We start from the raw sequence: 135,238 nt of genomic DNA on the forward strand, positions 1-135,238 counted from the left end.
GAAAGTCTGGGACTTGGAGATAGAGGATGCCAGTGAGGTATCTGAGGAGGACATCTGGAGTCTTATCTTTTGGAATGCCAGAGTGGCCACAGCCCTAATTATCTCAGTCCTAATGAACAGGAGAGGGGGGTGGCAACCAGGAGCATTGAGGCAGAACAATTCAGGGAAACTGAGGTAGAACAATTAGGGAAACAGGCAGAAGAAGATGAGGGAGGGAGGGAAAAAAATCTGGAACACAAAGCTTTACCAAAATGAATGTTGCTTTTGAGGAGGGACAGGGTGAAAAGAGAGAGAATAAATGGGGGAAATACAGCTGTAAAAAAGAATTTTGAAGCAAGTTTCTCTGATAAGGCCTCATTTTTTCAAACATGGGGAATTGAGTCAGATTTATGAAAAATAAGAACCACATCCCAATTGAGAAATGGTCAAAAGATATGATCCGTGCCCCTTTAAAGGGCTATAAAATTCATGCCACATTTGATCTAACAACACCACTACTAGGCATGAATATCAAAAGATTAAAAAAAAAAAAAAAAAAAGGAAAATGACCTATATGAACAAAAATATTTATAGTTTTCTTCTCAGGGTAAAAAACTGAAAATTGAGGGGATACCTATCAGTTAGGGAATGGCTCAATGTAGTAAGGTATGTATTTGTGATGGGGGGGGAAATTATAAAATGAATGTTGGAAACTATCTTTACATGTATTTGGAAAAATAAAATATTATTTAGAAAAAAATTATTATTTTTATTTAAAGGGATGATCCTTTGGGGGAGGAAGAAAAGGGATTTACATTGGGAAATATAAGCCAAGCCCCAATAGATAAACAGACCCATGATATATAGTTTTTCAAAATAATTGAAAATTCTAATTGACCACATGAAAACAGATTCCAAATCACTACAAATTAAAAACAACTAAAGATTTCACCTGACTCCATGAAAACTGATAAAGATGATAGAGGCTGAGGTGGAGGCAAATGGTGGCTGTTGGAGTTTGAGAAGGCATGATACGGATATAGAAGTGGTCAGGAAGTGGCTTCTAAAGCCCATCTCCCCTGATAAATTACCACTTCCTCTGACCACCACTGGGTGGAGCCTGAGAAAATCTCTCTTCAAATTACCTTTTTCCCAGTATCCCATTGCATCCAGGGCCATTTCCAGTCATCCTGATCCAGATCTGGCCACTGGACCCAGATAGTTCTGGAGAAATAAATGAGGCTGGATCTTGCACAGGCCTCCCTCACTTAAACAGAATTCACTTGCATGTCATAGCAATACCTCCCTGACATCCTGGACCTCTTCAAGACCAAAGGATGAACAACAACAACCTGTACTTCTAAACAGACTCAATGTAAACGTTGGACTTTTGTCTTTTCGTTCCAATGGAAAAAAAAATTGTATTATATACCCAGCCCCACCCAAACTCATTTCTTTATCTTCACATCCAGTTCCTTCATCCAAGAGATTGACCATAAGGGAAGCTTATCTTTCTCTTCCTTGTTTGTTTCTCTTTCTTGTTTCTAGATGTACATTGATCCTTGTACTTTGATTTCACTTGAACAGAATGTTTTAAATAGTTTTTAATCTTGCCCTCACTGACCTCATTCTTAAGTAACTTTGGCAGGGGGAGAAAAGCCTTATTTTAATCTTGGAACTTCCTCCAAATTTCTTGAACAGCTAGATCAAGGACTTTGGGGGAAGTTCCTGTTCTCTTAGGTTCACTGGCACCAGTCCATACTATTGTAGTGTAGTGAAAAGAAGTCTGAACTTAGCAAACTTGACATAGCACTTCTTATCTTAGCTCTGTTGTGAATGACTTTGTACAAGTGACCTTTTATTCCGTGAGCCCCAAATGAGGATGGGGTTAAACTAGACAATCATTAAGTATTCTAGTTTTGCCACCTGTGGGATTCTAAGGAGGTCACTTTACCATCTGGGCCTCAGTTTCCCCATCTGTAAAACGAAGGAGGCGGACTAACTAGCATCTGAGGTTCCTTCTAAGCTTAGAACTATGTTTCTGTGACCATATGAAATTTTCACTGGTAATATTTTGTGATTCCTGCTTTCCTTCAAGTCCTATGGATTCTTCTCTAAATGGGGAGGGGATTATGTGGTTGATTCCAGAACCTAGCAACTGAACCTGTTGCTTAGTCCTTTCAATTAAGTCCAATTCCTTATGACTTTTTTTCAAGGGTTTCTTGGAAAAGATACTGAAATGTTTTGCCACTTCCTTCTCCAGGTCATTTTACAGATGAGGAAACTGAAGCAAACAGGGTTAAGCAACTTGCCCCTGATCACTTAGCTAGAGTCTGAGGTCAGATTTGAACTTAGGTTTTCTTGACTTCAGAACCTTACCCTATCCACAGCCCCATCTAACTACTGCATTAAATCTGACCCCTTTTTAAATTTTTTTTAATATTTTAATAGCTTTTATTTACCAGATATATGCATGGGTAATTTTACAACATTGACAATTGCCAAACCTTTTGTTTCAACTTTGCCCCTCCTTTCCACCCCCCTCAGATGGCAGGTTGACCAATACATGTTAAATATATCAGAGTATAAATTAAATACAATATGTGTATATGTGAAATCTGACCCCTTTTTAGAAGTTATATTTTCTGAAGTCATTGCTATGACATAAGAAATTGCCTTTTTAGACACATTCTTCCCCAATCCCTTGCTGAGAACAAATTTCACATTTTGGATCATAGAGTTAGAAATGGAAGAGACCTAAGAAATTGTCTACCACCCTCCCCATTTTACAGATGAGAAAAGTGAGATCAGGGAAGCCAAATGAAATGAATTGCTAAGGACCAGTTCTCTACTATAACTGGGGCAGATTAAATTAACTCCTATATTTCCACACCAACCAATTGTCAATTCTGGTATTATCTTTTGCTTCTCACTAACATTCATGCCATATATCCACCTTGTTCTAAGCAATTACAAGATATATAGTTTTTCAAAATAACTGAAAATTAGTATCCTTACTCTATCTCTTGTATATATCTACCTCTTTCTGCTCATATAGCCTCACCTTAGTGCAGACACTTATTACCTTATTCCCATGTTATTGCAGCAGTTTACTAATTGATCTTCTTGCCTCGGGTCTCTTTCTAATCCAGTCCATTTGCAAGGCAGCTGCTAAAGCATCTTCCTAAAGCCCAAGCTTGACCATGTTACTTCTCTACTCAGGAAACATCAGTGTTCCCTCTTATCCTCAGGATTCAACATGAAATCTTTTGTTTGACTTTTAAAGCCCTTGAAAGGGCTCGGGAGTTGATATCATAACTTGGCTTTCTGATTGAATATAGTAACTATGGGTCATGAAAATTTTGTCACTGCAGGGAATTCAACAAGGGCCTATTGCAATAAAGGCTTAATTAAGGAAAACAAAAGGTCCACTTGAGGAGATAATTCTGCTCTTCCCTGTTCCTCCTTATGACTTAACCAACTACTGGGTCTTCTTGTTGCAATCTTATTCACCCCATCAATAATAAGCACTTATAAAAGTTGAAGTTGCTATAGAGTAGATCTGGGACAGATTGAACTTTGCCTTCAAGTAAATTGACCTGGAATTCAGCTTTGGGCCTTTGAGCAAGGAGTATATAAAGATATCTCCAGGACTTTGGCTGGAGCACTTAAGGTTTCAGGGAGTTTATCTCCTTGGTAGGCTGCTCTTCTCTTCTTGTGAACTGTGCTTATTTTTTTGTTGTTGTTTTTTTAATTAAAGAAATTATTTGTCTTAATTCTCAGGCACAGTCCCATAGGAAATCAATAGCAGAGCCAGAACTTCACCTATAGTTTTCTGATTCCATATATAGTGGTCTTTCCACATCACACTGTTGTGTACCAGCAGCAACATGCTTACCTTCCTGGATTACTAACACAACCATTCCTAAAAGATGGGGTTACATACAAAACTATGGGGTCTGACTCCTTTAAGTACCCCATTTCTGAGAAGTTTTTTTTTTTTTTTTTTTTTTTTTAATTTTTTATTTTATTTTATAATTATAACATTTTTGACAGTACATATGCATGGGTAATTTTTTACAACATTATCCCTTGCACTTACTTCTATTCAGATTTTTTCCCTTCCTCCCCCAACCCCCTCCCCCAGATGGCAAGCAGTCTTATAAATGTTAAATATATTACAGTATAATTTAGAGACAATATATGTGTGTAGAACCGAATTTTTTTGTTGCACAGGAAGAATTGGATTCAGAAGGTAAAAATAACAGTTTACACTCATTTCCCAGTGTTCCTTTTCTGGGTGTAGCTGGTTCTGTCCATCATTAATCAATTGGAATTGGATTAGCTCTTCTCTATGTTGAAGAAATCCACTTCCATCAGCATACATCCTCGTACAGTATCATTGTTGAAGTGTATAATGATCTTCTGGTTCTGCTCGTTTCACTCAGCATCAGTTGATGTAAGTCTCTCCAAGCCTCTCTGTATTTCTCCTGTTGGTCATTTCTTATAGAACAATAATATTCCATAACATTCATATACCATAGTTTACCCAACCATTCTCCAATTGATGGACATCCATTCATCTTCCAGCTTCTAGCCACTATGAAAAGGGCTGCCACAAACATTTTGGCACATACAGGACCCTTTCCCTTCTCTAGTAGTTCCTTGGGGTATAAGCCCAGTAGTAGTATGGCTGGGTCAAAGGGTATGCACATTTTGATAACTTTTTGGGCATAATTCCAGATTGCTCTCCAGAATGGTTGGATTCTTTCACAACTCCACCAACAATGCATCAGTGTCCCAGTTTTCCCACAGCCCCTCCAACATTCATCGTCATCTGTTCCTGCCATCTTAGCCAATCTGACAGGTGTGTAATGATACCTCAGAGTTGTCTTAATTTGCATTTTTTTAATTAAAGAAATTATTTGTCTTAATTCTCAGGCACAGTCCCATAGGAAATCAATAGCAGAGCCAGAACTTCACCTATAGTTTTCTGATTCCATATATAGTGGTCTTTCCACATCACACTGTTGTGTACCAGCAGCAACATGCTTACCTTCCTGGATTACTAACACAACCATTCCTAAAAGATGGGGTTACATACAAAACTATGGGGTCTGACTCCTTTAAGTACCCCATTTCTGAGAAGTTAATGTCTTCTTCCATGCTTTCTGACCTTTAAATTGCTCTTATCAATTGCCGTGGAAAGATATTAGACTTTCAAGAAGATGCTGACTTTCCCAATAAATAAATGGTTATTTTATTAGTTATGAATTTAAAGAATAAACTTATTAACTTAAAGAATATAAGTAGTTTTCAAAAGAATGATTACTAAAAATGTGCTCCAAAATATACTCCAAAGCCCTCATGAGAAAAATGCAGACTCGAGTAACTGAAGTTTCATCTCACACTATAAAAACTGACAAAGAAGGAAAAAAGTATTTTAAATGGGAATAATTTAAATTATAGAGGTTGTTGTGGATGCAATGTGATGACTGGTACACCCTGCCCCAAGTTGTTGGAATTGGTCAGGAAATGCACTTAAGATTCACACAGGGGTTTTGCAAGATCCGGAAGTGTAAGATCTTTTAGTAGAAAGGTCCCTTTCCTACTTTTTCCACACTCTTTCTCTAGTGTAATATATGTCTTTCCCTTCCAAATGCTATCCTTTTCCCTAGTCTTCCATCCTGGGTAATGTATTGGGATTTAGGACTTCAGGACAAAATAATTCTCTTACAAGATGACAAAGGGACTGGAGTCTGTGGATGGGCTGAGGAGAGACAGAATGAGGTGAGTGGAAGGGAAACATTGCCCCTGTGCAAGCATCCTGAGGTCTCTTATTGCCTTAGTCGAGAGCACTTCTTAGTAGTACTTCTTCCATACATCCTATGGTACTGGTGATGATTGAAATAGACTTCTTCATGAAGCTACAAGTATCTTAACTTTTGTTAGCCTCAGTTTCCTCAAGTGTAAAATGGGAAGCATAATAGCATGGGTCTCTGAGTAGTTGTGAAGCTTAAATGAGATATTTTTTAAGCACTTAGCACAGTGTCTAATGCTTAATAAATGCTTATTCTCCTCCCTCTGGGTGAATGGAGAAGGGAGTATGGAGATTAGGGATAGGATGTGGGAACACATTTAACTCCTACCATGCAAAGACAAGAACTGTTCCATTCACTTTATTTATTGCCTCCAGATCAGACAACACATATATCTGCACATTTGGCATGGGGTAGTGAGTGAAACCCTGAAGTCGGGAAAATCTGGCTTTCAGTCCTGCTTCCCATACTTACTAGTTTTATGACCTCAGAGAAGTCACCCTTAATTTTCTCTTCAGTAAAATAAGTGGATTTAATGTCTTCTAAGGACCCTGATTGATTGATTAGGGTGGGGTCCCTGGCTTTTATCCTAGGCAAGATTGTATCTTTAAATGAACACCTTTGGGTATTTTCCTCTTTGCCTAGTAAGTACTGTGTAACCACTTATTAAGTAGTTTTCTTGAACTGAATTCGTGAAGGTTCACAATGTGGATTGTAAATGATCTTTGATAATGATTGAAGCAATAATTGGTTAAAGAAACTACATATAAATTCTGGAGGATGAATATGACTTAGAAATCCTTTCGCCACTCTGCAGTGTATATTTGAAGATTTGAAACTTCTAGGATTACAGTTAACATAACCACCAGACTATGTCTAAAATCAACATAGTCCCTTTTGCCTCACCATACCTCTATCCCCTTACCTAAGAATCACCCTATAGAGTAAGAAATGATTTTGATGATGGTTGAATGAATAAACAAATGGAGTGTTTGCGTAAAGAACTTTGGATGCCAGAGGATTGTGTATATGTATATTGTATTTTGTATATTTTGGGTACTAGACTAGAAAGGTAAGGGAAGGAGCTAAGTTATAAAGAACTTTGGGTGCCAAACACAGGATTGTGTATATATCCTGAAGGTGATAGGACACCACTGCTTTATTGAGCTGAAGGGATGACATAAGACTTAGGCTTTAAGAAAATCACTGACAGGCTCTTTTCAACAGTGAGATAATTCAGCTCAACTCCAATAATGTTGTGATGAAGAGAGTCATCTACACCAAGAGAAGCCTGTGGGAACTGAGTGTGAACCACAACATAGCATTTTCACTTTCTGTTATTTGCTTGTATTTTGTTTTCTTTTCCCAGTTTTTTTTTTTCCTTTTTGTCCCGATTTTTCTTTTGAAGCAAGATAACTGTATAAACATGTATACATATATTGGATTTAACATATAATTTAACATATTTAACATGTATTGGACTACCTGCCAGCTAGGGGAGGGAGTCTGGGAAAGGAGGGAAAATTTGGAACAGAAGGTTTTGCAAGGATCAATGTTGAAAAATTACCCATGCATATGTCTTATAAATAAAAAGCTTTAATTATTTTTTAATTAAAAAAAAAAGATAATAATTGACAGCAAAATGGAGGATGCATTGGAATGGGAAAAGGGTTGAGGCAGGCAGACTCACTGATGGTTACTGTAATGTTCAAACATAAAGTGGTGAGAGTCTGCAACAGATTGGATATTGGAGAGAGGTCAAGGATAACACTGAGTTGGGAAGTTAGGGAGCTGGAAGGAGAAATTAATTCGACAGTGAAGTCATTTCACTAATGGGTGGATAACTAGTCTTGGGAGCATCTTGGAAAAAGTACCTGTACCACCAGGAAGGGAAAGGTAATCCCAGAGGGAGCATTACAATCCACCCTTCTCCCTCCCACTTAAAAAAACAAAAAACTTTCAATACATTTACTGGAGGAAAAAAATCAAGGACAAAGAGAGACATCCACAGACCCAGATGAATCCTTAAGATAGCCACTTGGTGGAAGAAGCAGCAGCTTCCACTAGTAAGATCCATCACCATCATCATTGCTGATATTTATATAATGCTTTAAGGTTTGCAAAGTAAGTGCAAAGCACTTTACAAATATCATCCTCCCAACAATCCTGGGAGGTAAGTACTATTATGATGATCCCCATTTTATAAATGAGGAAATTCAGGCAGAGGTTTAAGTGACTTCCCTAGGGTCAAACAGCTAGCACATATCTGGTAGATGGATTTTAACTCTGTGCTCTATGAACTGCATTGCCTAGCTGTGTGACATGTGCTGGCCATGATCTCAAGAAAGGCATCAAATCCTTAGAACCCAGCAAAAAAACTGCACCCAAGAGGAATTTTATTAGGATTCCATAAGGGGAGAAAATGTCACCCATGACAAGACTGACACAGTGTCCCTTTGCTACAGATGTGCCTTTTTAATGTGCGTCCCCTCAGGACCTTTGCCCTTTTGAGTTTGAGCCATTTCTCCCAGGGATCTTGTATAAGGAAGAGAAAAGTGCTTTCTTGATTAGGGGGGAATGTTTTTGCACCAACTTATTCTGTCTAAAATCTAATTGACTCTAAAGTTAATGTGAAGCACACTGGTAAGGGCTTGTAGGCAACGGCAGCTCAGCCATTAGCATCTTGAGAGTAATAGGTAGCTAACAACTACTGAGATCTCAGCCTACCAACGTGAGTGGGAGTTGGGAAGGTGACATCAGGAAAATTACATCCCTATAAATAAAAGCAAGGTAGTTTTGGTTTGGGGAAACCAGTAGCAGCTGAGTCAGACAGTTTCATGTGGGTGGCACCTGAGCTGAGCCTTGAAGAAAATTAATTCTAAGATTTAGAGGTAAAGAAAGGGACAATGGATGCACAGGGTTTAATGGAGTGCTGAATATAAGGAAAAGCAAACAAACAAACAAACAAAACCACACAAAAACAATTTGGCCAGACTATAAGATTGATGAAGAGAAGTAATGTGCAACAATGCTGGAAAATTAGGGTTGGACCAGTTGGGAATAACTTTAAACACTAAACAGGCTTGGAAATATTTTGGCAAGACAGCTGAGGGGTGGGTGGAGTGGAGGGGCAGGCAGGTAGGGGAAGCTAATCCCAGAGGATTATATGCCATTCTCCACTCTTACTGCCCTCCAAAAACATGCTTTTGGAGAGCCTGGACTAATTCTCCTAAGTCCAAGCACAGCATTTCCACTACTACTATTTTGTCATTGACTTTGTCTACATGTGGGCCCCCACCTATAGGAATAGCTCAACCTCCTTGGTGGTGCCTTACAAACCACTGGCGTGGGTGGGTGAATGTGGGCCATCTTCTGGGAAAGTCCAAGCTTTGTGCTGGAGTTACTGGATAAGAATCAAGTTCAGATGAATAAGGTGGGTCTGGCTGGTGATGTTATTGATGGAACAAATATCTCTCTGAGCTTGCAATTTGATGCTTTGCCCAAAGGGCATACCCTTTGACCCCGCAGTCTTCCTTCTGAGCTTATGTCCCAAAGAGACCTCAAAGGAGGGAAAGGGACCCACATATGCAAAAATGTTTATGGCAGCCCTTTTTGTAGTGACAAGAAACTGGAAACTGAGTGGATGCCCATCAGCTGAAGAACGGCTGAATAAGTTATGGTATATGAATGTTAGGGAATATTATTGTTCTGTAAGAAATGACCAGCATGGACAGAATCAGCTACACCCAGAAAAGGAACACTGGGAAATGAGTGTAAACTGTTAGCATTTTTTGTTTTTCTCTCCAGGTTATTTTTACCTTCCGAATCCAATTCTTCCTTTGCAACAACAACAAAAAATTCAGTTCTGCACATATATATTGTACCTAGGATATACTATAACATATTTAATATGTATGGAAATGCCTGCCATCTAGGGGAGGGGGTGGAGGGAAGGAGGGGAAAATTCGGAACAGAAGGGAATACAGGGCTAATGTTGTAAAAAATTACCTATGCATATATACTGTCAAAAAATGTTATAATTATAAAATTAATAAAAAAAAAAAGAAAGAAAAAAGAAATGAGCTGCAGGATGATTTTAGAGAGGCCTGGAGAGACTTACATGGACTGATGCTGAGTGAAATGAGCAGAACCAGGAGATTATACAGGGCAACAAGAAAATCATACAATGATTAGTTCTTATGGACAAGGCTCTTTTCAACAGTGAGATAATTGAAGCCAGTTCCAATGATTTTGTGATGAAGAGAGTCATCTACACCCAGAAAGAGGACGGAATGTGGATCATAACATACTATGTTCACCCTTTTTTGTTTGCTTGCTTTTTGATCTTTCTTGTGCAGCATGATAAATGCAAAAATATGTAAAGAATACTCATGTTTAACAGATTACTTGCTGTCTAGGGGAGGGAGAAAAATTTGGAACACAAGGTTTTGCAAGGGTGAATGTTGAAAACTATCTTTGCATGTATTTTAAACATAAAAAGCTATTAGAAAAAAAAAAAAAAGCCTGCAGTGGTGGGAGTAAGAGCTAGAGGGAAGGGCCAAACCAATAGTGTGACATTAAGACTAGGGATACGGATAAAATTTTATTTTTTTAGATTTAATAAAGATAAGGTGTTTTCTATTTAAGTAGCTGAGAGTAGGGTGTCTAAATGCTTAGGAATGATGAGGAATGGACCTATTCATACAATGTAACCATTAAGCCATGTCCATCCCAACAGAACAGCAAGGCAGTTAGGTGGTGTATTGGATATGGGATTGGGCCTGGAGTCAGGAAGACCACAGTTTCAAACCCTATCTTACACATTTTCTAGGTGTATGGTCCTAGGCAAGTCAGCTAATCATTGCTTCAGTTTCTCTATCCATATAAAGAGAATAATGATGATAGTCCCTACCTCATAGAGTTGGGAAGATTAAATGAGCCAATAGTTGTAAAGTACTTTGGAAACCTTAAAATGCTTTGTCCAGTAGTTTCTAATCTTATCTTTGAGACCCCCATTTGGGGTTTTCTTGGCAAAGATACCCTAGCAGTTTGCCATTTCTTTCTCCAGCTTATTTTTTGGACGAACTGAAACAAATGAAGTGACTTGTCCAGAATCAGTTACTAAGCGTCTGAAACCAGATTTGAACTCCAATAGTCCAGTGCTCTGTCCGCTTTACCACCTAATTGTCTGGGGCCCACATCTCTAATCCCCCAAAAAAGTGCTTTACAAATGCTATTAAGGTTGCAACCTTTAATCTGTGGCTTCTTTCCCTTGGCAATCACCAGTGATTTCTTGTTGATAGGCTCTGGATGAAAGGATGTTCTACCCTCTGTTAACCTGCCTGAACATGCTAGAGAAGGTGCCCACCTTTCAACTCCAGCATGGCTATCACCGAGCAGTGATTGTAAAGGAAGGAGGTAGAGGGGTCAGTGCATCTTACTGGAATGGAACTAGAGAGTTGAATACATCAGTACAGCATGAGGGAAAGGGAACATTTCTAGACGTGGGGCCTCCCTAGGATGAAAGGCCCTGCTTGATGCCGAGACCCAAATGCAACACAAGGATGAGCAGAAGCAGGTGGTGTTTTGGTTCTTTAGAAACCCTAGTTTTGGGTTTCCCTCCTCTCTTCCAGGCTTCTGTTTTTCCTAGGCCAAACCAATATGGGGGTAGGTATAAGTGGTTTATAAGTGGTTTCTGAATGACAGTATCCAAGGGCTTTTTTCCTAATGCTTTTCATTGACATATAGAAGGGGATTCTCACCCAAGTTCTCTCACTTTGTCCCAGATAAGGAAATTCTCTTATCTCATTCCCCTTTTCCTTCTCTTCACTTCCCATTCTTTTTCAGCCTTCATGCTTTCCCATTTAACTTCTGCACCCATCCTTTTTGCAAGTGTCTAAGTTCCTCTTGACATGGCTGATTAAACTTGACTGAAATTAGGGAAAATTTGACATTTACCTGAGAAAGTATCACCATGGGTTATGTCACTGGGAATGGTTCCTGAGAACAGGTACCTCTCTGAAGCAGCTTAAGAGTATTTACTATGGAACTCCATACACCAGCCATGAATTAGAATCACCTTTCTAGCAGAGGCTATCATTGTCCCCACTGGCTCTGCAGTATACCAAATGATACCGCTAGAGGCAGCACTTATGTAAGCATGAAGCAGCCATTTAAATATAAACTTCACCTGCAATGCTGAAGAGCTTCTGCATCCCGACTTGTCTGATAATACCTCTCTGAAGGAAATCATTCCAAAGGATAGCAAAGCCCTGGCTCAGATATGAATTATTCTAAATTCTAATTTCAGGGAGTTTTCCTTTATGTTGATTTGAATTCTAAGAGGAATTGGCAAATTAGCCAATGTTGGCCACCTAGGACTTGTCCTATCCATTCATTCCCTTATTTCAAGTGGTTCCTGTGGGGAACAACAGGGCCAGGTCTAGTCTGCTTTTGTTCTCTGCAGGAGCTCCAACTGATTGCTAGAGACTCATTCTACATACACAAGGAAAATCGTGATTCCAGTACCTCAAAGAAAGGTCACCAGCTTTCACTGTAGTACACGTGGGTCTCTAGTTATAAGCTTCAGGGGAGCAGTAGAACCACAGTACTGACCCATGTGATAGGACCAGAAGTGTGTGGGTGGATGTCCATAGAACAGTGAGACCAATGGGTTCTGTAAGGTCCATTGGTAATGAGAAATGGGGGATGGAGGAATCCTCTCTGGGCTGTTAATGAAGTCTCTCTCAAAAATCTATTTGGCAAAACAGCATCTGGATGTTGTGACAACAGGGTTTTTAATGGGAAAAATTTGGTGATATGTTAAAGAATATTATCAACTATTAAATGCTGCACCAACAGAGCCTGCTGGCAGCTCCAACAACAGAGTTTTTCAATGCTAAGTCCAAATTCTCATCTCCTTTAAACAGTATTTTTGGATTTCATTGGGTCCAACTGCTTCATAAGCAAATTATTATGGGAAATGTAGGCCTAGTAGATTTTTATTTCAGCTGACTGTAGGTTTGGGAATTTTTCCTTTGGAGGTACTTTTTCTGATCACTTATCTAAGGTGACTTGAGAGTAAGGGACATCAGACCCATTCTAAAGAAAATTATACATTAAATGACATGTTGATTATTTAGAATCAATCCCTTTTAGAAAACCAGCGACAAAACAACTCTAAATTAGAAAGCCGTGTTCCATAGAGAATTGGAAGGGGGATGATGAATTGAGAACATGCTATGATAAAAGAAGCAAAATATAGCATTTTCTAAATGAAACCTTTTATCTTGCCATAGTTTAGTAGAAAATATCTTGTTTAACTAGGTTCCATATGATACTTCCAATGGCTTTGGTTGTAGCTGAAAAGTGTCATAAAATGTCAATTAAGATAAAATGTTGTGCTCTTTCTACAGCCTAATTTTCTATAGTTTCAGCTTGAGATGCATTGATAAAATTTCCTTTAAAACATTTTCAATTCCTTTGCTTGTATCTCACCAAGAGAATAGCTTAAAATTTCTTTGTTCCTATTTATTTCTTGATTCAATAGATCTCATTATCTTCCAGGCAGCTAGATGGCATAGTGGACAAAATGCTGGGACCTAAGACCTGAGTTCAAAACCAGACTCGGATATTTCCAAGCTGTGTGATATTGTTCCTTTTACTATAAAATGAGGGTCATAACATCCACCTCATAGGGTTGTTGTAAGAACTTCAATTTGATTTCATGGCTAAAAAAACCCTCTGACAACTCAGCGCAGATGGAAAAAAAGATGAAATTGCCCTTACCTTGGGAGTAGAAGAGAATCTTACCAAAGTTGTTTTTAAATGAGAAAATCTTTCCCAAGCCACTGACTTCATAGTTAAGTGAGGTCTAACAGCTGTTTCTTCAGCTGAAACTGGCATTCAGCAGCTACTCCATGTTGCCAATCTCACTTCAAAAAGTCATCCTATTGTCCCTGGTCTAAAATTTTGTTCTTAGACTCCAGACTTTTGTGAAGAGATCTCAAAATTCTTCAAACTTAACATATATCTAGTAATAAACCATAAATCTTATTTGCATGTTTTTTTTATCCTCCTCCCCCAAATCCTAGAATATGGTACATTTGCCATCTCCATGTATCAATGTCCAAATTGACCAAGAAATCAAATATTAGTTTAATAGGATTATGTTAATTTCTGAATAGGCTCAAAAATCTTTAATCCTTCTATTGGTAGCTAGCCTTTAGTATCATATAGGACAAAACAAGCACATGCAGAAAATTAATATCCAGCTATGGCACTTGAACAAAAAGATCATTGATAAGATCCTGCTACATATCCTGTATGCCAACTTCTGAAAATACAAATTAAATCTCCAATTTTGTCAACCTACAAAAAAGTATCTCAATTTACCTTCATGGACCTTTTTAATACAGCCCATTTAATTTGATCTCATAACCTAAGACTACTAAAAATCAAATGCAAGATTAGCAAAATGAAATTTGATAAAGGAATTCTGCAAAGTTAGGTTCTTTACCAATGCAGATGGCCAACTGCTCTGTAATTTTTTCTTGAAAACGGACTGGGACACCCAATCAAATGACTTGCCCAGGGGTCTCTCCTCCCTGTCAGAGGTTATTACTTAACCCAGGAGGGAGGTGTGCTGTCTATCAATCTTACTGGGCTGGAAATAGAGTTTTTATAGAACATCAAATTTAGGTTTTTGACACGAGTTGGGATAAACAAGTTTATTTGTAAATTATTTTAGTCAACATACATAATCGACCTAAAAACTTCAATAGAAGGATAAAGTTTAAAACCACTTTGAAGTTCCTCTAAGTGATTTTTTCTGGATGGTCATATCAGATGGACCCTAACCCCACAACCATTGCAATATTTCCACGAAAGTTTGAAAATGTACTGCCCTCCCCATCCCCAGGCAAGTTACTCTAAGGGTTTATAATACATACTTCACCTGGCAGATCAATTTCTATTTCCTCTATCCCTTGCACCCAATCTACAGTAACTTAACTGATTTAGCCTTCCCTTTGGTTAAAAGGAAAAAAACCCAAATCTATTAAGACCAACCATATATCACTATTAAAAACTGCACTAGATAAATTTGCAAGTATCAGGGAGAGGATGCTGGTGGAAAAGTTTGTAGTTTAAAAAGAGCCCTTATAAATAAAATCCTAGGTTATTGTTTGCACTATCAGCTAGAAGGTTGCTTAACATGTGGTAGAATGAGGACTTATGCAAGGTACAATGCCAAGTAGAATTTTACTACTCTGATGTAGGAGAACAAGTGAAGTTAAGCTAGGAGAAAGCCAACTGGACTTTTAATTACATCTCAATGACAAGACTCCCCACAGGTGAATGTAAAACATTTAATTTAAAAACGTTGACACTACAATATATAAAATAGCTATTATAAATGCACATAGTGTATTCTATAGCTGCCAGGTTTATGGTTTTTTTTTTCTTTTTTTTTATAGGAAACTGTAAGTTACACTGTGGTTAAGACTTGTATATTATCACCCTCTGTAAAGCCCACATTCTATCACAGTGATGTATGGTCAGACTTAACAGCCCCAATTGTTAAACACTTGGATCAAGTCATAACCAGTTTTATTGCAAAAGGACCCTGTACACATTTATATCAATTCTAGTACCTTACGATTTTAGCTACCCAACAAGTCATTAACATACAGAAACATGCATCATGAGAAGCAAGAAATATCACCCATCCCTTCTGCATATTAGCAACTTGTCACTCCTGAGCAACAATGCTCACTCACATCACTGAGGTCTGTGAACAGTCACTTTTCGCATTCATCCTGAGTGAAAGATGGAATGACGTAAGTACAAATGCAACATATTATAAACAATTTCTTACAAAAAAGGTCACAAATTAAAACCAAAGTATTTTACAGAATTTACTACAAAACACCATAAAACTGCCTTCACTTAAGCTCTTTCTCCCCGTATCCTGCGAGCCAACTGGATGTCTTTGGGCATGATAGTAACTCTCTTGGCATGGATGGCACACAGGTTAGTATCTTCAAAGAGACCCACCAAATATGCTTCACTAGCCTCCTGTTAAAAACAAAAACCACACTATTAGACTCCTTTCAAATCACGTGTCAAGCATTCCCACCAAGCCCCCTTACATCAAAAGGCTGGTTGGTTCTTACCTGAAGGGCACCAATAGCTGCACTCTGGAACCTCAAGTCTGTTTTGAAGTCCTGAGCAATCTCCCTCACCAACCGCTGGAAAGGAAGTTTCCTGATCAAAAGCTCTGTTGACTTCTGGTAACGGCGAATCTCACGAAGGGCCACAGTACCAGGCCTGGAAAGGGAAAAAAAAGCGAAAAACCTTAGTTCAAATTCAATTCGGACAACGGACAACTAACAACTATCAAAAGCTATGATGACGCAATCGGAAGAAAAAAACATCACCAGTTATTCTGCCCGTCTCCCCCCCTCTCCTCCCCCCCCCCCCCCCCCCCGTCGCCGCCGCTGCTCCCCTCCCCCCAGAGCTAGAATAGAGACTATAATTTCCAAGGAAACAAAACCCACAAAAACCCACGTACCGGTAACGGTGAGGCTTCTTGACCCCGCCAGTAGAGGGGGCGCTTTTCCTGGCAGCCTTTGTAGCCAGCTGTTTGCGTGGAGCTTTCCCACCAGTGGACTTACGAGCAGTCTGCTTTGTACGGGCCATCTTGTCTTACCTAAAGAGAAAACAAAGTCCCGATTTTAAGACCGCGAGATGAGACGACCTCGCTTTCTGTCCCTCCCCGGGAACCGGCCAGCCCCGAGCCCCGCGGCAGCCTCCTGGCGCCCGCTTCGAAGATCTCCCGACATCACAGCCGGATGGCAGCAGATGGCCGGGCGGGCGCCGTCGCCGCCTCCCCCCCCCCCTTTCCATGACTCAGGCTGCCAGCAGAGGCGGCCTCCCCTGGAGGGCGGGGAGGAGTCACTTCCCCTCCTCGACAGGCGGAGGCCCGGCAGCCCGCGACAACTCGATGCCGGGGCCTCTGAAATGTAGGCCGGGAGAGAAAGCTAAAGCACGACGCCGAAAGAGAAGCCGGGAGGTTTAAGCTGCTTACTCCGAGCTGCCCCAAGACAACCGCCGAACCAATATGCCCGGCGCCAGCCACTGACAGTAACTGCGGCAGCCGGGGGTGTAAAAGGCCTCGATCAATGCTTAAATCCAGCAAGAAGCGTTCACCCACCGAACGAACAGTCGATGTTTTCTCCGCTGGATTCACAGCTGATACCGCCGCTTCTGTCCGCTCCGCGATGCCGTTGACACCGCCTCGCTCTGAGTAGCAAAAGTCCGGGAATACTCCCGCTCTGATCAACGACCAAACCGCTCTGCGCTCGACACCTCCCCTCGACACCTCGTTTTTTATACCCACGCCTCACGCTGCGTCTCTGCGTCATAGACATCTTATTTGCATACACCAACGACTGCTTCTATTGGCCAGGGCGTTCGCCGACGCGCTGACATCCCCCGACACAAAGGCCGTGCTCCAGCCCTGCTTCCTGATTGGTGAAAATACAGGCCATTGATTGGCTGTTAAAGTAGCACGGTGATTGGGCATTTGGAAAGAAGAAAGGACGAATCAGAATTTTCCTCGAGTTAGCCACTCTGATTGGACAAAATAGAGCTATGTTTGGATCCTTCCCTTTGTTGCAAAGCTCTACAATAGAAAGTCAATGCAAATGAATTGTATTTGTGTCAGGCTCAGGCAAGTTGGAGAGTCTTCTGTCAGAGCCTAAGCGTATTTACCTTGAGGTAATGTACTGCAGTATTCGCAGTGCATCTGTAGCAGACTTTCTAAATTAGTAAAACCAATTGCTACTTTAAAATATCAATACACAAATAAGACCCAATGTAAAATTAAGTTTGTAAGTGTGACTTCACAATGTTTTATACATTTAAAAATTGATTTCATAAAGGGTGGTAAATTATAGCTGAAGAACTGCACAAATCATGTTACAGGATATTCATTTACAACAAAACAATGTGGGGAGAGGGGTACAAAAAAGAAACAGTAGCAGCCCATAACACTTTTGTAAATGTGTTACTTTACATAATTTATTTTTAGAACAACATCTGTGAAAGTAGGGATGATTTTAGTAAAAAGATTAGACAAGAATTTGTGAGCTAACACATTTCCTGTTATGTAATAATTGAACACAATATCATGATACAGTACATGAATATACATGGGAAGTTAATGAGGGAGCCAAACTAAATAAGTGCCCTAATGTTTGTTTAGTGCTCCACCCTGTCAACATGACTCACCCTGCTCCCAGGGTCTCTCACCTCCGGGAACCTGAGCCTCAGCCACCCGGCCCTCCCAGGATCCAGCTCAGAGCATGAATCTGAGCGAGCAGGCCTCTCGGGGACCATCCATCCCCCTCCCCCATTCTCTTCTCACACTCCAAGTCCATTTATCATCTTTAGGCAGATGATTCCCAGGGCTTTGGAGTCAGTCTTCATCTCTCTGCTGATCTCTAGTCTTGCCTTTAGGACATCTCAAATCCAGCGTATCTGAAATGGAGCTGGCTATCTTTTGTCCCAAACCTGCCCAACTTCCCAATTACACCCAATTCTCCCAGTCTTGCAGCTTGCAGCCTCACAACCACCTCTTTATCTAATCTAGTCATTTCTGCACTCACAACATCTCTCATAAAGTCTCCTTTTCATTCAGGTAGCTACCTTCTGCAACCCCCATCCCCCATAACCTCGAGCCCAGACCACCATCGTTGTTGTTCAGTCGAGTCCAGCTCTTGGCAAAGATACTGGAGTAATTTGATAGTTTCTTCTCCAGCGTGTCCCTATTTTACAGATTAAGAATGGAAGCAAGTGGGGTTCCTGGCTTGCCCAGGCCAGTGTTTAAGGCTGCATTTGAACTCAGATCTTCCATCTGACCACTATAATCGCCTCTTTGCCTCAAATTTCTTCAAACTTCAACCCATAAGCCAAACAAATGTTTGTTGTATTGGGTCTGATCCTATTCAAACTCCAATGGCTCCCAATCATTTCAGGATCAAATGTAAATTCCTCTGTTATTTAAAGCTATTTAATATAATTTAAATTAAATTTTAAGTTATTTAAAGCTACTAAGTCAGAAGAGCAGTTTGGAACTATGCCCAAAGGGCTCTCAAACTGTGTGTACTCTGATCTAGCAGTGGCTCTACAGGGTCTGTAGACCTAAGAGAGCATAAAAAAGGAAAAGGACCCACATGTGCTAAAAAGGTTTGTAGCAGTTCTATTTGTGGTAGCAAAGAATTGGAAAATGAGTGGATACCCATCAATTGAGGAATGGTTGATTAAGTTGTGGTATGAAAATAATGAAATATTATTAGTTCTAAAAGCAATGATGAATAGGCTGCTTTCAGAAAAGCCTGGAAAGACTTCTATGAACTGAAGCTGAGTGAAGCTAAGTGAAGAGTCAAATGAAAACATTATACACAGCAACAAGAAGATTGTGTGATGATCAACTTAGCTCTACTCAGCAATTCAGTAATCTAAAGTAATTCCAGTATGGAAAATCCCATCTGCATCCAGAGAAAGAATTAGGGAGACCGAATGTGGATTGAAGCATAGTTTTCACTTTTTTTTCCTTCTGTTGTTTTCTTTCTTTCTTATGGTTTTTACCTTTTGTTTCTCTCCCAATACGACCCATGTGGAAATATGTAAAAAATAAATATACACGCATAACCTAGAAAAAAGAAAATTTTTAAAAAGGAAAAATAAATGTTTGTTGGATGACTAATGGATTCACACCTACACACAGGATTAAAACACTTAGCACCTCATGATTGGGAATGGCCATCAATGATAGCATCAATATCTTTTCTTTTCTTTCCTTGTATTGCACTTGAAAATTCCCTAGTAATAGAGAGAAAAATAACATTCCCTTTACAATTCACTCTTGGTGAGGGAACCCCAGTCAGATGATAGCATATCCTCAGACTATGGGTAGCAAACACCTTTTTTTCCTAATCCCAGTGATGTTAAACCTTTTTGTTGTTGTTTAGTCATGTCTAATTTAGTGACCCCATTTGGGTACTAAATTGGCAGAGATGCTGGAGTAATTTGCCATTTGATTCTCCAAATCATTTTCTGATTGAGGCACAGCCGGTGGACGGTGTGAGGCCGGTAGCAGCCCTTGGCGTGCCGGGACCGGGTCTTCTCGGAGTCGGGTTGTTTGGGAATGCAGCCAAAGTGGGTGGTAAACTCCATCTAAGGCTAAATGCCGGCAGGAGACCAATAGTCAACAAGTACCGTAAGGGAAAGTTAAAAAGAACTTTGAAGAGAGAGTTCAAGAGGGCATGAAACCATTGAGAGGTAAACGGGTGGGGTCCACCATCATTTTACAGATGAGGAAACTGAGGCAACAGAGTTAAATGATTTGCCCAGGGTCACTCAGATTGTAAAAGTCTGAGGCCAGATTTGAATTCAGAAAGTAAGTTTGATTCCAGGCTCAGTTCTCTATCCACTAGGCCTAGCTGCTAAATCTCTGGATACTCCCTAAAGACTAAGTGAAAACTATCCCTCTCTCCTGTACCTACTTCCCATTTTCTCATTCCTAATTCACTTCAGTCCTATTGTTATGTTTCAATCTAATTTATCCTGCCCTTTCCATATGTCCATGGAACCTCCATTCCACTCTTAACAATACTGAGACCTCTTCCTCTCCTATTCCTTTTATCTATTTGACATGTACTGAAACTTGGCTGCTCCCTTCCCTCTCAAAACAACAACAAAAAAACAAGACACTGGCCTTTTTCAGTACTAGAGGCAGACATCTTACTTTATGAACATGGAATTTTAGTCCATATTCATTTAGAGCTAGAAGGAATCTCAGAGGTCATCTAATCCAACATCCTCATTTTATAGACAAGGAAATTGATATTTAAAGAAGTTAAATGTCTTGCCTAAGGCCACACAATTCAAAAGGTATCAGAAACAGAATTGGAACCTATGATTTCCTAGCTTCCAACTCCTGCATTCATTCCACTATGTCACCCTGTCTCTTATCTTATTCATCTTATTTTTCTGTAGCACCTTTCTGGGCTATCAACTTGTACCTGCAGATTGGGGGGGGGGGGGTCTGTGCAGAATGACTACCCTAGAGGGAAGATGTTAGGATTACAAGGTGAGAACTCAGGTTGTCTGGACAGTGACAAGGTAAGAACTCAGGTTGTCTGGGCAGACAAGGTGAGTTCTCACTTGTCACTGTCCAGACAACCTGAGTTCTCACCTTGTAATTCCTAAAGTTATAGGACCACCCCCCTCCCTTACTCCTGTTGACTTAGCTAATTATCAGAGTTGGACATCTCCCTTTTCCAGCTCCCTCCCATAGTCCAAGTTAAACAAAACCATGTATTGACCATGTTCAAAAACATGTCTCATTCTATATAGTTTTTCTACCACTTTTCTGTCACGGGATGGGTGGTACTCTTCATTGGTACCAAGGAATCAACCAATTGGGTTGATCAAAGTTGTTAAAGTTTATAATGTTGTTAAGAGTATAAATTGTTCCTGTTCTGCTCACTTGAGTCAGCATGTTTGTATTTAGATTTCCCATTTTCTTCATTACTTCTTATAGCATAATAATATTCCCATTATATTCATATACTGCATGTTTAACTATTCTCTGAATAATAGGTACCCCATTAGTTTCCAGGTCTTTTTGTCACTACCAAAAAAAAAGCTTTTTTTTTTTTTTTTTTTTTTTTTTTTTATGTCTCAGACTTTCCCTGTCTCTGTTACCTCTGTTGCAGTTTACTTCTTAATGGAGTCCCAAGCATCAGTGATTGAAGTTTTTAGCTAATCTCTACAAGTTCTTTGGATTCAACCACATTCATGGTCACGCCCATCAGGTTGATTGAGTAACTTCTATTTACCTTGTAATCAGTATGCAGAAAAATTCCTTAATATCTTTTTCCTCCCCAATAACACTTCACACTCTCCCTTTGCTGTAGTCTCTTAGCAACCACTCTTTTGATGAGTGAGCTCTATATAGATGTCATCCTATCCAGATTTCTGAGAACAGGTTATTGTCTCTCTCAAGGAGTTCAGCCTTCCTCTCCAAAACTATCCTGGCAGCAATATAAAGGATATTTATATAGCTTCTATTCTCAAAATCCAGTTCACTAATTGCTTGACCTTTAAGACTCGACTTGAGTCAGTCACAGGAAGGGGGACATCCTTCGTCTCATTATCACCCATAAAGGTTCTACTTTCATTTGTAAGAATTCTGAAATGTCTCCATGCAACCATCACTTCCTTTTCTGTTCTCTTTCCCTATGCCTCACTGTTCCTAAAACTGTTTATCCCCCATACCTCATTGTTCCCCCAGGCCATTTGTCTCTGATATCACTTTTCTCCTTTCCCAATCTTACTCTGGAAGTAAACTTTATGTTACCTCTCCTGACAATCATACTTTGTCATACCCTAACCCTGGATCACCAACCAACCTCCTCTGCTTCTTCTCGAGGAGCACAGACACTTCTAGGGACATATATTCTGGCTAGAGCGTTTCCCATTGAGGATGGACTTCTAGTCACTCTTATTGGGGTGAGGGAAGGTCCCTGTTAGCCTCCTAATACAGGAAGCTACAAGGGCCACCCACTGAGACAACTTCAAAAGGAGACAACTTCTGCCCTCGTTCTTTTTTCTGAATGTGTGGTTTAAGACTTCAACAGCTTTTCTTTGGGCTTTTCATGATGGGGGTGGAGAGAATTTCTTCACTTCCTCTTCCTGGTGTTATGGCACATAAAGCATGTCTTTTAGGCAATTGAAGACCAGCTTTCGAGGTCTCAACTGTGTCTTCTGCTGTTTATCTTTCCTCCCGCCAATCACAGGTGACTACGATTTGAAAGATGGATTTTTCTAGACTGATGGCTACTTCAAAAGTCTGGGAAGGGATGAGGTAGAGGAAATGCTAAAATGTAATTACAGCTCTTCAAAGGAGGATGACTCTTAGCAGGATGATGAGCCCAATTATGCCCTAGCTAGAGCCAGAAACAAATGAGAAAAAGCTTAACTCTTCTCCTTCAGACTCCTGACAAGGGTCAGTCCATATACCTTAATATAAGAGAATACTCCAGTCTTCTGGATCAGGAGATCTGTTATACTTTTTATACTTTTATGCTATTTTCCCCAATAGAATGCAAGGTCTTTTATGAAAGGAAGTATTTTCTTTTTAATCTTTGTATCTCTAATGCCTACCATAATGCTTAGCACATTATACAGTATGTTCTAAAATTCTTACTGATTTGACAAAGAAAAAAAGTTTATTATTGGTTCTTTGCCTAAATTAATATCTTGGGTGAATTATGATATTTAATCTTCCTTAAGAATAAGGCTTGAACCCAAAAAGTTATCAAACTGTGCATACCCTTTGATCCAGCATTGCTGCTATTGGGCTTATATCCCAAAGAAATACTGAGAAGGGGAAAGGGACCTGTATGTGCCAAAATGTTTGTGGCAGCTCTTTTCATAGTGTCTAGAAACTGGAAGATGAATAGATGTCCATCAATTGGAGAATGGTTGGGTAAATTGTGGTATATGAAGATTATGGAATATTATTGCTCTATAAGAAATGACCAGCAGGAGGAATACAGAGAGGCTTGGAGAGACTTACATGAACTGATGCTGAGTGAAATGAGCAGAACCAGAAGATCACTGTACACTTCAACAACAATACTGTATGAGGATGTATTCTGATGGAAGTGGAAATCTTCAACATAAAGAAGATCCAACTCACTTCCAGTTGATCAATGATGGACAGAGGTAGCTACACCCAGAGAAGAAACACTGGGAAGTGAATGTAAATTGTTAGCACTACTGTCTATCTACCCAGGCTACTTATACCTTCGGAATCTAATACTTAATGTGCAACAAGAAAATGGTATTTACACACATATATTATATCTAGGTTATATTGTAACATATGTAAAATGTATGGGATTGCCTGTCATCAAGGGGAGAGAGTAGAGGGAGGGAGGGGATAATTTGGAAAAATGAATACAAGGGATAATATTATAAAAAAAATTACTCATGCATATATACTGTGAAAAAAATTATAAATGAAAATTCTCAAACAAAAAAATAAAGTAGTGAAGTAGTTCTTGAAAAAAAAAAAAAAAAAAGAATAAGGCTTGAATACAAAATACCAAAATGTGAATAACAGTTATTCCCCTACTGTCAGCCAGGCAACCAGGAAAAGAAACTGAAACACAGAAACTCTGAATGTTCTAATTTATAGTTCCTGTTCAGAGCTTCTCATTGCTACTAAATGAAAATATTAAATGTAACTGGGATAGGAGCAGCTAAGAGCAGAGGTGCTGAAATCACTTACTGGGCAAGTTACTTAGCCCCAAATGCCTCTGAAAAAATAAAATGGGATGAATAAAATATTTATCATTAGTATCAAAGGAGAATTATAGTATATTCACAGAAATAATTCAGCCTTTGCCACACAAAAGGGCTTGTAAGTATGTATCATTGCCATTATCAATATCTCCCAAGCTCTCCTCTCCTTTTTGTAAAGTCCATTCTTCTCTGTTTACCTACATACACATTTATATCACAATAAATGTTTAATTACCAGACTTTCATACAACATATTTAGAATTATCCTGCAGAATAGATGGGGACGGAATTTGGGATTTCATTAGTGATGAGAAATGTAATATGAAGAACCTTCTTCAGCCAGCTTGGTCAAAACCTCTGCAACTTACATAATTTTAAAGAATTTGCCTGGAGCACTGAGAGAAGTTAAGTGGCTGGCCCAGGTCACAATGCATGTGCTAAATTCAGGACTTGGACTTGGGTATTCCTGCCTTCAATATTATATCTGCCTCCCACAAAGTGATTAAAAAAATAATGCTGCTATAAGCAAAGCTTCAGTTTCAAAACAAGTGACATATTGATATTTCTTCGTCATTTATAGTCAGGCCCATAGAGGACAAAAAGCTTTTTTGCTTAGTCTCAGTGGCCATGTAAAGATAGACTGGGGCCGGAGAAGAGGGGAGGAAGGGATAGAGGGTTATTTGTGATTCTTTAGACTAAATAGTTTAAAAAACAAAAACAAAAACAAAAAAAACACTGAGATGCAATTAGGGAAATACCTAGGCAATTCCTTTTTATGTAAATAAGGAACTAGAATTGGACTGGGCCTCTTGAGTTAAAGGTCTTTGTGTCCAAGGCTTTTTCTAGATGATTGAATCACACTATTATTCCCATACCCTTAGCGCTAAGAATTCTATAGTCACTTTTTTTTTTTCTTCCAGTTCTGCTAAACACAAGAAAGGAATTTGTGAATTATGGGGCCAATTTAGTTATCACAAAGTATTGTATATATAAATAACAATCTGAGGCAGATTATCACTCTTATCTAACAATCCTTCATTCAGTATTTTTAAAGAAAATATTCTTAAGAGATGAAAAATGAGGGAAAGTGACATAGGAAATTTGGAAGGTAATTGATGAGTAAATATACTTCCTACCTCTAGGCAGAAAAGTGAAAAACTAGAGGTGCACATTTTCAGACATGGTCAACATGTGAATTTGTTTTGCTTGACCACGATATTTTGTTATGTTTGGAGGATTGGGTAGGAGACTGATGGGGAGTTGGTGGATTGTAAGATGCAAAAAAGGTAAAAGGTTTGTAAAATTAACAAAATACATAGAAAATAGTATAAGGAAATTCAGAAAGAACACAAACAAGCCAGACAATTTTGATATTATAGTGTTAAGTTTAATATGTACTTTAAAAAACAAATATAAATATACTCTAAGAAAAACAAACTATGCAATGGGAGTTCACAATTTCATAATCTTTTTTCTCCTTTTTGAACACTGAGATATTCGTTTGTTTAATGTTTGCCAAGTTCAAAATAAAAAGAAAATTTTCATTCAAATGGAAAGAGTTTCAAAAATATCAGCACCAATAGATCTATCTAAATAGCTCTGGAACACTGCTTTGGAAATTTATGGTGTGCAGTTAAATTTCAAATTGGATGGAGCGATCTTATGCTGTTCCTTCTTGCCAACAAAATGACTAGGGACTTTGGGTCACTAATCAAATCAAATTTTGATTTGGAAGGGCCTTTTAAGTTCATCTAGTGCAATATCTCGTTTTTATAGGTAAGGCAATTAACAATTACCGTGAATTTTAAAATAATGGAGGTAACTCGTTAAGTTAAGCCTTGTTATTTTTGAATATTCCACTTCAAATGCTCTAAATAGTAAAAATTAATTAAGGACTTCATGCAAGATACTGAAGTAGTTTGGCTACTGATCTGTTTGGGGTTCCCTCAGTAAGGAGGAGAAACTCCTGTGGGTTTATGTTGAGTAATGAAGAAAATGCATGCATCACTTAAGGGACCAATGTTCTATTTCCTTAAAATTATTCAGGCTGTTTATTCCCTTAATGTCAATCACTATATATTCAATAAAAAAAAAGGCAAATCTAAGTCACACCTAATAAAAAGCATGGCAAAAATAAGTCTTTCAGTAAACGCATGTTTCAATAAACGCATGTTTATAAAATCTTCAAGATAGCAAGTTAGATGTCACTTATTAACTATCTGGAATACTTAAGATCATAAATGAATTTAATCTGGGCATAAACCTTAATGAAATTAACAAAGATCTGGACCACCCTAGTATCTAGGACTTGTTAGGCTTGTTAACCGTGTGGTTTAGATCAAAAACGTACAACTGGCCCCTGATTGGACACTTAGTGCCGGTTTCTTGCCACTCTTAAATGGGTATTTGTAATTGCACCAGATTAAGGAAAGAACCCTTTTCTCTTAGGAAGAACAATCATGACTTATTAAAAGTGATGGAGAAAAGGGCCTCCTGCTTCTCAGCAGCTATCACGAACTGGAGACTGGGTCTGAGGCAAATGCATTTTCAGATGTCATCACTCATCTGTCACAATGGAGAGAATCAGTGGAAATCAACAAAGCTGTTTTTTTTTTTTTTTTTTTTTTTTAAGAGCATCAATAAAACAGTAAGAAAAAAATAAACTAGAATGAAGCAATTATTCAGAGGAAACTAGGCAACCTCAATCAAGAAAAGAACTCTTCTTTCTAGTTCTTTGTGTGGTTGGAGTACTTTTCAAATTTTCAGGACAACCCAGAATAGGAAAAAAAAAAAATTAAACTTAATAACGTGCAATAATACCAATAATACCGAAATGATTCGTCCCCTGTTTACTCTCTATCACTTGTACAATGCTCGTGGAATTTGGGGACCTATTATATAATCTATTTCATGGATATCTTCAGCAATGATGCCGTTCTCGACCTCTCCTGCTTTGGGGGGCTCTGGTTACGAGGGAAAGATTCCTTCCCTCCACAGCTTCAAATGCACAGGCAAGAAATCGACACTGGTTAGGACTACAATCCCCAGAAGCGACCCTGGGCCCTTCAGCATCCGGGGCAGTCGCCGCACGGTATGCCTGGGAGTTGTGGTCCTTTCCTCCGTTGAAAGTCCTCATCCAAGCTAAGATTATGCAGGCGTAACCGACCACAACTCCCAGCAGTCCGTCCGGCTTCACGGGGGTGCTTCACGTTCTCATGGCGCGACGCAGGCGCACTGAGTTCTCGGCGCGGACCGCGCAGACTGAATAATAAAAGGGGAGCGGCGAAGAGGGAGGAAGACAGGACCATGTCGAAGGGCCCCGGGCCTGGCGGCTCCGCGGCTTCCTCGGCGCCCCCGGCCGCCACCGCCCAGGTGCTGCAGGCGCAGCCCGAGAAACCGCAGCACTACACGTACGTAGAGCCCCCCCGCCGCGCGCGCACGCTTGACGTCAGTGGCTAGCGTGAGTCACGCGCGCAGGGAGAGCGCGAGGCGGCCTCTACCCAACCCTCTTCTCCTTCTCCCCCTCCCCCTCCTCTTCTGGCCGGGCCTAGACCGGTTCCAACCTGATGGGGCCAGTCCCAACTGCCTCCAACTGCCACCAACCACCAGCCGGGCCAGAGGGCGGGAAAGTTGGGTGCAGTCCCCGCGGGGTTGGCTCGGGCGCGGGATGCGGTGACACACAGCTTGAGCCTGGCCTGGCCATCGAAGCCTAACTGCCCCCCGAGTCCTTCAGGCCCCACACAGTCCCTTCTTCCCCCCCTATTCCTGGGTCTTTAGTGCAACACGACGCTCAGAGATGCACTTAGGGGGCCTGGCCCGTGTAAGTCATTAGCAGCTTGTATGCTCCTTAGTCCGGAGCGTCTCTAGCTAACTGCATGCAAGCCCCGCGGGGGCCTTGCCCCCCTTGCAACTAGTATGCACATAAGCAAACAAACCCTCGTGGAGCACTTGCCCTGGCCCCTCCCCCAGTCACGTTGACACCAGGTGGGACCCTCAGGTGGCACCCACACCCACGTGAAGCACATGCACAGCTCTCTCACAGCCAGGACCCTAAAACACAGCCCCAGGAGTATGAGCTGCTGAGAGACATTGGTGGCAGTTTCTAGGTGCAGGGGGACAGGCCGAGCCATGCCCTGCAGTTAGCCAGATGGGGGAGGGGGGCCTCCTCGGATTTGGAAAGAAAGCTGAGGTTCTAGAAGCATCTAGGAAGATTTGATTTCCCCCTCCCCCCACTCCTGAAGTTGTGATGGTTGTCCCAAACTTATATGACATGACCCCTTGGGCTTCTGAGGTTTTTTGCCTGTGTAAGTGGAGTATTCAAAGCTGGACTCTAGGCTTGTTGCAAATTCCGATGCCTTTGCAACGGAGCCTTCAACAACTGCACAGCGGGGCATGCTGCAGACTAGGCCCGAGAGCAAGCACCTTTGGAAGGGAAGGGACCAAACCAGGCAGGAGGGCCCTGGCTCACTCCCCAGCTCCAGAGACGGGGCCTGTTGGAAGGACACGTGTGTCAGGGACCGGGGAAGCGGTTTGTCAGGCTCTGTGGCGGTGTCTTTGTTGGGAAATGCCGTGCTTTGGTCTGAAGCTATTGCTGCTGCTTTGATCACAGGGCCAGACTTGTGTTAAATTGGAGCCATTGTGAGTGCCAGCCCTGCCACCTTTGTTTACCCTCTCAGTCCAACTGGAGGCCCCCTTTTGTTTACAAGCTCTGACTCTCCAGTGCAGGGTAGTGGCTTTACCTTTGATGAGTTCCAGAAAATAGTATTCAAATGAGGGATAACCAGCCATCTTAATGGAGTCTTTTGCCTTAGAAATATGCTGAACCCATGCAATTAGAGCTTTTGAAAATCATTTTTAGTTGCTTGGACTTCGTTTTGCAGTGGACTATACGGAACCCCAGAATGTATTTTGAGGAATCTGAGGGATCACACTCTTGTGCTTCTGTTCTAGTAACAGCAAGACGTTAATCGTTAGAGCAGAGCTTGCTTTTGGAGTTATCTACTGAAACAAGTTATCAAATATTACAAATCACTGTGAATGTAAATGAGTGAACTTCTGAAGTGCTGCTGAGACTGATTGGATCAGGTTGTCTTTTTGCTGCCTGTGTGTCCAAATCAGTAACTGAAAGCAGATGATCGATTGTCTTTGAAAACAGAGCATCCTGTGCTTCGGTGGTATGTGATTCAATGAGCCAGAGAAGATCTTTGGAAGTCATGGCACCTTTCATAAGTCTGCCTCCAGTAATAGAGAGAGGAGCTCAGCAGGTGTCATCATTTTCAAGATCAGATTTAGACTTCCAACCTTTAACCTTTCCTGTCCTGTGACACTGGGCATGGGAGAGCATCATGCATGGGTGTGCGTGTAATTTTTGAGGGGGACGACAAAGCTAAGAATGCCATGGTTTTGATGCAGCATTTACATTTCAAACTGGAGACTGCTTTTACTTCATTTCTCATATCACGATTTCTGATTTGTTTCCAGTATGAAAAAAAATCCCTGTCTTTTCAGCCTGTTGTTTGGATTTTCTTTGATACTTTGGATTAGTCCTATCCCCAAGGCTTGCCCATTCCAATTTTTGACTATGGACCAAACTTTTTATTGTCTGCTTCATTTAAAAAAGAAAATCTCATTGCAGTGATACAGAGGAAGGAGTGCTGTAAAATTAGCTCTCATCTTCCCAAGTGTAGGCTACCTGAAGGAGCTGCACCGGTGACACATCCCCTTTGTATCTACAGAAGCAAAATTGCCTAGAATTGCCTTTTGGGGAGGGTAGGAAGGGGTTAGCTGCTAGGGTTTGTATGTTCTTGTGCTAAGGCATAAGCTTTCTTCATAAACCTAGCTAAAATGTTTGATTACAGCAAAATAATTGTTTTTCTCTGCATTTAATAAGCATTCATTCCTGTTTTAGAGGGAGTTTTTAATGTAGCATCTAAAAACATCCCAATAAAGTTTGGGCACATAGCTTACGAAAATGTAAGTCTTTAGAATTATCTCTGACTCTTTTCAGTGTATAATTTTACATATTTCTTTCAGTGCTCAGTAAATTACCAAGAGCACCAATAATAATACTCTTTCACAACCAGGAACTGTCCCCTTCCCCCACTCCCACCCCCCACCCCCATCTGATTTGCTAGATTGACTATAAAGTTGGTCTTTTATTGGGCAAGTGCAGACAGGTCTGTAAAACAATTTAAACTCATTCAAAACAAATCCATCTTGTGGTAGTGCATATTAGAGAATTGGAGTAAGAATAAGATGAAAATGTGAAGTAATTGAAATGTTTTTTGGAATTATAGAATTTATCCAAAGTTTATCTTTATCTCCTTCATGAAGGATTTTGTTATTTTAATTGTATAGTTAAAAGTTTGTTCTTGTTTTTAATTTGGAAAGCTATAAAACAATTTATGTTTCTGGCCTTGTAGATCATCTTGGCATTCAAAAGTGGTGAAAACTACACTTAATGATGGGTTCTTTCATGTATTTGTAATGCAAAGAGCATTTCATTTTTGTAAATGTAGCCCAATTAGACTGATTGTGCTTTTGAACTGCAAAGTAAAATGAAATCTAGTTCAATGTGATTTTTGGCCATTGGATATTTTTTCATATTGGACCCAGAAAATAAATGTTGTCTCAGACTCCATTTTCATTTAAGAATGTCACCCAGGTACTTTTTTAATGAGGATAGTGTAGCAGTAATTCTATAGATGGATTCTATGAATCAAATTTGCTAGCAAGTGCCTATTATATTAATGCCATGAGCTCTGCTTAATTGCATCTGATCTTGTTTTGGGAAAATCCAGTTTCCTTGGGAAATATCTTTTAAAATGTTATTGCAAATTACAGCTGTATTCTAAGTTTGTTGTTTGGTGGACAACTTGTTGCACATTGAGTAACTTTGTCATCTTAGAACCAGTATTTAACCACCTCAGTGATGATGAGTCAAGTTGCTAATAAAGAATTATGGAGGTCAATCACTGATTTTGAAAGCAACTTCCTTACATGATATAAATTAAGAATTCAGTTTGATCTTATTAGTCAGATACCCACAGTGCCTATTAATAGGAATTAAATGCCCATATTAAGGAAAAATAGGTTCTTAAGAATAGTACATATCTGCTATATCTAAATTAATGATTAAAGTCAAGATTTGCTTAATGGTTAAGTTTTTTTGTTTTAATCCAGCTATGTTAGATACTAAAGAAGGCTTCCCCACAATCCATATGCATCTGCTTTGGCTGATGGTTTCTATCAACCTTCAAAAGACTGTGACTTATTGGTGAGGGCAGCTGGACAACTCTCAGAACAACTTAGAGAAATCCACCATGGGCACACTCTATAAAGGAGCTCCTTCTCTGGAAAGTAGCGCCCCAGATAAGTGCACAAAAGCAAGACACCCTCGTGGACCTACTTCCTCCCGCTTTCAACACCCTGATGCCTGAAGGTGAGGTCTCCTTCCTGTGTGTCTTAGAAGCCATGAGCACACTTTGAGAATTAAACCCATAGGGAGAGCCTGGGTGAATCACAGTTGCAGTCTTTCCACTGAGGGTCTTAGGTAAAGGTTGTTTTTCTTGGCAGGAAAGAATTTAGATCTGAAGATGGTTAATGTAAGAATGCATTTGAAGAGACATAATTCTGAGCTATGGACTAGTCCAAAGATAAGTTATTTCCCCAATCAGGAGGTCATTTGTATTTTGAAATCATAATCTTAGACAGTTAAAACCAATTCTTTTAAATTTTTTCCTTTTCTATTTGTGATATGGGATTCATTGTGTACATGTAGTAACCATCAGGTAAAGACTGATCTTTGCCCAAATGTCATGGAGTCAGTCTTCATGTAGCCACTTAACTTTGTTACTACTACAGAAGATATCCCTTACTCTAGGCAGTCATCTTCTAAAAATTAAATTATTAATTATTCTGCCGAAAGCCCAATATCATTGACTTGATTAGAAAGACAACAAATACTAACTGGTTTATTTGTGCCTTTCTCCTTCTTTATCCCTTTGACCAATGGTATCCCCTACTTTTCTAGAAAAATGCTTCTATTGTGCTAAATTTTTATGATTTTCTTTGGTTATGAAATGTCAGTTCATAGTAAGACTGAGGACAGCAGACATGTATATGAAACCTAAATTGTCTCTGGTCCTTTCTCTTAAGAGAGAAAAAATTAGTCTTTTCTCTATACTTAGCTGAAAATGAATTGTGTTTATTTACTCCTGGGGTTTGAAGGGGAAGTTTGCACTCCTACTGGATACTCAGCAGACTGCTTTTTTCAGTTGTTTTAAAGGTACATTTGGGGCATTCATTAAAAATGGTCCATGTGTATTGTTTAAGATGAAGTTAGTGGCTATAGTATTTTAAGTTTAAAAAAACTAATCAGAACCATTGTCTCTGTCTCTAAAATCCCTCAACTTTCCCCCCTTTTTTCTTTGCCAGTTTATAGAGTTTGACAGCAGTGTCAAGAACTGATGAAAAGGAGAAGATGGAAAGGAGTCTAGCATCTTAAAAATCTCATAGCATTCTCTGTAATGTGACCCTTTTCATTTAATTAAGAGATAAAGAAGATACTGTGGCCTGGGAGATCTGTCATCAAGTCAGATTTGAGTTTATTGACATGTTGCTTCCCCTTCCTCCTATTTTTCCCCCTGTTCTTCATCTTTGAATCACTTTATGATAATGAAAATCAGTTAATAGTTGAAATTACATATGATCAGCATAAATTGTTAAACATGACTCCTAAAGAGTGGGAGTCAGAAGGAAAAAGGACCAGGTTTATATCTTGCTTATTGACTTATATATCAGCATGCTCAAAGAGATGGTTAAGGAGGATAAGTTTGATAGATTCTCCTTTGGTGTAATTTTATTGATTTGAGGGGCTTATAAATCTTTTCTCAATCTAACTAAAGCACACACATTTGCTTTAATTGCTGCCAGGTGCTAACAAGTGCCAGGTGTGTGATAGTTGTGACTTAACAACTTTAGTATTTCAGGATTGGTGTGAACCAGGTGCACAGAGATGATATAAACAAGATTAAATAGTTACACTTTATAAACAAAAGTAAATCATTTGTATGTCAATAATGCTTAGTAATTAGTGTGTGAAATGAATATTAAATACTCAACTATATTATGCAAAATAATACTTAAAATGTTTCTGCTCATCCACAAGAGATACTTTAATGTCCTGTCTTAACCTGAACTCCAGTTGTCACTGATGCTTGGTACTACTCTTTGTCTTTCAATTCTCTGTTGTAGCTGAGAATTTATTAGCTTAACTAGGGTGATTTTATTTTATTTTTTAACCTATAATCAGCCTCTAGCCCCAAATTGTCCACACTTAATTTTTCTTTGAATACTTTTATACCTTACTCCCTTGAAATTTCTTCTTTTGAGCAGCTCCAGTCAGAATATTGTTTTTACTGGAACTCAACACCAAAACAATTCCCTGGCTTCACTACTGAATACCTTTAGAAATGTATCCTTAAAAAATGGGCATATTCAGAGTTGTGATCCCCTTGCTTATATTAGACTTTTTTTTTTTTCAGGTCTTGTCAGAACTGCTCTGTAACTGCAACTTCCCTAATAATTCCCTTTCTCCTCATACTATCTATCAACTTTGCTGATTTAATTTGAGAAGCTGGGAGTGGATTTTAAATTGATGTATTTCTTGGGCCAGACACATCTTTTCCTTCAACAGACCATATAAAGTATATGTAACAATATATCTGATTAACCAAATATAATAAAATAGATACAAAGTTGGATTTTGTCACACCTTGCATGAGCTGAAATAGTGCTTAGTGACTTGGGGGGAGTCTCTCATCAGTTGAATCAAGTTGCTAATTTGTAAATTTGAGAACAAATAGATTGATTTTTCACAAACTTGATACCATGAAACAAGGGACTGATAAAAGTGGGCTAAGTTTTAGAAACTGCCAGCATGTGTACCTTTTTTTCACTACTGTTTCTAGTTTTAGGACCAGAGCAGCCCATCTGCCTGTTTCATTTGTTATAGTGATAGAGAAATGTAGTCCTTCAAAAATGGGCATATTCTGTATATTATGCTGTAAATTTCCAAGACAGTTTTGTGCTTCTAAGAAAGTTTTCTCTAGTCCTAAGCCCTCATTATATTCCCTCTTCAACTCTCATGCTCAAAGGACGCCGTCAAGATCATCTACACTGATAAGTTCCTTTAAAATACTCATTGTACTGAGTAATCTTGAGTCCATCACAGCTTTCTGATCAGTTTAGTAGAACTCTGGACTGCAGTCTGGGCTCTATTGTTAATTAGTTGTTTGATTTGCAACAAGTCATTTTACTTCCTGGAATTTAAAAATTGGACTAGATAATTCTTAAGGTTCTTTTCAGTTCTAATGTTAGATTTATTGTTCTAAATCTCTGCAACCTGTTATTAGGCATCAAATTGGAATGGCTTACACAAATAATGTCTCTACTCTTAAGTCAGAAATCCTTTCCTTGGAACGCTTAACAATTGCCACAATTTATTTGATGAGCTAAGAATTGGTTATTGGCTTATTTTAGTGGATCATGAATTATTTCTATTCTTTTGTATTTGTATATATGTGTATATAAGTATGTTAAGTATGTAAGTACATATAAGGACTTTTAAAGAATATACATGGAAATGGTTGTGAATATAATGCTAATAGCTTGGGAAAATTAGGGTTAAATCCTTCCTCAGCTAATCACTCAAAAATGAGGAATGATTTTCAGTAATGTTTTTAACTGTTTTAAACAAAACAGTGTTTTTAAAAAAAAATTAGACATTTTAGACTATTTAGACTTTAAAGAAGATATCTAGTAAAAATAGTGAATTACTTTGATTTTGGGGTAATTGTTTTATAATTTTTTCAAGATATTTTCAGAAGCAAACATTTCATGGTACTTGGATATTAAGGAATTTTAAATTCCTAATTCCTCAACACTTTCCCCCTCTTCCTCTCCCTTACCAATAAATGTGCCATAAGCTCTTGTTCTAAATTTCTTTTCAGGAACAGATTTTGATGTAGAAAGAATGCTCATTGAATAAAATGAATATTGACTAATAAACATTCAGAACTATAGACAATACCAATACACCCTTTAATGATAGTTATCTACTTGCATTCTTTCCTTTGGTGCTAATTATAGGATCACGTCATGACAAATTCAACAAGGAATTTTTGAGAATAGGTCATCTTTTTTTTCTCCAGTTTCATCATAGAGTATATATATCTTAATTAAAAAAAAAAAAACAAATTCAATTTTTTCAAGGATAGTAATAATGCTAAATAATAATTGCTTGATAGGGGTAAATGTATTGTGAATTATCTTATCTCATACTATATACTTGTGCTTTCCATTTGGAGCCTTTCTTCTTTCAAAGTGCTTGTGCAAGACTTTGATCAGGAATCTCTGGCCAACTGTACAAGTGCTTCTTGTCCATCTTCAGCTACTCTGGAAAATAAGGATGTGGTTCTCATTTTTAATTGGTTGCTCTGAGTAAGTGGTCTCATTTGCTGTCCATGTTCCTGATTATGAATTCTCTGCTTATTGGTGAATTCTTAAAAAATATTAGATTTAAATGTACATCTCTCCTAAGCCCTCCTTTTATATTTGGATTTCACATAATACTTTTTTATAGTCCTTCCTCTTATATCAGTTCTCCAAAAACCAGATACTTCTCCCGGGTAGTTGGCTCTAAAGAATCACTTCAAATTTTACATCCATTGTAATAATATAAATTTAAGACTTTTTCAATAAAGGTGTTACTAGCTTCAGATATGATCAATAACAATTTTATGATCAAGGTTCTACAAAAGGACTTTCCAATGTATTTAAGAATTATACTTATTTTAATTTTTCATATTTGCAAGATGAGATATATCTCATCTCTAAAGGAGCAATTTGTTCTTTAGCAACATATCTAGGGTAGTCTCCCTATTAAGTTTTCAGTTATATGCCTAGATTATTTTTAGAACGAGCCTAGGCAGAGGAAAAGATGTAGTTCACCTAATGGTCTTTCATATATCTCCAGGAGTAATTATTTGGAAGAAGCAGAACTAGAGAGATGATATTTTTTGTTGGCTTCCCCATGTATGTACCAAGCCCGAAGCATTAGGACCTCAGTCTTAGAAATATAAAGATTGGGAATAGATGATGACATATAGCTAGAAATTATTTTAATCATTGTGAAGAAAGCACTTTAAAAGAAAAAAAAATCAGTTAAATTTTTTTTTTTTTACTAAAGGAGAAGAGTGTGTGTGTGTGTGTGTGTGTGTGTGTGTGTGTATTTAAAAATTTTTATTCCATTTTTCTGCTATGTTAGTGATTTACTCTGGCATCACTGATCATAAAGGACATTAAAAAAAAAGACTATGTATTTGAGCTCTCAAAATAATTGGCTGTTTTACCTCACTCCCCCACAAAAATTAATTTAATAAATATCTAGTCCCTCTCCTAAGAGTTTTCTGTTAAATGCTGGAGATAAAAAATTTAGTTAAGAAATATTCCTTATCTTCAGGGAGTTTGTCGTCAACAACAGTTGAATCTAAAACAATATTACTAGATGGAGGAGATGTAAAGTATTATGTGAGATTTGAGGGGAAAGGATCAGAGAAGAATGTAGAAGTTAGCTTTGGGGTTGAATTATAAAGGATGAATTTGATAAATATGGTGAAGGAAAACATTCCCAAAAAGGAAACAATGGTATGAGTAAAGACAGAGGCAGCAGGAGAGTATAAGGGTGTATTAGGCAACTAGAGTAGTCTGGTTTGGCTGAGGTACTCTCTAGAGCAGTGGTCTCCAAAGTAGATGTGTGCAAGACAATTTGTTGGGGGGCTTGAAGAAAATAGATTTGGAGAGAGGCACTGTGTGTGTACCACCTGCCACTGCTCCATCCATTTGATGGTCACTCACATAACTCCTTCCCATTTCAGCCTCTTCCCCTTGCCGTTGTGCTGCACTGCCTGGGGAATCCTTTTAGGCAGACTGTGTAGCAGCTTTCTTCACCCACCCTACCCCCTTCCTCTGCTTGGATAGTTCAAACCGGAAAGGTATTTCTATCATCATCACTGCCTAGGGCAGTCAACTTACTTATCCTGGTATAAGTATAATTGCATTAAATCAAGGAGTTTTGTGTTTGCAAGAAAACTTCCAAGGCAGAATTACCTGATTCCCACAGTCCCTTGTCCAAGGCTTTTCTCTCCTCTCTCCCAACTTCCACCCCTCCCCCCCACCCCAGGAGAACAAGGGAGGCTTGAGCTATTTGGTAGAAGCTGAAGCAAGAAGAGTCCAGAGGAACAGACACAACAGCTTTTGGGAGTCATCGAAGATTGCTGCCAGTGAACTTGGGACATATGTAGCTAAGCATAAAATGTTTTCTCATATATACAGTCCCACTAATTCCTATCTTCCCCCATCTAAACTCTGCCCTCTGCCATGTGGAAACAAAGAAAGATCTACTACTATGAAACCAGGACCCATGTGGGCATCTCTGCATCTGCCTTACCACTGCTCCTTTCTTCCTCTCTGTAGCTACATTCTCGACCTAGGATCTGACCTCCAGAGTCTGTCCCCTCAACTCCTAATATGTGGAAGATAGAAATTTATTAGTGGATAAGACTGAAAAATGAGTGCCACGATTTAATAAGTGTAGCCAATGATGTACCTCTTCCATTTGTATCTTCATATCTCTGAGGCAGTTTTTTTCAGCTTTGACAACCATTAATAAAACCAAGTTTGGAGGGGAGAGGGGACTTGAACTTAGAACCTGATCTTTGAATTGTAGTATTACAAAAGCTTAAAACAAGATTTTCCAAAATAATAGAGCATATTCAATCAAATTGCTATCATTAAAAAATGTTATATTTTTAGTGAGAGCAAAAAGATTTGGTGCCATTAATATGGAAATTTTTAAAAAATTGTTTATTTCATCTTTATCTCATCCTCAATTTCTAATTTTCTGTATGTTTTATAATGTACAAAATAAAACAGTATATGTCATATAATTTATAAATAAATCTACATAGATTGAGGGTTCATGCTCAAAGAAATGTTTTCTTTTTCCTGATGGACTATGTGATCCAAAAAGCTTGGAGACCGCAGTGCTCTAAATGTAGGAGAATAATATGAGAGAAGCCAAGAAAGGTAGAGGTGCCAGGTTGAATGCCAGAAATCAGGCTTTACTCGAGCATGATTTTTCAGCAAAATAATTTTGTGACTAGATGTGCACAAGGAACATCTAGTAGTGTAGGATAAAGAAAGCCGGGGAATGGGTGGAAGTACACTAAATCTACTCTACAATTTCAGCCATATCTAAAACCCTTTCTAATTATCATTGTTCAAATTTCACAGCTTTCAACAAATATCCTCTTCCCTGCCTTCTACCCTTTCAATCCAACACACAGGATTTTTGGAAAACCTAGTAAGATAGAGATTTGAGGATCCTTTTCATCTCAAAAACTGATTCTTCAATTTAAAGGCTAATTGACAATATAAGTATGACTCAATCAACATAGTTAATTCACATTGTATTAATGAACTAGGGAATTCCCTTGCACTTGAAGATGGTTCAAATCACCTCACTGAATATTAACAAAGAAAACCTAACACTTCATAGATAATTGAGACCTATTTAGGATGATTGCTATTAAATTGGAAATATAAATTTGAATTCCAAGTTGAATTTAGAATTGGGGAAGCAAAAACTGGAGATTATTTTAGCTTACTAAAATAAAGTTTACCAATGTGGAGAAAATGGATAACAAGTGAATAATTTTGTGCTAAAGTATAGATAACTGCTTTGTTTTGGTTTGAAGTTAACTGCTAGCAGAAAAGCACCATTCTTCTTCTACTTGTTCCCTTGCCTTGTCCATCTTCTCCCACCTCTTTTGGGTCGAAATTTTTCCCATGTTGGCCATATCTTACCTTAACTTTTCCCAAATCACTGAAAGCTTGTCAATATCACACTATTAAAATTCTTCTGGGTCTCAGTGACCTTTGGTGTGGAGTACTAATATTCCCATATCCCTTAATAATGTGTGGAGAACTTGGAGGTGAGAAAAGAAAACTGCTTTCTAAAGATGGTTTCTAGGTATTTTTAGGACCTATAGGACTATTTGGAGTAGTTATTTGAATTGGCAAATGGATATCATCTGTAGTTTCTCAGGCCCAGGGATTTAAGACCTTTGGAACAGGAAAAATTTTTGAATGATTACTATCTCTTGTTGAAACACAATCTGGAGTTTTGCTGCAGTTCCTGAAAAGTTCTGGTTTCTAAAGTGGATTTCAGCATTTCCCACTAGAGAATTCCTTAAAATAAACAGCCAATTCTGGTATATAGAAGAATTGATGATCCAGACCAAATGATCATGAACCACCCAGCCTGCTTTTTTATTGGTGGGGGGAAAGGTGGAAAGGGAATGTTCTTTTTCTATTCCCCTGTCCCCATACACTTGCCTAAGATTATTAGGGAAAGGAGAGAAAGAAACCCAAGCAATTTTGTTCCTAGTTATAGTTGTTGGTGAAAGGGTTATTTGTAGTTTTAAGTGAAAGTTTTGGATTTTTCTGTCCTCTGACTAAAGGTACAAAAGATTAGGTAATCTTATAATTTTTGGTCTGGAAGAGACAAATATTCTCTTTTGACTATCCCAATTCAATTCAACTAACAATCACTTAACCATGTTATGTGCAAGATACCTTCTAGGCTCTAGGGATACAAAGAGAAAACAGTTCCTGCTCTTGGGGTTATAGGAGGTTTATGTAAATAATAATACCAGGTAATTTGATGAAGGGGAAAAACACCAAATAAATGGGGAGGAAATCAAGGAAGGGTTTGATGTGGAGGTAGTAGCTGAGCTGAATTTTAGAAGACAAGATTCTTGGGAGACACATGAAGAAGAAACATGTTACAGCTCTGGAAAACATCCTGCTATCTGGAGAGAGGATAAGGAGTGTTGAATTCGAGGATCATTAGTCCATTTTGGCTGGAATTCTTTCTTGAAGGATAGTGATATGAAGATTAAAAAAGTATGTAAGAATCAAATTGTGAAAAACCTAAAGTGCTAAATTGAATTCTGTTTTTAGATTTGAGGCAATGATGAGTCAAAGATCTTTGACCAAGGGAGCAGCAGGTTAGACCTCAGCATTTGCTAATTATTTAGGCAGCTTCATGGAAGATGGATTAGAAAGGAGAGAACCTGGAAGCAGGTAGTATAGCTTGAAGGTTGTTGCTACAGTCTAGGCTGTAAATGGTGGAAGTCTGAAATATACAGTGGTAAGTGTGTGAATGAAAGGAGACATACAAGAGATGTCATGGAGATAGACAAGGTTTTGTAATTGATTAAGCTTGAAAGAATGAAGAAGAGGGAGATTGTGAACTTGGTGACCAGGAAAATAATCATTTTTTTTTCCCTCAGTATTTTATTTTTCCAAATATACAGTTTCTAGCATTCATTTTTATTATTTTTTTTTAGTTAAGAAAAAACATTTTTTTATTATAGCTTTTTATTTACAAGATACATGCATGGGTAATTTTTCAGCATTGACAATTGCAAAACCTTTTGTTCGAATTTTTCCTCTCCTTCCTCCCACCCCCTCCCCCAGATGGCAGGTAGACCAATACATATTAAATATGTTAAAGTATATGTTAAATACAATATATGTCTACATGTCCATACAGTTATTTTGCTGCACAAAAAGAATTGGACTTTGAAATAGTGTACAATTAGCCTGTGAAGGAAATAAAAAATGCAGGCGGACAAAAATAGAGGGATTGGGAATTCTATGTAGTGGTTCATAGTCATCTCCCAGAGTTCTTTCGCTGGGTGTAGCTGGTTCAGTTCATTCTTGCTCTATTGGAACTGATTTGATTCATCTCATTGTTGGAGATAGTCCTGTCCATCAGAATTGATCATAAACTATTGTTGTTGAAGTATATAATGATCTCCTGGTCCTGCTCATTTCACTCAGCATCAGTTCATGTAAGTCTCTCCAAGCCTCTCTGTATTCATCCTGCTGGTCATTTCTTACAGAACAATAATATTCCATAACATTCATATACCACAATTTATTCAGCCATTCTCCAATTGATGGGCATCCACTCAGTTTCTAGTTTCTGGCCACTACAAAGAGGCTGCCATAAACATTTTGGCACATACAGGTCCCTTTCCCTTCTTTAGTATTTCTTTGGGATATAAGTCCAGTAGTAACACTGCTGGATCAAAAGGTATGCACAGTTTGATAGCTTTTTGAGCATAGTTCCAGATCATTCTCCAGAACGGCTGGATGTATTCACAATTCCACCAACAATGTATCAGTGTTCCTGTTTTCCCACATCCCCTCTGCATTATTTTTCCTTGTCATTCTAGCCAATCTGACAGGTGTGTAGTGGTATCTTAGAGTTGTCTTAATTTGTATTTCTCTGATTAATAATGACTTGGAGCATCTTTTCATATAGATAGAAATAGTTTCAATTTCTTCGTCTGAGAATTGTTCATATCCTTTGACCACTTATCAATTGGAGAATGACTTGATTTCTTATAAATTAGAGTCAATTCTCTCTATATTTTGGAAATAGCATTCATTTTTATAAGATTTTGTGTTCCAAATTTTTTTTCCCTCTTAACATTTCTCCTCCCCAAAGCAGTGAGCAATATGAATGATATAGGTTAAACATGTATAATCCTTTTAAACACATTTCCTTATCTATCATATTGTAATAATGGCAGTTATAAGAGAAATAGAAAAGTTTGGTGTAAAGAAGACTTAGAAAACGCATCAGTTGTGTTTTGTAATTTTTGATTATGAAATGCAAACAAGTAGGAAGTGTCCAATAAACTTTTTCCCCCCCCAAAGCTGGGGTTAAGTAACTTGCCCAGGGTCACACAGCTAGGAAGTGTTAAGTGTCTTGAGACCAGATTTGAACTCTGGTCCTCCTGAATTCAAAACTGGTGCTCTATCCACTGCGCCACCTAACTGCCCCCCAATAAACATTTGATAATGGAGAATGGTAGTTCAGGAGGAAGGGTATAGAGAATAGAATACAGAATTATATAAAATAGAATGGTTACATATAATTGGTGGCTCAGAAGGAGTGCTTGGATAGTTAGGAGAACCTGAAAAGAACAGGATCTAGAAAATAGAGAGGGTGTAGGAAAACTGAGCATCAGTGGAAAGCTGCCAAAAGGAAAGGGAAACAAAAGATTGTGAAAAAGCTATTGAATACAGCACTTAAGAGATTCACTTCATTTCAGTCCCCCTAGCATTTGTTCAACACTTCTTCTTTATTAGGAACCTGAAGTAGGAAGGTAAACCAAGAGTCTCTGCCCTCAGGGAGTTTATATTTTTTACACAGGATATGGTTATGAGTCAGGATGCTAAAGACTTCTATTCAGATCCAGCTTGAACCATTATGTAACATGTGAAAAGTTTTTCCAGATTAATTTCAGAGGTAGACTAAACACTAATCTTAGAGTTAAAAAATAGTTTTGTGAATTTAAACAAGTAGAAATTCATCAGTATTGAGAAAATATTTAGAATGATAAATAGAGAGAGTAAAAGAGTTGGGCAGACATGATTGTGTTTATAAGTACAGGATAAGTAATAAGAGAAGGATAGATTGAAAATGAGAGAGGTAGGACAGAGAATTATTGATGGAATAACAGCCCAGAGGATGAAAGAGGAGAGGATGGGATCCTACAACTGGAGGAGCTAATCTCAACAAAGAGATAAGCCATTTCATGCTCAAGTTTAAAGGAAAGGCAAATTGATGCTTAAGTGAAGTGAGTAGAACTGAGAGAACATTGTAACCAGCAACAAAAAGATTATGCGATGATCAACTGTGACTGACTTGGCTCTCTTCAATAATGAGATGTGAAAAGAGCAATCTGTATCCAGAGAGAAAACTATGGTGACTAAATATGGATCAAAGCATAGTATTTTCACCTTTTTTGTCGTTGTTTACTTGTTTTTTTTTTTTCTTTTCATTTCCCTCCCTTTGATCTGATTTTTCTTGTGCAGCATGATAAATGTGGAAATATGTTTAGAAGAATTGCACATGTTTAACCCATATTGAATTTAACCTATATTGAATTACTTTCTGTCTAGGAGAGAGGGAGGGAGGAAGGAGGGAGAAAAATTTGGAACACAAGGTTTTGCAAGGGTGAATGTTGAAAACTCTCTTTGCCTGTATTTTGAAAAATAGGAAGCTATTATTTAAAAAAAAAAAAGTTTCGAGGAAAGGATGAGAAGATCTAGGAGAACAAATGTTTTGACATGTGGATGAGAGGAAATGAAAAGGAGTTTAGGATTATCCTAAGTAAATTAGGATATCAAGTTATCTACTACATGGAGGCAAGAGAAGTTTGGGAGTAACTTCTGTGTAACAAGGAATCACAACCTAAAACTGATATACAAATTGTTATAAAAAGGCTGGGGTCCAATTGAGGATCAGTGGTATCAATATATAGTGGTCTCAGCATGAAGTTGTTATTCCCTCCAGGATAGCTCAGCAGCTCCAGAGTAAGAGCTGAGAAGGCAGAATGAATTGGTGACCCAGGGCTGGGGGCACAAGGGTGGGGCTAGTAGATGGATAAAAGCACAAGTGATGTGAGAATATCTTATTGAAGGGGGGTCAGGGATGTTGGAGGAAAGAAGTAGATGATGAAATGGGAGAAGAGAGGGAAATGAAAGGTAAAGAAAGAGAATCAGGTAAATAGATGAAGGTGATAAGATAGAGAATAGGACTAGGGATTAGAGTAATAACTTCAGTGTATAAGATCCTGGGAGTGGAACAGTTTTTGCCAGTGAATTTATTGCTCTACCAGTACAAGAATTACTAATTGCCTCAATTTCCTCAATTGTAAAATGAGGAGATTGAACTCAGTGGACTGTAATATTCCTCATAGCTACAACAAATGCAAGAGAATATAGGGAAACTGATTCTAGAAAGTAGTTTAGACTTGCATGTAGTTTACTTTTAAAATGAGATTATGTTAAGGCCAAGAATAGGTATTTCTGAAACTAGTTTTTGCCTCCAACCTTGACATTTAATTCTCATTTACAAAATGTGGTCCATACCTTCCTCTTGGTACTTATAGGGTGTAAGAAATTTAAAAAATACTTTCTAGTAAGCAATCATGCAACATGTTTTTAGAAGGAAATTAATGAGCTAGAGTTGATCCAGACTAAGGCAGTCATTTTATTTATTTTATTTTTATTTTTTTAATTTTTATTTTTTATGCACGGGTAACTTTACAGCATTGACAATTGCCAAACCTTTTGTTCCAATTTTTCCCCTCCTTCCCCCCCCCCCCATGGCAGGTTGACCAATACATGTTAAATATGCTAAAGTATAAATTAAGTACAATATATGTATACTTGTCCAAACAGTTGTTTTGCTATACAAAAAGAATAGGACTTTGAGATAGGGTACAATTAGCCTGTGAAGGAAATAAATATTCAGGTGTACAAAAATAGAGGGATTGGGAATTCTATGTAGTGGTTCATAGTCATCTCCCAGAGTTCTTTCACTGAGTGTAGTTGGTTCAGTTCCTTACTGCTCTGTTGTAACTGATCTGGTTCATCTCATTGTTGAAGAGGGCCAGGTCCATCAGAATTGATCATCATATAGTATTATTGTTGAAGTATATCATGATCTCCTGGTCCTGCTCATTTCACTCAGCATCAGTTCATGTAAGTCTTTCCAGCCCTTTCTGAAATCATCCTGCTGGTCATCTCTTACAGAACAATAATATTCCATAATATTTATATACCACACTTTATTCAGCCATTCTCCAATTGATGGGCATCCACATAGTTTCCAGTTTCTGGCCACTACAAAGAGGGCTGCAAAGCAGTCAGTTTAATCAGGTTCTTGAAAGTGTCCTGAGTATTGATTATATAAATTGAGGATTTTTTTTTTTTTTTTTTTTGCCTAAAGGAGACTTGTGTGGAAGAAAAACTGACACCTAGAAGACTGATTAGCTTTACTCTGCAGAAGACCGACCTAAGGGAAGCATATATAGACTGAATATAAGGAACTTCCTAATAATTAGGTCAAAATTAAATGGCCTTTTCTAGGAGGTGAATACCATTTCCCTGAAGGTTTTCAACCAGAGGATGAATGATTATTTGTTGCCAGTGTTGTAGTTGTGGATTCATGCTTCAGGTTCTGATTGGACCAGATGATTTTATGAAAAGTTCCAAACCTCAGAGCTGGTGTGGTTTTGCCACATGGGTCATGTTCTCAAGCTGGGTCCAGTGTCTTCATCAAGGGCTAATTTTCAGCTTCTTTGTGAGTTCCCAAGATAATCAAAACAGAGAAGTCTAGGTTGCTGTTTTCCACGTCATCTTCTAAAGTAGACTTTCATTTTTCCTGAAGGTCTTTTTTCCCACAAAACTTCTAAGAGAAGAGACAGTGGTATGGAGAGCACAGTGGAAGCAATTTAGCCCCAGCTTTCCTTAGCTAGCTGTAGGACTTCTCCCTAAGTTAAAGGGTTAGGATGTGCAATTTCTAAGCTCTCCAGGTAAGACTCAATGCTCTCTCAACCTTTTCCCCCCTGGAACTTTTCATGAGAGTCTAGTGCTCTATAAGGCCTAGTGAGGAGAAGGGAAACCAAAAGTTTTTGACTGTCATTGTTATTAAGAGCTTTTATCATGCTATGACTACTGTGCTGTACATATGGTACTGTGCTAAGAGAATCCCTCAGCCCTCTAGGAGGCTGTTCCCTCAAGGAGCTTATGATCTAAGGTCCCGATGTGGACTCACATTTGCTGGATATACTGTCAGCAAAGTAAAAACATCACCCATAAATAGACTAGGTGTTCCTCTTCTCTGTGGGTCTAAGTGTGCTTGAGGGAGATTGTTGAAAGGATGACATCAAAAAGAGAAATTGCATCACTAGGGTGAAGAATTAAGACAGGAACAAGCCGATACTTCCTAACTCAGGGGCAGCAGTAAGTGGGGCAGGTGTCTAAATGAAAAGTGGGAGGAGGCTTAAAAAGAAAAGGCTGGTGACGAGTGTCACCAATATCCAAGTACCTGAATAGTTATATGAGATTGATTGATGCCAGCAAGGAGAGCATACCCTCCCTGTTCAAGAGGGAAGTTAAACAAAGCAGTCAGATGTGAAACTTTCCTCCTACAGGCCACTTACCTGGATAATCACCTGTCTTTTATATCTCTTCAGGGAGTCCTGCCAGGCAAGCCTGTTATTAATAGCACTTAGTAGTCCAAAGGAAGGGCACATACTCTGTGGTCACAGCTCCTCCTAGTCTTTCTGGAGACCAGAAACGGTTTCCCTTCAGAAGCCTTTGACTCTTTGTTCTCCTTTGTCTGGAAAAGTCAGGAGCAGATCTAAGTCTCTTTTCTCTGCCATGGGGTCCTTACATTTCATGCTAGGACTGAAAATGGGGCAGGGGTTGGGAGCCTTTGGAATAGGCAGAGTTTGGGAGTGGTTAAACATCCCAGAAAGACAGGGAAAGGACCACATTCAGGCATTGTCACAGCATGCTCATAAATTATACTTTGAAATACTAATGAGACCAAGCAGCTCACCCTGTTTCTCCATTCATGTACAGGGAAATCAGGTAAGAGTCTATCTCCTTCATTCTGTGGAATTACTCAGATATCAGGCCTAGAGTTTGAGGCACCTGAGCTCAGCCTGAGTTCCTGGCTCGAGGCTCTTTTGTAATTCTAACATCCTTCTGGACCCTAGGATCAATTTCTTTGGTGGGACATTAGCAGCTTTAAATTATTCCTTCCCTGTTTCATGTCAGGGAATATTGATAGTCAGGACATTGGCCTAGTTAAAATCAGTCTGGCTGGTCTGAGTCTGCTGCTGGGAAAACTAGCCCATGGCTGCTGGAACAACAAGTGGAGAAAGCCCTGGTGAGAAGGTCCAGCCTTGCCTCAGATAATTATAAGTTGTGTGATCCTAGACAAGTCATTTAACTTCTTTCTCACCCTATTTCACCAGCTATAAAATGGGGGAGAATGCTTATCTTAAAGGGTTGTTGTATCAAATGAGATATTATGTGTAAAGTACTTGGCAAAATCTTTAACTGTTAATTATAACAATAATATAATTTATTATTCCCTCTGACTCAAGGAGAGGATTTATTCTGTGTCCCTCCAAGTCTCAGGACCTTGGAATTCTGGCAAGATGTCCAGGACAGAGGTTTGAACATGGACCTCTGACTCTTTCTTGTGTCCCAGCATGGCTGAAGCCAGAGATTGAAAACTTCCAGGAGTTTAATATTTGATTCTTAAATGTAAAATAGAGCTTAATTTGGGGACAGAGAGAGCATAAGAGGCTAAAGCCTATGGGTCTCCATCCCCCAAACACTCTCCCCTTCCTCCACCTTTTGTGTGCCTTCTCTTCAGGTACCTAAAGGAGTTTCGAACAGAACAGTGCCCGCTCTTTGTGCAACACAAATGTACGCAGCACCGGCCCTACACCTGCTTCCACTGGCACTTTGTTAACCAGCGCCGCCGTAGGTCCATCCGCCGCCGAGACGGTACCTTCAACTATAGCCCTGATATCTACTGCACCAAGTATGATGAGACCACAGGCCTGTGTCCAGAAGGAGATGAGTAAGTGTCCTTTTTCACTTTGGGAATGGCTTATAAAGGAGCCACACTCCAACAAGAAATTGTGTTCAGATGTTCCCAAAGCTGACCAGGAGGCCCCTGGGATAGCAGGCTGAGGAGCAACATTTCTAAGATCATTCGACTATTGCTGCTCTTTCCTGCTGGGAAGAGGACCATTGTCTTTACAGGGCTCTTGCTTTGACTTTACTCTTCTTCTCTCATCCCCTAGGCCAGGGTAGTGGGACTTGCTGAGCAGGCTGAAAGGCACCAAGGTTATCCTTGTTTTCATTATCATCATTATCCCAAAGCATTTACTGTACATTTGATGGTATGTGGCAAGAAGCTGGGGACCAGAAAAGAGAGTTTTATTGCCTCTGCCCTCAGGAAACTCATATTCTGAGACAGATTAATTTAGATAGTAGTATAAAAAAAACAGAACAGCCAAATAGAAACCATGAATCGGATTAAACTGAGGCAGGAACTTAGTTGTGCTCCCTTTCTATTTTTTGATTTTCAATTATTTTACAAAACTCAGGAAGCAAGGCTGAGCATTATCACCAAGCAAAGGAGTGGAAAAGCAACAGGTTGATTTGTGAAAAAGAATCCTGGGCTGAGGAAGTACTAAGGATAAGTCTAATTTCTGCAACATTCTATTGTGGAATCATAGGGGAAAATGACTTAATCTCTCTGGATCACTGGGACACTTGGAGAGTTTAAGAGAAGGGATCTGATACACTAGGGCATGCATAGTCTGGTAGAAGCAGGCAACATGTTCTCCTTTGTTTTCAGGTGCCCGTTCCTGCATAGAACCACAGGGGACACTGAGCGGCGGTACCACCTACGCTACTACAAAACTGGAATCTGCATCCATGAGACTGATTCTAAAGGAAATTGTACCAAAAATGGCCTGCACTGCGCCTTTGCTCACGGGCCGCATGACCTCCGCTCTCCTGTCTATGACATCAGGTGGGCCAAGCACAGGGCTGGGCTGAATTGAGCCAGCAGGGGTGGGCAGGGAGGAAACTCTGAAGAAGCTGGGGGCCTTCCTACAGGGGAGGCCAAATGGCGGGAGAGGGAGAAGCAGGGGGCAGACACGGTCACTCATTGGATGTCCCCCTGCGGTGACTATGTTCTCATCTGGTTTTGCAACATCTCATGCTCAACACTCCTCCCATGTCTTCTCTGTGTTCTCTTCCAAGGGAGCTCCAGGCTATGGAGGCTTTACAGAACGGTCAGACTGCATCTGAGGGGAGTATCGAGGGTCAGTCAGCAGTGGCCGCAAGCCACGCCATGATAGAGAAAATCCTCAGTGAGGAGCCGCGGTGGCAAGGTAAGGGCCAAAGAGCCAAGCTCCGTCTGTCTGTGGCCTTCCCTCCCGGTTGTGAACTCCTCCCAGTGCATGCAGACCTGGCCACAGCCACATCTGTGTCTCCACACAGGCCATTTCCCGTCCAGAGTGTCTCCCCCGCCTCCTCTCTCTGCCAGGGCGCTCCCCTCCCCACTGTTACTTGGAGCTCACCTCGGGGGACCCTGGCTGGTCTCATCCACTCCGATGGCTGCTTGGATTGCCTGGTGTGTGGATGGGCATGAGACAAACACATATTTGGCTCTGTCCACATAAGTGACAGTCTTTTACATGTTTCTCCTGTGTGTTTCCTTGTGTCTTGTCTCCTTCTTGAAGCTCTACACTCCTCCCAGGCAGGCCCCCCAGCAGGGGCACGACTTCACAGACAGTAAGAGATTGTCCAGTGGTCTGCGCTTCTCACAGCAGTCTCAGGGAGTAGGGACTGCAGTGCTGAGCCCTCGGACACTGCGCTAGGCGCCTCTGAGGAGACTCTCCCACCCTTTCCACTGCAGCTGCTAGTGTGAGACTTTTGACCCGGTCCCCATGGTTGACTGAGCCCCGCCCTCTGTTCCTTTGCAGACACAACCTATGTCTTAGGGAATTACAAGACTGAGCAGTGCAAGAAGCCTCCTCGGCTCTGTCGCCAGGGATACGCCTGCCCGTACTACCATAACAGCAAAGACAGACGGCGGAGCCCCAGGAAACATAAATACAGGTCTCGCCATCTAGGGAGAACCCCAGCAGGGGCTGGCTAAGCTGAGCTGCCGAGACTGCTGCTGTCTCCTCTGTGGGGGGGGGGCCTTGGGGAGCACCAAGCCGAGGGCAGACCAGCAGGGACCTGGAGCCAGGAGCAAGCAAGATTGGGAAAGGCTCCCATGGACAGGGATGCCTCAGTGGGGAGGAACTTTCAGTGGCGAGCTAGGCAGACCACATGCTAGCTCTCCCCATGAAGAGAAGACTGGGCTTGGATGCAGAAGGCAGGATATTCCTGGGTAAAGCGGTGGTAGGGCAGGGGGCCTTTACTATAGAATATGCACTGCCCTGAAGGAAGTGACCCAGCTGCAGGAGAAAGAAGTGGAAGGATCATCCCTATCTGTGCTATAAGGGGATTGCTGAGCTCCTCTGTCATCTTTCTTTACTGTCTCTTCTAAGCTGTTCTGCTTTCTTAGGCCCAGGATGCAACTAGCTTGGAGAACATTTCTTATCTCTTTGCATTTAACACCATCTTTCTCAGTGATAATGTTATTGTGCATATCCCAAAATGAATAGTTCTGTGTTTTTTTTTTTTAATTTAATTTTCAAAAGCTTATTTTCTTATTGTCTGATTTTAAGCCCACTGTAAAGAAAAACCCCAGATGGGAAAGAATCTATAAAAGCAACTTTATCTGCTCTCCCTATCTGGAATTTCACCTTTATGTCAACTCGAGTCTCCTTTCTTTCTGATCTCCCCATAGTTATCCTGAGCCTAAATGTGGACAAACTCTTTTTTTCCCCTTTAGTTTAGCCAAGCCAAAGTTGAGTTGTTTTTTTTTAATGAACTGGGTAACACAGTAAATATGACCCACTAAATATAATGTGACCACAGATTGTCTTGGCCAGCACAGTTTACAGAGCACTGAGGTCTTGTTCCTATTCCTCCCATTCTCCTGAACTGAGGAACGTTTATTGAAGAAGTTATTTCTCTGTGTGACTCCACAGATTCCATTTCTTAACGTCAGGCCAAGTTGTACTAAGCATGAAGTAACCATCTGTCCTGGAAGTCATATCTCATGTTTAGTGTGTTTCCCTCTGCCTGGGCCAGTTCATCCTAAAGGATATTTACTCACTAGTCAGCTGTAATAATCTGGGCTAAATCTCATTGATCTTGCCCCAGCTCCCCTCATAGCAGAATGGCCTCTTGGAACCTGCTCATATGATTTGTTTTACTGCTTTATCCTTAATGGGTCACCTTCCTCCCTCCCTTCCTTTAATTACTTGATCCTTTGTACCCTGAGCCTCATTGTTGGACCCATTTTCCCCCAACTTAGATGACTAATTGCTTTTTTCCCCAGCTTTACTCTACTAACTTGCTCATTAGCTCTCCAGGGGAGTAGTTTTCCAAAAAGCCTTTTGTAATTTTTCAGCATCTTAAATTTCTTAAGCATATAAGAATAACAGACTTTTCCACTGACAATAAAAGCAAAAAGGTAGTTCTCATGTAAACACATAGGTTTTTTTCTGTGGGCCTGTGAACCCCTGTTCCTTTGCATGATTCCTTTTAAAGTGGGACAAAGGAGGCCAAATTATGAGTGAGTTTCCTAGATTATCACACCCTTTCCTCTCTGTTACCACTCTTTACATGAGCACATGTTTGTGCATACTCACATACATCCCCCCAAAGAGAGGCTCATTTGTCCCCTCTGTCTCCTTCTCGTTGGCCCAGGTCCTCCCCTTGCCCAAGTGTGAAACACGGGGATGAGTGGGGCGACCCTGGCAAATGTGAAAATGGAGATGCCTGCCAGTACTGTCATACTCGAACGGAGCAACAGTTCCACCCGGAGGTACGAGGGCAGCACATCTCCCTCCCTTTCTCCCTCCTAGGACCTTCCTTGCTGGTTTTAGGGAGGGTTCTGTGGGATCTCAAAGCCAGGATACTTTGGTGGGGAGAAATATATGGTTTGGGATACCATAAAATGTCCTTCTTGGGCTATATTTTTCTCTAATTTAAATACATAAAACTCCTTGTTTTCATCATCATCACTGTTCATATCCCAAAACCTTTATTGAGCTTTTGATGATTGCACAGCATGGGGCTGGGTACCATAAAGAGAGACAAATACTGCTCCTGTCCCCCCAGGAAACTTACATTCTAAGGCTGACATACTGACTCAGGTAAGCAGGTAACTAAAGGACCTTTAGAGAGTGAAATAAAAATTCTGAACCATCATAAATTAGGCAGTGAAAGATCACACATCTCAAAAAGAATGGTATTTTGACATAAAAGGAAATACAAGATTTGAGTTAAAGATTGGGGAGATGTTTCCATCATTTGTCTCAGTCTTGAATTATTCAGAAGAATTTTCTGTGCTAATCAAAAGACTGGCTAAATTAATTTTAATTGTTCACTTGACCTGTGTGAACAAAGTGATTTTTCTCTTGTACAAGATGTATAAAAGTGGGCTGGATAGTCTTCACTAAGTTGGATATTAAATTCATTAAGCCCCAAGCCCTAACAAGCTGTGTTGAATGTATGGGATGAGTAGTTTCCTAAGAAGAGCTGGGGAAGATCACAATGCTCCTTCCTGGACTCTATTCTCTTCCACCAGAGAAGATGAAAATATGAAATATGAAATTTGCCTTTCAAAAAAGATGAGAATGATAGTAGTTGATGCTTTAAGTGGCAGAATTGGGATTGTTAAAAAGAATGTGACTGAAATCATGGCTGAATTTGATTAGATACAACTTAATAGGGATAAATGTAAAGTCTTAACTGAAGCTTAAATATGGGGAAAGCCTTGGCAGACAAAAGTTCATATGAAAAAGACCTTTGGGATTCACTGTCTCAGAAGCTTGATGTGAGAGCCAACATGGTAGCCAGAAAAGTCATTGCAGTTTTAGACTTCAAATAGGAAAGGTTTATATCCAGCTCAGCATTATGATCCCCATAGTATTCCCATATTATCTGCGATATTGTTTTCAATCTGTAGTACCACCTCATGTCTATCAGATTGGCTAACATGACAGATAAGGAAAATGAGAAATGTTAAAGGAGATGTGGGAAAACTGGGACACTTGCATTATTAGTAGAGTTGTGAACTAATTAAGCATTCATGGGAACAATATGAAGGTTTGCTCAAAGGGCTATAAAACCATGCATATCTTTTGATCCAGCAATATCACTACTAGATCTGGATCCCAAAGAGATTTAAAAAAAGGTGGGGGATAGAATATTGTTTTGAGTTTTAAGTAACATGTTTAGAAAAGACATAGAAAAGTTGTCAAGGGAAAGTAACCAGGTTGTTGAAGAGATTTAGAAACTACCATTACTGGGATCTAGAGATCTTGTAATGTAATTAAGGGAATGGGGTAGAATGTGTGGTGGGGGTGTATGTGAGGTAGACATTTAGCCTTGAGAAGAAAGAAGTGAAGCATAGTAACTACCTTTAGATATTTAAAGGAATAGAGAAGACTTATTTAGCTTGGGAAAAGTTGATAACAATAGACAGAAGTTTCAGTGGGACAGACTGAGATCTGTTATAATGAAGTCTCCTAAGTAATCAGTGCTGTCTACAAGTGCATCCTGCTCTGTGGGCTGGAGAGTTGCCTGTGACAAAAGATCCATGACAGAAGGACTCCATGACCTTCGTCATGAATGCTGCAGGTTCTAACTGGACTCTTACTTCTGAGGTCCTTTCTAACCATGAAGTGTGATGATTTTGCTTCCTACTTCAGAGGAATTGTTCTATCAGAATGACAGAGCCAGAGCCAACCTTTGGGAATTGTCAAGTTAGCGACCTTGCTGCAACCAGATACAGAAGAAGAGTTCAGGAGTCAGTCTTTTGGACTAAGCTGGGGGGACCCCATCCTCTCCCCTCAGGCATGCTGTCCTGAGAGACCATTTCAGGCAGTGGGGATAATGTGGACTGCTCTGTGGTTCTTAAGCTGTGTTTGTTAGAAGTGAAATTAGACATAGCAGAAGACACCTTTAGGAAGTACAGGAGAGACAGAAAGGTTGAGAAAGAGAAGAGAGAAAGATAGTGGTTCTCAAGCCTAGTAAGGCAAGGCTTGCACAGGAGTTTGACCCCTGGCCTGATTGTCTGGGAGACCAGAGTGGACAGAATGTGAGGTCCATCTCTCCCTTGTTCCACCCTTGCCCAGATTTCTCTCTCTCTTTCTCTCTCTGTCTTTGTCTCTCTCTCTCTATCTCTGTCTCTCTCTCTGTCTCTGTCTGTCTCTCTCTCTCTCTCTCTCTTCCTCCCTTCCTCCCCTCCCTTTGGGTCTCTCTCTTTCTGTTTCTTTGTTTCTCCCTCTGTCTCTGTTTCTCCCCTCCCTCCCTCCTTTTCTCTCTCTCTCACACCCTCCCTCTTCCCACTCCCTCCTTCTCTCTCTCTCTCTGTTTCTGTGTCTCTCTCTGTGTCTCTGTCTGTCTCTGTTTCTCCCATCCCCCTTCCCCTTCTTCCCTCTCTCTCACACCCCCCTTCTCCCCACTCCCTTCCTTCCCAGAGTCCTAACTCTGTTTTCATTTGACTTTCTCTAGATCTACAAGTCTACCAAGTGTAACGACATGCAGCAGTCGGGCAGTTGTCCCCGAGGTCCTTTCTGCGCCTTTGCCCATGTTGAACGTATGCTATGCCAACTATTTCTTGCTCCTCCCTCCCTGCCCCCTCCTCCTTTCACTGCAGACTCTACAGCCAGGGAAATGGACCCTGCAGGCTCTGCTTGAGTTGGCTTAGGGCTGCTGGGAGCCCCTGGGCTTCTGCATGCTCAGACTTAGCTAGCCCAAGCTGGACAAGGGTCATGCCACCCCAGCAGACAAAGAACCCTGGCTTGTTAGCCAGTGGGGGTCAGGGTGGGATCTTCTCCCCAAGGAGAGCAAAGCCACTCAGCAATGAAACCCCTCCCCATTGGAGGTTTCTCCCAGGCGGCCTTCCTGTTGGAGCCCTTCTCTCTTCCTCGTTCCCAGCCATAGGTATAGAACTGGGTAGAGATGTAGCCTCCACGAATTGAGGGTTGGGATGGAGATTCCATCATCCCTCCACAGAGAGCCTCTGCATGGGAGGTCTGGGTAACACTTGTGTCCCTCACATCTCTTACAGAACCCCCCCTTGGTGATGACTTTCAGTCTTCTTCAGCTGTGCCCAGCCCCACCCAGGCTGGCACCGTGATGTACATGCCATCAGCAGCAGGGGACTCGGTGCCCGTGAGCCCCTCCAGCCCTCATGCCCCAGACCTTAGTAACGTATGTGCCATGGCTTGAGGAATAGGGAGAATGGGGAGAGGGAGATTGGAAGGGATACTAGTATCTCATAACAATTGAAAAATGGAATTAGGATTTTAACTTCCCTTGATGAGCTTGAAGGGAGGGAAGGAGAGATGGATGTGGCTGATACAAACCTAACAAATGGTATTGGCAGCCCCCCACTCCCAACTCCAAACCCAAGTTCTTTTGTTTTGACAGTTCATTTCACTGCCCCCGAGTCTGCCTCCTCTCTACATCTCCACATCACAGGGCTTGCATCTATCTTAGATGACCATCTCCTCTTCCAGCTTCTGTCTTGAATAGGCTTTGTGTCAGGACTCAGATGTAGTGGAACGAACCATCTCATCAAACAAAAACACGCTGTCTTGGGATTGGAAGGGACTGTTCTGGGCAAAGGAAGAAACTCTCCACCCTTCCCACCTAGAAGACCCATATGACTTTCTCCTCCTATGCAGGGGCCCCTTGCTTTAGTTATCGTCATGTCCAGATGACCTGCTCCTTACCCTTCTCTTCTTTTCCCTATAGATTCTTTGTAGGAATAGCAGTCTGGGTAGTCCGTCTAACCTCTGTGGCTCCCCCCCGGGCACGATCCGGAAGCCACAAAACCTAGAAGGCATCAGCTTCCCTGGGGAGGCAAGCCCAGCGCCCGGCAGTTACAAGAAGGCCCCTGGCTTTGAGAGGGAGGACCAAGTTGGAGCTGAATATCTGAAAAGCTTCAAGTGCCAGGTAAGGACTAGGGGCAGAAGGACAGTGCCTGATAGTTATCAAGAGAATTGCTCTCTTATGCAGAGGACGGTGGCTGGAAACTGAATTGTTTAAAACTGAGTATGTGTTCTTCAGCTCTGTGTAAATCCAGCATGCATTTTATAATCATTGAAGCACTCTGTGCGTGTCCTCTGCTGGACACAGAGAGATAGGTAAATAAGATAGCATCTCTTCCCTTGAGGAGTTGAGGATCTAGTAGAGGAAGGGAAGAGACACGTGGATAAATTCAAAAATAGAATCAGGCCTATGTGAGAGAAAATGAAGGAAAACCAGTCCCAGCTGGAGGAAGTAAGAAAAGCGACAAGAAGGAGGTGATCCTTGAGTTGGGTCTTGAAGAACGGGTAGGATTTCAGGAGGCACATATATTTGGGGATGGAGGAGGAATTAGGGAGAAGAAAGATAAGGTATCTTCCAAACATAAGAAACCGAAAGATCAAAAAAACAAATCTAGAGTATAAAGTCATACAGAGGCATGTCCAGGAGGAGCCTGAAAGCGGGTAGCATTGCTCTAGCATTGAAGCTGCCATGTTAGCTTGGTTCCAGCAGTTCCAGTGGCCTCCTGGCGGGCTTTTTGCTTTCAGTTTCCTTCATGACTTAACATGCCAGATTCACATTCCTGCCTCACAGGTTTTAACTGTGCCTTGTCACTTCTCAGAAACTCTCCAGTGTTCCTCATTGCCTATCAAATAAAAACCAAATGCCACTTCCTAACATTGAGGGCCTTTCAACATCTAGTTTCAGTCTATCTTACCAGTCTTAGCTGATATTCCTGCGTTTCAAGACTCCTGCCAAACTGGATTATTCCTAGATCTCCTCCCAACCTTTCCAGTCTCTGTGCTTTGTATTATCCAAACTCATCTATTCCCTGACTACTTTGATAGTCATGATCTCATTTGATTCTCAAAACCTGTGAGATCAATAGGGAAGATATTATGATCATTTAATTTTTTAAAATAAGCAGTTTAATGTTAACTTCAACCAATAAAAACCCAATCCAATTTACATATATATATATATACATATAAAACAACAAACAAAAACCTTCCACATATAGATAACAAGTTTGTTACTCCCTCTGGTGTCCTCTTTCATTGCATTATCCTCATTTTAGACTAAGGTACCTGGGACTCCTAGAGGTAAGTAATTTCCCCAAGATCACCAGACTAACATATGGTAAGTCTGTGGATATTGGAATATGTGTCATTGTCTTGGCTCATTGTCTTCACCATTGCTTTTTTCCTCCCAATAGGCCAAAATAAAGGCCCATTCTTTGGAACATAGGAGCCAGGAGCAGCCGCTGATGCAGCCCAAACAGGTAACACCCGTCTTCCAGCCAGATTATTTCCCAACAGTAGAGAATGAAAAATGAGGAAGCAGGGTCAAGGGCAGGTGTAAGTTTCTGTCATGTGACCTAAAGACCCAAGTTTAGATGAAAGAATGGGAAGGAGAGGTCACACCCCTCACCTTTATACCTTGCTCTTGACCCATTGTCAACTGGAATTATCTAAGGGATCAAGATCTTTGCAGCCTCCATATTGATGCTCATTAATCTTGAGGAGACAAGAGCCTGTCCAGGATCTGGGAAGTGGCCAGAGGACAAAGGAGTTGCTTTTCCCCAGCTCCAGATTGTCAAGCGGTGTGCACTTTCTATCTTCGACTTCTCTTCAATTCCTCTCTTTCCTTGCAGGACATACTGGGTATCCTCCCGGTGGGCAGCCCCCTGACATCCAGCATCTCTTCTAGTATCACTTCCAGCTTGGCAGCCACCCCACCCAGCCCCGCGGGCCCCAGCAGTGTCCCTGGCATGAATGCAAATGCCCTGCCCTTCTACCCTACTAGTGATACCGTGGAGTCGGTCATAGGTAATGCCTTCTTTTCTGGGACCATGGCTGGGGGGAGGGGGGCTGGATTGGATGGCATCTGGGCTTCTGGGAAGAGATGCACCCGTAGCTTAGTTCTTACTCCTTACCCCAGACCAAGAGAGAGAGCTGGCCGTGGCCTTAGTGCAGACAAACCAGATCCCTCTCGTGTGCTATCATTGTTACTGTTAGTCCCCACTGACAGAGATCATCATTCACCTGTAACTTAGGGCCTTGGAGAGATTAGGTGACTTGTCCTTGTGTTGCAGGTAGGACCAGAGGAAACAGTTAAATCCAGGCCTTCTTTCCTGCGTTGCAGGAAAATTATTATGGAAAGAATGTTGATGTTGATATTCCACATCTCTATGGGGCTCATGAGGGTTAAGTAGCCCTTTGCTCACGGTGGTCCAATGCAGCAGGCAGTATGGCTATCTCCCGGGTTTGTGGGCAGCTTCCCCTAGGAGACTCTCAGTGCTGGGCTCTTCGTGTTTCCCCGGCTCAGCCCTCCAGGAGCTCAAAGGGAAGCTCGATAATGGGTAAGATCAGGCAGCAAAGAGCCCCTAGTGTCGCAGCTCAGCGGTCAGCGCCAGGACCGGAGGTGGCGGGGCCAAGAATGGCTGCGCCCCAAAGATGGCAGCAGGACCACATGCAATCTGAGTCACTCTGTCCAACAGAGTCTGCCCTTGATGACTTGGACCTGAATGAGTTTGGAGTAGCTGCCCTGGAAAAGTCATTCGACAACAGCACAGTGCCTCACCCAGGTGGCATCATGATTGGTACTTGGGAAATAAATCTCTACAAGGGGCAGGGGAGTGCCGGCTGGCGCCAGGCCACTGAACATGTGCTGACCATCGGAGAGCAGGGATGAGCCCTGGGCCAGGCGGGGCCTCCCCACCGGGCAGTGGGGCATATGCCCCCGAGCCTGGGAGGACACATATAGCTGTGCTCCTCTCCGTCAGGCCATTCTTCCCAAACGTCCCCTCTCCAGGGATGTGTCCAAGCCTGCCCTGGGGAGGTTTGTCCCGTCCCTCCACAGGCTGCCTTCCAGCTCTTAAATTCACCTTTCAGCGCACTCTGCTGGGCCCTGGTCTTTCAGAAGTGGGGGAGGGAGGACAGCATCTCTCCACAGGCCTTCCATTGCTCCCTGCCTAGAAGAAATGCCTTAAAGACACTGAGACCTCCCCAAGGGTGGGCATTGCGTCTCCTCCTGGGAGCTCTCCAGCTTCAAGCAGCCCCGGGGTGGGATATGGTGACTCTTTGCCTTTCCTCAGTGTTTCCCCCCACCCCTTTCCCCTTTCCTTGGCCTCTTTTACAGGTGGCAGTTTGTTACAGAGCTCTGCCCCTGTAAATATCCCTGGCTCCCTGGGCAGCTCGGCTTCCTTTCATTCTGCCTCCCCCTCCCCTCCGGTCAGCCTCTCCTCACACTTCCTCCAGCAGCCCCAGGGCCACCTGAGCCAATCAGAAAACACTTTCCTGGGGACATCAGCATCGCATGGATCTTTAGGTAAGAGGGGATAAGGAACAGTTCTCAGGGGTGTCCTGCAGGAAGCCTATAATAAACACTAGAGTTTTCTGCTCATCCCTGTCCTCTGCAGCTTTCCAGTTTAAGACAAGCCTAAGGTGCATAATCAAGACTATAATGAGGACAGAATGAGACTATTTGCACTCTGCTTTCTGGCCCACTGAAAGACTTTTATCCAGGCACTAATCTGCCTACGAGTAGAAAGTCTCATTGCTAGGTAGGCTGCAGAATAACAAATTTTTTCAGCCATGGAAATTCTGGAAGATCATCTAATAAATTACAGAGAGGTTCCTTGGGAAGAGTTCTACCCATACTGATGAAACCAAAATCCACCTCCCCTCCGGACATCAGTTTGCATATGGGTATAACCAATTGTTCTTCCACTCCTACAGGGAGAAATATATTCAGGATCACTCACAGCTAGCTAATGGACTATTCTCCTCCACTGTCAGCCAAAGAGTACATTCTGAGCTTTGAAAGAGCCCAGCATTGGCAAACTAGGACCATATGCAGAGCCACTGGAGATACAGAAAGAGAATGTTTGCCCTCAGGGGGCTAGAGCCCAGATGGAAAGACACACTTGGAAAGACAAGTAATGGCACAAAGCAGCCTGTGCTCCAGGCCCTTGGAGCAGCTCAGACAAAAGAAGGGTCCTAAAGAGAGAACATATTTGCAGTTTGATCCCTATGGTTTGACCTTTCCCTACATGAGTTCTCTATATTTGGGCAGAATCTACTGGCTCATTTGCAGTGAGGTCTATATAAGCACACAAGTGTGTCATTAGAAGGGTAGAAAATAGAGGGAAATCACTAGAATTTGGGGTTTGAATAGAATGCCACTGGGAAGAAAGGTTGTTATAGTGAAAATGTGCTGAATTCTTTTCTCTTCTAGCAATAATACTATATTAAGTTCTCCCTTGAAGGGAGAGAGACAAAAAAGGCCAAAATCCAGTCCTTTCCTTCCCTCATGGACTCTGCATGTACCCTACTAGGTGTTTTCTGCTCTCGGCAGTGAGTGTGTGTCTAGCATCTTCTGCAAGAGCAGAATCCTTCTGTGTGCCGTGGGGAGGGATTTCTTCTCTCATGGGGGGTTTTGGTGGTCTCCTCAAAGTTGGGGATTGTGGCTCTCCAAGCATTCCCCAAGAGTGAGAATTTTGTCTCCCTCACTCCTCACATTATGAAGGCTAAAATGAATTTCCTCATGAGGAAGTTCCCCCACCCAAAAGTAGGGTTATTATTTTCCCTACCACATTTACATCTTCCCAAGAATAGGAGCTCCTGTTCTTACTTCAGTAAGTACTGAAGTAAGAAACTCCTGTTAGAACAGAACGGGTCCCACCCCTAAGTCTGGGAGACCCTGCAAACAGGGACTGTGTGTCTTCCTTCTGAATCCCGGCAGGGTTCAGTAAGATGGCGGGAAGGAGTTAGTCAGTGCCCTTGACTGCTGATGAAGGCCCCCAGGGTGCTCTCCCTGTTTGGCTGGTGAGAGAGCTGCAAGACACCCTCTCCTTCTACAGCAGGTTTAAATGGAATGAACAGCAGTATCTGGGAGCATTTTGCCTCTGGGAACTTCTCCCCAGGCACCTCGCCAGCATTTCTGTCTGGCCCGGGAGCTGCTGAGCTAGCCAGACTGCGACAGGAGCTGGAGGAGGCCAACGGAACCATCAAGCAGTGGGAGGAGTCATGGAAGCAGGCCAAGCAGGTACGGGCAGCTCCTGGCCCCCTCTGTCCCAGGGACACCCGGGAGCCCCCTTTGGTCCCATGGCCGCTCCCAGCCCTCTGTGCCATCCAGGGGCCGGGCCCTTCTTCTGTGGGCGTCAGCAGCTCCTCCATAATAAGGGGGAGCCAGTGAGTGCGGCCTGTGGCCCAGTAGTGCAGGGAGGACTGCCTGTCCCAGGGCCGTGATGCTCACTGGGCTGGGCTCTGTGCTGCACCCCGCAGGCCTGCGACGCCTGGAAGAAGGAGGCCGAGGAGGCCAGCGAGCGGGCTAGCGCCGCTGGCCTGGAGTGTGAGCTGGCCCGGGAGCAGCGAGACGCCCTGGAGGTGCAGGTGAAGAAGCTGCAGGAAGAGCTGGAGCGCCTGCACTCGGGGCAGGACCCCCAGAGCCTGTGCTCGTTCTCTGACCTGGAGGCCCTTTCGCTCTCCACCTTGTACTCCCTCCAGAAGCAGCTCAGGGCCAACCTGGAGAGAGTGGAGAAGGTAGGGCAGCCCTTGGAGCAGAGTGGGGGCAGGAGAAGCCAGAGGGCAGGAGGGAGCTCAAGGGAACCGTCCCTGCGGCAGAAGCCAGGAGCCTCAGAAACCCTGGCTGGCAGCCTGGCAGCGATGTACCCGCTGACTCGGGCGGGGCTTTGTCAGTCGGCCTCCAGGCCGATGGAGGCTGCCCAGAGCTTGCGATCCTACTCCCCTGAGCCGAGCACCAGCTCCCTGGGGTGCGGTCAGGGAGCGGCAAACAGGACAGAATGACAGCTCTCTCACGTTCACATGAGGCTTATAAAGTGCTTCTCACATCCTGTGAAACATTATTGCCCTCATTCTACAAACAGAAACTGAGCAACAAGAGGCTGTCCCATGCCCGAGGTCACCCCGCTTGTAAGGGTCACAGGCAGGATTTGAACCCATGCCTCCTGACTCCAACCATAGCCTTTATTCATTCTAGTAAGAGCTGGCATTTAGGCGGCCCCTGGAGATTGTCAGAGCCTGCATGGCCCTGCTTCTTGTCCCGGCTGCCTCTGTCCAGCTCCAGAAAAGTGCACGTTTCTTCCCTGAGAGGGAGGTTCTGGCCTGGGAGAGCGCCCATCCCCAGAGCTCAGAACCCATCCCACAGTTGGGCCCCTTGTGGCTCAGGCCCACCCTCCACCAGTCCCATCCCAGGTCCTCGAAGGAGGCTCCAGGCCCCTCCTCGGGGACTGTGGCCGGCCTCCTCAGCTGGATTCCTTCATCACAAAGACACACTATTCTCAGGGTATCCTGGCAAAAAGGGGGGCAAAAGACAAGGCACCCAAAGTCAGGGCTGAAACGCCGTGCCTCGGGAAGTCTCCCCTCCAGGACCTCTACTCTGAGCTCCTGGTCCTGGGCACACCGAGCTGGCAGGAATCGGATAGGGATCAGCCGCATGACCCCCCTCAGTGGCCGGCCTTGAGACCAAAAGGAGGCCCTGTTAATTAAGCACTTTGCACCCCCTGAAGCCTCTGGGGCTATTGGGGCAGAAGAAAGTACTCCTTGGGGAGGGCCAGGAGCAGATCAGCTTCCTGGGTTCTTTGTGAACACTGGCTCTTCTTTGCTCCCAGGTGGTATTCCAGATGCAGTCCCCTGCAAAGTGTCTCAAGTGTCAAGAGCAGCATCGGGTGGTGCTCCAGTGCCAACACGCCGTGCTGTGTGAGCTGTGTGCGGAGGACAGCGAGTGCCCCGTCTGCCACCCGAGCTGTGCCCGCCCTTCTCTGCAGTCATGACCCCTGGGCCAGTCAGCAGCACTTAGAACTTTTTAAATACTGTGTGTGTGGGTGTGGGGGGGTGTGGGCCCCTCCCCAGGGCACGCTCACAAACACACATGCGCACAGTGTGTGTGTGTGGGTGGGTGTGGGTGAGTGTGTGTGTGTGTGTGTGTGTGCGTGCACGCGCGCGTGTGCAGGGACAGATGTGTGAAGGGTCTCTGTGTGTATATCTGTGTATAGACACACACTTAAAACAGAGCTGAGTTACCAAGCACTTTTAAAAAATATTCTGCAGCCCTACCCTCGCCCATCCCCCCTTCCCTGCTTCAGAAACAAATCTGTTCCCCAACCCCGTCTCAAGCCCTGTGGCAGAGTCTCTTTATGTCTCTTTTTTAAAACTTAGGAAATAACTTTTTAAAAATCTTTATAGGGACAAAAAACAGATGGGAAATTGAGGGGGAGGGGAGAAATGAAGTCTAGGCCCCTGGGAAAGCAGAGGCCCAGAAGAATGGGCCTCTCCCAAGGCCCCCACCCCTGTCCCTAAGATGAGGGACCCTAGATCCCAGTCCTGATACGTCACTTTTTAAATTAGGAAACACTTGGAGTCCAGAAGGGATTCTGAGCTGGTGGAGGATGGGGTGATAACTGAGAAACCTCCACTAAAAGTATGTTCTATTTTTTTTTAATCAAATTTGCGTCATAGTGCAACTGCAGAGCTGGTTGGCCCTGGGCAGTGAAGAGCCCACCTATTTAAGCCCTGGGTGGGTTGCCCAACATTTCCCTGCCTCCCAGAACTTAGAGGTGTCTCGGTACCCCCTTGCAGTGGCAGAAGGTTGAGACTTTTGCCTTTTTCTAAATGTTAGAAATTAAGTGTCGGGAGTGCGAGAGCCCAAAGCCCCGAGAGATTCCTTCCCTGTTTTGTGGAAGACTTGGGGCTAGAGAATGTAGCAGAATTAAGGTCAGTGGTGCTCTTTTGTAATTTCCCCTCTCGCCCCTTTCTGGGGCCGCCCCCAGCCCACGGCCCTCCACTCTCACAAATTCTAATCTCAAGACCACCACTAATGCAGTAACCAGACTTGGGGTCTTGTCCTGTACCAACACAGCGTCCCCCAAATCGGGACTCCTTCAGAAAGTACTCAGCGGGGGCGGGTGAGAGCCTGCCCTTGCTTGTGAGTAAACGTGCGGCCCACATGTCCGGGCTGGGCCTTTGTGGGTCCCGCACTGGCCGGAGCCCAAGACTGCCTGCCAGGCTGGTACTCCTTTTTCCATGCTCTCCTGGCTTTGCCCTCTGTTGCCCCTTCAGATGCTCCACCCTCCTCCCAGGCCTCTGGCAGCTACTTGGGGAGAGCCCCGACCTGGAGGAGGGCATGCTGCCCTGGCGGCCGGAGCTGAGGACCAGGGCCGAGGGCCGCAGCCTCCCAGCCAGGAGGGGGTGAAGATGCATTCCCAGGTGCTTTCCAAGTGCAGCTGTTTTTCAGTCACTGTTTTCAGTGAGGATGTGTGTGTGCATGTGTGTGCGCGTGTGTCTCCAATGTATATTATTGTCTTAGCTTCCATTTTAAAAATTCTTTTGTACAGAGAGATACTGGGGCTTGGGGGGATGCGGATGGTTGGAGATGGTGGCCCTGGCGCGGTGGCCGGGTGTCTGTGACATGGGGTGAGGTGGAGGAGGAGGCTGGGCCAAGGGCTCCTCCTCTTCAACCCTCACGGGCTCAATGAGAAAAGGGCTTTTGATGAAATAGGTGAAATTTTTCTCTTTTTAAAAAAGATACTGAAACAAACAAAAAAAAACCACCCTCCCAGCCATTGGAAATAAAGTATGAAATTGAAGTTGTGATGGATTCAGACATCGGGAATGGGGTCTCCCATGGGCCTTCCGACCATGCTGGAGTGGTGGTGGTGGGACAGCAGTGGAGGATTGGGACCAAGCTCCCCAGACCCATTGGGGTGGGGGGCCTTCGCCCTTTGTTTTAGGAAGAGCTCTCCCTCACCTTCAGACCCTTAGATGGGGAGGTCTGAAGGCGGCCCTCTTCTCCAGGAGCAGCTCAACAGGGCAGGGCCCCCTGAATACTGAGGCCTAACTCCCGGGCCCAGCTGACATCTCTGAGACGTTCCTGTTTCCAAGGGCTGTTATTTGTAGAGAGGATGGTGGAAAATTTTTCCCTGAAGGAAAACCTAACTGTGTGTATGGGTGAAGACCAGGGAGGTCTTCTAAGGCCTGAAGCTTCACTTTGGAAGGATCAGAGGCAGGTGGCCTGAGAAAGCAGGCTTCGGCCTGGCAGTGGCCAGCACGAGCTGGGAGAATCTGGATCCCAGACCCGGCAGTCTCGTCAGGGAAAGAGAAGGGGAGGGGAGAAGCCCAAGCTTAGAGACGGTAAGGGCAGCCCACCCAGTCCTAGAATGTCCCTAATGTCCCTTCCCCAAACTCCCCAGTTCTCTCCCCTCCATCTTCTGCCACTTTAGATCGACCACAAATAGCTGAGTGGACTAGGGGAATGTGTGTTCTTTCATTCTCTGTTCAGAGAATCCTGCCTGAGGATCCATGCATTAATCCTGGGGCAGTCTGGCTTCCAAAGAACAGGGTCCGGCTCTTTCTTGTGCACTGCTTCTCTATTCTCCCAACCCAGAAAATTACTTAAAACTTAAGTTTGGTTCATATCCTCCCAAAAAAGGGAGGCAAGAAAGAACTTGGTGTACAAGTAAAGCCAGGAATGGGATAGCTATTTATTTCTCTCCACAAGAGATTTACAAGTGCTCATTAACAAAGATTTAAGCAATAGTGATAGCACATCTATCTTAAGTTCTCAGAGGTCGATAAACATCAAAACACGAGGCATTCATGGGACTGCTGAAATGACAACCTCTTCACAATTCTGTGTTGCCCAAACAAATCCCTCCAGGCTCTGGTCATTCTCCAGGGACAAAGCTGAGGCAGCCCAAGGTCAAGGTTTGTGCTCTTACACAAACTCTCAGCTGCCTTATTGCTGGGGGGAGAGGGGGAAGGAGACACCCTCCTCCAACGCCAAGAAGCTTAGTGTCCTGCCCTGGTTGGCAGCCAGAGAAGTCACTCCCTTTCAGGCCCACTGAAGGGGTTACTTCTGCCGCAGTGGCTAGCGGGACACAGGTTCAGCACTCCAAGGAGCGGGCTTCCCCCAGCTAGACGGACAGGTGCCTGTGAGACCAGGTAACCCAACCTGCATTTCAGGGGGCTAGATGGAGCACTTAGTGGGCTCTTTGTTTCGAAGGCCTGGGTAGTCTCAAACTTGGCCTCTGCGTAGGAGGTCCCAAAGCCCGGTATTTCTACAAATCCCAGAGGAGTGGGAGGCAGAATTGGATGTCTCTATTAAGTGACCTGGTTAAGAAGTTTTTCCCCCAAAGCAGATGATCAGTTCTAGAAATCACCCTACCCTGACCAGCACAACCAGCCTAGAAAAGACCCTCTTCTCCACCGCCCTCCATGGGCCCACCCAGCAGGGGAAGGAAAGACCAGCTTGGCAAAGCTCAGGAGGGGGGTGGGGTGGCCAGCCCAGGATCCTCAGCCTGTGACCAGGTGGATCCCCACACAGAGAGCACAGTGTGTTTTCTAGGAGAACAATATATTTTTATTGTTTTGCTAAAAACAAAACAAAAACAATGATGTGGGAAAGAGGAATCTGGACTTCTAAGTTGATGATCTGTCAATCAGCTGCTGCATTCCTCTACTGACTCTGGCCCTAGGGCCTGGGAACTTTCAGGAGACCAGCAATAATCCCCCCATCGCATCACAGCCCCGTCTACTCACTGAGCCCCAGAGGCAGGGTTCAGGTCTCAGTTCTCTTCCCTATTCTCTTGCCCAGGACTAGCCCCAATTGTGTCGCCAAAGCAGCGTTCCGCTTCCCTGCAACGTCAGTCCCCCCTTCCAAATCTACTGTGCACAAGGGAACAAAGGTCCGATGAGACTGATGAGTGTTCTATACTTTAGGGGCTGAGCAAGTAGGAGGAGGTTTGGACACTGAGCTCAGAGTTACATCGTTGACCCGTCTCTGCCATTTACTGTGGCCATGTCACCCCTTTTTTGAGCCTCAGTTTCCTTTTCTGTAAAGTGAAGGTGTTAGATTACATGGTCCCTGAGGACCCTCCCAGCTCTGACATTCTCTGACTCTGACCAAGACTGTTGGAATTAAGTTCAACCAGGACATTTTTTTTCTTTGAGAAAGGTTAAGGATCTAGTACAGATTCTGGTCTCTCCCCTTCTCATTTCTACCCCAAAGCGTGTCCCTGGGTTTAAGGAATGTCTCTGAGCAGAGGACAGTTGTTAGCCATTCCTCTGGGGGACCCCAGAGGAAAAAACCAGGATGTGGCCGGGGCATGATGGCCTAGGGATGCCCAGGGATGGGGTTGCACTACACACACACCCTTCCAGTCGTTGCCACGGCAGACTTCTAGATTGTGCCATGCTGAACCCCTACAACGTCAGCGTCAGCCCCTAATCACACAGGAGCTGAGGAGCTGGATTAAGAGTATCTGTCCTGGCAGGAGATGAGGGGAAATCCCAGACCTGGCTCAGCCCCTGGGCCCCCAGACAGGCTCCATCCACTTTTACTGCCCCAAACGCTCAGCCTGTTTGGCCCGCTGCCTCCGGAGTTTAACAAAAGCCTGAGCTTCCCGATCACCCTTCCTGAGGTCCAGCAGCTGCAGGATGGGGTCCCCTGGGAAGGAAGATAGAAAAGTGGGAGGAGTTAGAAACCTTTCTGTTCTTATTTCCTGTCAGGGCCAGACCTGCCAAGGTACAGACCATCCTGCAGCACAAATAGCCTCCCACCTCCTCATGGCCTTCCTCCCACAGCCCAGGAGCCTTTTCTTCCAGCAGATAGCATACCGTTGGAGGCAGGGTAGGTGAGAGGCAGACGTGTCTGAGGCACCTGGCCAGGGTTGTTGTCCCCAGAGAGCCCGAGGACGGTATTAAGGGGGAGGAAAGCTTCTCCTTCCAGGTCATTAGTCCCCAGCCTGTCGTGGTCCAGTACCGTGAGCAAGAGGCAATTCCCTTCCTTCTGGCATGACTCCAGAGACACCAAGCTGAAGACCGGCCACATGTGAGTGAACCCCTAAACCGTTTTTCCCCTTAAAATGGGAATTCAACCCTTCCAAGCAAATGAAACCTGAAAAGGTGTCTCCAGACATGGGGAAGTTTTAACCCTTTAATTCTAAGACTTTTAAGTGAGATTACTGTTCCTTCATTCAGTCATTCAGTAGACTGCAGTGAATTCAAGGTGTGAGATCCCCCCCTTTCCACAATGGGAACCCCAGGACTACAAACTTCACTCGTGCTCACTGTCCTAGGGTTTCTCCCCTTTCACCACCCCAAAGTCCCTCCCTTGCCCCAAAGTCAGTACCAACCATATGAGAGAGAAGTCCTGAGCTTGTTTCCCCAAAAAGGGACCCATGGTGGAGGGATCCCAAAACAGCCCAGTATCTGGAGAGGAGTGAGGTTCTAGGGAGGCTAAAGAACTGATCTCCATCTGCGGAGGGAGATCCCATCAAGCACAGGTGGGATGCAAAGTACTAAGGAAGGGCCATGACTCACAACTCAAAGGCTTCATCAAACAGGGGGTGCAGCTCCTTTTTGAACTTCTGCGTCTCCCGAGGGGCCACCTCTGCAAACTCGTGTCTTGGTTCCAGGGTCAGCTGGACAAAGGGATCGCTGGTGCCTGGGGAGGTGGACAGAGGAAGCAAGGGGATGGGAGAAGGATCACCTCTGTCCTCTCCCCTCAACCTGTCACAAGGCCAGCTCACTTTGCGAGTGCGCGCACGCACGCGCACGCACACACACACACACACACACGCATGCACTCACTTAGCTAGGACCCTCCTGACTTTCCCCAGTGTCCATGGAGAATTGGGTCCAAAGCTGGCTGCCCTAAGTGAGCAAAATGCCTGGGCCCTCCAGGAAAGAGAGACCCCTCCTCAGCCAGAAATAAAACAAAGCCCACTTCTGTTCCCTATGCCTGAAGGGTGTGTCCTCTTCACCTATAAAGCCCAATTCAGCTAGGTAGTACAGTGGATAGTGCACCAGCACCTCCCCCAAAAAATAAAAACTGAAGCTCAATTCAAAAGGCATGCCTTTCCCTGATTTTCACCCCTTCACCTTTCCTCTCTGAGCAAGAATGACTTTCCCCCCAAACTCTGTTTTGTAGCTCACGAATGGAGTGATAGAATGGTGTGTATCCGGGTTAACTGTGTGTCTGCTTCTGGTACTGCTGTTTAGCACAGCAGTGCTAAAGATGGCCCAGGGGCTCTACAAGGCCCCGCCAGTGAAGGCCAAGCTCTGAAGGACCCTGCAGCAGCCTGGAAAGGCTACGAGGCTAGGCCTAGCAACACCTTGTATTTTTGTGGTCCAAAATCAGATTACTCACCAGCGTGGCTGCAGGGGGATGTTTGGGTGTGGGGGTTTGGTTGGTTTATTTTTGGTTAAAACAGTTCTAGAAGAGTGTTAGAAAGGTTGGGATGCCCTTTAGAGGAAGGGGTCACAGAATCACTGGATCTTATTGTGGAAGGGACCTCAGAGTCCCACTAGTTTCTACAAAGGGAATCCCCGGTGTAATACACCTGATGAGAAGTCAGAGCATCTGCTTGAAGTCCTCCGGGGAGGGGTGCCCACTGCCTCTAGAGCCGAGCTCTTTTCCTCTCGGACAGCTCCGAGTGTAGGAAGGTTTTGTTTTCGGACAAACTGAATCCACCCCTTTGCATTCCCTGCCCTCAAACAGAACAGCTCTTCCAAATGACCAGACTTCAAATACACAGAGAGTGTATGACTATCACCCTTCCTCACCCCTCACCCCCCACCCTGAGTCTTCCCTTCTCTAACTGAAGTTCTTAGAAAACATGGTCTTGGGGCCCTTCCCGAGCCGGGTTGTCATCCTCTGGATGCCTTCCAGCTTATAATATCTTTCTTAAACAAACACCGGTGTCCGGAAGTGAGCACGGCACACCGCGGCGGGCTACCGGGACGGGGCACAGGGGGCTATTGCTGGTTAGTCGTCCGCCTCTCTGTGACCCACTTGGCAAACACACGGGAGTGCTTCGCCAGTGTCTGTCTCCAGCTCATTTTACAGATGAGGAGAGTGAGGCACACGGGGAAGCAACTTGCCCAGGATCGCACAGCTCGTGGGCTGGATTTGCACTCAGGCCCTCTGTCTTCCAGGCTTGCTGCTCTATCCACTGCGCCACCTAGCTGTTGAGAGGGATATGACTTATTCCTAGGTGCTATTACTTCAGTGCAGTGGATGGAGAGGATCATACCTGCAGGAGGAGGAGGGGGTCAGATCCAATCCGACCTCTTCCTAGCTGGGCAAGTCACCTCAGACTGTTTGCTTCAGTTTCCTCATTTGTCAAATAAACTGGAGGAGGAGATGGCAAACCCTTCCAGTATTTCCCAGAAACCCCCAAATGGGGCCATGGAAGGCTAGACAACAACAAGGTGCTACCCTCGCCTTATTAACTAGAGATTACCTCATGGGGGGACGTATTTTTAGCTGCCACATCATACTGCTGACTCTAAGCTTGGAGTCCACTCAAATCCCCATATCTAATCAAGGATCTGAGTTCAAATTTTGCCCATGTCATATGGTTCGAGCTCTGTGGGCCTTAATTTCCTCATCTCTAAAATGAAGAGGTTGGACTCTAGGGAGGGGCCGTCCCAAAGTCCTCTCTATCCCGCTCAGGTATTTTCCTGCTCTGAACCTATGGATCTCATGATCGGTCCTGTTCTTACAAAGTGGATTTTTTTTTCATTGTGAAGTACAAGACTGCATTTATCCTTCATACTTTTTTCAAAACCACAGGCCCTTGAAATAATGAAGTATATTTTTATCTTATCTTCCTAGTAGGCTGAAGACTCCATGAGGAGGGGGTTGTGTCTTATGGAAAGCTTGCGTTTTCTCAGGGCACTAGCTCAGATCTCTAGAATACAGCGAGTACTTAATAAGTCTTTGTCATTGTTGTTTAAGAAGCCCGAGAGAATGCACGGTCCTCCCTGGGCCTGGCCCTGCCTCCCTGCTCACCATTGGAGTCCAGGGGTAGCAGGTTGGAGGCGCTGAGCACCTCAATCCGGAGCTTCTGTTCCGAGAGCCGGTAGGAGGCCTTGATGGTGATGGCCCCGAACTCCTCCGACGTGGTATCTGCCTTTGGAGAGAGGAAGTGGGTATCAGCTGTGGCAGGTGAGAAGACAGCACAGGTGGGAGAGGAAAGGGGCCCCTGCAGGGGCTCAGTCCTGGGTTAGGTGGATACATGTGCAGGGCAATGGGGAGGCTATAAGGAGGAAGTAGAAACCTACTCCCTTGGGATAGGGTGGAGGTGGTGCTGGGAGCTTGGGAAAAGGGCGTATTTCAGGTCAACTCAAATACCTGTATTTCCCAAGACCTGACAGCTATTACTGCTCCCCCAAGGCCTCTCCTGAGTAGCCTGTGCAAGGCTGAAGCAGGCAGAGAATTCTCCTCACCTGTTGCTGGATGCGGTTGCTGAAATATCTCTGAATGAGTTCCTGAGTGGAAGATGCCTGCAGTTCTAGCTTCCTCTGAAGATCCTGGAGGTCATAATAGACCATGAAGTGAATAAAGAATGTAAAAGTCATCTAATGCTTCATCTTACAGGCAGGGAAACCAATAGAGACAAAAGAGAAATACTGATAGTCGGATGGCCATAGAGAGAACAGCACAGCAGAGGGCAAATACAGGGTCACAGTCAGCGGGCACAATCAGACAGGAGGCTGGGACAGTCAGATAGGGGCCAGAGTAAGAATACAGTGAGGGGCAAAATCAAATGTACGACACAGTCAGAAAGAGTCATAGGCACAGATGCCTGTCTCTCCACCCCGCCACAGGTCCTTACCTGCAAGGAAGGGGTATGAAGGACTTCAGGGCTCAGGCCGCAACCCTCAGCATAAAAACAGAGCTCTAGGTTCTAGGCATTGAGATAACCACAGTCACACTCGGGACATTTCCTTCCTCCCTATAATCTCTCCAATTCCCTTCCCACTGATAATGTGTAGTCCCCTCACCTTTCCCCAGCTCCTCATACCTGCAGAGCAGTTTTCAGCTTTTGGGAGGTAAGGACTGAATTCCGCTGGGCCGCAGCTGTTTGGGTGAGCACGCTGAGGGTGTGAGTCCAGAGCAGCGATAGGAGACTGGACACCCGGAGGAGAGCAAAAGCCAGATGTCCAAAACAACTCTTTTTTTTTTTTTTTTTTTTTTTTTTTTCTCCAAAGCCATTTCCTCTTCCAGATTTCCCTTTCCAGTTATATAGGTTCTTAATCTCCAGTAATTTTCAACTCATCTTCTCTTTCATTCCTCACAACCAGTCAGTCTTCAAGGGTCCCAATCTATTTCTCCCTCTCTTTTGCTCTCACTCTTGTTCTCTTTCTTGCTCTCACTTTCTCGCTCTTGCTCTCTCACTCTGGTGCTCACTCTTTCTCACTCTTGCTTTCCTTCCAGTCAAGATTAAGTGTCTTGCTCAGAGTCACATAGCTACTAAGTGTGTGAGATCACATTTGAGCTCCCGAGTCCAGGGCCAGTGCTCTTTCCAGTGCGCCACTTAGTTACCTCCACAGTGTCTCTTGTATCATATTCCTCTCCGGTCACACGGCTACCATCCTTCTTCAGATCTCTACATTGTATCTTGCTTAGGTTATTGCTTTAACCTGTTATCCTGAACAGCCCTCCCTTCAATCTATCCTCTACATAAAGATGCACAAGAAACCCCCAGGAGATAAAATACAAACTCAATTGAAATTTAAAGCCCTCTCCAATTTGGTTCCTCCTTATCTTTCCAGGCTTACCAACTCTCCTGCACAGGTTCTACCTAATTTTAGTCAGATTAGCCTATTTGCTACTGTCTGTACAAAACCATTTCCTTCAGTGAACAGTGCTTTACCTGGAACACTCACCCTCCTCCTCTGGCTTCCCTCAAAATTCAAGATCTTCCTACAGGAAGACTGTTCTGGTTCCCAGAGTTGCTAGTGCCTTCCCACCCTCACTAAGTTACTCCGAATCAATTTTATTTTTTGTCTAATATTCCACTCCAAAGAATATAGGCTCCTTGCGAGCAGGGATGCTTAATTTTTATCAAATTGCATTCCCAGGGGCAGCTAGGTGGCGCAGTGGATAGAGCACCAGCCCTGAATTCAGGAGGACCCGAGTTCAAATCTGGTCTCAGACACTTAACACTTCCTAGCTGTGTGAGCCTGGGCAAGTCACTTAACCCCAGCCTCAGGAAAAAAAAAAAAATGCATCCCCAGCACTTCTCGTGCTTGGCATTAGTAGGTTACTGCTTTCCCTGTTTCTATTCTCCTGACTCTCACCTGCTTTAAGTGGGAGGTCAAGTGTAGGGTCCCTCTTAGGAAATAGTTTAATATTAGGAATGAGTAGGAAGGAGGGTGCAGAAGGGAATTCTTAAAGGCACTTGCTTCACTAAATATTTTTATCAGTGCCTTAGATAATTAGATGAATCAAACTGCAGATGACAGAGTTGGGAGGGATAGCTTGATATAATGAATCAAATTAATAAGTGAATATTTGATTATTTGATTGGGGTGAATAGAAAAATCCCAAAATTCAGTTGAATAAATATAGGACCAAGATTCCTGACTTGGCAGAAATACACTGATCAAAACCTTGACATAAGCCCACAGAGCAAGCTGCCAAATAAAGGGAACCAAAAAAACCTAATGCCATTTTAAACTGCATTAATAAATATAGAGAATCCAGATTCAGGGACGTTGGATTCCATGATTCTTTGGGTCAGCTTGGAGAGTTGGAAAGAGGATATATTTTAGGGAGAATATTGACAAACTGGTGCCCATGGAGGCACTCCAAAGATCCCATCTGAGGAGGATCACTTGAGGGGACTAACAAAATTTAACCTGGAGAGGGTAAAACCTGGGAGAGGAGACATCTTTGGTATCTGAAAGGCTGTCGTGTCAGAGGGATAAGGTCTGTTCTGTGCTGCTGTGGGGACTGGGGGATAAATCCAAACCTGTTAAAGTTTTCCTGCACCAAATTCCTGTTCATGTAATGAAGCTCAGACTCTAAGAACTTCATCAGAGGTAAGATGGCCTAGGAAACAAAAAGAGAAGAGAGTTATTTCCCGTCTGAGATCCTCCTGGCCTAACCCACCAGCCTGGTCTGGTCTTTAATCCCCAAACCACAGAATATCAGCTAACTAGAACCACTGAGGCTAGGGAGAGAAAGTGATTTGTCCATGGATGAATAGTTGGAGGCATTTCTGACCCCAACAACCTGTGTAAAGTTATTGAGCATAGTAGGTTTGGAGTGAAAATTGAATTTCAATCTAGTCTTTGCTACTAGGTGATTTTGGGCAACTTTTTTTTTTTTTTTTTTTTTTTTTGAGATAAATCAGGGTTAAGTGATTTGCCCAGCCTCACAGGCTGAATTCAAACTCAGATCCTCCCAGTGCTCCAACCACTGAGCCATCTAACTGCCTTTGTGCAAATTATTTAAACTGATTTGGATCTCAATTCCCTTACTTGTACAACAAGGAGGGGAGGCTGGACTAGATCTCTATGGTCTCCTCTAATTTTCAATCCTATGATTCTTTGAAACTCTCATCCCCATAAAGCTAATGCCCCCATGCTCCCCTAAAAAACCACAAACCGAGGGGCTCACTCACATCTTCAGGCACAGTGTTTTCACTGGTGGCCACAATTTTCTGGATGTGTCTGGAAATGCCAGCCTCCAACTGCCAACCACAAAGAGATCAGGAAGTGGGTGAGGAGACAGGGCATAGGAGGGACAGGGTTGCTGGCTGAGATCCAGACGGGACAGAGACATGTTAGGAGTCATCTAGAATGAGGTCACCAAGGCAGCTTGAGGATCATGGTCAAAATGAGGTCCAGAACAAGGGGAGTTTCAGAGGGACCACACCAAGGTAGATGCGGTAAGTACCTGCTCAGCCAGAGTCCGAACCCCACTGCGAATCTCATGGTCCAGGCCAGTCAGGGCACCTTTCAGCTGGGCGTGTAGTGTATGCTGCAGCTGTTCTGGCTCTAAGATGGCTCCTGCCCACTGTTCTAGGTCCTGCCATGCCAGCTGGGTGGGGAGCTTCAGTACCACCAGCCGAAGCTGTTCCATGTTATTCACCACCACGCACAGCTAGAGCAAGACCTTCACTCAGTTTGTCCCGAGGCACTGACCCTCACCCCGCACTCTGCGGATCACACCAGACATTCCCCCACTTGCCTCCTCCCCCAGACACCTTATGTCCTCCTTCTTCCCCAACTCCCATATATTTCCCCAACACCAGCTTCTCACCATATTAGCTGCTTGTCCCTGGTCTTTCTGATGGACAGAGAGTTCCTTGGCTCGAGCTTTGATTAGGCTACAATATACCAGAGCCAGCTTGCAGGTATCCTGGGGATGGAGAAAAGGTCATTAGAGAAGGGAAAGGGAAGTAAGGAAACATGGCTCCTGTGGGAGCGGATGGGAGGAGAAATTCCAAGAGGCACAAGAGATCATTGGAGACTTTAACTTTGGAGAATGCTTGGGAGGAAGAGCAGGAATGAAATGTTTTAAGGAATAGAAGAATTTCTGAAGATTTGTTCAAGGAATGAAGGTATTGAAGAAAGTACTCAAAGAGGGAAATGTAGAAGAAAATGAGTGGTTCAGGAATATTTGGAAAAGGCATGAGGCCCTCCCCTACTACATACCTCAACAAACTTGACTGTGATCATAAAGGCAACTTCAGGGTCGGGCCAATCCAGTTGTCGGGCAGTGTGGCTAATCTGGGCGAAGCATGTGGACAGATCCACAGCAGATGTACTGTGTTTGATCGGCTCACCCAAAGGGACCAGCTTGGAGGGGAGGAAGGGGAAGAAAGAAGATGCCATGAAATAATCAATGTAGACCAGGAGTGGAGAGGCCATGGTTCAAATTCCTCTCCAGAAAACTCAGTGAGACCTCTACAAATGTTTCCCTATCTATTACATGGGTATGACAGCATCTATCTCAAATGGTTGTTATGAAGATCAAGATAAATAATCTATATAAAGCAGCTTGTAAATTTTAAAGTACTGCATAAATGAGTTGGTATTATTATTAAAGTTTAAGGAAAGATTCCTCAGTTGACTCCAGATTTACCATGGGTGACATTTGGTGAGAAATGAGAATTATGTCTCAAAGTTCTTCTCTGTGGGCATCAGGGAATAAGCACTTAGATTGTCCCCACTGGGGGAGAGTCGGTGTAGGGGGAGTGGCCTGTGCCCACTCTCAGACCTTACCTGGTCCATCTGCACTGCCCGCTGTAGCCGAGCCAGTGCCACACTATAAGTCTTCAGCAGCCAGGCTGGGATGGTGGGGAGGAACCATTTGTGGAATTCATCCAGATCCAGGATTCCATCCCTGGAAAAAGCGACAGGTGGCTGCAGATCCAGGGGAGAATGGGCTACCTTGGGTAGCTGAGTAGCTTAGTGCCCTCGGCTCTTGTTTGCCTCCCCGTGGTTTTCCCCGGACAGCTGCTCTCCCAAGGTAAGCTAACTAAATCAAGTTCTAAGTACTTTCCTCTCTCTCTCTCCCTTCTTCCCACTTAGCACAGGTACCTCTTAGAAGGAGGGGGGACTAGCTGATAGAGCTCCTTGAGGCTAAGATAGAGCTGGAATAAGCTCTCGCCCATCTCTGGGTTCACGACGTTACCCACCATCTCCATGTGTTCCTTTACCCTCTGGGCCACCTGCAGAGAAAGAACTATGGGTCAGGAATGCCCAGCGGCAGTGCCCTGGCACAGGGTTAGGTCAGACAACAATAGCATCCCAGGGTCCAGCAGCATCTCTGGTCCCAGGCAGCTAGCTGCTGCAGGGGACGGAGTGCTGCCCATGGCATTGGGAAGACCTGACCTCAGACTCCTATCTGCGTGATGGAGCCCAAGTCACTTAAGCTCTGTCTGTCTCAGTTTCCACGGCTATAAAAGGGAAATAATAATAATAACTATCTCCCAGGTTGTTGTGAGGACCAAACGAGGTATTTATAAAATGCTCAGCTTAGTGCCTGCCATACAGAAAGTGCTGTATATCAATGTCTGTTGCCCTTTTCCAGAGTTTCTTTGGGCACCACCAAGGGAAAAGGGAGAATGAAGTTCCAGAGAAGGGGCTCACAAGCTTCTGCAGCTCCAAGAAAGCCATGGAGAAAAGATCAATCTTCAGAGTACTAGAGAGAAGGAATCAGAGGAGAAGGTTACACTTACCTAATGCTCTTTCCCCTGCCCCAGCCTGGGTTCTTTTTTCCCCCCTACATAACAAAGCAAAGAACATGCAATTCCTGGACCTATTTCAATAGTTATGGCAGAATAATCAGTTGCTTCCTCATTATAACAAAGACAAAAGCATAAGCTTTATCTCTATCATATATATTTTAATTATCATATTAATTAAATTAATTAATTTAAGTCAATAAATTTGATTACTATCTTGATCCAGCTTGGATTCTAACTTCCCCCAAACTTGGGTTCCCACAGAGCCATAATCAGCAGTTTGGTAGATGGACAAGCTTTGCGAGATATATGGGAGGGGGAAGGTGAAAGAGGGAGAGCAACACGAAATTCATGCTCAGTTTTTTAAAGACCAATTCACGGAGGCAGAGGGAAAGGTGGAGATGCTTTAGTTGGGCTGTGAGGAAGAGACAGAAATCTCAGTCCCATGAGGAAAGTGGGACTCTGCCAGGAAGTGTTTGGGATACAGTCACTATAGGGTTTTTAGGGCTGAGCTGGGATGTGGACGGAAAGAACAGAATTTGATGAGCATGAGACCAACTCACTTAGACATAGCTACTGAAGAAGCGCCATAGACTCTTCAAGTTTGGGGACTCTGGGTCAAATCCCCTCATGACCTAGCAATGGCTCTGGGCCCCAGATCCCTATTCCTGAATTCCCGGACTTCCAGATTTCCAACTTCCACCTTTCAGCTCATGTCAAGAACCTCATCTTCTAGCTTCTGATTCTTCTGCCTAAGCCACTAGTTCTCAATCCCTTCAGCTCAGGTGCTCCTTTTCTCACTCTGTCTCCCCTCCTTGGTCCCCTGAAGCTAGCCCACCAAGCCAAGCTCTCTCTCAGCCCAGACCCCAAAGTCCTTTTCTGGCCATCTCTCACTTGTTGAAGATTTTGTTCCAGGTTCTCTGACACTGATGCAGATCCCCACTGACATCTAGGACCAGGCTCAATACGGCCTTGCACATTTCTTGCATGTCCTGGAAGGGAGTATGGGTTGAGAAAAGAAAAGTAAGTAAATAAATAATGGGAAAAACCCTCAAACCTCTTTATTACAATAAATGCCTCCCAAGCTTTTAATCCCATGTCCCCATCCCCTTTCACCTGGACCATGGGCTGATGGTGCTGCTGCTTCAGATGGAACCATTCGAGGGTGCCTGTCTGTGGGAGGGGGTTAAACTCATCAGTAGCTGCCTCAGTGACTTGGGAAACCAATCCCAGGAGACCCCAGAATGCTAAAGTGTTAGAGGTAGGCTGGGAAAGCCACAAGTTGGAAAGAAGACCCGAATACTCCTTGGTCAGCCAGTGGTCAGTGGCTGGATAGCTACGGGCATCCCACCCTCACATTGGATCAGGAGATGGGGGACAGGGGAAGGGACATACCCGCAGCACCTCAGTCACCAGAGAAGACAAGGGCGCCCCATTAGGACAGAGCTCCGCAAACGCCTTCATCTTACACATTTGTATCAGGACCCTGGGGGTGGGAAGGAAAAGGATCTATGTATGCCCCTTGCCCAAATGACTCATCTTCCTTCTCAGCCCTTAGCCTAAATCTTTATGCACAATACTTATGTTTCAAGCCCTTAGAACACCCCCAATCTAACACATTCTCCTCCATCCACTACCTCTCTCCTCAATTCAAGAAGGGGATTCCCCTTGCCCATTCCAAATCTAGGGAAACAGGGTTTTGGGAGACCGAGATGGAAATAAGAAAGATGAGGAGACGTCTTACCTGAGAAGGGACTGCAAACGAGCTGGGGAGCCAGAGGCTGAGAGAGGGAATATAGATCGGAACCTCCGGATCAGGGAAAGTCCATAAGTCAGTAGGGAGTTGAAAGAGGCAGCCAATTCTTCCCGCTATGGAGTTTGGGGTAGCAAAAGAGTTAATCCAAGAGAGTGAGGGAGATACTGGGATGGGACATCACAATTTGGGGAGGACCTCAGTACCTCCTCTTCCACATGACTATAAAGGGATCTTCATCCTCTCAATATTCCCTCCTCCCTTCCCACCTCATGAGTCCTACCTGCTCCGGTTTCAGCCTTCCCTGTATCCACTGATACTCGATGGCCGTGATGGGGTGCAGCAGGCAGCTCCCTGGGAACTCCAGGCTCTGGTAGAGTCGGCTATAAGCCAGCCACTGCCTACATCAGGTATAGACAGCATCAGCCTTGCATAAAGCTGGGCCTTCATTAATGTCCTCTGTCCTCTTCCAGCCCCCAAATACAGATGTGGGGAGGGAGTACAAGGGGAGAAAGCCTTTCTTTGGGCTCTAGGAAGGGGTGAGCTCAGCCCTGGTGCCTGGACTTCTGTGGCACTGGGGAACAGCCCTGGAATACTCACGCCATAGATTGGTGGAATTCAGACAGGTCTTTCTGTGTGGCGTGGAGGAAGAGGATGGTGGATGCCTGGGGGCTCAGTTCTCCATCCCAAGAAGTGCTACCAGCCTGTAAAGTAAGAAGGAAGGAGCAGGGGACCTTGTTCTGAGGTTGCTTAGGCCATGTCTGGCAGCAGACCCAGATGTGCTGGGATGCCCCAGACCTAACCCTCTCTGCCCTGGCTGTCCGGGTCCTTTCCCTGTCTCCTAACTCATCCCTCTCCCCTTCCGTGGGTACCTGGTGCTGAGTGACCTCATGAGAGACCAACTGCTGGAGTAGGTGGCGATGCACAGTGTAGCTGGGGTGGGTGCGGCTGGCAGTGGTGGCTCTCTACAACAGAGACCAGGCTGTGGAAGATTGCTCCACAGGCCTGGGCACTCCCCCCAAGCGTAGATCCCCCATCATTGTAAGTGGATCTCCAGAGAGAGGAAGGCGACAGAGGTTGGGTCCAGCTCCATCAAGCTCTGGCTCTGGTGCTGAAGCACCTGCCCACTTACCCGCTTGTGAATGAGCAGAAATTGCAGGTGGCACTGCCCTCGGTCTGGATAGGTCTCTGTGCGGGGTTCCAGGGGGTACCACTGATCTTCCCGGCAGTGTAGGTCCTATGCAAGGGCACAGACAGACATGAAAAAGCATAAATGGGTAAATGGCTAACTAGGAATTCTAAATTCAGTTGGGGATGGAGGGAGCAAAGGACAGTCAGAAGCAGAGAACATAGCAATGCAAGGAGTGGGACCCCAAAAAAGGAGTGACTTTGAGGTGACTGGCTGGAGAACTGACTTAGGGAAGAGGAACACACGTGTGAATAACAGTGCCTTAGGACAAAACTCCAGTTGTCCTACCCTAGTTATGACTCCACAGGTAGACAAGGGAATATATGGACATGTCCTATCCCTTAGGCATGGACACCTGGTGCCAGATAACTTAAAGATATGCACGAGGAAAAGGGGACATGGATGTGAGTACAGAGTGACGTAAGAAGATAGGTAACCAAGTCCCTTAAGGGAATCTCCCCTGGTACCTGGTAGCTACCTACACCCATCTTCAAGTATCAACCTCTTACCTACCTTCAGGCTAGATCAGACCACTCTGACCTTTAAACCCTCTTGTTTCCCACCTTCCCACTCATCTCCCCTTTTTCTACCTCACCTGCAGCCTCAAGACCACATTCCCCAGGAAGTCATCTTGTCCCTTGTCCTTCCGTGCTTCCTTGAAGATCCTGAGGCAGAGAGGGAAGCCCAGTGAGGAAGGAGCTGGATAGGCTGGGCCAAGGAGGCCGAGATGAGACAAATTCAGTCTGGGTCTTGATACCCAAGGATGGCCCCTTCAAAGGTCCTTAGCTGAGCCTGGTGTGAGGGTAGGGGCAGGCAGGCTCTCCCCCTCCTTCCACCCCAGAGAAGCCTCTGCCCTTCTTCCTCATGCCTAGGCATCTTGCTGTGTTTCCTCCTTATGTGTCATGGGGTACTTACCTCCGGAGACCATGCAAATCTGTCAGCTCCCCCAGTTTCTGCCTTACAGACTCCACCTGGTCTGCATCCCTTATGAAGAGAGGAAGATCATAGAATCAGAGGAATTAGAGCTAGGAAGGACCTCAGCTCTGCTGGGATGAGGGATGCTTATAAAAGCATCATATCTTTATTTGCAGATACCATGAAACTATGAGAATAGTCATAACATTGAATGACAGAGTCAGAAAGACTCCAATGGATAAGAACAGTAGTCTGCACCTGCAGTTTACAGGTAGGAATGACGTCCTACATATGAAAATTTTTTGTCCTTTTAAAAAAATACACATTTCTTTATGAATCATGTTGAGAGAGAAAAATCAGAACAAAAGGGAAAAAACACAGGAAAGGAAAAAAAAAAAAAAAAACAGAAAAAAGAAGTGAACATAGCATATATCTCCATAGTTTTTTTTCTGATGCAGATGGCATTTTCTGTCCAAAGTTTATTGGGATTGCCTTGGACTTACAAATGAATTTAAAAACAACCTCACAAGTACAAGCAGGGGAAGGTATAGCTAGATAATAGTCCTTGTGAAAAAGACTAGGGAATTTTAGTGACTTACAAGCTCAATAAGAGTTAACATGTGGCTCAGTTGATCTTAGGCTGCACTGGGAGAGATTGTCCACAACAAGAGAAATAATATTACTCTGCCTTGGTCCAACCATAGTCAAGTATTGGATTCAAATCTGTGCACTGCATTTTAAGCACAATTTAGAGATAATCCAGAAGAGGGATTTCAAGGGGAAGGGCATCTTACATGATGACTACCGTCAATTATTAGTAATTCTTAGAGAAGAAAGATTGGTCTTGTCTTAATGGTTCTCAGAATAGAAATAGGGTAAGAGCTACAGAGAACGAGCTGATCTTGATTTAAGGAAAGTCTTGCTGACAATTAGATGAGTCCAAAGGAAGAGGGCTATCTTCTGTAGGAGTGGACTCTTCAATTGCTCCACAAGCATTTATTAAGTGCCTACTGTAAGCCAGGTACTATACTAAATGTTGGGGAAACAAAGAAAGGTAAAAGAGAGTCTTTGTTCTTAAGGCATTCAGTCTAATGGAAGAGAAAACATGCAACCAACTATATACAAAGAAGATATAGACAGGATAAATTGGAAATAGTCCACAAAGGGAAGGCCCTAGAATTAAGGAGGAATCAGGAACGCTTTCTTGTAGAAGGTGGTGTTTTAGCTGGGGTTGGAGGAAATCAGGTAAAAAGCCAGGAAAAATGCCCAGAGTATGAAAATGGATTGTCTTGTATGAGCAACGAGTGGGCCAATGTCCTTGGACTGAAGAGAAAGTGGGAGGATGTAAAGTGTAACAATCCTAGAAGGAAAAAACAAAGCAAAACAATCCTGGAAGGGCCTTGAACCCCAAACAGAATTTTTTTTTAAAAGGCTGGTGCAGTGGATAAAGTGCCAGCAGTCAGGAGGACCTGAGTTCAAATCTGATCTCAGACCCTTAACACTTCCTAGCTGTGTGATCCTGGGCAAGTCACTTAAGCCCAATTGCTTCAGAAAAAAAAAAAAAAAAAAAAAAGACTAGAAGCCAATTTGAGGCAGCTAGGTGGCGCAGTGGATAGAGTGCTGGGCCTGGAGTTAGGAAGGCTCATTTATCTCCTTGAGTCCAAACCTGGCCTCGGATGCAGTGTGACCCCTGGATAAGTCACTTATTCCTGTCTGCCTCAGTTTTCTCCTCTGTAAAATGAGCTGGAGAAGGAAATGGCAAAGCACTCCAGTGTGTTTGCCAAGAAAACCCCAAATGGGGTCATGAAGAGTGAGACATAACTGAAAAACTGCTGAACAGCAACAGCCAAGATAGTGATTTGTTGGTCGTGTCATGGAAGGAATTCTTGGTCAAATATGACTTAGATTAGATGAGGATCGTTTCAAATCTGAGATACTGTGCACAGTATTTGGCAGTAGATGGAATCTCCCTCTGCAAGCAGGAGAACATGGCAGAGCTCGGCCCTCGTACGTACCACATGTCCAAATGGAAACTGGCAGTGGTTATATCTTCAAATTCCCTGTGAGAGAGAAGGCAGTTTTGTGGGTGAAGGGAAAGTGGAGTGAAAGATCCCATTCTGCCTATCTGCTCTAATCTCTATCTCTCCTATAGTTTATACCTTTTTTTTTTTCTGAAAAGAAAACAAAACTGCCTTCTTGTCCATTTCTCTTTCTCCCATCTCTGAATCTTTGCCTAAGCTGTAACTCCTTCCCTTCCTCTAAAATCAAGGCTCAAGCCTGCCTCCTATGGGAAGCCTTCCTGGATTCATTGAACCTTTTGTCTACCCTACTGACAGAATCATAGATTTTCCACTAAAAGGCACCTCAAAGGCCATCTAGAACAGTAGGTAAAACAAGATTCCTCTCTGCATCAACCCTAACAATACAGATTTTGCCTGAAGTAAGTTTTCCAATAAGGGCCAACCCACTACCTCTTGAGATCTCCTACTCTACATTAGAAAGTTTTTCCTCACATTAAATCTAAATTGACCTCCACAACTTTCACTCCTGGCATTTAGATAAGAACCCCCCAGCCATACCCACACCCACTAAGGCAATTGGTATCCATGTCTGAATAATTATTGCCTGTATATGACTAAGATTCTTGAGGGCCGGGATTAGGTTTTTCCTTTATCCTGTACTCTGAACATTCCATATAACACCAGTCCGTATAACACTAGCATAGTTGCTGTCTGACCAGCTTGGTAGACCATTTATATCTAGCGCTGAAGTGTAACCTGCAGCTGCTTTTATTTCCCCCCCCACCAAATAATTAGATGAGGAGAGAGAATGGAACCCCTGGCTGGAGTTATGGCAACACAGATTCAACATGGGAATTTGGGGAAAAGAAGAGAGATACTTACAGGAAAAAAGTCTCATCCCATTCAGGGCTGAGGGTCTGACTGATGACCTGAGTCCTGTGGGTCTGGTCTTCAGGGATTGTGTTCTTCACTACGGCCTTCTGCCGTCGCCGATTTGGCCCCGGGCCATTTTCTGCCATGTTCACCCCATGTTCAATAATGCCCAGCAGACAGTAGGGATCACTGTACCCTGTTATCAGGTAAGGAGAGATGAAGAGAAGGAAGGGAATGAAAAGAAAGGGAAAGTCAGCCATTAAGCTTGGTTCTTCCTCATCCCTAATTTAAAATCACAGAGATCTGGTCTCTCCTCTTTTTGGGGTGGGAGTTGGGGTGAGGGTAGAGAGCAGGAAAACCCAAATGGTCCAAAAGAAGTGAGAGATGAAACCAGGATGTAGGGACCTGGTAATTGGTCAAGAGAAGCAGAGATAACTTTCTTGGTTTGAGGTTTCAAGCAGTTTTGGAAGAAGGGCTTGGGCAGAAAGTATCCTAGACCCCATAGAAGGCAATAGGAAGGACCCTGCTCCCCTTCTGGACTCACCACTGACATCCTTTCCAAGAATGCCTTTGGCCTGCTTTACTGTCACTTTCAGACAAAACAAGGGTTTCTGAAAGGGGAGGGTGAGAGGGAGGTACTGAGATCAGAAATGGCTGGAGCTACCCAGCCCCTCTCCTCCAGGCCCCAGGTTTCATCTTTCCCATCCCTTTGCCTCTCTTACCTCAAGATCCTGAACTTTTCGGAACAGCTGTTGATGTACCTCAGGCGTCATGTGAAAGGCCTAGGGAGTCAGGAGAAGTTGGCCAGAGGAGATGAGAAAATGGAGAGAGGCAGAAAGACAGAGAGACAGTGACAGAGACAGAAAGAAAAGAGAGAGGCAGAGAGATGGACAAAGAGACAGAGAAAAGAGGCAGAGAAATGGACAAAGAGACAGAAAAGAGACAGAGAGAGGCAGAGAGACAGAGAGACAAAGAAAAGAGAGGGAGGCAAAGAGAAACAGAGAGAGAAGGAAGAAGGGAGGGGGAGGGGTGGGGGGGCAGAGGATTAGCCACATTAGGAGATTAGAAGAAAGAAGAGCCTTGAGTCTGTATCATTTCACTCTGGTGACATGATGTACAAGTTCCAAGGCAGGAGGAGGCAGTGCAAGGGGATGGAGGGAGAAGCTGGGACAGAAGGACAGACAATGGGTTTTATGTCTTACCTCCTGTAGATAGCTCAGCAGCTCGGCGGCTTCTGCTACATGTTTAGGCTCAGGTTGCCCTATCCGGTGCAGAACCGTATAGAGAGCTTCCTCATAGAGCAGAGCCTTCTATAAGTACGGAGCAAACAGTTCAGATACCCCCTGAGGTCCCTGGTTCCCCCTCACACCATTCCTCAGGACCCAATACAACCAGCCCAGAACATGCTTTCTAATGTAACCCCTCCCGAGTTCCCCATCCTGAGTTCTAGCTCTATTGCCTACACTACCATTGCCCAGAATAGGGACTTAGGCACCCTAGAAAAGTGAAGAAGTTCAGAACCCGGGGGCTGAGAACCCTAATGGACTTTCCTAGGATTCCACCCATACCCTCCACCTCTACTTAACACAGAAGGACTTCCGGAGGACCCAGAGCTCCTATTCTTTCTCTTACCTCCTCTGGGGAGAAGTGATGAGATGGGGGTTCCATCTAGGGAAGAAGGACAGGAAGACTCACCATGTGAACTCTGAGCTAGGGCAAGAGCCAGACCCAGAGTCCACCGAGTGTTGTCCAAGGATGCCAGCGCCTCCCAGACAAGTGGCGGGCAGGGAGAGCTGCCAGGCAGCGGCGGAGAGAACCTTTCTCAGAAGGGACGGGAGGTCCTAGTGTTCCTCGGCGCTGCTTTTGCTTCCTCCCCCCTCGATGGCACCATCTCTCCCCGCCCAGGACAGCCCAGGTCAGGGGAGAGGAGCCGGCTACCTCTTGGCCCGCCTGGCCGTGCCCGAGGCCTTGCAGAGGCACTCTGTGAGGCTCCATGGCTTCTGGACTACCTGCCCTCAGCTGGGCTCCAGAGAAGCTGGAGGTATGTGCCCGCTTTGCTCGGCCTGGTTCCCCTTTCTCCACTCGGTCCCCCGCCAGCCTCCCCCCAGAGGAAACCGCATTGCTTATCTAACCTCAAGTACTCCCCTTCACACACATCAGCAGCGGAAGCGTGAGGCCTCCTTCAGAGAGCAGTGTGAGCCATGGGAGCTGTCTGAGCTGAGGGAGGAGGGTGTGGAGAGGGACACCCCGAGGGAGGGGTCCAGCTTCAAGCCCCTTCCTCTCCAGGGCACTGCCCACTCTCAGGAGCTGCGGCTGGAAGGCTCTGGGCAGGGAGCGCCTTCTGGCCGGGAGCTGGGAGGGGCTTGTAGTCTGGAAGGGCCTCCTTGCAGCTCCCAGGGAGGGGAATCAGGGGCCTGGGTTTTAGAAAGTACCAACAGAGCCCGGCTCTAGCCCTGCCCTTCTCTCAACGTTCCTGACTAAGGAGTCGAAGAGAAAGCTCCCCTCTGCTGGCCGGCCACCCCCCGGAAGAGCAGTTCCCCAGTACTGGAGCCTGGAGATTGGAGGTCAGGACATCCTCTCCATCAGCCCAGGGCCCTAGTCTTGACACCAGATCACACGGCCCTCCCACCCTTAGCTAGCCTCTTCCTCCTATCATTTTCCATACCTCTTGGTCAGTTTGAGGAGGGGTTTCCAGCAAAACACCCTTGGCCTTCTGGCGTTTCATCTTGATGGCCTGGCGCATGAGAGGCAGCCGCCGTAGGGGTTGAGAGTGAGGTGTGGCCATGATGGCTAGCTCCTCGCTTCCCCTCTGATGGGGGAGACCAGTCTGTACAGTGGGCTGTGCAAAATTGCTCAGGGTACCACCGCTCTCACTTGGTGGGGTAAGGCTGGAAGTGTTTGGTGAAAGGGAGGCGGGGAGAGAAAGAGGAGGAAAGGAAGAGGAAGGGCCTTCCTGGGTTTCACCATGCGGGGGCTAGAGGTTGGGTGCCCAGGTCCCCTTCTTCTTCCTCCTGCCTGGATCCCTCCCTCTGGACTGTCCCTCCCCCTTCAAGAGTCAGAAGCCGGCCTCGTAGGAGGCCCTCTGCTGCAAGGTTGAGCCCCACTGCCCTAGGTGTAGGTGTCTGGGTATGTTTGGCTAGCCTGCCTTCTTCCCCTAGAAATCAGACACAGATCCAGGGAGGCCGGCCTAGGAGAGGAGCAGCCCAGAGCTGACCTTCAGGTATTCCAGGAGCTAGTCCTCACCGGCTCTCCAAAGCCCAGGACTGCAGAAGGAAAGCCTCCTTCCCTACCAGGATAAATAAGTTTTCCTACATTACCTACCTCGTGGGGAGCATACCTGGGAGGTTTGCAGTTAGCCCATCCCGAAAGTTGACATTCCACAAAGGTGATACCTGACCACACCCAAAAAAAGAGAAGGGAGCTGCCTTTGTTCTCCAGCCCAGCCCCACCCAAAGCCAACTTTCTCCTTTCGGAGGCACACCAGTGGCCACTCTGCTACATCACAGTTCTCCACTTGGCAAACAATGGGAACCAAATCGGGTGAAGTACCTCGGATAACTTTTTTGATGCTGAGGGAGGAGGCTAACGACCAAGTGTTTGTGAGAGTTGGATAAACTGATGCCTGAGGCATCTAAGTGTTAGAAGAATTAGGGAGCCTGAGTATTTGAAGGCCATCACTGATCTTGAGAATGACTTGACGGTCCATACTTCTGTAAGACTGGGCAGAAGAGTGTTTTTGACTTTTTTTTTTTAATATGTTAAGTCTTGCAAAATATATTTCTACATTAGTATGTTACTAAAAAACAAAACCCAAACCCAAACAAAAAATCCTGATTTAAAAACAAAACAACAACAACAAAACAAAAAAAAAAACAGGTCATTTTTCATAAGTCTTTTGGAATTATCTTGGATCATTGTATTCTCTTTTATAGTTGACCATTGTTACAATCTTGCTGTTACTGTGAACAATATTCTGGTTTTGCTCATTTCACTTTGTATCATTTCTAGTCTTTCCATCTCGTACAGTACAATAGTACTCCATCACAGTACTCTCTCACAATTTGCTAATCATTCCACAATTGATGGGCATTCCCTGAGCTTCTGGATTTTTGCCACAACAAAAAGAGCTGTTATATTTTTGCAGTTGGGCCCTTTTTCTTTTGATTTCTTTGGGATACAGACCAAATAAGTGAAATCACTGTGTAAAATGTAGTTTTGTAGCATTTTAGGCAGTTTCGAGTTATTCTCCATAATAGTTGGATCAGTTGTAATTAAATCCAATAGTGCATTTAGTCCCTTTTTTTTTCCACATCCCCTCTTGCATTTGTCATTTTCCTTTGTCACATCTGCTAGGTGGGAAGTGATAACTCAGTTGCCTTAATACACACTTCTTCAAACAAGAATGATTTAGACCATTTTTTCATGACTGTTGGTAACTGATTTCCTCCACTGCCTGTTCATACAAGTTGGAGGAATTCTTGATGATGGTGACAAAGGAAATCTTCAAAGTGTCAATGGGAAGCAAGAAGTCTGATAGCTTCTCTTTCTGGCTCTGGACATAAGAAACAGCCAGCCTTTGAAAAGGCTGATAAGGTATGGTGTATTTTTTTTACCATGGCAAGAGGGTAGCTCTTGTCTCATCCTGATTGATCTTGTCAATCTCCCATGGCATGGATCCTCAGATTGGGTTTCTAATCCAAGTTGGTGGGGTGATAAGTCTTCCAGGTAATCCACCCGCCAGAAAATGGGAGCAGCACTACCTAGCTCAAAGTGGGGTGTAGAGGACAGTACAAGTCTGGGTACCTTCCTCCCATTCCCCACGTCCCTGGGATTGCTTGGGCAGCAACAGTCCTGGCAGCTAGGCTCCAACTCTGAAGCCCAGGACTTTGGGAGTCCTGGTGCTAAAAGAGGAATTAAGTTACTCTCACAGAGCTGAGCAATTTTCAGAGCTCAAAGTGGCTGCCTAACAGCCCAGAGCCCCGTGGTCCTGCTCTATGTACTTGAGAGCAACTAATGAATTCCAGGGAGGTGCACAGGGCTTGTGCCTGAGAATTTGATTCTGCCCAGGAGTCCGAGATATATAAGATGAGGAACGAGTGGACTGGCTTTCTTCTCTGGTCCAAACCACAACCCACAGTTGTAGTCAACATTTTTCATTGAGAGCTCTCAGCCTGGTACTAGACTGCAAAAGGGTTGCCCAGAGGACAAGTGGTGTCCCACAATCCTTCACACCTGGCAGACCATGCCATAGGAGGCGATTTCTCAGCTGGGGAATGTTGGGATCAAGACTAGGGCTCAACCTTGGAGAAGAGGGGGGAAATGGAGTATGAGTCCTCCCAGAAGACTCACCTGTACTCAACCCAGACTCCCCAGAGCTATTCCACGGTCCCAGGCAGGTCAGGGATCCTGGCTTAGGTATCACACAGGGAGACAGCAAAGTCAAGCTACTTTGTCTTTACTACATCATTGTTTTGGCAAACAAATCAAGGTGCAACAGGATTTATTTCACATTAATATATTAACTGGATTTTTGTTCAAATAAATAGGGAGTTCTCTTTTAAATAATGATGACCTCACACTCCAGCCAGTCCAAGAGGAAATCAAAGGAAATTAGTGCGTCCAGGGGAAGAGTCACCAATCAGGCATAAAGCTCAAAGATAGGAGATGAGAACTGAACTGGGACTGACCACAGACACCTTTTTACTCAGGAATAAGCCAGGCCCCAAGGTCCAGCAAATACTTGGCCCCAGGTTACACCCCATTTCCCCCTAGTGAGGAGCCTAAAGAGGGTGAAATAAGATGTGCAATCTTCAGCTCCAGGCCTAGGCAGCTCTCTGGGCACAGGAGGGAACAAGATCCTCTAAAAGCATGAGCTAGGAAAATAAGGGAGCAAAGTCAAGCAGTCATTTGTATGTTTTTCCCCAGCTGAACAGTCTTCCCTTTATTCTCCCCTCCTCCAGTCCTGAAGCAGACTCACGATCAAAAACCACAACAAAGTGGTGGGGATATAAAAGGAAAGACAGTAGGAGTATGAACAGGCGGGACACCCCAGAAGGGATGGGAATGGGGAAGAAGGGACTCCTGAAAGCTTGCCATCACCCAATCATATGGTCACACTGGAAACCCAGACTAGACTTCACAACCGGAGAGATCTGAGTGTAGACGGAATGTGGGCAGAGGTTCAAGTCTTGGGGTGGAAGTCAAGCCACCTCCCCAGGTCTGGAAGACAAGAAATACCTCTGCGGATCTGGGCTGAGGAGCCATAAGGATATTCCAAAATGAATTTTAAAATAAGAGTTCCAGGTAGGAGCCGAGGATCTGGTCAGGTCAGCCTCCTCCTTTAAGGGAAGCTGTGATAATGCAATAGGAGTAAAAGGGAAATGGCGACTCAAGTGGAAAGTCCCACTGCCCAAAGCAGAGGAGAGGTGTCAACGCCCCCGGCCAAATGGAACTCTCCTAGACTACTCCCTTTCTCTTCATGCCAGTTACTGCTAACTACACACAGGCCTAGAGCAAAGGCCAGGTCTGACAAAAGCCTCCCCCCATCTCCAAGCTCAGCTCTGGGGGAAGAAGGAGCAGGTGAGTGAAGAGGAGACTGCAGGTGCATCTACTGGGTCTTCTTGTCCTCTGGGGGGTAGTATGGAGGTGGTGGGGGCTGGTCCTGTAGAGAAAACAAAAAGAAATGGGATCAACTCCAAGGGCACAGGAGAAACCTCCAAACGATTTCTTTCCCCAACCCTCCCAGAATGGTGCCCACATAGTGGTTTACCTGGAGGGGCTGCTGCCCTCCAGCCCACCCTGGGACACTCACCGTGGGCATGTAGACATTATGGGGGTTGACAGGATTGTAGTAGGCGCTGGCAGCAGCTTCAGCAGCTTTTGCTTCAGCTAAAAAGAAACACATATCCCAAGCATGTCTGAGTTCTCCTCTCCTTTCTCCAAGGGAAGGAGGCCCCACAAGAGTGGAGTCAATAGTTCCTCAGGGTTCACTGATCTAATCTGGAAGCAGATGTTGGTGTCCTTCACATCCCAACCAGCTCCAACCAACTCAGCAAAGTCAGAGCCGGAGACCCTGGGAATTACTCACTTAAGAAGTCCCAGTGTCCATTATTCCTCTACAGATTGCCCTCAATCATAGAGGAGGGGATGGGGAATGTCTACTTTTACTGTCATATTCCTTTCTACTTGCTAGGGTTCTCCAGAGATACTCGAAAGGTGGACCCTCCTATGGGGAAGCATTGCCAGCATATCTGAGCTGCTTCTAGGCCACAATGGGTCCCTTACCTGCAGGAGTAGATGGAACATCAGGGCCACCTACAGGTGGCTCCATGGGTCCAGGATATGGAGGGGGTGGGGGCTGCATGTACCCTATGGCCCCATCCATCATGGGAGGTCCTGGATAAAACTCTGGCAAAATAATAAGAGTCAAATAAACACCCTGGACAGATGGCTCTCTATGGAAAACACCTGACCATGAGTCATACATATAATTCAACTACCATGTCAGCACAAGCAGATATACATCAAGTTTCTGTTACATCTTAAACATATTCCAAATTTACACATGCTCACTAACCCTCCCTTTTACCCAACTGGCCAGTGCCCAGCAGAAGCCAAACAGACTCACCAGGTGGAGGTGGTGCATAGGGATAGCCTGGAGGATTTGGGTACATTCCATTGGCAGCTGGCATAGGAAAAGCATAGGCTCCATTGGGCATGTATGAGTACCCATAAGCTCCATTGGGGACTTCACCTCTGGAGGCTGCAATCACAAAATAAAAGGGATAGAAGCTCTACTCAATTAGAGGACAATAAAGAATAGAAGCTTGTGTGGAGTTCAGATGAAGGGAGTAAATGGCATCTTAAGAATTCAGAATTCTCCGTATATGTTTAACCTATATTGGATTGCTTGCTGTTTTGGGGAAGGGGGGAGGGAGAAAAATTTGGAACACAGGGTTTTGCAAAGGTGAATGTTGTAAACTACTTTTGCATGTATTTGGAAAAATAAAATATTTAAGAAAATAAAAGTATTATACCCTTCCACCCAAAAAATAATTTATAATTCTTAATTGATTCCGTTCTTCCTTCTGCCTCTCTGAGAATATAATTCAGAGTTCCTGTTTCCTATGGTTCAGATTCTGAGATCCTATTCACCCCACGATGCCCACAAACCAATCCAGCCAATCCTAAAAAAACTATCTTTGGTACCAGTTTTCAGTCTTCATACCTTGTGCAGCTACCTGTAGCATTCGCTGTCCAAACTCAATGGCACCCCCTGCTACAAAGGTCAATTTGTATACAGCTGACCCTTCCCAGCCACCTGGGGAAAGAAGAGGGAAAATTATGAGGAAATAATGAGATAGAAAGAAAGCTAGGCTGTATCTGAAGAGATGGTTATTTGTCCTCTCTGGGACCCTGTCCAACTCCCCTGGAGGCCTGCAGGGAAAGGTTTGGCTCAGCTGTGCAATCTGATCAGCACTTCTCTTTCCTACATTGCCAAGACTGCGCCTGGACTTTGGCCTGAACAGGGCCCTGGCTTAGCCACATGCTTCCTTTCCACTGGCATTTGTCATCAGAACAAAGAGCTTTTCCTGAACCGGCTGAGCCCCAGGTGCTAAGATCCTTATGGAGCACTCTAGTCCTTGCGTTAGATGGGGTCACAGGGATGAGGAGAGGGGCAGGATGCTGAGATCCAACTACAGGAGAGGAAGGGTCTCTCTGCTTAGAGTTAAGCCTCAACAATACTAACAATAGCAGTGACCCCAGGAGGCCAAGACAAGGGAAGGGCAAAGCTATCAATATTAACATATTCTACAGGCCAAAAGTGAACTAAGTCTTGCAGAAGGTTCCTCCATGGCAGCTTTGAAGGCTATAAGATGCCCTGAGGGGCAACCCTAGACTCCTAAGTGATAGGACCAGCTCAGGTGAAGAAGATTAAATGGAAGTCCAGTTCTCTCAAGCCAGCAGGAGATCTTTAAAGACCTCTATGCATCTAAAAAAAGCTCTTCTTCTGGACCTAGGCTAGAACACAAGGATCCCTCTCCCCAGAGTACTTAAGGTTCTTTTTTACAACTGATATTTTAAAAAGATAACTTTCAGGGACAGATGGCAAAATTTTGTTTTCATTTACATGAAGAGACCTAATCTGTTATTTAAAATAGTAAAAATTTTGCAGCTCCTAAAAAACAACATCCTCTAACTGATCAGCTACACTTTCATGTTTTGATTTGGAAATTATACTCAGGCAAGACAAATGTCCTCGAGGCAAAAGCTAAGAATTCCTTTCTAGTAGCTTATCTATGCCCTAGCTCATTCTCACATACCTCCTGCTTCTGCCTTCACTGTTCCCCTGATGTAATTTGCACCAAAAACAGGCTGTTTGATTTCATAGTCCTTCATTAGGTAAAACGGCATCATGAATGACTGCATGGAGTCCTTTCCTTTGGACAGAAAAATTACCTGTGGGAACAGACAATGAATGGCATTAGTAGAGAAAACCTGAAGCTGTTTTACTAGGACTTTCTAATCTTGCAAAGACTTTTTCTATTGTTCAGCAAACGTACCCCTAGTTTCAAAGGGGCCTCCATCTACTTGCTCCATCATACCAGTGTAACCCAATATCACACTCAATGTAAGACAGCAGACCCTGGGGACAAGGGTAATAGGACAAGGAATTCTGCTCTGAGATGGATTTATTCACAAGAATTTCTTAAATATTTGCAATGAGGCAGACATTGTACTAAGCATCAAGTATCACAAACCAGAAATGCAACAGTCCCTGTTTTTGGGGGCTTTTTTAAATTATAGCTTTTTATTTACAAGATATATGTATGGGTAATTTTTCAGCATTGACAATTGCAAAACCTTTTGTCCCAATTTTTTTTCCTCCTTCTTTCCACCCCCTCCCCAAGATGGCAGGTAGACCAAAACATGTTAAATATATTAAAGTATATGTTAAATACAATACATGTATACTGTATACAAAAGCTGTACAAAAAGCATCGGAACAGTCCCTGTTTTCAAGAAACTTAAGCTCTGTTTCTGAACACCCCAAACATACACATGATCATATAAACAAACATGCCCAGAAATTAAATATATGTGAATAAATTATGTGAATATGTGCAATGTAATAGGTCTCATGTAGGATGTGGGATTTGAAGGAATTGAGGGAATCTAGGAGTGAGAGCTAAGAAGGGCATGCCAGGCTGAGATACAGCGTCGGCAAAGGCTCAAAGACAGGAGATGGAAGGTCATATGTGTGAGATAGGAGACAAAGCATGAAATGTGAAGAACAAAAATAAGACCGAGTATATAAAAGGAAACAACATGTAATAAGGACAGTTAGGCTGGATTCTGGCTATGATAGAGAAAGAAATTGCATTTGATTTTAAAGGCAGAGGAATAGTTCCTCTATCCTTGTGCAGTGGGAGTGACACTGTCAGACCTGTCTATGCTTCGGGTTTTGAGGTTTTTTTGGGTAAAATTTTTGAACTGCAAATTAAAGTGAGAAATTTAAGCAAGAAGGTCAATTATATGTGAAACAACAAAGCAACATATGCTAAGAAGAGCTCTATGGAGAACATCCTTAAGAGAGAATAAAGATACAAGTAATATGAATCAGATATCTTTGAAAGGCATAAGTAATAAATATTTCTAGATTATGAAGATGCCCATAGCATCTAAGTGTTTGCAGAACAGATAAGATGACTATAGAGAAAGGCTTCTTGGAAAGGCTGAAGTAAACCTTACATGATATATTAGTAGTGGAAAGGGGAAGAAGACAGTGCTGCTTGGAGACCGAGATGAACTTCCTAAACTCCTGAAAGTGAGGCATACTACTCCAACTTCTCCACTGGCTCCCTGCCATATTGTTCTGGGGCAACCAAGCAAATCATCTGCAAGGTCCAGGGTTTTAGAAAGATGTCTAAAATCCCTCTGTCTTGATTTGCCTATTTGTTTGGATGAAATTTAAGGTGGTGACTTTGACCTATAGATATGAAATCTTCTCTCCTACTCTGCTAAGCCATGTCAATAAAGCACAACACAAGGTCCCTTCCAAAAAATAACAAAAATGTGGCTCTTAGACAACTGAAGGAAAGATCTTTTGCAGGGAAAACCAGGGCTAATGAAACCCCAGTTTATTAGGCCTTTGGAAAGTAAGCAAATTTTTGCTACTTGATATTTCTCACTCTATAAGGCATTGCTAGCCAATTTCTAGCTGGGGCATTTGTTGCTATGTCACTATATTGATCATTTTATATGTGCAGAGGAGTTTCAAGCTAAGAGTTGGGGAAAATATACTTAGGTCTATGTCAATTCAGCATGTCACTTATATACAAATGGAAAGTGGCAATGTTAGACTTTGTAGAATTTGACTAAGCAGCTGTAAACACTTTAGAATCCCAGAGTCCTAGAAGCAATTTGTTGACAAAAGAAACATCATGGGAGATGGGGAAATAAAAGTCATTAATGTTTCAGGAGCTACCTAACACACTGACCTGTGTGTCAATGTTTCTAGAAACCTGAGTCACTCTCCTAAAGTGTCAGGCCTCAAAATGACAGGTAAGGACTCCAAGACTTACTCTGTAAGGAGTCAAATAGAGGCTGCCTTTCTTGGTCCCTTTGAAGGCATCTGTCATATGATCCATGTCACTGAAGGAGAGCTCCACATGATCATAGGTCATCAGAATGCTACAATGGGAAGAGAGAAAAAAGGTTATAAGGGAGATTGGGGATGTGCCCTGAAATCTAGATAAAAAGCTGCGTAATTTCCACAGTCCCTCATATTCCTCTTCTCCCTTTGCATTTACTCCCTCCCAGCCCCAACAAGCAGTGGTCTGCAGAATCCCAAACACAGTGCAACCTGTTCCACCTGGAATAAGAATCAGCTGAGGAAGGAAAATTCCAATTTTCAATGTTAAAGCTGATGTCACCACAGACAACTCTTTTGTCCTCGACGTCAAGGCAGGCTATGTGGCAACTTATTGTGTTTATTATTAATGTTAAGAATAAGGATTGCATTAGATCATCCATTAAGTCCTTTCCAATTCTGTTACTCTATGAAATACCTAGTGGTAGGCATGCCCACTTAAAGAAAATGTAAAAAAGATAAATTATGAAGTGATTAAGGGACTCACTACAGGGTTCCTTTAAATAATAAAAGTAAAAAGGAGATTCAAATTTTAACTTCCATTCATACACCAAATTCTTGGAATAAAGCTAAGGAATTTATGTAAAGGACAGAAAGTTCTTATTTAACAGCCACAGAGCATTTAGAGTCGTGGGAGGCAAAGTTAGAGATAGTGCTTGCCCCAGAAACTCCCACTAAGAATGAAAAACAGTCACAAGAGATGATAATGAATGACAACAACGTTTCTTTGTTCCAAGAACCTATTTGGACACAAAAAGGTCACAAACCAATTCGCATCATGGGATATCTCTGATTACAAGATAAAAATCAAATGACATTGACAGCAATTGGGTCTGTCTTCCTCCTACTCTAACTACTTAATCACTAAACATTTATTTATTAAGCAATACTATGTACCAGGCACTGGGCTAGATGCATGTATATATACAAATATAAAAAAAAAAAAGTCCCCGCCCCGAAAGTGTTTGTTTATATATATAAACACATGTCCATTTATGAAATAATCATGAGACGACTTGAAGATTAGCAGACGGGGGATTGGGCAATCAGGAAATGCTTCATGTAGAAGACTGGATTTGACGACTTTAGAGAGAAACAAGTGATTCTAAAAGAAATTCCAAAGGAGTGGGGGAAGGGAAACTCTGCAAGAGCATGAAGAAAGCTGGAGCGTCCTGTGACAAACATCCAGAAGACCCAAGCCAAAGCCTTTCCACTTGAAAGAATATGGGTGGAACAAAGTAGAAAAATAAGCTAATGACTAGAAAGAGGACGAGCCTGGTTGGGTACTGTGTAGGGAAGGTGGAGAGAGGTCGTACTTCCGGGATCTAAGTCTGTCTTCCCAAGAATTCTGGTCCCTAAATACTTCTTTCCTCTTGACTGATACAGAGGTTCTTTCAACTTTGTGGGGGCTCCAAGACTAGGAAAAGGCAGCTAACACGGCATACTTTCCTATGTCCACAGAAGGCAAAAGGGAGGGGGAGGAACAGTGGGGAGCACGGAAGAGTGGGGAGCACAGACCGTGGGACTGAATGGTTCCGGGCGGGGAGCACTGCAGTATCACTGGCCGCCCTCTCCTCCCCAAGCAGAAGGGAGGACTTAATGAGCATCCACCCACCCGGTCTGTGGAGGAGGTCTAGCTGCCTCTCCCCAGCAGTGTAAAAGTTTTGAGTTTTACAGCGGAGGTTTTGTTAGTAATCCAGAATTCTCCCGGCTCCCCGCGAACTTCCCTTTCCCGGGCTTCACAGTCCTCCCCGGGACAGATGAGGGAGTCGGACCCAACGACCCCCACTGCCGTTCTCGGCTCAGACGTCATTCTCCCGCGGCCAGCTACCTCAGCCTAGCTCGAGGAGTGGGGAGAAGGAAGCCGGCCGCGGCGCTTGCCAGCGGGGTTCAGGGGGATTCCAGCAGCAGGAAGGAAATGTCGAACCCTCGGGGTCCTCAGTGGACCTACAAGACCCCATACTTCCTACTCCAATCTTCGTCCTGCGCTTCCCAACCTGATGCTGTCCTTGGTCCCTAAGCCTTCTCCAACTACCCCCACCCGGAAAGCTCGCAGCGCCTTCCCCCGCACCGCAAGCTGTCGCAGTCCTGGGTATTTCTAGAGGCTCCCCGGGGCGGGGTACGCGGTGGGGCTGGGGGGGGGGGGGGGCTGGGGGAATTCCCCGCCCCCGCCTCCCCTCCCCCTCTCCTAGCCGTTGCTCTCCCCGCCCCTCCCGGCCCTACGTTTTCTTTCCCCACCTCCTCCGACAACTCAGCTCCCCAACCCCCAACCTCCCCGGCTCAGGCCTCTACGAATCCCCGACGGATCCCTCCGCGGCGCCGCTCACTTCTCCGTGTTGTTGACAATCACTCCGCTCTCCGAGTGGTTCCTGTTGAGCGCCATGGCCAAGCTGTATAGACACTCCGCTCCGAGCTTCTGAGAACAGTGCGCCTGCGCTCCGTGCTCGGCCCCGCGTGTCGTCTTTAGGAATTAGGTTCAGCCAATCACAGAATGTGTACGGGGGCAGGGAAGAGGGAACAACCACCTGACCTCGAGTCACGTGAGCGCACTCGGCTCTAGTTTCTCTTTCTTCCCCCCCCACTCCCGTCTTCCGCCTTCTATCGTTTTCCTCCACCTCAAGACTAGCTCTGCTTGCAGGGCCTTCATCATAAATAAGTCCGAAGATTACAATCCCCGGCATGCAATGCTCCGGCCTCACCCTGTGTAAAAGCTGATGGACTTCCGGAGCATCAAAATAGTGAAGGGCCTCAAATTCTTGGAATATAGGATGGCAGAAAATAAGAATGTTGAGTCCTGAGAAGAGAAAATTAGGAAGGAAAGACAGTCTCGTCACGCGGAATCCAAAAATCTCAAGGTTCCTTGCTGCTTTTAGGGCAAGCGGGGTTTTTTTTTTGTTGTTGTTCTGTTTTGTTTTTAATCACTAGAGTTTCAACCATTAGGCCTTCCAGGTAACCATGTAACAATTTTTTTTTTTTAAAGAAAAACAAATGAGACTTCCTCCCTACAAAAAATAAATAAAAGTAAAACAGGCAAAATCAATACATTGAAAAAGTCAGCAAAAATATATAATGCTCAACACTTAGGGACTTTGCATCTCTGCAAAGAAATGAGGTGGGGAAATACAGTAACAGGTAATTGACTTTTCAGATACATGCACACTACTGGCACTAATGAAGCCCATGAAGTCTTCAGAACAGTGATTTTAAATGCACAAAATAACACTTATGGTAATACAAAGGAAACTCATTACGTCACAAGGTATTTCAAAAGAATTTGAACCCATTTCCTAATCAAAGGGCAAAGTTTGTTATAATTGTAATAATGAGGGAAAGGAAAGGGGAACCCCATTTGTCCGTGCATAGATCCCATGAGGCACAGTGTCCCCTGTAAAATGGATTTACAGGCCGAAAACCTAGATTGATAAATAAAAGGTTTATTGTAGGAATTTGGAAGTAAAGCTCAGTTAGAAAGACACCAGGGCCGAAGGTAGCCATTGGCAGGCAGGGACCCTTACATGGCTGGAAGGATACCATGTGTTGGCTGGGAGGGCTCCTGCAAAGAGGGCGTTCCAGCTTGTTTCTTTTATACCCAAAAGATGACAGGCGGTACCCAGTTCTGGCGGGCTTTTCAGTTAGCCCCGATCAGGTGAGGGCTGGGAGAAGCTGAGCTGAGAGTGGGGGGGCTGGGCCCTGGTATTCAAAGGGTGCCTTTGACCAGGATTTGTGAATCAAGGTCAGCCATGGGTTGGGCAATTAGGAATCTTAAAGGGACCCCAACCCTCATCAGTTCCCCCCTTAAACAGTTGAGACTTAAATTCATTTAAGAAAAAAGAAAATATGGGACAGTGTCCTTCATTTAAGAAAAGGTTGAAGATTTTCTCCAAAGATCTTCAGAGTAGCGGGGTCCTCTCGTCTTGTTCCCCCCTCAAACCATCACCCTCCAGATGCATGTGGGAAAAGGGGCGTCGATCTCCTCTTTAATTGCTTCGAGCTGACAAGGGTCGTAGAGATTTGGGGTTCCATGCCAGGAGGTGAGGCTTGAAGTGTGGGGGATGGCAGCAGGCATCAAGAAGGTGTCCCAGTCAGTGTTCTCCAGACTGAAGGTCAGCTGAGAATCCAAAGTGTGAAGCCTAGAGAAAACAGATCTCGGGAACAGATTAAAAGTGGGGTGTCATCCAGGGTGAAGATGGTGACATTCAGGAGAATGGGGTCTAGCAAGAAATGCATCAGGTCCCTTCTGTGGGCTGCTTGTCTGATAGCCCATCTAATTATCAAGAGAAATAGGAGAAAATGCTGAGAAAAGATTATTTGCAGCCTAGCTCCTTAATTTCCAGGAGAGCTGATTTCTCCTGGGGTTGGGATTAAAGGGTGTGGACTCACAAATCAGGGGAGGCAGGAGGCCTTTGATATCTAGTAGATTTAATGAACCACTGCTCTTCTGTAAGGCAGGGTCCAGGGATGCATATATCCCCAGTTGTCAGAGCTGCAGATCAAGATAAGAATGCGGTTTAAGCTCTTGGAAATGTTGGAAAAACTGTGCTGTTCTTGGAAGAGAGTTGGTTATTCAATAAGCAAAGATCCTGAATCTTTTCCTTCCTAGTTTCCCCACTCTTTATGGAGGAGGAGGGAAAAGTATCAGCATAGCCTACCCAGCTTACCGGCCCCTGAGGTTTTGGGCTGTCCTGAGATAAAAGGGAAACAGGGCCAGACCTCAAATTCCTACCAGAGAGCAGGACGCTGGGGGGGGGGGGGGGGGCAGAGTCAACCCTTGTGGTGTTCTGTGGTGGTGAGAAGGCAGCTCCTCCTGCTGGGATTCAGGGCAGAGACTGGGGTCTTCTAAGGCTTAAGTCTAGAAGAGATTTGCATTAAGAGAGCATCTCTGCTTCTTTCTGAGTGTTTGGAGGTAGGAGTTGCCCTGAGAAGAGAACTGAGAGTCTCAGGTTAGCGAGATAAAGGGAAACCAACAGGTGTTAGAAGTCAGTTTTGGTCTTACAGATCTCTATTAGTTGTCCAGTAGCAGACAGATGACCAGGCTAAATGCTTATTTGGCCAAGCATTTAGGATACAATGGTTATATATAATCAGGCTGGAAACAGCAAGGTATGACAATTGAATCGCATTAACAGTTTCTATTGATTATGCTCTGATCTTAAAACCAGTTACATGAGGGGAAAATGTAAGAACAAATATTTATCATAACCTTATGTTGATAACAATAAGGAATTTGTCCCCATAGATTCATATCCAAGTAGATGATATTCATACAAATCTGTTTTTTAAATACCCAATGCAAATACAATCATATACAGAATGTCTAATTCCATATAAGAAAATTCAAGAAGTTAAGAGCTGAACTTTTAGAAATAAATCCATAAAGTATGGATAACATTCACAGAAACCCAGGCTAAGTTTGGTTATTGCTCTTTTCCCAACCTTTTCGATTCAAAGGGGCTAACAGCAGGGAAGCCCTGTTAAAGTGGGTGGAGAGAGATTAGTTAATCTGTTAGTAACCAGACCCCAACTCTATAGCCTTCATTCCCTTTAGGTGTCCCTAAAGGAGAGATTAGTGGGCAGGTAAAAAGCTTTTTCAACTTTTTGCAGCCTCTCTGCTGCAAAAAGAAAAAAAAACTTTTACCTTTTCCATTTCGCTAGAGCTTGTGCCATGACGTCTCAATGACCAATGCTTGGCTTGAGAGGTAGAACTCCAGACAGCGTCAATCAAGTCCCGGGAAATTGAGCTGTCTCACCTCGCTGATAGAGTCTGTGGGGGGTGTGTTATCTCACAGATTGGAAGACCGAGATAGAAGCAAGAGCAATATTGGAAGACATTCCCATAGCTTGGGATGGGAGAGGCATTCTCCTATTCTGAAATATAAGATCTTATCAAGTATTCTGATAAAGAGACAGGGGGAGGTTTTGCAAGACTAAGAGGCAGGGAAACTGAGTCAGGATAATTAGGGAAACTGAGTTAGGACAATAATAAACAAACCAGACTAAAACTAGAAAACACAAGGACTTGTGGCAAGGACCAGTTTCTCCCCGATAACCCCAGAATTATTAGCATAGAACAGCACTCCTCATTCTGAGAGACACAGGCCTCCCTGTTTGAATCTCTGCAGTTGGGGGGCATCTCAGCCAGAGATGGACAGTCTTTAGGTCTGTGGTCATTTGTGCATTTAACTCAGCCTTTGCTGTGTAGCAGTGCTCAAGGCGGTCCTGCTGCCCTGAGAAGGCATCCCAAGTCTGTCAGGGGCTCCGAGAGAAAGCCAAAAATATGGAGTTTGAGAGCTTCATTCTCTCTCTCTCTCTAGGGAGGAGGGATTTCTGAGTAAATTATGCAATTAGACCAAGACAGGCAGCCCCAGCCATTAGAATTCTGATCTCGAAATGCTGAAATAATAATTAAGGAACTGGGGTAACAGGAGGGGAGAAACAGATCAGAGAGGCTGCCAGTCCTAGGACAGGTGCTGATTTCTGATTGCTTTTAAAGAATAATCCCAAAGACTGAATAAGGGATTTCAAAGTTAAAACATAAGCCAGCCAATCATAGTCTAGCAAATTTAAGCAAAGAGTAAATAGTTTCCTATTCGGCCTGAACTGAAATAAGATATCAGTTTTTCCCAATTTTCTGACCAGTTGAAATCTCAGTTTCCTTCTTATACATAACAGACTAGTAAATTTCCTGAAACAACAATAGTAAACAGGTCTATGCAGCAATAGTAAACAGGTTTATACAGAGCAATAGTTAAAAGTTTTTCTCATACAGAATAGTCAAACAGTTTTATGCAAGTCCCCCAGTTTTAACGAGTCTTAAAAAAAAAACAAACATCAATTAATTTGAAAACAGGCCAATCTCAAAACCTCTGCGGAAGAGAAATCCCACATGACCCCTCCCTACTTGGTGGGAGGGGAAGGCAGCTCTCAGGCTACATACAAGGTACTTAATACTGAGAATAGTGGCTGAGTCAAAGACAAAAGATCTTACCCCTACCTCCACTCTTCTTAGGGTGTGAGGGTGTTTGGGGCATTTAGAAAGGTCAGACCCTAATTGGAGATAAGCGACTCCAGAAGCAAGTTGGGGGTTGGGAGTAGAGAGAGATTGGAACTCTACATATAGAATTCAGGTGTTAATGTAGTCATTATCTAAAAGGCAGCTTGAGGGAGAATCTATTCTTAATTCTATATCCCTGACTTCCTGGACTGAAGCCAGAGAAGTTGAGTCAAGAAAGAGACAGTTTAAGGAAACTGAGGCAATAAAAATGAACTGTTGCACACCAGAACAGAGAAAGATTCTAGCGGGAAGCCAAATTGAAAGAATTAAGGAGCATTTAAATAGTTTCAATTTCTTTTAAATTCTCCTCCTGCTGCAGAAGAGCATCCAATCGAGAGAGAGTGCGCTAGGAGCTAAAAGTCCTGGACCAAGAGAAAAAGTTAGGAGCTCCCACCTGCAAGGTTACTGAGACAGAGAAAGGCTTGAGCAGCTAGTTTAAATTCTGTCTAGGCTTTAGAAAGCAGGTAAATATGCCCTGAGGCTTAGAAAGAAAATGGGCAGTTTTAAAATCCAGCCTAGAGAGCATGGTCAGGAAGGTATGGGACAAGCTAGTTCTCTGAGAGAGCTGGAAGCCTTGGCTCCTTTAAGAGCCAGGTAAAAGCTATGAGAGAGACGTTTCTAGAGATCTTGAAAAGATGATGGGTGGTACCCAGTTCTGGCAGGCTTTTCAGTTAGCCCAGATCAGGTGAGAGCTGGGGGAAGCTGAGCTGAGAGTGGGGGGTGGGGTGGGCCCGGATATTCAAAGGGTGCCTTTGACCAGGATTTGTGAATCAAGGTCAGTCATGGGTTGGGCAATTAGGAATCTTAAAGGGACCCCAACCCTCATCAGTAACATCATTACAAGCTGGCTGAATTCCAAAAGAATTTAGCAAAGTTGAAAGAGAGAGGAGACCCCTTTAACCAGCTTTCTATCATTGGCATCCTAATTCTCTGGCCCAGGGGAGTGGTCTCCAGAATTTGGTTATCACTGACCAGATCATTAGTCAGCAATGAATTGAGGAGTGGTCTCCACACTGATTACCACTGACCAACAGATTATCTATCTCACAGTCAACAATGAACTGAGGAATGGTCTATTCATTATTGACTCAGGAGTATGATCTGTGAGACTCTCCCTTGACCAGAAGCAATCTAATTGATGGATTGTTCTATTCAGAATTAGACAGGTTGGATGTGGAGTTTCCTGAGGCAGACTCTTATGACCAACACAACACAAATGGGGCTAGTAGTGATTAAAAGTAAGGAGACAGGGTTGCTGATAATTCCACTGAGCCATTTATTGAAAGAAATCATGTTGCTTATATATTTCAAAACCATATGTTACTATGAAAGAGATTGTTTTGTAACCAACCCTGGTTTCTGTTTTCTATGGTCTATCTCTCTGAAGCATGTTGTCAGTTTCTAGGGACTCAATCTTATTTAAAGTTCACAATGCCCCACTAATAAGTTTCCCTATTGATTAATTTTAGGAGAAGGGGAACATCTCAGTTACCAAATTTCTAGCTTCCTGGGAGTTCTCTACATCTCCTCCTTTTTTGTTTATTCAAGTGCTCTCAAGTCTTGAAATCTGAGAACCTGTCTGCGGACGTTCTTCAAAATCTTTTTAATTATGGTCAGAAAAGCAACCTACCAGAGTAGGTCCACAGATACAAATAATTATAAGTAAAATTACAGCAAATGCTATGAGTACAATTTCATGCCCAGTGCCACTGAATGTTCCTTGTTCTCTCTTAATCTAATCAGCAGTTGTTTGGGCAGTCTAGTCAAATTCTAGATTTTCATGTGATTCTTTAACATATCAGCAATTTTTTGAAGATCTTCAATATCCAATGTAACATTTTAATTTCTCCATAATCCATTAAGGTGATTTCTAATTTTATCCCATTCCCACTCTGACTCATTGTATTCATTATTAATTATACAGAAACTAGTAAACCTGTAATTACATACCAATCTTTGTCTAATCTTCAATATTTCCACTTCTTGTTCTGTTTTAAGAACATCCTGCTTTAGTTGATTTATACCTTCATAAAATTCCTTATTAATTTTATTCTATATAGCCAACCCCTTAGAGTTGTTCAGAGTAAGTTCATGCAAATAATTAGCTTGAACTACTTTATTTTGAACAGTGGTTATAGATATACAATCAAGTCACTGGAAGCTAAAATAGAAATTAATGCAATTATACCAGAAACAACACATGAAATATATCTTTTCTTTCTACATTTGCTGAGTAAATGTTCGATATTCTCCAAGTAATGTTTTGCTCGAGTGTGATACCAATTATCATATTAAATGAAGGCTTCATAATAGCAAACATAATTCTGGTATTAACCTTACTTCCTATACATTCAGAAACTTTTGCATTCCCTGCAAGTAACATTATAAACTCCTTCTACCTTTGTTATTGTCATTTGGTCAATTTCTCCCCATATGAAAGCATAATTATTCCACAAATATGTCTGCACAGTAGCATTATATGATATATTCTTATTTCTATTCTAAAAATATTCCTCTATAGGAGCAAACAGAAATGTGATTTTCCAAACCTGATCATTCCCCTTTTGATTATTTTCCCCAATTCAATGTGAGGCATCCCCCATGCTTATGGCAATTATGAGAGTCACTAAGCTAAGACACATAAGTCTTATTCCAAATTGTGTGACAAAGTCTCTGCTCTGTTCTGCAGTGCAGAAAGGAGGATCAGCTTCTTCAGAGTTCCATAGGTCACAATCTGGACAGGGTGATATATGAATTCTCCAATTGGGAGTTTTTTCACAGTTTTGTCCCAATGTACCCATAACAATGGTTGTTTGAGGAAATGTTGTAAGTTTTGTGGCACTACAGACTTAAAGCCTTTTTTATGCAATTGGAGGGTTGCAACATTCCTGCTAGCCAAAAACCTGTGAAAAGGACCATATTTATAATGAAAGTGAATAGGTTGTATCAGACTACAGCTGTCAAAGCTAGCATTTGTAGTAACACATAAAGGAGGACCTCCATGTCTTGTTAACATCCTTCCACATCACATATTGTGACAGGAGGGCCAGGTGGCAGAGCTGGTCCCTTAACTTTTTCTGTTCCTCTTTGTTTGAGGAAAAATGATATAGCAAAGAAAAAAATAAATCAGCTGGGGTGCTGGACATGTTATTCAATATGAGATAATGGTATATAATGCTTTAACAAGTTTGTTCTTGGGGGGCTTGTCTCCCCCTTTTTGTTTATCAAGAATGACTTTTAAAATTCTATTTTACCCTTTACTTCTCCTAGTTTTGATAAGCAAATTTTTGTTATACAAAGAGAGAGTATCAGAAAAGACCATCTGAGAGCCTTTCTCTTTGCATACTTTATAGAAAGTTTCTCCTACAGCTTCCCATTCACTGATACTGATTTGAAAGTCACTGGGGAGCCAGGGTGCATTGTTATAAACATCTTATGGAAATGCTCTTAACAAAACCAGAAGATTTAGGACTGTTGACTTATTGTTAGAACAGAAGTCCCTCTAAAATCGGGAGACCACAAAATCATATTACATCATTTTCCCCTCTCAAGCAGTTTGTATCCCAAATTCATTTGGGGCAAAGGGGTGGAGATCTCATCTTCTGAAGCTGTTTCATGCTGATAAAGGGCATAGAGCTGTCCCTGCCTAGTGAGGTCCAGACTAGGGAGGGGAGACAAAATGGCAGCAATAGCATTCAGAGAGGTGCTGAGTGTCAATCAGTTGGTCAATGGTTCAAGGTGGCCAAATAGTTGGAAGTTCATAGCAAGGAGTCTGAAGGAAACAAATCTCATAAGTAGGTTAAAAATGCAGGGGTCAAATGTGAGCAAAATAATAATAATAATAATAAAAAGTGGAGTTAGTAGGGACAATAGTCAGGAATCTGAACCAGAGGAAGGCTGGGGCAGGGTGGTGGTGAGGAGAGATGAAGCTATCATAAATGCCTATTGTCTAAACAGCTTTTCTTAAGATAAAGACCAAATAATGTTTTCCCCAAAATCCCCATTTTTGTCTCCTTAAAGGGGGGGGCAGTGTCTGAAGCAGTGGCATTACACACAGTGAAAGGAGCATTCAGATGATCTAGGATGCAAACATCATAATGTTTAAAAAGGTGTTAAGCAGGGGCAGCTAGTTGGTGTAGTAGATAGAGTGCAGCCTTGAAGTCAGGAGAACCTGAGTTTAAATCTGGCCTCAGACACTTAACACTTAGTTGTGTGACCCTGAGCAAATCACTTAACCCCAAGTGCCTCAGCAAAAAAAAAAAAAAAAAAAAAAAAAAAAAAAAAAAAAAAAAAGTATTAAGCATTGGGTAGAGAGGATGACATGCAGAGTAGAGATAATAATCTTAAATGAGTTTGATCTCCTTTAGCAAAAACCTCTGAACCTTTTCAATTTTACAAGGGAAAGTTTTTACTCAATTAGTAATGGTGATAATAAAAAACAAAAAGTAGTTTGAAACCCCTGAGAGGGGGCATATGTGTAACATCTATCTGCTGGTCCTTGCCTAAGTATTTACCCCTCCTCCAAATAGGCTTCAGAACAGGGAAGTTTAACAGCCTTTTCAGAATTACTTGGGCACACACTGGGCAGATCTGTTTAATTGTTGTAAATGGCTAGAACTGAGCAGATGCACTTAGATAACAGAGCACCTAAAGCTAATTACCAATTGGACAATACTTTATTAACATATGCTTGAATACCTTGCCCAGTTATTCTGTGCTGGCTTTATCTGTCGGTAGACAGAGAAGTGTGAGAGAGTTGAGAGGGTGGAGTTGGATCATTCTTTGGTGCTAGAGAGAGAAAGAAAGGTATGGAGATTCCTATATCTATTCCCCTGACAGCCACCCCAAAAAGACCAAGAATAAAGACTTTTGCTTGTCCTAATTCCTGCTCACTCTAAGGAATTCAGGGTACTAACGTGGTCATTACATTTGGCACGCAAGGTGTGGGCCAAGCACCCTACTTTCACTGAAGAAGTCTTCCAGTGACCAGGAAATTAGGTGAGTATTTTAATAAACAAACAGGGAACTTATTTTGTTAAGGGCTAAACTAGTAACCTTTTCTAGCTGAAATGGGGCAGATGTTAGGAAAAGGTTCTCCCCTGTCCCCAGCCCCACTGCTACCCCCCACCCCGAAGGGACGCTATAGAATCCATGCTTAAGTTGATTGAGGGGCAAGGTTGATTATAACTTGGGAATAGATTGCTGGACTCTTGGGTACATTAAAATGCATGTCCCCTTGGTTCTTAGAGGAAGAAGAAATAAATGCAGATAATTGGAAGCTGGTAGGAGAACAACTCTGTGAATACTACAGTGATAGAGGTCCTCATTCAATTTCCTCGGAAGCATTCTATATATACAACATAATACAATTGGCCTTAAAGAATCTTGCAAGTCATAGAAAAAAGAAAAGTTTTAGAACCGGCCAGATGAGGAAGTACGAGGAAAAAGAGGAAAACAAAGAACAGTTTAATGACCATATCACCAGAGGGCATGGGACTTAAATAAGGTTCAAGGGCGTGGCGATTCTGGCTCTCCTGAGGCAGCTTCAACCCCACCTAGGAAGCAGATTATGGACATGCCCCCATCAACTCCACTTTCCAGGATGGAGGGAGGAGGAGTAGTGGGAGGGACAGTAACACAACCAGCACCTCCCCTCCAGCAATCACCCCCTCTTATGATTAGATTGCAAAAGGCGGTACTTAAAGCCACAGAGGAAGGGAAGGCTATAGGTGATTTGAAGTTGCAAATATTTCCAGTGATTCAACAGTTTAACTCTTCAGGTCAAGAAAGTAGAAGATACACTCCTTTTAATATTGACGTCCTCAAAGACCTGAAAAAGGCTTGCACTCTTTATGGGGCTACATCAGCTTATATTAAAATGTTATTGCAAAATTTGGCTTATGAAGTCTTAACCCCTAGTGACTGGAAATCTATAGCAAGGGTATGCTTAGAACCTGGACAAAACTTGTGGGTTTCTGAATATAGTGAGCTCTGTAGAATACAAACCCAACAAAATAATCAAAATGGAGTTAATACTTCAATCACCTATGACCAACTAACAGGTGTAGATTCTTATGCAGAAATTTCAGTACAGATTAATAGCAGCATATGAGCAAATTGCTGCTATCAAAACATGGGCTTCTCTTGCCAATGAAAATGACAAGGGTGAGACCTTCACAAAAATTGTGCAAGGGCCAAATGAACCCTTTGCTGATTTTGTGGGACATTTGCAGACAGCTATCATATAGACTAATGGTGAAAATACAGTAACAGACATTTTGATAAGGCAACTTGCTAAAGAAAATGTTAATGAGATTTGCAGAAGAATTATACTAGGATTTTGCAAGGATGCTCCTTTAGAGGAGATCATAAGATGCTGGGCCATAGTGACCACTTTTATAGTCAGGTTATGATACAGACTTCTCAATATCCCAACATGGGAAGACAGGGTCTCTTTTGGCAAGGGACTTCCAGAGAGACTCGTCAATGCTTTCAGTGTGGTAAAGTAGGGCATCTGAAAGCTCAATGTTGCCATAGAGACAGAGTGAGAAAATAGGGTGGGAGAACAAGGCCCAAAACCCCATGTCCAAAATGCAAGAGAGGGTTCCATTGGGCATCAGAGTGTAGACTGATTCAGGGAAAGGGGATGAGGGGCCCAGCCCTAGGGCCCCAGGCAAAAACACTTGGGGCATGATGGCAGCCAATGCTACACCCAGAGAGTGCTTAGAAGTCCAGTACCCAGACATGATCAATCAGCCAGGAAGCCATTTGATGGGAGAAAGGGATTACAATTGGGGAGAATAGAGTTGTATGCAGCTGGGACAACTGAGATACCCCCTGTTCCTCTCTAGCCTATGGATTCCCTTGCTTCCAGGCACAGTAGGCTTGACTATTTCACCTCCTGAATGTATTTACAAAACAGTGTCCATCCATACACTGATGTGGGAAACTGGGGAATGTGTAGATAATATCCCAGTCACTAACACAGGTAGACAATGTGTGACTTATCAACCAGGGGAAGTAGTAGCATCGGGTTTACTGATACAGACTCCTAAGAAGCAACCAGGTGATAGTCGCCCAAATTCTGACTCCAAGCAGCAAAATCCAAGAATATACTTGACAGCAGCTGTGACAGCTGACCAACCTATGCTCACCATCTATATAAATGGCATACCCTTAGAAGGATTGGTAGAAGTGGTGCAGATCACACAGTCATTAGAGGTGACAACTGGTCCAGTCACTGGCCAAAGATTAAGGAAGACACCTACATGTCTGGTGTAGGAGGATCAATAGTAGCTGAGTGCTACCCCTTTGAGATGGACTTTTGAAGATGAAACTGGAGTTTTTACTCCTTTTATAGTTGAAAAAAATCCCCATCAGGAGCAGCTAGGTGGCGCAGTGGATAGAGCACCAGCCTTAAATTCAGGAGGACCCGAGTTCAAATCTGGTCTCAGACACTTAACACTTCCTAGCTGTGTGACCCTGGGCAAGTCACTTAACCCCAGCCTCAGGGAAAAAAAAAAAGAAATAAAGAAAAAATCCCCATCAATCTGTGGGGAAGAAACATTTTACAATAATTAGGGTTAAAAATGAGTACTTCCATTTTTTACACAGGGCTACTGTTGAAGGCCTGCCAACACTTTCACCTGTTCCTATCCAGTAGAAAACTGATACAGCAGTGTGGATAGAACAGTGGCCCTTAGGTAGTGATAAAATTCAGGCCTTATTAGATATAGTACAGGAGCAACTTGACCAAGGACACTTACAACCTTCTCTAAGTCCTTGGAATTCCCCAGTATTTGTTGTAAGAAAGAAATCTGGAAAAAGAAGGATGTTGAATAATTTAAAAAAGGTAAATGAACAGATAGAAACTATGGGAACTCTTCAGCCTGGACTTCCATCTCCTACTCAATTGCCTAGAGAATGGCCTCTGTGGGTTATAGACATTAAGGATTGTTTCTATTCTATCCCCCTAAATAAGGAGGATATGAAAAGATTTGCCTTTTCAGTGGCCAGCGTTAACTTAGCTGAGCCTTATAAGAGATATGAATGGACAGTTTTGCCACAGGGAATGAAAAACAGCCCTACTATGTGTCAAATGTATGTTGCTGCTGTTCTTACTCCAATAAGAAAAGCATTTTCAAAAATAATGTTATTGCATTACATGGATGACATATTGGATGTGCACCTGAGGAACAAATGTTAGAAGCATGTCTACAAAAGACCATAGAAACACTAAGGAACCACAAATTGCATATAGCTCCAGAAAAAATTCAAAGGCATGCTCCTTTTCAATATTTAGGATATGAAGTATACCCTAAGGTGCTTACAGTACAAAAACTCTCCTTAAGAACAGAGAAGCTAAACACCTTAAATGACTTCCAGAAATTGGTGGGAGATATCCAATGGATGCGTCCAGTATTAGGCTTGACTACCTATCAATTACAACCATTATATGAAGAGGAGACAATGCTTTAAATTCACCATGCCAGCTTACAAAAGAAGCTCAAGAGGCTTTGAGACAAGTTGAACTGGTTTTATCCAATATGGTTGAAAGAGTCACTCAAAAACCCTTGGAAATATCAGTTTTTGCTACACAAGAGGAGCACACAGCAGTCCTTTATCAAGGAGACAGTGTTATAGAGTGGGTGAACCTCCCAGTACAACCAGAACAAAGCCTTACTCCTTACCCAGTGCTTGTGGCTAGAATTTTATTAAAGGCCATTAAGCAAGCAGTACAATTATCTGGGATAAGACCTGACAAGATATACACCTTTTATGCTAATGCAGAAGTTAATGTGTGTGGTGAAACCATCCCAGAGTGACAAATTTTATTAGCCATGGCTCCAAATTTTACACACAGGTCTCCATTAAAGATAACCAGACTATTACATAATTGGTGAAGGGATTCTTGAAGAAAAGATTTCTAAAGTTCCTCTTAAAGGACCAACTTCTTTACAGATGCATCAAAACATAATATTTGCATTGTATACTCTCGTGACTTAACTAAAAAGAGAGTAGTCAGAACTCCTTTTCAGTCCACTCAGCAGAATGAATTGAATGCAATCATTCTAGCTCTTACTTATTATCCAGGAGATATAAATATAATATCTGATTCAGCCTATTCAGTAGGTGTGGTACAAAGAATTGCCACAGCCCAAATAAAATTTGTAGCCCCAAAAACATTGGATGGTTCCATTGCTGATTGTGCCCATCACTGAAAGAGCATGCCAGTTATGGCATTTGACTCATGGACATCAAAAATTGTTGTATTTCAAAATCCTCAGGAATCATTGGAATCCCTGAGTTGTGATAAGACTTCTAAACCCTGAGGAATCATTGGATTTTCTGAGACATGATAAGACTGTTGTAGGACTTGAAATCCCTCAGGAATCATTGCATTCTCTGAGACATAATAAGACTGTTGTAGGACTTGAAAACCCTCAGGAATCATTGGATTTTCTGAAAAATGATAAGATTGTTGTAGGATTTGAAAACCCTCAGGAATCACTGGATTCTCTGAGACATGATAAGACTGTTGTAGGACTTGAAAACCCTCAGGAATCATTGGATTTTCTGAGAAATAATAAGACTGTTGCAGGACTTCAAAAACTTGTGGGGAACATAGGATTCTCTGACCGGTGAAGCAATGGACAATAGATTGGTTCTGAACTACCTCTTGGCTTCTGAAGAAGGCGTATGTGTAACTGATATTTACATACCTTCATCTAGTCCTTTATCTAGGACTTCTAGAAATCTTTTACAAGACCACGTTGATTTATATTGTTTGTTATATCACTACTTACATGTACAATTCATGTTTGTTACACCACATTGAGCCTGAACTGGCTGGGGGGAGAGTCATCACTAATTGCCTGTGCATTATTGCTATGTACTTGTGTAATACTTCCCATGCTGATGGGTTTGTGCATACCTGTTTCTAATAAGACCTTTTAGCCTAGAAACCCGCTAGCAATCCCTACCTCCCTTTGGTACTTTTCATCTCCCTTCCTGAGAAGTCAGGGGGTGTGTGATCACCTCCTTTTCAGGGTTCTCACCTCCCTGAGAAGTCAGGGATGGCATGACCCCTGTGTTCTAAAACAAAAGAAAGCAGGGGATGTAAAGGGCTGGAACTGCACCATGCACATAAAGCTAATTACCAATTGGACAATACTCTATTAATATATACTTGGAGGATGATCCTGCCCAATTATTCTGTGCTGGCTGGATCTGTGGGTGTAGACAGGGAAGTGTGAGAGAGTTGAGAGGGTGAGTAGGATCATTTTTTGGTGGTGGAGAGAGAAAGGAGGTGTTGAGATTCTTAGATCTATTCCCCTGACAGCGACCCCCAAAAGACCAAGAATAAAGAGTTTCCATATCCTGACTCTTGCTGACTCTAAGGTATTCAGTGTACTAATACAGTCATTACAAATTGTTTCTCCCAGCTTGTGACCAATGAAAATAGGTTTCACAAGGGTTTAGAGAGCTTTTTTTTTTTTTTTTTTTTTTTTTTTTCCAAATGAGTAGCTTGGTATAGGGCCCAGGATTTCTCAAACTATGGCCGGCGGGCCAGATGCAGCATGCTGAGGACATTTATGTGGCCTGCTGGGTTATGGCATATGGACTGAGGGGTGGAGACAGAGTGTGAGTTTTTGTTTTTACTATAGTCCAGCCCTCCAACAGTCTGAGGGACAGTGAACTGGCCCCCTTTTTAAAAAGTTTGAGGACCACTGGCTATAGGCCATAGAGAAGTTTCTACTGGATAGCTTTGGGACTTGGAATGTTAGTTCTCAGGTCATGAAGAAGACTCAAGGAAGGTAGTGTAGAAGCGTTATGAGTGAGTTTGCCAGAATAATTTTTGGAATGAATATCCTACAATTATATGGATAAGACAGGCTTTCTGACAGGTTAAAACTGTTCCCCTGGGAGGTAGCTAGTACAAATGAGGTGAAATCCAGGATAGGGATGATGACATTTGGGAATGGGGCCATTGCAAATAATGCATCAGGTTCCATCTGTGGACTGCTTTGGGATGCTGAGGGCACACCCAACAACTCTGAATGTCCCCACTGCCCAATGGGAGTTCCCTACTCTGACTAAAGACAAAGGCGCCATCTTCCCATTGTCTGAGGCCCACAGAGTAACATTGAGAGAGCTGGAGAGAAAATACTAGGAGCAATGCACTTATCCTCAGAATGTTGTTAAAGGTACCCCTGGAAAAAGCGGAAAATAACAAGAAAGAAAGAAAGCTAATCTTAAATGCCTCGGCATTTTGAGTTATTTGAGAAGTGAAGCCTGGGCCATTGTGGTTCTTCCAAGAACTGGGCAGGTCAAAAGAAGTTCCCACTAGCTGGCTTCGGGATTAGAAGCTGGCCTCCTTTCTTCCACAATGACCTATATACAGCAATAAGAGTCAAAGAACTGGGGAATTAAAGGTGCCATAATTAGGGGCAAACAGGAAATGTTAAATGTCTGAGGTCAAATTTGAACTCAGGTCCTCCTGACTTCAGGGCTGTTGCGTTCCCCACTGCACCACCTAGCTGTCCCTCCCTTGCATATTTAATATGATTTTTTGCTGTCAAAAATCTCCTTTCTTTTCCTATAACCCCATGAAAACATAAAAGACATACTTGGAGTCAGTATAGATGTTTACTCTCATTCTTTTCCTCAATTCTAAAATTCTGAGGACAAAAATGCTCTGAATCTGGTGGGGGGGGTTCCAATGGCTGGCCTAGGGTGAGCTTAGAGGCTTCCTCAATTAGAAGGGCTGTTGCAGCTAGCTCTAAGGCAGGAGGGTCACCCCCAAAACACCAAATTTTTTTGAGAAATAAGCAAGAGGTCCAGGATAAGGCCCCAGAGATTCAGTCAAGACTCCAAGGACCTGGTTCTGCCTTTTATCACCATACCGAGTAAAAGGCTTTAGGTAGGGCTAAGGCTAGGGCAAGAGATTAGTTTAGCTTTTGGGGTCTTAATCAGACTGAGTTAGCATGATTGGGCTAATTGAGCTAAAAGACTGAATGGGCCTTTAGACAAAGAAACTCCATATCCCTGTGGGGGGGGGGGGGGGAAGAGGCTGGAAGTTTAGAGTTTGTATGGCTACAGTCAGAGAAGCCTCTTGGGTGGGGCTGCAGATCAAGATATCATCTAACCCATACTGGCCATGTGCATTGGGAGGGGGTTACATTCCCCTGGATTTGCCCCTTCAAGGGCAAAAAGAAATTGTGAATCCTTATTCAATGGTATGCAAAAGAAAGCATCTTTAAGATCTAAAGTAGAAAACCATTTTGTCCCCTGGGATACTTGTACTGAGCTTATGGCTTCTACTGACCATTTGCTCTGGTTATAGAAATTTGCTGTAAGAGCAAAAAGCAGGGACATGATTATAATAACATAAAGCAGGTCCTTTAGGCCTCAACCTGAGGGCATATACACTACAGGATAAAGCATCCTCAGATCTTTTTGACAACTGATCATACAGTAATAACTCCACCTTATAGCCACACTCAGGAATAATCAAGTTGGAAAAAAAGAAACAACTGGGAAACTGAGTCAGAAGGATCCCTCCTTAAGCAGGGAATAAGATTGGGTCCTCCCCAGCTTTTGCCCAGATAAGTCATCCATTTAGACATTTCAGGAAGGCATTCTCTGAGTAATTTATGGCACTCCTCTGGGAATGATGGGCTACTGACAATGATCAGGCAATCAAATTCAGAACTCAAAAGAATATCAGTTACAGTCCAAGAGATTTTATCTCTAATAGTAAATTCTACCAATTGCAGCTTAGGGCTAGATACATTATTTTAAAAGTTTGCCAGAACTTACATACATAGGAGATTTTGTTTAACATGTTTTATATGTTTAAACTTATCCTGGTGCAAAGGATCAATCATTATACAGGCTTATAAATTTTTAATAAACTTTTCTTGTTTAGAAACTATAAATCTTAAACAGACTCATTTCTCAGAACTGATGATCTTGCTGATGGTTTCAAGAAAACTGGCAAGCTTACAAATTAAGGGCAATTGATAGAGTCCTCAGGGAAGGGGTTCAGTTTGCTGTTACCCACCTCAATTATTCTTGGTATTTTTGTGAGCTCCCCCCACTCTGTGAAGGGGGAAAGGTGTTGCACACCTCATGCTTGGAGGTAAACAGATAAAGACTTTCACTTCATCCCTCTTGTTCCACACACAATAATTACCAATGTTAGGTTTGATGTGATGACAATAACTCCAAGTAACTTAGTTAACGATTTTAGAATTTTCCTAAGTAATAGCCAAATAGTCTGAGTTGTAATTTCTATTCCCTTAAATGTTTCCTTTTTGTTTTAGGAAGAAAACAAGACAATTTTAAAGTTGAGATAGAATAGATTTTAAGAATTGACTTAACTTTAGTTAACAAGATTCCCTAGATTCTGATTAAATGTCCTAGACAAATTGAGTTGCAATTTGGTTGTTTTTCAATCTACACAAATAATTTCTCTTTTTGTGAGCCAGGAAAAAAAGGGTAAGGTGCCAATTTCTACTGATAGGGCCTCAGAAGTCTGATTCTAGATAACTAGAGTTTTTAAGTTAGTAGTGTTTGGGACAAGAAGACCTACCCAAATTGACTACTCAGAGATCACTCATAGAAAGCAGAATTATTTATTAGAATCTCGAGAAGCGGACCCCATCCTAGTCTGCGAGCCAAATTTCACAGCAGGATAGGGCCAGAGCCTTGAAAATGCTTATAGATTTTATACATTTCAGACAAAGAACCTTCAAAATCCTGCCCTCTAGAAGTTGTGATTGGTCACATAAGTCTACTGTACCCCTAGTTGGTCAGTGGAATGTAGTACACAAGGTGATATACAGCTTCTTCGGCCATGTTGGAAAATGGAATATTGTTTAGGCCTTATTTAAAATCATGTAATTCTGGAGAAGCAGAAACTGAGGCCTGAAAGGCTTGGTCTACTTTAGTAAACAGTCTCTGATCAATATGTGCTGTAAGTTCTTGACTCTTTTCCCACACAGTAGCAAACTATTTTTCTGTTTTCCTAAAATTCCCAAATTCTTCTGTTAACACTATGAGAGCCAACTGAGATCCTTTTAGTGGGCTTTAATTAGAGCTCCTTTAAAATTGCTTTTACTATTGTAACTCTAACAAATTTCCAAATTACTTTACACACACATAGACATCATTTAACTTTTGGCCTCATCTAAAAAACCCATAAATTTATCAAATATAAAGCAATTATATCCAATAAAACAGTTAATATTCATATGGCAGGTTTTATGCTAAGCACTTTTGCAATCATGTTTTCTTCACAACAACTATTATTTCTCATTACAAATCAGAAAACTGGGCAGAGATAAAATAATTTGCCAAAAACTACATAGCTAATACACATCCACAATTAAGACAGAGAATGGTGGTCTTACCAAATGCAGAGACTGACTGGTTTCTCACCTCACACTGCCATGCTGGGTGGTGCCAGGGGTAACCAAATTCTTCCCAGGAAGTTCCTGGACAGAATCTGCTGAAAGCTGGGGTGACTGGTGCCAGGATCTCCCTTTGATGGTAGTTTCAGGTGCCAGGGCTCAGGGAAAGCTGACCATGGAATCTGACCTCCATTGCATCCCCATTCCCCCCAAGCTGGTTTGAGGAAGTATTTGGGCAAGGTTGCTTGCCCAAAATTTTGCTTCCCCTATTTCTACAGATTAGCAGAATTTGAGTTTTAATCTGATCTGAGATGAGAGGTGTTAGCAAACAGAGGGATTTGGGCTATCTTGTTAGTAATCCCCACAACTGAGATACACTCAGGATCACCCTGGAGAGTGGAGTAGAGAGGGTCTCTTACTACCCTCTGGAGTACTTTCCCAAAGGAGCAGAAGGAGGACTCCAGACAAGATAGGAGTCAAGGAAGGATTACCAAAAAGTTGCTATTTACTTAGTTTGTTTTTTCCATTTCTTTTCTTTCAGAATGGGATAAATTCCTGGAATTATCCCCATTGTTTCAGGAATTTTTTCTTGCAATCTTAAAATGGCTTATTATCAAACTTATTAATCATTGCTTTCAAGATTTTGAGAATTTACTAAGATGTTATTCTAATTTTAATTAGCTAACTTTTTTTGTGTAGCCCCCAGCTTGGCCACAGCTGAAGTCTACGGGGAAAAAGTTAAGCTTTTTAAAGAAATTTTCCCAGCATTCTAACTACAGTAGACTGGAATCCTGGGCTAAGGAAGGTCTGAGGCTTCATTTCCTGCCTTTTGGTCCTCAGTTTCCTCATCTGCAAAATGAGGTCAATGACCTCTAAGATTACTTCCAGCTTTGAATCTATGAGCCTCTCAGCCTTTGATCTTTGTATTGGCTGACCTATATTTGCATTCTCTTCTTACCTCTGCCTTCTTTATGTTATGTTTTATTAGAGGCCTTTCCTGAATATCTAGAGGTGCCTTGCCTCCAAATTGCTTTAAATATTTCTGTATTTGACATTATTGCCTATGCTAGAAAGTAAGCTCTTGGAGCACAGAGAATGTTGTCTATTAGAATACAAACTTTGTCGAAAGTGGATTTTATGGAGAATGTGAGTGACTTTATTGAAGTTATAGTTACTTTTTTTTTTTAAGTTTTTCTGTGTGACTCTGAATGCACTAAAAGTCTCCTTCAGAACTTTCCTTCCTCCCAACACTTTATAATTACAAAAGAAAACTCTTAGGAATTTGAATAGAACCCATCCATTTCTTTTTATCCTAGCTAATTAATGAGACCCAAAGGTAGGAGCTTCACAAATGTTAATTAATTGACTGCAGCAAAGGGCTGTGCTAAAAAAGCCTTAGCAACAATTTAAGCATCCTTTTCTTTTGCTAAAAATCATACCATTTCCTGTCTATGTATGGGACCTTATGGATCTTATCTAAAACTTTCCACAGGTCAGAAAGATATTGATAGACATATTGATATATATATAAAATTATGGATATAAATATGTATGTGTGTGTGCCATCCTTGAAATTGTGAGAAGCACATGTTCATCACCAACTGAAGGACTGTATCACATTGTTGTATAACTAAGTTGCAATGTAAAATGACAATTCTACTAAATTTTTTGTTTGTTTTTGTTTTGTTTTGGTTTTTTTGGCAGTTTTTTTTTTAATTAATTTTATAATTATAACTTTTTTTTTTGACAGTACATATGCATAGGGAATTTTTTTTTTTATAACATTATTCCTTGCACTCCCTTCTGTTCCGAATTTTTCCCCTCCTTCCCTCCACCCCCTCCCCTAGATGGCAGGCATTCCCATACATATTAAATGTCTTATAGTATATGCTTGGTACAATATTTATGTGCAGGACGGAATTTTGTTGTTGTTGTTATTGCAAAGGAAGAATTGTATTTAGAAGGTAAAAATAATATGGGAAGAAAAACAAACAAAAAAAAATGCTCACAGTTTACACTCATTTCCCAGTGTTCCTTTTCTAGATGTAGCTGATTCTGTCCATCATTGATCAATTGGATTTGGATTAGCTCTTCTCTATGTTGAAGATATCCACATCTTGTTTATGTTGAAGGTTTCCACTTCCATCAGAATACATCCTCATACAGTATTGTTGTTGAAGTGCATAGTGATCTTCTGGTTCTGCTCATTTCACTCAGCAACAGTTGATGTAAGTCTCTCCAAGCCTCTCTGTATTCTAGAGGTCTCCTTTTGAACCTCAACAAAAAGATATGAAGAGGCAGTTTTCCAATGAAGAAATTAAAGTCATTCATGAAAAAATGCTCTAAATCACTTTTGATTAGAGAGATGCAAATTAAAACAATTGATGTACCATCTCATACCTATCAGATTGGCTAGTATGAAAGAAAGGAAAAATGATAAATGTTGGAGAGGATGCAGGAAAATTGGAACACTAACACATTGTTGGTGAAGTTGTGAATTTATCCCACCATACTGTAGAGCAATTTGGAACTTTGTCCAAAGGGCTATAAAACTGTGCAAACCCTTTGACCCAGCAGTATCTCTACTAAGTCTTTAACTGAAAGGGATCATAACAAATTGAAAAGGACTCACATGTACCAAAATGTTCATAGCAGTTCTCTTTGAAAAGACAAATAATTGGAAACTGAATGGATGCCCATCAATTGGGGAATGGCTGAACAAGTTGTGTTTTATAATTATAATGGAATACTATTATTCTATAAGAAATTATGAGGAGGCAGATTTCAGAAAAAAACTAGAAAGACTTATATGCTAGGTGGCATTGGCAGAGAAAGCCTGAAATACTGATAAAATTATAATATTCCCTGATGCAATGGGAAAGGCACTGACAGGATCCTCTCATCCCTAAACAGGCCTTTTGTTCAAGTGGAGTTCCCATTACAGTTCAACCTCGATAGAGTTCTTTGGAAACCCTACCTTATTGTATCCAAGCAGAAAGACAAATTATAATGTCAAATCCTGAGGTTAAATTTCCCCTCTAAATCTCTCCATGGCCTATGCCATGCCATCTTTGCTAAATCTTCCCCCCTCCCTTTTTTTTTCCTAGAAAATACTATGCTTTTATCCACATTCAGTCTCCATAGTTCTATCTCTAGATTTGAGGTGGGTTGTGTTCCATTTAAGAAACTAGTCCTTTCAGATGGATTTATTCCTTTCTGATTCCCAGCCCCTCCTAGCTGATGCATTATCAATTCAAGAAGCTAGGACCTTTGATTCACAAATACTGTCAAAAGCACCCTTTTGAATTCCAATAATAGATCCAGGCTCTCACAACCCCAACCCAGATCTGAACCAACTTGGGAAATCACCCACAGGCCCCTTTAGCTAAATATCTCATTATAAAAGAGACAAGCTGGAGTCCTCTCTTGGCAGAGGTTTAAAACATGGCAGCCTTACACCTGGCACCAAAGATCCTCTGCCCACTGGAACATTGTTTCTAGTGCCCTCTTACCTCTATCTTCACCTTTTACTAACTGGACTTTAACTTTACTTCCAAACTCCACAATAAACCTCTTTTATCAATCTAGGTTTTCAGGTCTGTAAATTCCTTTACAGGGGACTCTTGTGCCGCCACTAGACCTCATTTAACTCTGTATCCTTGTGCCGAATCCAGAGGGGTTGCAGGGGAGCTCCATTTGACTCCCTGTACCCCGAACCTGCCATTAGACTTCAATTAAACCCTAATTTCATTTAGGTACCCCAATTCTAAACCTCATCAGATTCAGATGGCTCTTTCCATCACAAATTAATAGAATTGCTTTGAATCACCTCATTAAAACCCCCCCTGTTATCCCACCATGGCATGCTGCCTCTTAGTATCTTTCTTCTCCCCTCCCCCATGGTGTCTTTCTGCAAATTATAGCCAACTAACTCTTTTAAGGTGATAAATCCCTTTTGGTCTTAGCCCACCAGTCAATGGTATAATCTTCTTCCCTTAATAACCCTTTTAAGATTAGTTGGCTAATTCTGGAGAGCAATTTGGAACTATGCCCAAAAAGTTATCAAACTGTGCATACCCTTTGACCCAGCATTGCTGCTATTGGGCTTATATCCCAAAGAAATACTAAAGAGCGGAAAGAGACATATATGTGCCAAAATGTTTGTGGCAGCTCTTTTTGTTGTAGCTAGAAGCTGGAAGATGAATGGATGTCCATCAATTGGAGAATGGTTGGGTAAATTATGGTATATGAAGGTTATGGAATATTATTGTTCTGTAAGAAATGACCAGCAGGAGGAATACAGAGAGGCTTGGAGAGACTTACATCAACTGATGCTGAGTGAAATGAGCAGAACCAGAAGATCGCTGTACACTTCAACAATGATACTGTACGAGGATGTATTCTGATGGAAGTGGAAATCTTCAACATAAAGAAGATCCAACTCACTTCCAGTTGATCAATGATGGACAGAAACAACTACACCCAGAGAAGGAACACTGGGAAGTGAATGTAAATTGTTAGCACTACTGTCTGTCTGCCCAGGTTACTTGTACCTTCGGAAGCTAATACTTAATGTGCAACAAGAAAATGGTATTTACACACATGTATTGTATCTAGGTTATATTGTAACACATGTAAAATGTATGGGATTGCCTGTCATCGGGGGGAAGGAGTAGAGGGAGGGGGAGGATAATTTGGAAAAATGAATACAAGGGATAATATTATTTAAAAAAAAAAAAAAAAAAAAAAAAAAAAAAGGTTAGTCGGCTAAACTCTATGGATTTAGCCTGCCAGTTATGGCATATTCCCACCTCATGATGTTTTCCCTTTAACAGCATCTTCCTTTTGGCTAACTCCTATGTGTTAATTCACATAAAAAATAGCACTCATTTGTATTTGTGATAGATGTCATGTCATGGTTGTTCCATGTTGTGAATGGAATTTCTATTATGCTATTTTAATATAATTTAAAAAAATAATTTTCCTGAATCTCTTTCATATTTACCACCGCTGGTGTCTATTATATCTCTTCATAAATGGTGATTTTTATTTCATCAAAATGATGGTGAGTGATGTGAGCAGAACTAGAAGAATATTGTACATGGTAATGATAATAGTGTGTGGATGATCAACTTTGATAGACGTGGCTCTTCTCAGCAATAAAATATTCTAGGACAATTTTAAAAGACTCATGATAAAAAATGCTCTCCAAATCTAGAGAAATAACTATGGAGTCTAGATTAAAGTATGCTATTTTCACTTTGGTTATTCTTTCTTGTGGTTTTTTCTTTTGTTCTCATTGAGGTTTAAAGGAAACCCCAAAAAGGTTAGGGTTTCAGACCAGTATCACAAAGTGTCTCAAAAGAATTTTCAGGCCTGGACCCATATCGAAGTCAAGAAGCAAAGCTTATTATAATTGTAACACTAATTGAAGCAGGCTAATTTCCAAAAGAATTTGCCAAAGAACCAGAAGTAAGAAGATAAATTTAAAGGGAAAAGTTAGAGAGACCAGAGCTTCATGCTACTTATTTGCTAATATCATGGCTTACAGGTGATTTGAGGGGTGGTTTATTTGTTATTGTTTTAGGAATTTTGTTATCACTGACCAAGAGATTATCTGACAGTCAGCAATGTTTGTAGAACTAAAGTCCTAAGGTCCGGGGGCCTCAGGCTATATCTTCCCTAAAAGTTAGGGGAAGAAATATATAACTATATTACTATAGTATGCCAGGAGAATTTAAGATTATTGGCAGAATGTTAGAACAGTAACATTCCCTAAGGACCTCAGGATTATCTCCACATTTCTCCTAGAGGCTGCATCCTATCATTCCTCCCTCAAGCATTTGAGATCCAAATTCATTTGGAACAAAGGGATGAAGGTCTCATTTTCTGAAGTTTCTTCAGGCTAATAAGGAGTGTAGAGCTGGCCCTGCCTTTTTTGAGTTCAGACTGAGCATGATTTGAATGTGATTTGAAGATGGAAGCAGCAGCATCCAAGGGGTGCTGAGTATCAGAATCAGGTGATATTCAGGTTGAACAAGTAGTTGGAAGTAGATGGCTTGGCATCTGGAAGAAACAAATTTCACAAGTAGATTGAAAATGCAGGGACCAAATATGAACAACAAAAAAAGAATAATTAAAAATGGAGTTAGTATGAGGGTTAGCAGGGACAGTAATCAGGAACCCCACCCAGAGGAAAAGGAAGACTGGGGGGGATTAATAGTTCCTTCAGAATTTATTTGGGTACAAACTGGACAGGCCTGACAGACTTGTTTAATTGCTTCTCCTGCTTGTGACCAGTGAAAATAGGTTTCACGAGGGATTGGAGGGCCTTTCCCCAATTCTAAAGCTCTGGTGAGGGCAACAAGTTTGGCCCTCTGAGCACAAGTCCTGAGGGTACTGGCTTAGCCTCCAATGTGCCAGAGGTTAGCCACAGGGTAAACTCCCTTTCTTTGCCCATTTTCAAGAAAACTGTACCCATCAGTAAACCATTCTAGGTTGTGAGAGGAATATTCCTCAAATCAAGTCTACTTAAGTAGACAGATCTAAAGCTTCTTCACAATTGTGGATAATGTTACCCAATGGAGTGCTGTCAGGGAGCAGGGGAGCAGGGTTAAGAGTCTGGTTCACCTGGATAGTCAAATCGGGGCTGTCTAACAGGAGAGTCTGATTATCTGGTAAGCTTCTCACTAGCAAGCCACTGATTATTTAGGATATAATGACTATATATTTTCAGATTGAAAGCAGCAAGATCTCACATACTTGTATTGTGCTCATGACTTGTACCGATGACTTCCTCTGATTATAGAAATTTTCTATAAGAGGAAAAGACAGAGACACAAGTATAATAGCATTGAAACAGATCATGCAGTAACAATTCCACCTTATAGCCACACTCAGAAATAATCATGTGGGAAACAAAGAAGTAGAACTGGGAAACTGAGTCAGAAGGATTCAATCTTAAGCAGAGGCGAAGTTTGTCCTCCCAGCTCTTTCCCAGATAGACATCCACCCGTGACAGTTCAAGAAGGTATCCTTCTAAGTAACTCATGGCATTTCTCTTGAACAATAGGTTACTAATCATAGCTTAGGGCTAGATAAATTATTTTTAATCTCATAAAGTTGCAAAAAAGTAATAAAAGTTTATCGAATGGCAGAAACTAGGCATGGACCCACATTTAACACCACATACTAAGATCAAAATGGGTCCAAGATTTAGGCATAAAGAATGAAATCATAAATAAATTGGAGGAACATAGGATAGTTTACCTCTCGGACTTGTGGAAGAGAAAGGAGTTTGTGTCCAAGGGAGAACTAGAGACCATTATTGATCATAAAATAGAAAATTTTGATTACACCAAATTAAAAAGCTTCTGCACAAACAAAACTAATGCAACCAAGATTAGAAGGGAAGTAACAAATTGGGAAAACATTTTTACAGTTAAAGGTTCTGATAAAGGCCTCATCTCCAAAATATAGAGAGAATTGACTTTAATTTATAAGAAATCAAGCCATTCTCCAATTGATAAATGGTTAAAGGATATGAACAGACAATTTTCAGATGATGAAATTGAAACTATTTCCACTCATATGAAAGAGTGTTCCAAATCACTATTGATCAGAGAAATGCAAATTAAGACAACTCTGAGATACTACACACCTGTCAGATTGGCTAAGATGACAGGAACAAATAACGATGAATGTTGGAGGGGCTGTGGGAAAACTGGGACACTGATGCATTGTTGGTGGAGTTGTGAAAGAATCCAACCATTCTGGAGAGCAATCTGGAATTATGCCCAAAAAGTTATCAAAATATGCATACCCTTTGACCCAGCAGTGCTACTCCTGGGCTTATATCCCAAGGAAATACTAAAGAAGGGAAAGGGCCCTGTATGTGCCAAAATGTTTGTGCCAACCCTTTTCATAGTGCCTAGAAACTGGAAAATGAATGGATGCCCATCAATTGGAGAATGGTTGGGTAAATTATGGTATATGAATGTTATGGAATATTATTGTTCTGTAAGAAATGACCAACAGGAGGAATACAGAGAGGCTTGGAGAGACTTACATCAACTGATGCTGAGTGAAATGAGCAGAACTAGGAGCTCATTATACACTTCAACAATGATACTGTATGAGGATGTATTCTGATGGAAGTGGATATCTTCAACATAGAGAAGAGCTAATCCAATTCCAATTGATCAATGATGGACAGAATCAGCTACATCTAGAAAAGGAATACTGGGAAATGAATGTAAACTGTGAGCGTTGTTTTTTGTTTGTTTGTTTTGTTTTGTTTCTCTTCCCAGATTATTTTTACCTTTCGAATACAATCCTTCCTTTGCAACAACAACAACAACAAAATTCGGTTCTGCACAATATATTGTACCTAGGATATACTATAAGATATTTAATATATATGGGAATGCCTGCCATCTAGGGGAGGGGGTGGAGGGAAGGAGGGGAAAAACTCGGAACAGAAGGGAGTACAAGGGATCATGTTGTAAAAAAAAAAAATTTACCTATGCATATGTACTGTCAAAGAAAATGTTATAATTATAAAAATTAATAAAAAACAAAATAAAAAAAAGAAAGCACTGTGCTCTTCCAGATTTATTTAACATTATTCTCTTTTATTCTCCCAATAAACTGGACCAGTCTTGCTCCTGAAATAAATAAATAAATAAATAAACAAACATTTAAAAAAAAAGTTTATCAGGACTCACATGCATAGGAAATTTTCTTTAACATGTTTTTCTTTTCTTCTTTTTGAATTTAAACTCATCCTGGTGAAAGTGTAATCCTAGAGAAATTGAGGCAAGATAGAGATTAGAGAGTTTTTAATATTTTATTTGGATTTCTGAGAGGGAGAGATTGTGCTGGGGGTAAGTTACCCCCAGGGCTGACGTCCAAAGCATCCAGCAGTGAATGTGAGTTCTCAATGACATATATATGCCCACGTAGTTCCTAGCTGGGGTAGTTAAACAAAGATGGTGCTGGGGGATGTGGAGTCCACACTCTGTTGAGTGGGAATCTCCAGGCAGGTACCATCAATCCAATTCTGGCAGGTTGGGGAGTAGGACCATAAATTCATGATGATTTAGGAGGAGTTAGGAGCCAGGAAGTTCGAACTCCCCCTTATCTTGAGCTTACCCATTTATAAATTATAATCTTAGAGTAACTAGCCCTAAGTTATATCAGTTCCAATGATTAGAAGGGAAGTTGTAAGTCAGGGAGATTAAGGCAGAACAATTCAGGGAAACAGAGGCAGATCAATTTAGGGAAACTGAGGCAGGACAATTAGGGAAACTGAGTCAGGACAATGAAAGGGAACTGTGGCACAATATTCCACACTCTCTCTTTCTGAATATTCAAATCATTGAATTGCCTTCCTCTAGATACCTGGAATGTCTCAGCATCATAATTTTGACCAATCCTAGAAAAACTCAAGGACTTATGGCAAATACAAGTCTCTCCCTGACAACCCCAGAGTTAACAGCAGTACAAAGGCTCCCTGTTACTAGCATGTCAGGTCCTCTGCAGTTGGAGCACCATCTCAGCCAGACAATCCAGTTTGAGATGGACAATTTACTGTGAGTTAGATCTGTGGTCATTTGTGCACTTAACTCAGCATACCCAGAATTGCCACTCAGGAGGGCTATGGTGCTTAGGGCGGTGGTATCTGCCAGCCCTAGTCCTACTATGAAGGGAAGGAATGGCAGAGCACATCTCTCTCTGATAGACTCCAGAGACCAAAAAATGGCACCAAAAGTGATTCCATCTGTCCCCTCTTGGGAGAACAGACAGACTGAGAAACACTGCTACCAGGACACAGAAAGGATCCAGATTTCTGAGCAGAGTTATCAGAATATGCACAGTTAGGCCATCAAGGCAGGTAAACCCCAAAGTTTAGAGACCTGATTCTAAACTGCAATGTCCTTTCAGAATGCTGAAATACTAATTAAGGAACTGGGGTTTACAGGAGTAGAGAATCAGATCAGAGAGACTGCCAGTCCCAAGACAAGTGTCTGTATCTTGGAGATTTCCTAAAAAATAAGCCCCAAAAATAGTCTGCTAGGGCAATTCCAACAGAATAAGGGATTCCAAAGCTAAAGCATAACCAGCAGTCACATCCCAGTAGGTTTTAAAAGGAAAAAGGACTGCTAGAAGGCTTCAGTGATAAGGGACACAATGGCAAGGGTGGGGCAGAAGTGCCTGAGGCAAAGTGAACCGAAAACTAGGGGTTCCCATTCTTTCAGATTTTTTTGAGGAAAATCCACCAGTTTCCCCAATTTCCTATCTCTTCCTCCCTTTTTTTCTCAAGGAAAGGAATTATCAAATAACCATCTCACATATAAATCCCAAGAGTGAATCAAAATTCCTATATATAATAGATTAGTACAGTAATGTTTCCTAAAAATCCCTCAAACATAACAATAGTTGCACAATTGTAACAATTTCCATCCCAAATCTTTAGTACACAGTAATACATTTCTACCCCTAATTTTAAACGCACAGTACTAGATGACCCAGTCAGGGTTTAACAGTCATTCATTAACCACTCCCAAATTCCCCATATCAGTCCAAAGTATATTTAGGAACAGGGGCAATGGTCTCTCTCCAAGCTGCTTCAGGTTGAGAAGGGGCAGAGAACTGGCTTTCAATCCAAGCAGGGAGATGGGTGTGATGTGCTGAGAACATCAAAGCTTCCAGGTCCCAGAAACAGGTCAATATAGCTGTAATTTGACCAAAATCTAGAACAAAAAACAAATTTAACAAATAAAGATGAGAACAGTCTGGTACAAAATGTGAAGAGGCCTGTATGGCCAGCAGCTTCCCATGTAAGGAGACATGCTTGTCTCTCAGGACAGGAAAATGGCTGTCAGCTGTAGTCCCAATAAATAAAACAGCCATTAGGTTTTACAGACACTGGTAATTGTCCTCTCATTAGTTAGAAACTTTTAAAAAATCTGAATATCCACGACACAAATATCCAGTAACAGACAGATGACCAGGCTAAATACTCATTTGCCTAAGTACTTTGGATATATATATATAACCAGAATGGAAATGGCAAGGTATGACATAATTGAATCACATTAACAGCTCTTATTGATTATTGTTCTGATCATAGAAATCAGTCACAGGAAGAAAAAAATGCAGGGTAGTGAAATGAGCAGAACCAGAAGATCACCATACACTTCAACAACAATACTGTATGAGGATGTATTCTGATGGAAGTGGAAATCTTCAACATAAACAAGATCCAACTCACTTCCAGTTGATCAATGATGGACAGAAATAACTACACCCAGAGAAGGAACACTGGGAAGTGAATGTAAACTGCTAGCACTACTGTCTATCTACCCAGGTTACTTATACCTTCGGAAGCTAATAATTAATGTGCAACAAGAAAATGGTATTTATACACATATATTATATCTAGGTTATATTGTAACACATGTAAAATGTATGGGATTACCTGTCATAGGGGGGAGGGAGTGGAGGGAGGGAGGGGATAATTTGGAAAAATGAATAAAAAAAAATGCAGGGATATGACTATAACATAATATAAAAACTGATCTTTAAGCACATAGAGGACAAAATAGCCTTAACTCAGTTTTATCCCAGTTAATTGTCCCACTAACTGTCAGAGGGTGGAGCTTTAAAACTCCCAAATAGTATTAACCACAAGCCCAAGAAATTTTACCTCCAATAACAAATCCCATTAACCAAAGTTTCAGATAAATCCCAGTTATTTACCATGACCTTATTTGATAACAGTAAGAAATGTGTCCCAGTAAGTTCACAACTTATCTTTCATATCCATATTTCATATCCATATTTATAAATTGAACATTATACAAATCATTTTGCTTTAAAATACCCAATACATAGAAAAATTCCTAATTGCATATTGTCCATAACAGAAACATTTTCAAAAGGACAAGGGGAAAAAACTATTATTTCAGAGGGCCTTTAAATAATGGGCAGAACCTCAGGATGGCTCAATCTAATTAGTTAAAACTTATACAGAATATCCTATGACCATATTCCTAAATAAGGAAACCATTATGTACCTAAAACAACAAATATTCAGTCAATTAACTTAAAAGTAGCCTGTCTCTTAAAATCACAGTTTGCTCCTTCCAGCTGAGAACCAGGCTGATGCAACTTGATAAAAAAATGGCTGGAACACACTTATGGGGGGGGTAGGGAGAATTCCACATGGCTGCCTTTCCCCCCCACTCCACCTTCAAAGAGGTAGGGGGGATAGAGGGAGAGCTAAGCTGCACCCCTGGACAAAAGATTCCCTCCTGTTTCCCACTCAATTTTCCCCACACAGAAATCCTTCCATTAAAAACTTTCCTTTTTCTTTCTCTCCTTAACTCTTCTCTTTCCCTGAATTACATACTTTAACAATTCCCAAACCTACAACCTTTCTAACTAGATGGTGCATTGCTAAAGTAGTGGAAGCAGTGGGGGGATAAGTTGAATCTTTACCTTTGAAGACAAAGGATCCTCTCCTGTTTCTCCCTCCCTTACCTCTTCTTTCTCCTCCCAAATACCTTCCCAATACTTTCTCTTCCTAAAATCATGCAAATCTTTAATTGCTCCTAAAATCAGTCCTTCATAAATCACCATCATTCTCCTTTCCTTTCCCCTCAAAACTTTTAAGATTCACAATACAGTGAATGGCTAAATAACTCCATAAAACCACACATGTCCAGCAAAACAAAATTCAGGTTTACAAATTACCCAGTGTTTCAGAAGGTAACAAAAATTGAACCAAATCAAATGCAGTTTTTTTTTTAACCTTTTTTTTCTTCTACCTAAGTGTTCTTCTCACAGTAATTAGCTTTTTTATCTGTCCAGGCCAAGCTTCAATCAGATAAGGTTTTATTGCCCTTTACTCTATTCTAGCAGGCTTTGAAAAGTCTGCCAGTTTTAAAATAGGCAAGCTTTTCTGTTCCTTTTACTTACAGATCAGTGCAACAGGTTTAAAAGTTTAAAATCACAAGCAAACTGTATACTTTTTTTTTGGCATGAGTAATTTTTTTTATAACATTATCCCTTGTATTCATTTTTCCAAATTTTCCCCTCCCTCCCTCTACTCCCTCCCCTAGATGACAGGCAATCTCATACATTTTACATGTGGTACAATATAACCTAGATACAATATATGTGTGTAAATCCCATTTTCTTGTTGCACATTAAGTATTAGATTCCGAAGGTGTAAGTAACCTGGGTAGATAGACAGTAGTGCTAACAATTTACATTCACTTCCCAGTGTTCCTTCTCTAGGTGTAGTTGTTTCTGTCCATCATTGATCAGCTGGAAGTGAGTTGGATCTTCTTTATGTTGAAGATTTCCACTTCCATCAGAACACATCCTCATACAGTATTGTTGTTGAAGTGTACAGCGATCTTCTGGTTCTGCTCATTTCACTCAGCATCAGTTGATGTAAGTCTCTCCAAGCTTCTCTGTATTCTTCCTGCTGGTTATTTCTTACAGAACAATAATATTCCATAACATTCATATGCCATAATTTACCCAACCATTCTCCAATTGATGGACATCCATTCATCTTCTGGTTTCTAGCCACTACAAAAAGAGCTGCCACAAACATTTTGGCACATACAGGTCCCTTTCCCCTCTTTAGTATTTCTTTGGGATATAAGCCCAATAGTAGCACAAGCAAACTTTATACTAAGCACACTTGCAACATTGAAATAACCAATTCTTAATCATTATACTTAAAACTTAACAGAACTCTTAAATCAACAAAACAGACAAGTAACACAGAACACAAATCACACATAGACTGCACAGTTACAACATTAAACAAAACATTTAACATATATAGACTAGGGGCTGTCCCCTGTTATAGCCCCAAGGGAAGTTTGTTTTGACTAGAGATTCTTCCCTCCCAGAATCCAAATGGAGCTTTTTAGGCTTCCAAGCCTCAGTTTGGTGCATTTTTTTTTGCCTTTACAGAGATTACCCAGAGAACCAGATAGCATCCTATTGACACTTCTCAGAGCTGTATAGATCGTCAGTCCTCCACTTAATTAACTCCAGTGGCTCCCTATTACCTACAATCCAGCTTCTTAAACTATGATTACGACCCCATACAGATCTCCACATCAACACGGAATGAGGAGATTGTGAAATTAGGATTTATTATTAGTAACTGCTTGATTTTTATACCTATTTTATATACCTATATGCCTAGGGTCATATAACAATTTCTCAGTCAAAAAAGGGTCGTGAGTGGAAAAAGCTTAAGAAGACCTAACCTATAAGATGAAATATATGTAGCTTATATGTTCTGGTCTTCTCTCTTAGAGCGGGATTGCAACCTGTACTCCTCAGATTGCCAGAAGGTACTCTGAGAGGTGGGATACTTTCCTTCTGAATGACTATGTTCTCCCCCTCTAATGTTAGGGTTCAGTTACTAATGTCCCAATTCAATTTAATCACTCTAACATCAACTAGCTTTTTTTGGTAACTAATAGTATTTTATTTTTCTAAATTCATGCAAAAATAGTTTTCAATATTCACCTTTGCAAAACATCGCATTCAAAATTTTTCTCCCTCTCTCTTCTCTTCCTGTGTTCCCAAGAGAGAATGCAATCAGATATAGGTTAAACATATGCAATTTTTCTAAACATATTTACATTTTCATCATGCTGCACAAGAAAAATCAGATCAAAAGGAAAACAAATACAAGGAAAAAAACAAGCAAACAAACAACAACAACAAAAAACACAATGTTTCCATCCATTCAGTCCCCATAGTTCTCTGTCTGGATGCATATGTCACTTTCCATCACAAATCAAATAGCTTTTATAAAAAGATATTTCTTTCAAAAATATTTTAGTAATTTTTCAGTAGTGTCTGACTCTTCATAACCATATTTGGGATTTTATTGGTAAAGATACTGAAGTGGTTTGCCATTTTCTTCTCTAACTCATTTTACAAATGAAGAAACTAAGGCAAATAGAATAAAGTGACTTGCCTAGCTTTCCCTTTTGTTCTATTTTTTCTTTTACACTATGACTAATATGGAAATATCTTTAATATGATTGCATATGTATAACCTATATCAGATTGCTTCCTGTCTTGGGGAAGGAAGATGGAAGAAAGGGGAAAATTTTTTGGAACCCCAAATCTTACTTTAAAAAAGTGAATGTTAAAAACTATCTTTACATGTTATTGCAAACAATAAAATACTACCCCCTCTCAAAAAAAAAAAAAAAAAAAAGGCATTTCATTTCTGCTCCTTGGGTTGTCCATGCTTTAAGGTATTCCACTGTAATCAAGCAAGAATCACCAATGTTGGGGTCCTCCTGATTGAGAGTTCAAAGTATAAGGGCCCTTTGACCTCAGAGGTCAGATGAATAAGGCAGAAGACTCATAGGGTGTAAGAAGAGCTCAAGTTTATTATGCTGTACAGCCTTGTGGATACACATTTTTGCAAGCATGATCAGCACATGAACAATAGGCAATCCCCAATCACCATTCAGAGAAGTATCTTGTGGGCTTTACCTATGCATGGTATCTAAATACCAATGGGAAGAGATCCAATCTAGCAATTCAGCAGCTAGCTCACAGGTGAGAGGCTCTGTTAAGGCATCCCTGCTTATGAGCAACTAGCTGTGACCCTTAGACTAAATTGGTTCCCATGTCGAGCATCAGAGCTCCTTGCTCAACAAGGGCATTTCTGCAATGTGGCAGAAAACTTACTGTGCATCAAAGGTGGAGGTGGTTTCTATACTCCCTTTTGACAGAGTCCCATATCCTAGCACACCCAGATCTATCTATCTATCTTTCTTTCTTCCTTTTGAATGCACTTTTGTGGGGTTTTTTAATAATAATTTTTTATTTTCAAAATATATATACAATATTCATCCTTATAAAACACTGTGTTCCCAATTTTTCTCCCTCCCTTTCCCCCACCCCTTTCTCTAGACAACAAGTAATCCAATACAGGTTAAATGTGTATAATTTTTCTATATATAATTCCACAGTTATAATGCTGCACAAGAAAATCAGATCAAAAAGAAAAAAAAATGAGAAAGAATACAAAATGTAAGCAAACAACAAAAAAAGGTGAAAATATTGTGTTGTGATCTACATTCAGTCCTCACAGTCCTGTCTCTGGATGTAGATGATTCTCTCCATCACAAGTCTATTGGAACTGGCTTGAATCACCTCATTGTTAAAAAGAGTCAATCAGAATTGATAATTGTATAATCTTCTTGTTGCTGTGTACAATGTTTTTCTGGTTCTGCTCAGCATCATTCATGTAAGTCTCTCTAGGCCTCTCTAAAATAATCCTGCTGGTCATTTCTTACAGAACAATAATTTTCCATAGCAGTCATATACCCTAACGTATTCAACCATTCTCCAGCTGATGGGCATCCCTTCAATTTCCAGTTTCTGGCCACTACAAAGAGGTCTGCCACAAACATTTTTGCACTTGTGGGTCCCTTTTTTAATATCTCTTTGGGATATAAGCCCAGTAGAAACACTGCTGGGTCAGGATGATTTCAGAAAGGCCTGGAGAGACTTACATGATCTGATACTGAGTGAAATGAGCAGATCCAGGAGATCATTGTTTATTTCAACAACAATACTATATGATGATCAATTCTGATGGATGTGGTCATTTTCAACAATGAGATGAACCAAATCAGTTCCAATAGAGCAGTAATGAATTGAACCAGTTACACCTAGCAAAAGAACTCTGGGAGATGACTATGAACCACTACATGGAATTCTCAGTCTCTCTTTTTTTGTCTGCCTGCAGTTCAGATTTCTTTCACAGGCTAATTGTACACTATTTCAAAGTCCGATTCTTTTTTTTTTTTTTTTTAATTAATTTTATAATTATAAAAAATTTTTTTTGACAGTACATATGCATGAGTAACCATTCTCCAATTGATGGGCCTGATTCTTTTTGTACAGCAAAATAGCTGTTTGGACATGTATATATATATATTGTATTTAACTTATACTTTAACATATTTAACATGTATTAGACTACCTGCCATCTAGAGGAGGGGGTGGGAGGAAAAAGGAGAAAAGGAACAAAAGGTTTTGCAATTGTCAATACTGAAAAATTACCCATGCATATATCTTGTAAATAAAAAGCTATAAGAAAGAAAGAAAGAAAGAAAGAAAGAAAGAAAGAAAGAAAGAAAGAAAGAAAGAAAGAAAGAAAGAAAGAAAGAAAGAAAGAAAGAAAGAAAGAAAGAAAGAAAGAAAGAAACACTGCTGTGTTAAATGGGATGCACAGTTTGATAACTTTTTGAGCACAGTTCCAAGTTGCTCTCCAGAATAGCTGGATCTATTCACAACTCCACCAACAATGCATCAGTGTCCCAGTTTTCCTGTATCCCCTCCAACATTTGACCTTGCCTTTTTCTGTCATCTTAGCCAATTTGACAGGTGTGTGTCACTAAGATCTTTCAAGAGGGTTTGAGTCAAAAGTGAAAAAAGTAGTTGGTGGACGCCTGACAATAGGGCTTTTTGAAGCTTTCAAAACCAATCAGAGAACCTCCCTTTAACTATGTAGTTAGTTGACCAGATTCAATGGTATTATATCCCCACATGCTGCACAGTCTCCCCCAAATATTTCTTTTACACACTATCAGTATTCCCTTAGGATTCTCCATGTGCATCAGCAGAACATGCTGTTGGGATCTATGTGGGCACCATAGCCCCATTAAATACAAACTTTTGTATTTAACTTTTAAATCCCTTCACAACCTAGTGAAGCCTTATTTTAAATCCCTCTTCCCCATATTCTGTGATCTACATGTGATAGGACATTTCAGATTGAGGCAAGACTGGGGCTTCTGGGGTTAAATCTCATTTTGCTACTGTAAGCCTGCCAAATATCTATTACTCTGTCCAGCAACTGCCTAAGATTTGGTGGTTTCTGTTGTGATTAAGGATTCAAGAAGAACAATGGCAGATCATGATTATATATCATTACTCCAGTGTAACTATATTTACGTTATCAGATGGTATTGCTCATCTTTCTATTCCACTGTGCAGCTGAATATTCATGTGAATTAAAAAATCAAAGGGTTTGTATCACTGAATAGAAGAGTGGATAATATACCATCCATTTCCTGAGGAGTCTCACCCCTGACTTGCTTAAGGCTCTGAGAGAATTCCATCTTGAGTCCAGAGCTTATAGATAATAAACACCTACCTCGACTCATTCCTTAATGATTAACCAACTGGTCCCCTAGTAATGCCCTCTCCATCACAATGATGCTGAACATCTAGTTATCATCATTCAAACCCAGTCCTCCATCTCTTCCACAGCTTTATCTCTAATTCCCATTTTCATAATGATGATGATAGCTATCATTTATATAACACTTGCTGGCAAATCTCTTTACAACCATTGTCTCATATGATTCCCAATGCTGAGAGGCAGATGCAGGAGAAAACTTTTGAGA

At 42.4% G+C, this 135,238-nt stretch overlaps 4 protein-coding genes across 10 annotated transcripts; 1 reads left to right on the forward strand and 3 right to left on the reverse strand.

The window, feature by feature from the left end:
• Nucleotides 1-14,512: 14,512 nt before the first annotated feature.
• Nucleotides 14,513-17,251, reverse strand: H3-3B (H3.3 histone B). The gene is made up of 4 exons (XM_074265155.1): nt 17,014-17,251; nt 16,372-16,509; nt 15,974-16,127; nt 14,513-15,875 (listed from the first exon to the last, which is right to left on the reverse strand). Exons 2-4 carry the CDS (start codon nt 16,497-16,499, stop codon nt 15,747-15,749), a joined length of 411 nt encoding a protein of 136 aa, XP_074121256.1. The 5' UTR covers nt 16,500-16,509; nt 17,014-17,251; the 3' UTR covers nt 14,513-15,746.
• An 8,299-nt stretch (nt 17,252-25,550) lies between these two features.
• UNK (unk zinc finger) lies at nt 25,551-64,482 on the forward strand. 5 transcript variants are annotated; one of them, XM_074265161.1, is made up of 18 exons: nt 27,452-27,589; nt 31,362-31,620; nt 45,121-45,263; nt 47,566-47,775; nt 48,562-48,738; nt 48,972-49,102; nt 49,697-49,832; nt 51,540-51,657; nt 54,354-54,438; nt 54,913-55,055; nt 55,602-55,802; nt 57,091-57,156; nt 57,529-57,703; nt 58,375-58,476; nt 59,016-59,204; nt 60,739-60,923; nt 61,163-61,420; nt 62,509-64,482. In XM_074265161.1, exons 3-18 carry the CDS (start codon nt 45,247-45,249, stop codon nt 62,668-62,670), a joined length of 2,355 nt encoding a protein of 784 aa, XP_074121262.1. In that variant the 5' UTR covers nt 27,452-27,589; nt 31,362-31,620; nt 45,121-45,246; the 3' UTR covers nt 62,671-64,482. The 5 variants fall into 5 exon arrangements, with proteins under 5 accessions (XP_074121259.1, XP_074121260.1, XP_074121261.1 ...); XM_074265162.1 differs by lacking the exon at nt 27,452-27,589 and adding an exon at nt 27,612-27,999; XM_074265158.1 differs by lacking the exons at nt 31,362-31,620; nt 45,121-45,263 and having other exon boundaries at nt 25,551-27,589.
• A 1,749-nt stretch (nt 64,483-66,231) lies between these two features.
• UNC13D (unc-13 homolog D) lies at nt 66,232-86,932 on the reverse strand. 2 transcript variants are annotated; one of them, XM_074265156.1, is made up of 32 exons: nt 86,301-86,932; nt 85,268-85,303; nt 84,838-84,945; nt 84,358-84,417; nt 84,180-84,246; nt 83,645-83,831; nt 82,757-82,801; nt 80,742-80,810; nt 80,422-80,491; nt 79,770-79,874; nt 79,510-79,602; nt 79,238-79,341; nt 78,921-79,038; nt 78,629-78,753; nt 78,280-78,370; nt 78,001-78,057; nt 77,779-77,876; nt 76,790-76,841; nt 76,238-76,368; nt 75,920-76,040; nt 75,350-75,493; nt 74,955-75,053; nt 74,589-74,795; nt 74,314-74,382; nt 73,660-73,739; nt 71,707-71,812; nt 71,518-71,589; nt 71,129-71,212; nt 70,692-70,812; nt 68,216-68,339; nt 67,511-67,707; nt 66,232-67,340 (listed from the first exon to the last, which is right to left on the reverse strand). In XM_074265156.1, exons 1-32 carry the CDS (start codon nt 86,418-86,420, stop codon nt 67,231-67,233), a joined length of 3,270 nt encoding a protein of 1,089 aa, XP_074121257.1. In that variant the 5' UTR covers nt 86,421-86,932; the 3' UTR covers nt 66,232-67,230. The 2 variants fall into 2 exon arrangements, with proteins under 2 accessions (XP_074121257.1, XP_074121258.1); XM_074265157.1 differs by lacking the exon at nt 86,301-86,932 and adding an exon at nt 85,768-86,132.
• Nucleotides 86,933-89,074: 2,142 nt separating this feature from the next.
• On the reverse strand, nt 89,075-97,913 carry WBP2 (WW domain binding protein 2). 2 transcript variants are annotated; one of them, XM_074265164.1, is made up of 8 exons: nt 97,616-97,913; nt 95,221-95,329; nt 92,959-93,094; nt 91,863-91,955; nt 91,263-91,397; nt 90,920-91,042; nt 90,447-90,523; nt 89,075-90,296 (listed from the first exon to the last, which is right to left on the reverse strand). In XM_074265164.1, exons 1-8 carry the CDS (start codon nt 97,669-97,671, stop codon nt 90,243-90,245), a joined length of 783 nt encoding a protein of 260 aa, XP_074121265.1. In that variant the 5' UTR covers nt 97,672-97,913; the 3' UTR covers nt 89,075-90,242. The 2 variants fall into 2 exon arrangements, with proteins under 2 accessions (XP_074121265.1, XP_074121266.1); XM_074265165.1 differs by lacking the exon at nt 97,616-97,913 and adding an exon at nt 96,904-97,024.
• Between the last annotated feature and the right edge of the window lie 37,325 nt (nt 97,914-135,238).

This window comes from Sminthopsis crassicaudata, chromosome 4 (genome assembly GCF_048593235.1).
Source record: "Sminthopsis crassicaudata isolate SCR6 chromosome 4, ASM4859323v1, whole genome shotgun sequence".
In the NCBI taxonomy this organism is placed as follows: domain Eukaryota; kingdom Metazoa; phylum Chordata; class Mammalia; order Dasyuromorphia; family Dasyuridae; genus Sminthopsis; species Sminthopsis crassicaudata.

Coding starts and splice junctions, on each gene's coding strand:
- H3-3B (XM_074265155.1), bottom strand. CDS start 16,499: ATGGCCCGTACAAAGCAGACTGCTCGTAAGTCCACTGGTGGGAAAGCT. Junction 16,128..16,371: donor AAGAAGCCTCACCGTTACCG/GTACGTGGGTTT, acceptor TTCCCTTTCCAG/GCCTGGTACTGTGGCCCTTC. Junction 15,876..15,973: donor CAGCTATTGGTGCCCTTCAG/GTAAGAACCAAC, acceptor TGTTTTTAACAG/GAGGCTAGTGAAGCATATTT.
- UNK (XM_074265158.1), top strand. CDS start 27,486: ATGTCGAAGGGCCCCGGGCCTGGCGGCTCCGCGGCTTCCTCGGCGCCC. Junction 47,776..48,561: donor CTGTGTCCAGAAGGAGATGA/GTAAGTGTCCTT, acceptor CTTTGTTTTCAG/GTGCCCGTTCCTGCATAGAA. Junction 59,205..60,738: donor AGCATCGCATGGATCTTTAG/GTAAGAGGGGAT, acceptor CTCCTTCTACAG/CAGGTTTAAATGGAATGAAC.
- UNC13D (XM_074265156.1), bottom strand. CDS start 86,420: ATGGCCACACCTCACTCTCAACCCCTACGGCGGCTGCCTCTCATGCGC. Junction 84,418..84,837: donor TGCTGAGCTATCTACAGGAG/GTAAGACATAAA, acceptor CTGACTCCCTAG/GCCTTTCACATGACGCCTGA. Junction 67,341..67,510: donor CACCTACCCTGCCTCCAACG/GTATGCTATCTG, acceptor CTTCCTTCCCAG/GGGACCCCATCCTGCAGCTG.
- WBP2 (XM_074265164.1), bottom strand. CDS start 97,671: ATGGCGCTCAACAGGAACCACTCGGAGAGCGGAGTGATTGTCAACAAC. Junction 91,956..92,958: donor AGTGAAGGCAGAAGCAGGAG/GTATGTGAGAAT, acceptor TTCTTTCCCCAG/GTGGCTGGGAAGGGTCAGCT. Junction 90,297..90,446: donor ATAATGTCTACATGCCCACG/GTGAGTGTCCCA, acceptor TTTTCTCTACAG/GACCAGCCCCCACCACCTCC.